The sequence below is a fragment of the Lacerta agilis genome, chromosome 1 (genome assembly GCF_009819535.1).
Source record: "Lacerta agilis isolate rLacAgi1 chromosome 1, rLacAgi1.pri, whole genome shotgun sequence".
NCBI lineage: Eukaryota > Metazoa > Chordata > Lepidosauria > Squamata > Lacertidae > Lacerta > Lacerta agilis.
This window is the reverse complement of record NC_046312.1, coordinates 64,988,154-65,132,332: the sequence shown is the minus strand read 5'-3', so window position 1 is coordinate 65,132,332 and position 144,179 is coordinate 64,988,154. Positions and strand designations below refer to the sequence as shown.

General features: G+C 41.7%; 2 protein-coding genes across 8 annotated transcripts; one reads left to right on the top strand and one right to left on the bottom strand.

Moving 5' to 3' along the window:
- Positions 1-60,907: 60,907 nt before the first annotated feature.
- ARNTL (aryl hydrocarbon receptor nuclear translocator like) lies at positions 60,908-107,456 on the top strand. The gene is made up of 19 exons (XM_033152165.1): positions 60,908-61,096; positions 80,936-81,069; positions 82,186-82,333; positions 83,189-83,209; positions 84,415-84,453; positions 84,867-84,908; positions 86,313-86,470; positions 87,050-87,129; positions 90,983-91,075; positions 91,364-91,481; positions 92,157-92,306; positions 94,710-94,956; positions 98,468-98,574; positions 98,868-99,018; positions 100,133-100,221; positions 101,421-101,529; positions 102,432-102,525; positions 106,138-106,240; positions 107,110-107,456. The coding sequence occupies exons 3-19, from the start codon at positions 82,194-82,196 to the stop codon at positions 107,268-107,270; spliced, it is 1,902 nt and encodes a 633-aa protein (XP_033008056.1). The 5' UTR covers positions 60,908-61,096; positions 80,936-81,069; positions 82,186-82,193; the 3' UTR covers positions 107,271-107,456.
- A 1,513-nt stretch (positions 107,457-108,969) lies between these two features.
- BTBD10 (BTB domain containing 10) lies at positions 108,970-139,955 on the bottom strand. Of its 7 annotated transcripts, none has more exons than XM_033152098.1 (10): positions 139,861-139,955; positions 130,013-130,171; positions 127,512-127,655; positions 119,185-119,375; positions 117,096-117,378; positions 115,065-115,167; positions 113,196-113,316; positions 112,535-112,732; positions 110,687-110,797; positions 108,970-110,119 (listed from the first exon to the last, which is right to left on the bottom strand). In XM_033152098.1, the coding sequence occupies exons 2-10, from the start codon at positions 130,111-130,113 to the stop codon at positions 109,809-109,811; spliced, it is 1,563 nt and encodes a 520-aa protein (XP_033007989.1). In that variant the 5' UTR covers positions 130,114-130,171; positions 139,861-139,955; the 3' UTR covers positions 108,970-109,808. The 7 variants fall into 7 exon arrangements, with proteins under 7 accessions (XP_033007989.1, XP_033008007.1, XP_033007999.1 ...); XM_033152116.1 differs by having other exon boundaries at positions 130,013-130,142; positions 139,861-139,879; XM_033152108.1 differs by lacking the exon at positions 139,861-139,955 and adding an exon at positions 137,710-137,761.
- Positions 139,956-144,179: the final 4,224 nt, after the last annotated feature.

The following is a 144,179-nucleotide window of genomic DNA, read 5'->3' as shown; positions in this document are numbered from 1 at the left end:
ATAGTATGTATCCATGTTAGTATTCAGTGACCATATTGTCATTAATGTGCGTGTGAGTATGGTTTAAATTCTGGTTTCTTTAAGGGTTGGGCCCATCAAGGCACCATGCCAATTTAGTGGTTCCTCTGTGCTCGCAGCTTCTGAAACTCTGCTTCACGCCCGTCTCTGACTTGCTGCAACATGTTTATGAGCTTTATGCATCACATGGTGCAGTCACAAATGATAGAGCCCAGCTTTAAAAGCCAATTTCCAATATGAGGAGTCAGTTCATAAATTTGGACAAAATGTATGATCCTTATATTTTACCCTTTTCCCTCCAAAGATTTTAGTGTTCAGGCATGAAACATCCTGCACACCCAGACGGATAATGTTGATTGAGGAAAAATATACCTTGTGAAATGCACAGGAGGAACTCTGCCAGCTTTTGGATTATTGCAATCCCAAACCCTAAAGCTACTAATTTTTTTAAAGAACATGGGAGAATTATTTTTGCCTAGATAACGGTCAAAAACATTGGGTTGGATCCGGTGTGTCCTGTCTGCAAATGGAAATACAAGGTATGACCGAAAAGTTCGGTGAATGGTCACAGAAATCGGACAGAGAGAAATATTTGAACATACACACATTACAGGCCTTCAAAGTAGGCTCCCTCTGATACAATGCACCATTGACAACGTTCGTAGAACTGATGGAAACTTCTAGAGAAGTCCTCTTTTGTACTGATTTCAGTTCCCTTGCCATGGCAGCTTGGACGTGTGAAATGTTGGGAAATCTGTGCCCTTTCAGTGCAGATTTCAGTTTTCGATAAATAAAGAAATCAGGTGAGGCCAGATCAGGAGAATATGGAGGGTGAAACAGCTCAGTAACCTCAGTAATGATTTCAGGCAGAATATGCAATTCTTCTGCCATCATTGAGACGGAAAAACGCCGACCCTGCATCAATAACTCACGAACTCTGTTGACATTTGCCGACGTTTTGCTCGTTGGCGGTCTGCCAGACCGAGGGTAATCTTCCATGGTTTGCCGCCCTTCACAGAAATGCTTAAACCACTCATACACTGTCTTTCGAGTTACAGCTTCATCTCCGTACACAACTGTGAGCATTTTGTGGGTTTCCGATGCCCATTGTATGTCCGAATAGTTCTCGCTGTCCTATTTCTGTGACCATTCACCGAACTTTCCAGGCACTGAGCTCCACTGGAGGCTTGCCACTGGAGGGGAGGGTGGAAGACAGTTTGGGCTGATTCTCCCTTTCCTCTGCAGTCACTTCTTATGCAGGGTCCCTAAACCCTTTGGAGCAGATTTTCATGGGTCACAGGCAGTGGGGGACCATGCGGATCTCAAATTTCAGTGGCGCCCTGTGCAACACCAAAATTTGGTGGCCCCCTACCTCTCGTTGTCTCTTCTATGTCATAGTTGCGGCACCCCTGAGGCTCCACACCCAGTGTGGCCGAACCTGTTGCACCCCCCCTAAAGCCACCTCTGGACACAGGTGAAGGGTTTTCAGGGACTTCCAGGGAAGGAGGATTTGGTGAACATTGTCGCCTCACCCTTTCTCCAGCACAAGGGAACATTGCCACATGCAGTGCTTTTTTTTTCTAAAGAAAATGTTTAGGGGTACTTTCATTATGCTACTCATATTGAAATACTGCCCCTCAATGAGGCCAAATTTAGATTCACAAAATGTTTAGGGGTATGTGTACCCCTGCATCCCCCCCAGAAAAAAGCACTGGTCACATGTAAATCTGGACCCAACTCAATGACATTTGGTTTTATCAGCTTTCTGTAAAACCTCGCCCCCCCCTTCTGTATTAATCTTATGAGCTTTCGTGTGCATGCACACTTCTTCAGATACATGCACACGAAAGCTCATACCAATAACAAACTTAGTTGGTCTCTAAGGTGCTACTGGAAGGATTTTTATTTTTATTTTGTTTCGACTATGGCAGACCAACACGGCTACCTACCTGTATTAATCTTGGCAGAGTTGATTGATTGGCTTTGATATCCATGGCCGCAAGATAGTTGCAAAACCTGACAGGCAGGAAGGATTAGGTGAAGCGAGCAAATTGCTGTTCTCTTCAGAGTGCAAAGCAAATGGCTTCTGATGTACAACTTGTATGTTCGCAACTGCATCCTTTATTGGAATGAATGGACAAGCTCCTTTGTACGCTGAAATTCAAAGGACTCTTCTACTGCTCATACAGCAGGATGCAAATGAAGATATGTCTGGTGGATACAGCTGGGCTTGAGCTGGAGGGTGCTGCTGGCTCCAAGTCCCCTTTCAGCCACCAAAACCCTGGGCAGCCTTGGAACAAGTCACACTGTGAATTGAGTTCCAGTCTCTAAGATGGGAATATTCATGACTTCTTTCACAGACTTGTTGCAATAATTAAAGAAAAAATTCTTGCGATGCACTTTGTACTATAAAATATCCTAACAATTAAAAAGGGCTATACATCAGGGATGTGTTGTTTTCCAATATGTATCAGGGCATTGTTGCAGGCGTCTGCTCAGCTTGTGCAACATGGATAAAGTTGGGGCTGGGATCTGAAGCCCGGTGGTGCAAGCAACTAAAGAACAGGTTTCTCCTTGAACCAAATATTTCAGGAATATTTATTCAGGATAATCAGTGTCCAGATGAATGTAAGTCTGCTTTCAGCTGAGATAATATGAGAAAATGTAACTGTCTTGAATGCTGCATAGATCCCCCCTCCCGATCAGCTGATTAATAATCAAAATACAGTAATAAATTAAGCAGAAACAAAATAGAAAATTCTTTCCAGTAGCACCTTAGAGACCAACTGAGTTTGTTCTTGGTATGAGCTTTCGTGTGCATGCACACTTCTTCAGATACCTTGGTATGAGCTTTCGTGTGCATGCACACGAAAGCTCATACCAAGAACAAACTCAGTTGGTCTCTAAGGTGCTACTGGAAAGAATTTTCTATTTTGTTTCAACTATGGCAGACCAGCACGGCTACCCACCTGTAAATTAAGCAGAGTAAATGACATTATTGTTAGAATCTGTCAGCTAAATCCGCTCCTTTCAGGTGGAAATTGTTTGGTTCCTACTGCATGGGACTTTATTTAAGGATACATTGACGATATTTGCTTGTGGTCAGCTCAGCATGGGCGGTTGCTGTGTGCATGCACGATAGTTTCCTGATGAATACATTCAGTTTATACATAAAGAATGTGTTGGGAGGACTATGCTTTTTAGTGCTCTTTTGCATTTCAAATGCTAAGCATTTTGACATGCTCTCCATTTATTAAAGTCAACTCCTTGCTACAGATGCACATGAAGCCCTTTGATTAATAAGGTTTCCTTTCTAATATGTACGTCCCTTTGGAGAAGACACAGTGAGGAGGAGGAGGAGGAGAAGGAGAAGGAGAAGGAGAAGAAGAAGAGGAGGAGGAGGAGGAGGAGGAGGAGTTTGGACTTGATATCCCACCTTTCACTCCTCTTAAGGAGTCTCAAAGCAGCTAACAATCTCCTTTCCCTTCCTCCCCCACAACAAACACTCTGTGAGGTGAGTGAGGCTGAGAGACTTCAGAGAAGTGTGACTAGCCCAAGGTCACCCAGAAGCTGCATGTGGGGGAGCGGGAAAGTGAACCAGATTCACCAGGTTACGAGTCCACTGCTCTTAACCACTACACCAGGCTGGTAAGGAACCTCTTTGCTTGAAACCATAAGAAATAATGGAATTTGAGCAAATCTGTTTTGGGTATTTTCCATGCTGCCTCCCCTCCTGCTTGATGCTGCAGCTGCCCCTCCCTTGCCAAAAGTCAACTGGAGTGTTTGATATTAAAAAAAGACATATGCAGGGAAGGCATTCAAATTCTCCTCTTCAGAATTCGTTTTGTCATCACTCAAATATGGTAGGAAAGTAATTGTTCTAACTATGTTGTGAAATTTACTATTCTACCCAGACGCTTGTTAAGAAGATGGGATGAATAGGTTCTATTTACTGGAGAATACATATAACACGGCTAAGCTCACCAAAGTTGAGTGTGTTCAATGTTAAATAACAAAACAATACAATTTTTTAAAAGCTAATTTTAAAAAGTCTATTTTGGTGAGCATCCACGAGAACTGCCAAAGTAAATAACTTAGTAAGACTAATTAGCATGAACTAAGACTTTGATATCTGACACGTGAAGCATTGCCAAAAATCTGGCCTCGTGGTGTCTGCTGCACCTCAATAAAACTGGGTTCAATTAGGCCTCGAGCTTGAGACAGATAGACAGACAGGCTGCTGGTTATGTATTTTTTATTTATGGAAGAGACGGTCTTCTTTCATCTTAGCTGCCTTCAATATTCCCTGTCTTTATCTTTACAGTCAGGACAGGCAAGGGTAATTAGGCTAAGGCAGACTAATCAGCCATGCAAACTGCATCAGACCTATAAACGTTGTCCCTGAGCGTTTCTTCCTGGATCCTCATATCTGAGATGAGTTTCCACCTTTCCCTTGGCTTTAACATTTGCATGGTAAGCTAAACACCATGCTGAGGCCTTGCAAATTTCAGAATCCATGTAATTTTTAATGAGGAAAAAAAATCATTGCTGTTTAACATGGTGCCCGCTCCGCCATAACTGTTTTCTGGGAACCCTTTTTATACATTTGCATGTCCTGCTAAATCATGCATGAACAGGAAGGAGTTGCCATGAGCCTTGGTTTTAAGCACCCCTCCTCTTATATGCCCAGAAGGATGACTTCCGCAAAACTTACTTCATTTTCCTGACTCTTGGCTTCCTGGAATCATGGTTTTGAAGAAATGCCAGGGCCGGCGCGTCCATTAAGGTGAACTAGGCAATTGCCTAGGGCGCCAAAATGGAGGGGGTGCTGGCCAGGCCTGGGCGGGGCGGGGGGTGGGACAGGCTAGCAGCGGAGAAACTGCTGCATGCCTCTCCACCACCCCACCTCCTGCTAAAGCAGGCTTTGGCGGGGGGCGGGGGGCACCAGAAGGTGGTCTCGCCTAGGGCGCAAGAAACCCTAGCACCGGTCCTGAGAAATGCCAGTCCATTTCAGAACAAGCCAGCTTCAAGCTATGGGTTATATAGCTACTTGTTAAATTCCCCTGTTTGTTATAAATATCTGTCCCTGGTCTAGGCAACACAACAGGCAAGGTTCAAGGAAAGCAAAACTAAATGCTGTTGAAATCTTCCTCTTAGTTGAGTGGGAGGAGAGGTAAGTGCAGGAACTGTCGGCTTGCTCGTAGTCATTCCAGCTCATACCACAGTCACACTAAACCATGGATTAGCATGATGAATCCATTGACTCCTGTGCAAAACACATCCTATGGATCTTCAAGAGAACCACAATGCATTGCGGGGGATTCTGCAGTATGTACTGAGTCACCTGTTTAGTTCATTGTTTTCTTACCTGAATAGAGAGGGTGCTTTAAAATGCACCTAATGCTCTCCTATGATTTCACTTTGCAGAAGACAATAAATATCAGGGGTGGTCATCAAGCTAACCTTTAGAAAACCTTGTCTGCCGTTATGCAGCTTCTATATAGGAATCCCAATAAACTCGCACTGTTCTTTTAAAAAACAACAACAACAACACTGTAGTAGCATAAGCAAACTGGAGCTCATAAACCTGTAACAAAATCAAAAGAGCTTGTACCAACGCATCATATGACTGCTGTATCCCACACACTGCCTTTTGACAACAGCAGTATATGGCTTTTGTAATAAGGGATTCCTTCGCATCAAGGTCGCACCAAATAAAAAGTTAATAAAATGTTTTATTGCTAAACGGATAAAACAGTTTATGTTGGCGCTCCTCTCTCAGTCTGCTCTTGGTTCTGCCCCCATTTTCCGGGGATCATCTCTAAATTCTCATTTCTCTGGAGCCTAGCTAATGTTTTATGCCATGTTGCGGAAAGAAAGTTGTGGCCTGTTTAATCCAATTGGTGTCTGCCTCTTTCTTCCTCCCACAGCAACCTATCAGCATCAGTAATGAGGATTGGTCTGAATATCAGCCAAGTACAATTAAAGGTATGAAGAGAAGACATCCTTGATTTTGACAGACCTATAGCATATTTCTTGGGGAGGGGATAGCCTTCTGTTTTAAAGAATAAGAATAAGAAATTCTATACCACCACCCCCATCCAAAGGGTGGTATAAACTGCAGGGCAGTTTACAATATAAAAATACATAACATAGCGCAGTGATACCTTGGAAGTCGAACGGAATCCGTTCTGGAAGTCTGTTTGACTTCTAATACGTTCGGAAACCAAAGTGCGGCTTCCTATTGCCTGCAGGAAGCTCCTGCAGCCAGTCGGAAGCCCTGTCAGACATTCAGCTTCCAAAAATAGTTCGCAAACCGGAACAGTCACTTCTGGATTTGCGGCGTTCAGGAGCCAAAACTTTCGAGAACTAAGCTGTTCGAAAAGCAAGGTACGACTGTATAACAAACAAAAACAATAACAGCCATTAAAGGCTGGAGAGAAGGGGCACATTTTTGCCTGGCACCTAAAGGTGTATGATGATGGTGGCAGGTGAGCCCCCCTGGGAAGTGCATTTCACAAATGGGGAGCCACTGCAGAAAAGGTCTGTTCTTGTGTTGCCACCCTCCATACCTCTTGTGGAGGAAGCACATGAAGAAGGGCCTCAGATGATGATTGCAGGGTCCAAGTCAGTTCATATGGAAGGAGATGGTTCAAAAGTGTCTTCAGAGGCAGCCCCATGTATAATCTGTTTCAGTAATCTAACCTAGAGGTTACCTAGAGATTATAGTTAATCTTTCATTATTAATGCTTTCAATTGTTTTCTTTTTCCTCTGTGGGTATGTTGTTCCATTTAATTACCCAGAACCTTTCAATGCCTCTGTTGTGATTTGGTTGGGGTTTTTGACTTTAATGGTAACCTGCAGGTGTACATGTTTCATATCATAACACGCCACATTCCACTTGCAACCTTGATTAGAATGCTGCCTTATGTCTAATCTGTACCACTGTGTTCTGAATCTAATGCAATGAGAACTTTGTTGGAGCTTTACACAAAATAATACGATGGAATTGAACAGGTGGGACACTGAAGATTCATGTGGATAGTGATTTTGTTATTAATTTCATTAACCCCAAATTGTTCAAAATGATGTACACGATTCTCTTTTCTCCCCTCACCCCCTTCTAACTTCGCCAAAACCTTGTGAGGTCAACTAAGCTGATATATATTAACTGAACCAAGGTCACTCAAAGAGCTTTAGGGCAGACTGAGGATTCTGAACCCAGGCCTCTCACCCGTGTATCATAAAGGTAAAGGTAAAGGGACCCCTGACCATTAGGTCCAGTCGTGTCCGACTCTGGGGTTGCAGTGCTCATCTCGCTTTATTGGCCGAGGGAGCCGGCGTACAGCTTCCGGGTCATGTGGCCAGCATGACAAAGCCACTTCTGGCGAACCAGAGCAGTGCACGGAAACACTGTTTACCTTCCCACCGGAGCGGTACCTATTTATCTACTTGCACTTTGACGTGCTTTCGAACTGCTAGGTGTATCATATCACCTCTTAAAAGAATGGAAGCTTTTGGTGTAGTGGTTTAAGTGCATTGTGGAAATCAGGCCACAAGATATTCATTTTGAAACATACACCAATGAAATCTCTTTAATTTCTGACACACATAACAAGAAAGACGCCTTGCCCACCTGTGCCATGGGTGGTCTGAACATTGTACAAAGTGCAAGATATTTTTACAGCAGTTGACACACAGCAAGCATGCAAGTCACTTCCTCAAATATCCTGGGAAATGACGAAAGTTGCAAGAAGATTTCAATCAATCATCTTATCTAGCATTATGTGCCAGTCTGCAGTTACACATGTTGCGTTTACATTTTCTTGTGCTTAGAGCAGAATATGAACCAAGCAAATGCCACCCTCACCCCCACACCCGTTATTTCATAAACACTTTAACTGTTGACCAGAGCAAAGTTCATTTGTCAATTATCCAGAAGTCTCAGCCTTACAGAGCTGTCTAATAAGTGTGAGGTCTTCATTTAAGTCCTTAAAAAACCCTGATCTTATACCATGGCAAGCTGAAGTTCTTTGCCCACATGGTAAGTAGATTTTTCTCCGCTGCTGTCCAGCTGCATCTAAACTCCTTTAACCTGCTCCTGCCCCTCCATGTAACTCTATGCCTCTGTTTTGCATAGAGTTGCATTAAACACAATGAGTTGACTCTGCTCAGAAATAATCTTGTTTGTCCCCCCCCCCTTAAAAAAAAAAGCTGCATAGCTGTGCCCTACTGAGTATTTCACCCTTGCTGCCAGGTACTATTGTTATCTGCTGCACAAAAATTATCACCAACATTTGAAACTCAATATGCTTGATTGTTCCACAGTACCTAGATGTGCCAGTATTTACCATTTTAAAAAAAGTAATCTCCTGCCAATCGTCTACTGAGCTGTTTTTCGTTTTTATCTACTGGCTGGAAACAAAACAGATCACCTAGAAACCTAGAACTAAGTCACAGAGCAATTTGCTTTACCTTGTCTAAGGTCTCGGTTTTCATTTATCTCACAGAAATTTTAAACCACTAAACATCAAAGTATCCTAATGGTGTACAAAAAGAGAGAAATATCATTTTTTAAAAATCAAATAGATTGGGCAACTTTTAGACTAATAAATTCAGTCAATCAAGTGGATAGGTGTTAAGCAAACATCTAATTACTTGATGTTATTTATGCTTGCAGGTAAATTCAGTGAGTTTATTTCTACTGACCCCACAAATCAAAACCAATTCCAGATTTATTTACAAGAAGACAAATGTGGCACAGACAGTAGTGTAGTATATAATATACATGCCATCTGGAGAAAGCATCATTCTTTACCATGTGGAAATAATATCTTCTAAAGTCAAACTAGCTATGCACTTCACCAACAGAGGCCGATAGGAATTGTAGTCCAAAACCTCTGAAGGTTGCCATGTTGGGGAAAGCTGTGTTAGAAGAACAGTACAGCAAATGATGGGAGCCAAGTCTTTTTATCCTAATTGCTTAGCAGGCATCTGAATAATTTGCATTTTAGATAAATGGGAGTATTGTCTGTCTTCTGCTGCACTGGCACATCAGATTACATGCACTTGATAACAAGAAGATTCTAGTTGACTGTGGTTTGCATAATGGATGTTCTGTCATATTGCTGCTACAAATAAATGCCTTTGTAATAGGATATCTACTGTTCCTAGCAGCACCTAGGATTTGTTGCCCAGAAGAAAGCAAAAATATTAACCAAGGTTTGGGCTTTAGAGCGTATGTAGCACCTATCCACACCCCTTGAAGCTGCTGACAGCATTTCCGACATACCAAAACTGCTCATAATGATGTCACTTCACTGTTTCCTGTTTCCTGGCCTCCAGAGGGTGTTAACCAACAGGTTTTCCTGTATGTCAGAATGAGAGTCCAGTGGCCCATGCTTGATTCTTCAGCCAGTGTTTCCAGTACATGATTATCAACAACAAATGATTATTAGCAAGTCACCATGAGGGGATAAGCCAACTGTCTCACATCTGAGAAAAATGGGGCCAGTTTAGAGAAGCAAAACTTCAACAATAATAAGGCGTTTCCGTTATTTATTTATTTTTGTTCTGAGTTATATTATTACATGATTCAGATGGTCCCCTGAAACATGAGTGACTGTTGCCACTTCTAAGCCTCAGGTGAATATGTGGACATTCCCTTCCCCCCAGCAAGATGCTCATTCTCAGGGCTTTTTTTCAGCTGGAACTTGCCGGAAGTCAGTTTGGGCACCTCTCAGGTGTGCACCATTGCTGTCATAAGAGAACAAGGGAGGTGTTCATTGGGAGTTCTGGCCAGAGGCGTAGGAAGGTCAGGTGGTACCCAGTGCGGAAAATTTCTTGTCACCCCCCCCCCAATTGATTTCCCCCCCTGCAAAAATGGTTTTACATTATTTCATATTTTCTTACAAAGGAATAATAACAAGTAATAATAATAATAATAAACTTTTATTTATATCCCGCCCTCCCTGGCCGAAGTTGGGCTCAGGGTGGCTAACATCAGATACATAACACTGGTATAAAATCAAACAATAATTAAATTACCTCCTAAAAACATCTCAAAATCAAGTCTAATTAGATGGCTTCCCACAGGGTTAGGGTTGGGAACAGTAGGTGCTCCACTGAACTGAAATTTCAGCCTTCACGACACAGGAAAACAGCCAAGTAAACAGCTATTTTGGTGGAGGAGGGTCAAGATATTAACCGATATGCATGAAATTTCATATATAGCTATATAATCCCTAGTATAGTAAGATAAGACCTTTGGAGCAGGCATTTTTTAAAAAAAACGTTTTTTATGAGCTGCCCTAGTAGGGCAGTAATTGTTCCGTGATAATTTGTCACCCCCTCCATTATGGAACAAGGGGCGAACCGCCCCCTACGCCCCCCCCCCTTTCTATGCCCCTGGTTCCGGCACCTCTTCTTCTAGAAAAATAGCACTGCTCATTCTCCTTTGCATGGGCAGAACATCTCCCCTGGCACCAATTTTGCATGAAAACCTGGAAGCTGAGATAGAAAAGTGCCACTTATGTTTGTGCTGTCGCTTCTTTGTCTGTGAGATATTTGAGTACCATCAATATGGATGAGAGGAGGAAAATAACCCAGATCATATGGTCAACTTAATTCCACTTTGTCTTTTATTGACAATCTGATTCTGGACTTATTCTTAAGTGGACACATTTCAAACTAGTCTTCGAAACCATGCAATAATTATTTTAAGTGCATATTTGGGTTTGTGAGGTAGAAATCTTGTCCCAGTTATTTGTTTCAGGTAATCTAAGATAATAAGCCTCTGGTTGTATCCTGGCCAAAGGCCATCTTACTTGAAACACACATCCCAATATAATTTCTTTGTGTAGTTAAACATACTGGATCACTTCAAAATGCAATTGTACATATGCCAAATGTTGGCTCCCTGCAGCCTTTTTGGACCTGCTAGTCACTCCAGTGCACTGTTGCCTCCTAGCAGCCACAATAAACGCTGCAACCTCAGCATTCTGTGTCACTATTTATTCAGATCAGCCAGATTGCAAAATCATTATAATTTGTACTGCAGATTCTGTTTGACCACTTACTAATAAGCTAACATTTCCTTTTAGCAGGAAAGAGTTCCAGTCATGGCCAAAGTTAAGCATGTTAAAGTTCCACCACTTTCATTGGAATAATTAAACATATAGCCTACTTAAATATCTCTGTTGAAATTAATGGAATTCAAAAAGTATTAGCTTTGGCTGGATTGTGTTCTATGGTTTAATAAAGCTGTACATTTAATTGACAATACTAGTCTATACTACAAATTTGTATCAAATTGCCATCTTTCATCTTTCTGGGCCAAATGATCTCAACAGGCATTATTTAATTGCAGGAAAAAGTGTTCTATTTGGCATGTCACCAGGAAAAGACTGCACATAACTCTGCTTCATAGATTGTATCTTCAAATATTGACACTGGCAAGACGTTTTGATTAAAATTATCGGGCTGGATTCCAACATAACTGCGTAAAATCTTAAACATTTCCACTGTTTAAATCATATGAGCTGATAACGAAGAGAGCTGGCCTAAGACATTTTGCTGCCTGGGGCAAAGAGCAAGAGAGCAACCTCTCTGTTTCATATTTAGAAGTTGGCCAGCCTAACAGCTGGATGTTACTTCAACACAGGTGAGGCAACAGTGTCCTCCAGTGCACCAGAGGGCAGCAGGCGAGCTTGTGGGGTATGTATGTGTGAAGGCCATGTGGTAGTACACATCTCTGAAGTGGTGGCTGGTGCCCATTGAGATGGGTAGGGTGGAAGCCCAGACAGACAGAGCCAAGCAATTTTGTTCACATCCTCCTCCCTGCTCACTTCTACAAGCTCAACACTGAGACAAGCAAGGAAGAAGCTGATAGACAGAGCCACCCCGTGGACTGGTGGTCAGTGAGATGGCAGGCTGGCAGGGGCTGGCTGAGGGCAGACTGAGGTTGGTGAGGTAGTACCTCATTTGCCCTAATAGACCAGCCACCATCCCACCACTGTCCTTCAGCACCTCACAGCCACTCACCATGGCCCAGCACCCGCTGCCTCATGTGGCCACCTCACTCTGCCTAACGGCAGGTCTAGCCCTGATAAAGGACACCTGCTGGTCTTTTTCAGTTGTTTCTCAGCCTGATTACACTCAAACACTCCACATTGTGTGCCATTTTTTTAAAAAATGAAATGATCAATTGCTATCACTCCAGCTAAACAAATTGCAAATATTTTCACTCATCGGAATCTGCCGACATAGCGACGACTTGCAAAAAGAATTTTATGCAGTATTTTCATTCCTGTAAGCCTAGAGCAGTTGAATTTGTTCCAAGAATCTGCTTCAGCTTCATTTTGACGCTCCTGATTTTATTATTTAAGTGAAGGGGGAATTTTCTTCTTGCCTTTGGGGCCTTTCAGATTACATTTTCAAAATTAGTAGATGAAACACGATTTACCTCAGCCCACCACCGAACAGCATCTTCAATGAGTCCATTCATCCTATTGAGTTATAAACTCTGAAACATCAAGGTAACCCCTTTATATTTTAGGATTGCTCTTTATTTAATGTGTGTGCAAACAATCCCATGCATACTTACTTGAAAGCAAGGCCTACTTTGTTTAATAGGACTTACTTCCAAGTAAACGTGCAGAGGGCAGCCTTCTTCTATAATAAATCAGGCAAGATTCTGATATTTATTTATTTTTTGCAGAGACGCAACCAAAGGGCATAATGGGCTGGATACATAGATCTGACTTCCCATGAGTAAAGTTTATTGGTTCTAACCCAATGGCTCAAATTTTAAAATTCTGAATATGCTCTAATCTTTCATTTATGAAATCAAGAGAAATGGATTTTAAATATGTTTTATTCCTATTTCTGTTCTCATTCATACCTACATAGTAATGGTTTATAATGCTTAGCCACAGGCTGTTACAACAATAATATTTGATACAATACACAAGTCATCGGAGGCGGGGAGGCGGTAACAAAATGAACACAATAAAATTGTTTCTCCAAGGTGGTGCATAAGACCACCCTTTATAAAGGTATTGCTGAGTTTGGTGGCAATATTGCTATCCTATTGATAATTATTTTGTCTTGATACCTTGAAAGGATCTCAGTGATTTGTGAAATTACTCACATTTGTTGCCCAAACAACATACTAGCCAGACAGCTTCCCCACCCTTATCAGCAAATGGTACCTCTGCAACCATCACCTTAGTCAAGGTACACAGCTGAGTTGTTCTGATGCCTGAAACAGAAAATTCCACAAGTATCTCTCCCCAACTTTGGACAGTAAAAATACAATAATGCAACAATGTGTTATGTAACTTGTGGTTTGCTCCTCAAAAGCAGCTGTCTGAGGCAGTCACTTCATGCTGTCTAACGGCAGGGCTGGCCCTGTCAGAATGTTATGAATTATATAGATTTCAATCACTTACCTGGGAGTCAATTTCATTGACTTTAGCAGGACTTCTGAGGACACATGCACAGGATTGTGCTGCATATTATGAGACTGTGGTGTAATGCAACAGTTTAGGAAGATGCAGATAGGTAGATCTGAGACATAGCCTGCAATTACCGGTAGTTATAATTGGTTTATATCCAATTGCTGGTACTGCATCATATGTGTTCATTTAAGGCTCTGGGGTCCAGCACCTAAAAGGTAAAGGTAAAGGGACCCCTGACCATCAGGTCCAGTCGTGTCTGACTCTGGGGTTGCGGCACTCATCTCGCTCTATAGGCTGAGGGAGCCAGCGTTTGTCCGCAGACAGCTTCCGGATCATGTGGCCAGCATGACAAAGCCGCTTCTGGTGAACCAGAGCAGCGCACGGAAACGCCATTTACCTTCCCACTAGAGCGGTCCCTATTTATCTACTTGCACTTTGACGTGCTTTTGAACTGCTAGGTGGGCAGGAGCTGGGACCGAGCAACGGGAGCTCACCCCGTGGCAGGGATTTGAACCGCCGACCTTCTGATCAGCAAGCCCTAGACTCTGTGGTTTAACCCACAGCGCCACCTGGGTCCAGCACCTACTGCAATATTATTCCTGCACATTTGGTTGACCAGTTATAGTCATCCTTATGGGGAGGCACTTTTTCCAGAGACTAGAATTCTCTGTGCACAGGCTTTCAAACAATACATGCCCACCAGCAAATTGACTCTTGTTCCTGAGGGTATAACCCTAACTCAGTTCTGACATACATGGCAGGATCACCATCTACACTTGCATTGACTCTTCAGTCTATACACCTGATCTATTCTGTGCATATATGCACTTAGTGTATTGCTACTTTTGCCTTGTAACAGGAAGGCGGTCATAAAACCAGATTTCAGAAAGGATTAATGAGGCAGTAATGGAACATGTTTCAGTTCTGCACACTTCTCTGTTCACAAAGCGTTGACATGGTTCTCTTTGAAATGTAATTCTCATTAAGTAGACTTAATTTAATTGTCAGAAATTAGATATTCCCCCCTCCCGAATGCATCAATGAGCCTCTAAACCTATGTTGATATCAAGAATGACCAGGATCCATGTATTTGTTTCCAAATTATTTCTTTGGTTTTCTTGTTTGTTTGTTTGTTTTGTTCCCCCACCATCTCAGCGATGTCTTGAGTATTAAAAGTTTTCAACCATAAAAACATCAGAAGGTTTACAACCACCAACTTGAGAGTGGTCAATTAAACAGACATAGAAAGATCTCGCCATACAAACTCGTCTCTGGCCTTGGTAATATTTGTAGAAAATTCTTGCTTCCACCTTACACATTAAAGGAAGTGCTCATATGGTCCCTTGGAAGATGTTTCGGTGGTTTTGCAGTTCTCCTTGTAGATGGATGTGTAGGCTGCAGCTTGTTGCTGCTGTGGAAGCCTATTCCTCCTCTACCATTGGTGTCCCAATGGTTGAGAGGATAAAAAGGAGACATTTATGGGAGGGGTGAATCAGAAAAGTTCTCTGTGGATTGGCATAGTCTTCCCTGGATCTGAGCCACTTCAGTGAATGGAAGGGAATCTTTCTTGGGCAGCACCTTTGGATCCAATACCATGTGGATTTACATGTTCCATATTGCCCTCGTATTTTCCCATGTCTTTTAATGTGTTCTCCCAACACTTGTCGATTAGACTTTGGTCACACAGTTAAGGGGTCTGGAGATTGTAGCTCTGTGAGTGGCCTCCTAGCATCTCTCAGCACCCTTAACAAACTATAGTTCCCATGATTATTTAGGGGAAGCCATGCCTGTTAAGGGGACTCGGGTGGCGCTGTGGTGTAAACCACTGAGCCTTGGGCTTGCCGATCAGAAGTTTTGTTGGTTCAAATCCCCGTGACGAGGTGAGCTCCCATTGTTCAGTCCCAGCTCCTGCCAAACTAGCAGTTCGAAAGCACGTCAAAGTGCAAGTAGATAGATAGGTACCGCTCTGGCAGGAAGGTAAACGGCGTTTCCGTGTGCTGCTCTGGTTTCGCCAGAAGTGGCTTTGTCATGCTGGCCACATGACCAGGAAGCTGTCTGCAGACAAACACCGGCCCCCTGGGCCAGTAAAGTGAGATGAGCGCCGCAACCCCAGAGTCGTTCGTGACTGGACTTAACTGTCAGGGGTCCTTTACCTTTACCTTTTTATGCCTGTTAAAGTGGCAAAAGAGTGCTTTAAATGTATAGTGTGGATGTGGCCCGAGTTGTTGGAGAAAATCCCTGAACACGCAAAATTAACATTTCAGGGATGAGGCCAGGCTAGGACTTTCTCCCTGACATCCTGGTACCTTCTTATATGAGAGAACATTCAATCATATGATTCACCACTAGGGAGGCTACTTATGCATCACTAAAAAAAGTTAAAAAGATAGTACAGATTTGCATAAAATTTACCTGAGCCACTGCAAATGACTAGGTCCACACACTGAAGGTCTTTACTATTTCTTTACATCGTTGTGCAAACGGGACTATTACTTTTTGGAGTAACTTCAGAACAGAAGTTATATAATTCTCCCTTCCACCCCACTCCTCCAAGATTTGCAGTTTCAAAAGAAAGCAGTTTAGCTTAAGGGAATTTAGAGTTAAGTACTTTGCCTGGTTTTCCCCCCTCCTGTGCAATCTTCTACTTAAATATGCTGCAATAATAGACAGGTGGAGAAAATGCTTCTGAAGACTATTTTCTCTAAATTCCTAGTTTGTGTGTGTGTCAGGTACTTGTCTAACACCAACATACAGTAATTTTGACTTTGAATCTCCTTCCCCCACTGCCACCCACCTTGCAAATAAGCTTCATCCCCAAACAGAGCACACCTCTACCAAAATAAAACACACCCAGGATATGCCATCAGGTGGGATTGCCTGATCATTTGGATGTCGCTGAAAATGAATAAAGCTCTAGCAACCAACTAAATGTAAAAGTGAAATCTTGCGTATTAAACCTATATGCATAAACTGTCCCATGTCAGGGGGAATCCTGGGCCAATTGAGATCTTCCCCTTGTGCTGATGAGTACCACCCACAAGCGTTGGTATGGTTGGAGGGCCTCTTTTCATGCTTCACAAATGCCCATCAAAGAAAGTGGTGTGACCCTACTGCCCTCATTTCCACTTGCTACGTAGAGCATACAAGCTGATTCATGGAAACAAGATGTTTGGTCAAAATGAGGTGAGGTGCAAATTTAGAGAGCTGGCTACTTCAGCAGTTAATCAAGATGAAGAAAAGATTATCTTTGCAGTTAAAAATAGGCTTCTTGCCTGAGGAAGACCAGCCTTAAATACTGATGAATGAGGTGGATAACTGAGTTGTAGGCAGAAAGGCGAATTTTCCGTGTAGGATATCAGCTGCTGCCTGGCTTTCTAATCTGCACTTGTAGATCTCAATCTAATTTTTGTTTCATTTATGCTAGTGTGTGGCCACTGCCGCCGCCCCCAAGGGAGAGGAGATGGGGAGAAGGCCCTTTTTTGGGAGAAGAGCCTTGATCTTGCTGCTGCTGCCGTTGCGCCGCCACACTGAGGAGGAGGAGAGGGACGCCCGGCCATCCGGAGCTCCTGGGCTGGAGGGACCCAAGAACAAGTGCGGAGGGGGAGAGGAGAAGCCCTGACCCTGCTGCCGCCGCCGCCATTGCACTGCCACCGCCGAGGGAAAGAAGGAGAGGTAGGAGGGCAGGCGGAGGCCGTGAGGAAACACGCGGCTGAGCCCAGGCCCAACCCGAGCCCACCTCCCTGACGGCTAGCATGCTAGAAGCAGGCCGGAGCCCAGAGGGAGGTCTGCTGGAAAAAGACCTCGCTTTTTTCTATTTTTTATTACACACACACACACACACACACACACACAATTTCTCCCCCCTTTTAAAAAAACCTATATTTTAAAATAAAAATAAAACAAAGAACAACATAACACATATACCAACACAAACCCAAACACCAATAAATTCTTTACAAAAAATAATAATATATTTTATATTACTATTATCATCTCCATCTTCTATTTTTAAATACATAAAGTCCCCCCCTTTCATATATTTTAATCCCCTTTAAAAAAAAAACACCTCCCCCCTTCCCTAAGTCTTCAGCCCTTTTACTAAATTACTATTACTACCATTTTAAAAATACATCCATATATTACTTAAAACACACTTTCCACCCCCCCAAAAGGGGGGGGACTTTTTGTTGTTGTTGTTCTCTTTCCTTTCCAATATCTTTTATTTTATTTTTATTTTATTTCCTTCTTCTTAATATAATAAAAAATTATATAATAAATTTAATCTTTATTTCTACCTCAAACCTTTCTTTCAAAAATTAAAATGGCTGTGCCCAGAAGAGAGCCCTGAACCAGCACAGGCCACTCCCTGGGACTGCCACTCCACCCCAGACACTTAACTCCTTTTTATTTAATTTTCCCTTATTTTTTCCTTTCATCTCACTTTTTACTTTTCATCCTAATTTTTGTTTTCTATCCTTTTTGTTTTTTAAAATCGGACCCCCTTTTTAGCCTGTTTGTCAGTCTGTTTTTGAGGGGGGAGCCCTTTCTCCCTCCACCCCCTCTTTTAAAACAAAACTTTTCCCCATACCACTACCACTGCTACAGTTCCATCTCCCTCCCCCACCCCCTCTTTTCTTCTTCTTCCCATCTCTCCTCTTCATTCTCTCTTTTTCTCTCCCCCTCCCTCCCTCTCTCCACCCCCTCCCCCTTTCCCCCCTCTCTCTTTAAAGAAAACACATACATACACTCATACACACATATCACTGTATTATACTTTGTCCCTCTCATACTACAGCTAAAACTATCACTGCAATCTATTACCACAGTTATTACTCTACTTTCTCTCCTTCTCTCTCTTTCTTTCTCCCTTTCTTTCTTTTTTCTCCCTTTTATTTTACTCTAATTTCCCCTTCTTTCCCCCTTTTTTCTTTTCTTCTTCTTCTTCTTCCTCTTTTTCGCTCTACCCTTTGCCTATATTCTGCTTCGTCTGGTTCTGTTCCTGAACACATTCCTAACCCCACCTTCCACCTTAACTGGACCCCAGTACCCCTTTTGTGTATATGAGTGCACAGGCGTGTACTCATGGGTGCACCCACAAATAACCCCTCCTAAACACACATTTCCCCTGGCCCCACCCCTCTGGTCTCTTGCATTTCTGCCTTCTACCCCCCTTTTATGTGAACTGTCTGTCTGTTGGTCTGTCTGTCAGCTAACCTGCACCCCGCTCTGGTGGCACCGCTGAGGTGACTACGGTAACCCCGGAGAAGTTCTTAAAACACAGCCTAGACACGACACAAATGGCCACCTAATTTGAACGCTCTGTAAAAGCCACCAGTCAACAACGCCTGTTCAGCTCAGCAACCCAACAACACCCAGGAACCACCGCAACTCCTAACCGCAATACGCCCTACTCCAAGAGTATGCCAAGCAGACCTCAAATCAAAACCATGAGGGAGATTGAGATGACACTAACCAGGGAGATGGCAAATAGCGCTGAGACCGCAACACCCCTTCAAGATGATGACCACCCAACAACTAAACGAGATCTGAGGGAAATGGAAGAGAGATCAGCAGAAATACTGAATGCCACAGTGGCTCCCCTGCAGATATTAATCAACAATCTAACCTCCAAAATGAAAGCTCTAGAGAACAAGAACCAAATGCAAGAAAGAATAATAGAGCAATACTGGGAGGAGAACGCACGTGTGAATAAGAAATTGGATGAACTGGTAAATCACCTGAAAACAGAAAGCACAGAAATGAGAATCAAACAAGTGGACTTCGAAGATCGCAATAGATGTTGCAACATCCACTTCCGCAATTTTCCTGAAAAAGCAGAGGAGAAAAGCCCAGCAGTCCTAATTGTACGCTAGCTGAAAAATACAATCCCAAACCTGACACTCGAGGTAGATGACCTGGAGAGGGCTCACAGAGCCCTAAAACCTATGCTGAAACCCAGCGCCCCCCAAGACATCATTGTGTGCTTCACACGCTACAAAAAGAAGGAAGAGGTATGGAACAACCTCAGAAACTCAACCAACCTTTGATATGGAGAAACTCCCATATTGGCCTTACAGGATTTATCTCAGGATACCCTAAATCAGAGAAAAAGTCTACGCCTGTGCACCCAGCATCTCCAACAAGCAGGGATCAAGTACCGATGGGGCTTCCCCTTCTGCCTCATCGCAACAATCAACACAACATGGCAAACAGCCACCAACATACCTGAAGCCTTGCAACTACTGAAGAACTTCAAACTCGACCTTCCACTGGAATGGCAACTGACAAACCCACCAAGTGACAGCCATAACCATGACGAAACAACAGCAAACAATTGAACGACAGTAAAGAAGAAAAAGAAGCAACAGAAGTGGCATGGCATTGCAAACCAATACAGTCAAGTACCACGCACAGAATCGTCCCACCGGCCATATAACACAAGAAACCAGACCAAGATTAACCAAACCAACACATCGCAGATGGACAACCCTACAACAACAACCCCAGCTGAATGAAGCAACCGGAAGAAACCACAAACTGAAGGACTGGTGATTCCCCCCCCCTTTTTCCGGTTGCAACTATTTCTGAGTATGAGAAATTCATGAGAGATTGTTTAATGGGAAATTGACTTCACTTGCAGACCATTAGCAGAGCTGGCTCAGATAATATTTCTTTTTGAGAATATTTTCTTTCTACCTACATTCATATTTGCAACAGCTGCTGAGGAAGGGATAACATTATCTACTTCATAGATAAAATCCTTTTTTAAAATCAGTTATCTTCCAGCTTGTCAAAATGAAATAATTTCTCAGGAAAAACAAGACACTCAAACACTAAAAAAAAAAAAAACCATGCATCTGCATACAATCTGTATATGCCAATTTATATGTGTAGCTGTATATAACTTAAATAGAAATACAGTAAGGTAAAGGTAAAGGGACCCCTGACCATTAGGTCTAGTCGTGTCCGATTCTGGGGTTGCGGTGCTCATCTTGTGTTACTGACTGAGGGAGCCGGCATACAGCTTCCGGGTCATGTGGCCAGCATGACTAAGCTGCTTCTGGCGAACCAGAGCAGTGCACGGAAACGCCGTTTACCTTCCTGACGGAGCAGTACCTATTTATCTACTTGCACTTTGATGTACTTTCAAACTGCTAGGTGGGCAGGAGCTGGGACCGAGCAACAGGAGCTCACCCCGTTGCACGGATTCGAACTGCTGACCTTCTGATCAGCAAGCCCAAGGCTCTGTGGTTTAACCCACAGTGCCACCCGCGTCCCAGAAATACAGTACCTTGCACAATAATAACAAACAACTTGTTATTCAAACTGGGCTTGGAATGGGAAGCCCTTTCTTTTTTCAAAAAATAATATTTATTAAATTTTCCATTTAACTATCCAATAAAAACCACATTAAAACATTCCAAATTATAATACAATAAAAAAGCCAAATATTCAATGCCAAATTATATATCTTTTGGGTGACTTCCCATGCTCTCGATCTGATCACGACGTAAGTCCTCCTCCAGGTCAAAACCTTGGTGCTCAGTGGCTGATTCAATTAGCAGAATACTTTATCCCCCCTAGTTCAGAGCATGCCTGTTAATTAAGTCCAAATTTCATCTTAAAGAACAGGTGTCTTCCGCTCATGGCGACAGCTTTGGAGAGTTGCCAAAAAACGCAGTGCATTGCACCCAGTGCCCCCTGCCCCCCACATTCCATCAGGACTGGTGGCAGGTATTGGATGATCTGTGGGTGGAGCAGCCCCTCCGGCCCGGGGGGGGGGGGGTTGGGGAGGATAATTACTCCCATATTATCCTCAATTAGCCGCACGGAAAGGCTCTGCTTGAATGGGCACAGCCGTTCGCCATGGCAGCCAGACAGGAAGTCTGGGAAGCCCTTCAAACAGAGGACACTTTTAAGCAGAGGATTGTCCTGTGATGGGGCTTCAAATGGAGAGTTGCTCTGGAAAATAGGGCACATGGCTGCCCTAACAACAAATAATTCAAAATACTCCTGTCCTGAAGTGGAAGGGAGTGTGCACATGGATATATAAAGAACAACTCTCAAGGATCTGAGATTGTGTATGTGATGATGTGCATATGAATCAGTTAGTGTAGATTATCTTTAGAATGGCATTACTTAATATTAATAACTAAATCACAACTGATGAATAAAATGTAAGCCAGTATATGAACGGGAGATCATGAGGAAACACTATGCATCCCACTCAGAACTCCTTTGAAGAACGGTGGGGGTGGGACACAAACATAACAAATCAACATATAGAGATGTATTTCCTCTTTTAAATTGTATAAAGTAGTTGTCATGATGAAGAGTTTAACAATAAAAGTTTCGCTGGGATGGGCATGGGAAAGATGCTGACAGATATTTAGGCTCATTAAAATGGAAATCTATCATCACATTAAGAAATAATCTTGGAAGACAGAGTAGCGCCGCTTTAATCTTGCAAAATTGGTGAAGAAGTGAATCCATCATTACTGGAGCTGAAGTTACTGACAACATGAAAATGAGCTGAGAATCACAAAATATATGTTAATGGAGAGGGGAGGAAATCAGAACTATAAAACCATCCTAAATTTGTCACTGCAATAAAGCAAATATATTGAAGAAGACGGTCTTCTTTGGAAGTAAAGGGAGATTTTTATTGCTTATTTGAGACTGTTTGAAGTTGCAAATGGAATCTGCAGCTTCCATCCTAAAAGTGAACTACAATAAACTGGAAGTCACCTCAGCACTGGCTCAACTTCAAAAAAAAGAAATGGGGGGGGTGGTTCTGAAAGACTTGATTAGGTATTAAAGATGGTCTTTTCATGAGCTCCATGTCTCAGACACACTTTCAAAAGCTCTGAGAGATGTGCTTGAAATTAAAAAATAATTAAAGATGGCTTGCTTTCAAACTTTGACTTGACAAGTTCAAAAGTGAGCCAAGGAACATCTCCATGATAAGACTGATTAAATAATTCTGTGTGGGTGGCCAGTATCCAGGAACCCTGCAAGCATAACAAGATTGGCATTTTATTGGAGAGCACAAGAGAAAATTGAGTAGAAATGATATTATATCACAGTGGCTCACAATTTGAAAAAAATCTTTTGAGGTAAAACCCATGCCATTTCTTAAAGCAGGTAGGCTACAGCAGCTTTGGGAATTTTCTGTCGTCTGGTGCCATAATTTTGGCTTTCACCATATAAACCTCCTCTTCACAAATGTAAGATGAAAACAGATCTCTTCATTCTCCTTATTCTTTATTTCATAGGATTCTCATTTCTTGACTCTTGTTTAAACTTTTACTTTTTCTTCTTTAAATGACCACTTTGCCATTATCTGTCTTTCTTATTTTGCCCTACCTGTATGTTCCCTTTTGTTCTTTTCATTCTTCAATTATTCTTCTTATTAACATCTATTCCACCCAAAAGTTTACTGCTCGGTCCCTTTTGCTTTTGTCTTCTTCAAACATCCTCCTCTTTCAAATTCACTTCCTCCTTCGTTTCCCACTTCCTGTGTTTCTTGTATTTTAGAGAAGACTGTGGAGAGAAAACATGTCTACCCAGAACGTGTGAAATTGAGACTCTAATTTGGGCAAATAAATTTCTGCAAATTTATTAAACCTAATTCTATTTAATTTAGATAATTCCTTGTTTTGATGGTTTTACCAGACCAAAAAAAGAAGAGTGTTAAGGAGTTCTTTTCAGAGTGCACTGGCTAACTAGGAAAGGCATAATGTGAAAGCTAGCAGCTTGCTTTGTCTAGTTGCCTTAGCAACACTAGAGGAGGCTGATGCCTGTGATCTGCATTCAGAACAGCTGCTTCTGCTTGCAGACTTTGTTGTTGTTGTTGTTCAGTCGTTCAGTCGTGTCCGACTCTTCATGACCCCATGGACCAGAGCACGCCAAGCACGCCTATCTTTCACTGCCACCCGCAGTTTGGCCAAACTCATGCTAGTTGCTTCAAGAACACTGTCCAACCATCTCATCCTCTGTCGTTCCCTTCTCCTTGTGCCCTCCATCTTTCCCAACATCAGGGTCTTTTCCAGGGAGTCTTCTCTTCTCATGAGGTGGCCAAAGTACTGGAGCCTCAACTTCAGGATCTGTCCTTCCAGTGAGCACTCAGGGCTGAATTCTTTAAGGATTGATAAGTTTGATCTTTTTGCAGTCCATGGGACTCTCAAGAATCTCCTCCAGCACCATAATTCAAAAGCATCAGTTCTTCTTTATGGTCCAGCTCTCACTTCCATACATTACTACTGGGAAAAACATAGCTTTAACTACCGGTATACGGACCTTTGTCGGCAAGGTGATGTCTCTGCTTTTTAAGATGCTGTCTAGGTTTGTCATTGCTTTCCTCCCAAGAAGCAGGCGTCTTTTAATTTCGGGACTGCTGTCCATTTCTTCCCCTTCTATCTGCCAGGAGGTGATGGGACCAGTGGCCATGATCTTAGTTTTTTTGATGTTGAGCTTCAGACCATATCTTGCGCTCTCCTCTTTCACCCTCATTAAAAGGTTCTTTAATTCCTCCTCACTTTCTGCCATCAAGGTTGTTTCATCAGCATATCTGAGGTTGTTGATATTTCTTCCGGCAATCTTAATTCCGGCTTGGGATTCATCCAGTCCAGCCTTTCGCATGATGAATTCTGCGTATAAGTTAAATAAGCAGCAGACTACAGAAGAGCAAAGTGTCAACTGAGTTTGTCAAAGGCATGTAGCCTAACCATCACAAGATACTTCAGTTTGGTTTCTGAGCTGAAGCGGTGCCCCCAAAGTACTTCAGGAGGTCCTGCTTCAACTAGGGGTGCCTCATGGAGATTTCACCTAAGTCAAGCCAATAATTCCTCTGAGGCACAGTGCTTCAAATTGAGGTTTGGGATTTGTCCAAATCTGATCGACATCCAGATGCACTGGCGTTTCTTGTTTTCTCCGTCCCCCACATTTTCACAGGTTCTTAGCAAGGGTGGCCCTTGTACTGAAAGGTTCATTTGGGCACAGTGATTCACCTTGTACAGTGGTACCTCTGGTTAAGAACTTACAGTAATTTGTTCCAGAAGTCTGTTCTTAACCTGAAACTGTTCTTAACCTGAGGTACCACTTTAGTTAATGGGGCCTCCTGCTGCCAGCACATGATTTCTGTTCTCATCCTGAGGTAAAGTTCTTAACCTGAGGTACTACTTCTGGGTTAGCGGAGTCTGTAATCTGAAGTGTCTCTAACCCGAGGTACCACTGTATTTCTTTTGTTACATATGAGTGGTTGATAGTCCTGGATGGCTGGCTAATTCACCAGAATATAGGGACCGTTGGGTAGGGCCGGTGTGGTGTAGTGGTTAAGAGCGGCAGACTCGTAATCTGGGTAACCAGGTTCGCGTCTCCGCTCCTCCACATGCAGCTGCTGGGTGACCTTGGGCTAGTCACACTTCTATGAAGTCTCTTAACCCCACTCACCTCACAGAGTGTTTGTTGTGGGGGAGGAAGGGAAAGGAGAATGTTAGCCGCTTTGAGACTCCTTCGGGTAGTGATAAAGCTGGATATCAAATCCAAACTCTTCTTCTTCTTCTCAAACTTAATCCATTCCAGAAGTCCGTTCCAAAACCAAGGCATGCTTTCCCACAGAAAGTAATGCTAAATGGCTTAATTCATTCCAGACTTTTAAAAACAACCCCTAAAAAGCAATTTAACATGAATTCTACTATCTAACGAGACCAATGATCCATAAAATGAAAGCAATAAACAATGCACTGCAGTCACACAATCAATCAATCAGTAGCTGAACTGTGTTCTACACAGTTACAAAAACAAAACAAAAAGAGCCGCAAAAACAAAAATGCAAAACCAATAGGAAAAACAGACAGACCTCACTGTAACACTCAAAACGGAAGTGTGGCACTCAAATTGGAAGCGTAACACTCAAAATGGTGCATGTTTGGCTTCCGAAAAAAGTTCGCAAACCGGAAGACTTACTTCCAAGTTTGCAGTGTTTGGGTTCCAAGTTGTTTGAGTACCAAGGCGTCTGAGAACAAAGGTATCACTGTAAGAGGAAATAGGATTCCTGCTTCCATCCCACTGTATTTAATAGAGCTGAGCACTGCATTTCAGTTAGAAATTTCACTTTGTTTCATAGAAGATCAAAGGAATGGCACAAAGTTTATCCCTATTCTCCAAAAGCATGAAAATTTAGACTAGAGTAAATTCTCAGCTGAAGAGGAAATGCCAAAGAACTGAGAAAACTGAAAGCTAACAAGGCTTCCAGATACTAAGCGCAGACAAGGACCAACTCATCTCACAAACTCTTAACCCACTTTCCAGTCTCGCATATGAGAGAGAGAGATCCATTTACATGACTGTTGAAACTTGCTCTGTAACTTTGGAGCCAGAGCCAGAAAGACACAGTAATGACACTGAATGGGTAATTAGTATCTATTAAAATAGTATACAAACTAGGGCGTCGTCAAGGTGCTAGCATCTGGTTGAGCCACCTGGAGGGATTTGGCTTCATAACAAAGAATCCAAGATGGATGGTGCCTCTGCAAAGTTTTTTATATAAATAAATCACTCGGAGAAAGACTATCAAAGGCGAGAGAAAGCACTGAGTTTCATATTCTGCACCATCATATTTAATAGCCGAGGAGCTGGTGCTTCCTACAGCTTGGCTCCTCTATAGAAAAAGAAGAAGAAAGCACCTTCTAACTAACTTCAGGATACCTGGGGGAAGGTCTCCACTTTTCACTCAGGTGGATAGACTTCTGTCTTCTTCTTGCACTTTCAAAGGACTGCAAGGACTCTCTTATCATTACTTGCGTGGGAATAGAAGCAAGATTAAAAGAAAAGGAGCCATTCTAGCCTCTCTTTGCTGCAGATGCAGAGCAAGCATTCCTTTCTGATCATCTACTTCAAATTGAGAATGAATGGCACTTTCTGTATTCCTGCTCAGGAAAGGAGGAGAGCTGATAATTGCCTTCTGAAGGCAGCACTTAACACCTATCCTGTAGGTGATAATTGCAGTGTTCCATGAGGATTAGCCAGGCACTCCTGGCATAAATCCCATGTCAGGCAGAATCATTGAAGAACTACCAGAGTTAGTCTTTCAGCAGCAAATCACTGAATGGCTAAGAGCTGAATTCTCTGAAGGAAATTTATACTAAAGGCCTGTTCCTCTGTGCTATCTCCAAGAGGAGATAGACCTGAAAAAAAGGAAATATTCATCAAGTAAAATCTCTGCCAGATATGGAGCACAGTCCCCTTTGGGCCTTTAAACTGGAAAACAAAGGTTTGGACTTGTTTTGAATGCAGTTGTACCTTGGTTGACGAACGCCTTGAGACTTGAACATTTTGGCTCCTGAACGCCGCAAACCCGGATTTGAGTGTTCCAGTTTGTGAATGTTCTTTGGAACCCAAACATGGCTTCTGCAGCTTCCAATTGGAAGCCGTGCCTTGGTTTCCGAACGTTTTGGAAGTCAAACGGATTTCTGGAACGGATTTGGTTCGACTTCTGAGGTACCACTGTATTGGCTTTTATTGGGTATTGTCCATCTATTCTGTGTCTAGTTGCAGGTGGGTAGCCGTGTTGGTCTGCCATAGTCAAAACAAAATCGAAAATTCTTTCTAGTAGCACCTTAGAGACCAACTGAGTTTGTTCCTGGTATGAGCTTTCGTGTGCATGCACACTTCTTCGTGTGCATGCACACTTCTTCAGATGTTTTTATTCTGTGTCTAGTGAGCCTTTTTTATTTATGAAACATCTCCTCATTTAAAACAGAAATGCACCATAAAGGCCAGGCCAGCTTTCCTCCTTTACTCATAAAAAGAAATCAGTATTCTCTGCTCAGATGACCCCAAGGGAGGATTCTCTGACAGATAAACAACTGAGCTTAACTATACAAGATGACAAAATTTTCCTCAAATAAACTATCCAAGTAATTTTGCCTTGGAATATGTACAAGTTATTGGAGGCATCTATAGCAACGCTCTACAGGGTGCCTTTCCCTCCTTCCCAGCACCCTGCCCACGAAAAATAAGATTATCAAACCACCTTTTAAATTTTACTGAGAAGAAGGTGTATACTACAAGAGGGGGAATTTGTGGAATAATTCACTATTACTAGTTGCAGAGGCAGGTTTCCCAATTTACAGAGGATCTGTAATATGGATATGGGCATGTTGTAAATTGATTCTCAAAGCTGAATAAAATGTAGGAGATTCCTGCTACCTCACCACAAAAAATGCAGCATGCTCGTGATACTGAAAGGTGAAGATATTCTCTCCCCCTCCCCAAGAAAAGAGAGGTGTATTTGATTAGGAAATAAGTGCCTAAGGACACAATGTGTCTTCTCTAGAGGAGACAAAAAGACATGAAGAGAAGCAGACTATGAGGTGCAAGTGTCCTGAAAGTATGGTGGCCAGGTTGTATCACCCAAAAGATAGAGGATAAAAGGGGGCAGAGATTCACATAAAATATAATAAAAAATAAATCCGGTCTTTGGGTGTTTGATTTTCGTTGTTGTGTATACTGTGTATATACGGACAATGACAATAAATAAATCTAATCTAATCTAAAATAAAAAATTCCTTCCAGTAGGACCTTAGAGACCAACTAAGTTTGTTCTTGGTATGAGCTTTCGTGTGCATGCACACTTCTTCAGATACCTGAAGAAGGATTTCTGGTGCTACTGGAAGGATTTTTTTTTTTGACTATGGCAGACCAACACGGCTACCTACCTGTCACATAAAACATGTATATGTTACTTTATCCATAGAAACTGAGAAAAAACCACAATTTTAATAGAAATACAATACATTTCACCATAGTGAGATGCCATATCTGCCCAAACTGGACTTCCTGTCATGATATTTCCTGTTTTAAAACTATGTTTGTTTTATTTAATGTATCATGCTCTGGGGTTATATTTCATGAAAACCGAGCTAAAATGAAATAGTGGGAAAGTCTGTGACCAGGGGACATATCTGGACTACAACTGTCCCAGTTCAAACTGTTCCCGCTCCTTATGGTTCTTTATCATTCAACCAGATCTGAACCAGGCTGCTCTTCAGAACACCTTCTATTTGGTCCATTATTGTCTGCACAGACTGACAGTGACTCTCTATGGTTTCAGACAGAAGACATTCCTAGCCCTATCTAGATATGATGTGGATTGAACCAGGGATCTTCTGCATGTAAAGCAGTTGCTCTGCCACTGAGCAACAGCCCTTCCCTTAAAGAGTTCCCTGCAGGACACATGGCCACTTTGCCTGAGTGCCTCAGACAGGCAACATCTCTGGATGAAGCCCTGGTAGCCTTAACTGCCCAGACCTACATTAACAGACTACACAGAAGGTTACAAGAGGCAGCCTGGCTGGTTTACGCTCTGGAAGTCTGACGGTTTATAGCACTTCTTGTTTAAAAATCCTATCTAATGCATCTGTGGAAGTTCTCATTATCTTTAAAGATGTCTAATCGGCATTTGAACCCTCTTAAGCCCTTGACCCCAATGATATCCTGTAGCAAGTTAGAGTGTTAATGACATAGTAAGTTAAGCCTTCCCTCTTAGGGCTTAGAGTATGTCCCCATTTCAGTTTGCATGGAATATTTTTATTTCTCTCCTTGAGAATGGAGCATCTAAAGAGGGGTGTTCCCAAGCAACCCTGCCCAGATGTAGACTTACTTTTGCTTCTCTCTCATTTTCCTTTGACTTTAGTTAAGCATGCATACGGGATAGACAAATTTTGAAGGTTAGGCTTATTGGGACAGTTTGTTGTTGTTTCCCCAGATTTTCTCCAATGCATCCGCTTCCCTAAAGCTGTGCTTCCTGCTGAGAGAAAGCATGAAAAGATGCCATGAAATGGCAACAGAAGAGCCTCTTCGTGAATTACCTGACAAAGGAAGCTACAGCTGCCATCTGCATTCCCTCAGTCTCTAATGTCAAAGGGAGTATAAATCTTATCTCTCTGAATGGAAGTGCACACCCTGCCTTTACAATGTGATGCAGCTGGGGTCCCAGAACCTTAATTTTAATCAGGCAACTATACACCCTGGAGGATTTCATAGAAATAAGATGAAATGATTTGCTATTTTGTACTCCACTGACTTGAATCCAAGCGGTTGGTGTGCATAAGCCTGCTTCTGTGGGGCATCAGTGTGCTTCTGATGCAAATCACTTCCTGGATGAGGGAGCATGGGCATAAATCTACTTGGCATCTGAGTGCAGACAATGAGCTGCGTTGCCTTCTGTAAGGGGCGCATTGGAACGCCATAACCCTGCCCACATTCTGCTAACCTTGTCATGCACGGCTGCCTTTTTGAAAGCATAAGTAGAGTTGAACCAGAGCGCATGGCCTCAGTTGGCAGCAATCATCTTTAAAAACATGCTCACATAAACACATAACAGCGCTTTGGGAAGTTTCTCCAATTAGTCCAAATGCACTGCTGTGTGTGTGTGTGTACATACGGAAAAACCACATGAGCTCTACCCCTTTATCCACCCATCTCTCAGCCCTTTAATCCAATTGAGAGGATTTCCGCTTGCATCTGCTTGTTTACATGCTGCTAGCCACGGCACAGTTGAATCACTGGGCTCTGTTAGTTCAAAACACAACTTATTCGGGATAGTACTTGAATGTGCGCAACTCTTCATAAACACCATACATTTAAAACACGTTCACTACCCCTCCCCCCCCCCCCGATTCCTAGGAACTGTGGTTTATTAAGGGTGCTTGGAATTGTAGCACTGTGGTGGGTAAACTACAGTTCCCATGATTCAGAGTGGGTGGTTGCTTTAAATATATGGTGTATAAGCAGCCAAAGTTAACTCCCAGTGAATTCAAATATGCACTGATATGCGCTATAGCTAAAGGAAAAAGATAAGGTGATGTGGCAAACTCCAGTAATAAGCAGGCATTTCTGACTAACCTGCTCGTCTTACACCCTAGGCGGTTCCCACTTAAACATTCAAAAACTAAAGCAAACAAGCAAATCAACCCATGGTTTATCACTGTTCTCCAGCTGGTAAAGAGGCCCCAAACTCTCTTAAAATGCATTAGTGATATGGTCTTGTTCCCCTACACACAAATTGGCTTGAGGCATCTGTTGTCAGCTTCAGGAAACTTTTGTAAGTTTCAACACGATATATCAATTATGATAAAACAAAGGTTGCGGTTTATGGGTAGAAAGTAATCTTCTCATGCGTGGTACATTTACAGCCATGCAACTGAACAAGCCCAGTCCAACTGAAACCAAAGGGTAATGCTGTCTGCACTTGGCAGTTGGGAAATATTTATTTAGGCTATTAGGATGAAAGCCAAACAATCTGTCCAAAACGTTATTAAATTACTGAGAACCTAAAGCCAGAAACATGCTCTTCCTGTCCTCAAAATCCTCAAAGGTAAAATGTACCCTAAAAGTTTATATGAGGTTTCAATTTGAGGGTATCATCATATGACAGTATTCCAGATTTGGATTCAGTATAGAGCTGGATCTTTAAAACTACCGTGCATTCCGCAAAGGGAGCACCTTTGGTTCTTTTTGGTTAGAATAGTTGCATTTCCAGCAGCCTTGTTATTTGTATATTTTACATCCCTGGTTAAAAATTCAAAATGTGAAGGGCGAGAGACTCTATAAACCTTGGTTTAAAGAACAATGTGAAGTTAGGCTTTACATATGGGGTTACTTGGCTACATAGAACAGTTTCCTTCTTGGAACTTTATTTCCCAGCTTACTTTCAATTTCCAAATTGGCAGCTGCCAAAGCTGAGCATGGCACAGCATGGACATTTTCACTCAGCAAGATGTTTCACTATTGATAAATACAAAATCTGCATGTTAATTTATATTAATCTAGAAGGACAGATCCTGAAGTTGAGGCTCCAGTACTTTGGCCACCTCATGAGAAGAGAAGACTCCCTGGAAAAGACCCTGATGTTGGGAAAGATGGAGGGCACAAGGAGAAGGGGACGACAGAGGACGAGATGGTTGGACAGTGTTCTCGAAGCTACTAACATGAGTTTGGCCAAACTGCGGGAGGCAGTGAAGGATAGGCGTGCCTGGCGTGCTCTGGTCCATGGGGTCACAAAGAGTCGGACACGACTGAACAACAAAAAAAGGGCATTTTTGGAGCGCAGGAAGTTGCCTTATACTAAATGAGATTGTTGGTTCATCTGGCTCAGAATACTCTACGCTGGCTAGCAGTGGCTGTTAGATTTCATAGTGGAGTTCTTCCCAGCCCTACCAGTCAAGAGAGGAATATAGAAACATGAGGAAATGCCTTATACCAAGTCAGATCATTGATCCATCTAATTAAGCATTGTCTGCTATAGCTCAGCATTTCTCCAGGCTTTCAGGCAGGGGACATTCCTAACCCTACCTGGGCTTGCCAGGGACTGAAGCTGGGATTTTCTGCATGTGCTCTACCACTAACTATAGTTTCCTGCCCCCCCATGCTCATTTCAGCACATGGTAGCTGTGTAGAAAGGATAATTCCTACCCAGATGCAGCCACCACAGCCTATGAGGAACCTTCTATGTATACTTGCAACTATGACTGGGTCTAGACACATCAAAGAAGTGTTTCAGTTTAAAGCGTTGTAAATTTAAACAGGGAAAACAGGTAGAGAAAAATGGAACTCCACGTCACCATCTGGTGGCACAATGTTATATCGCACATACAAGGCATATAAATTGCTTAGCTAGCTAAGCCATTGATATGCGTTGTATATGCGATATAACATTGTGCCACCAGATGGCGACATGGAGTCCCGTTTTTCTCTACCTGTTCTCCCTGTTTAAATTTACAACGTTTCTGAAACGCTTCTTTGCTGTGTCTAGATCCAGCCTAGCTGAGTCCTAAGTGCTGAGAATGGGTTTTTGGAGCACCATGGCTGCCTTATACAGCCCACCCCCCCCTGGAACACGGCAGCAGGTCACATGACTGCTTCAGTATGGGCTGCACTAGCTAAAGCTCAGCATGGACTGGAGCTTTTCCTTTAGAATTAGCAAACCCCTAACATTCATGTTTTATGGATAAACATTGATTCAGGCATCGTGACCTTTCTTGTTAGCTATTTCCAGTCATCCACCTGCGGATTCTGAAGACTGAGACTGCATTAAAGCCCAAAGTAAAATTGTTAAAAGTCATAAAGACATTTCCTGGAGGCATCATATAAATTTATTGTGTGCATCTGCATGTAGATTAAGTTTATCTCTGTAGTTCCTATCATTAGAAATGCTAAAATATTCTAGTAGATCACTCTTTTGGCACACAGTCAGAAAAGTTCATGTTGAAGCACAGGCAATATTGCCTTTCAGAGAATGAATGTGTGTGTTGCATGGGCAAAAGTAATATCTCTCCATTAAACAAGTAATCCTGACGGAGGCTCTAAAGCAAAGGCATCTTAATTAAAATGATGATATATTATTTTTTGTTGTTTATGTTTTTCAGTCAATCTAATGTTCAAAAGAGTATTGTGTATACTCAAAGCTGTCACTTATAGATCAGTTTAAAAGAAAAAATGTAACTGCGCAGAAATTAGTGAATGGATGCCAGTAAACAAGTTCTTTTCCCCCCCTTAGTTGTTTGTACCTGTACTAATGAATTGGAACATCTATTAGAATTTTTTTATTTCCTGACTGTGACTGTGTGTGTGTGAGAGAGAGAGAGAGAATGCCAGCAAATATATATATATATATATATATATATATATATATATATATGAACTATTCTTGCTTCAATTTAGAATTACATTGAGTCCATAGCCACCCAGAGATGCTTTTCATCAATCAAGAGCACAGAGTAGTTTGCTGGATGTATTGTTTGTTGAGGCTTTGCATGGAATTTGACACCTGAAACAGGCAATTTAGAAACTGCTTGTGTGCCATATATTCTTTACAGTGTCATATACAGTATTTGTTTCTCTATATTTTCAGAGTCATAACCTAGTTTATATTTCAGTGATATGCTGAAACAAGCCCTTGATCATAAGAATTTGCAATCTAAAGTTGTCAGGTGTTTCCACGTTTAAAAAAAGATACTTTGTTAATAACATTTGGAAGAATTTTTCACTTGTCATAAATTAAATTGCCATAGCTTCATCTCGGGAACGGGCCCCCATTATTTCTGGCTGTTTCAAGTGGGCCCCTGGGGCGCAGAAACATTTAGAACCCCTGTTCTGGAACCTTTTATAGTGCTCTAGTTCAAGGCATTTCTGAAGAACAGTTCCTATGTTTCCTATGTGAGGAATATCACGCTGCAATGATGTGTGTGCATGTGTGTAAATCATATATACGCGACACATCTGCTCTTTTGTTGGAGATAGTAGATTACACAATGAGACATGCTCATAGGAGATTGCACAGCAATACATGCTCAATGTATTGTGTGATGTCTTACATACTGTGGGAAAGTGCACGCAGATGCAAGTTTTACTCTCATACACCCTGTATAAAGAACTTAACAGCAGGGATCTGTATGAACCAGCCCTGGAAGAAAGTAACAGGGAATGTGGATCCGGGGAGAATGGAGGCACTGGAAAAGGTCTTGGGTGAGAGGGAGATAAGTAGGCAATACAGAAGGGTGAGAGTTAGAAGGCATGGGTAGGCAAATCCGGCCTGTGGACGGCACGGGAATCAGCTTGTTTTTATATGAGTAAGATGTGTGCTTTTATTTAAAATGCACCTCTGGGTTCTCAGGTTATGCACAAGCTTTGGAGCTCCTTTGCAGCCACTTCGCTCATCCCTTTGTGCAAGTGGCTGCACAAGGTGGAATTCAGCTCTCAATCCTAGCTTCCCATTACACTGAAAATCTAGAAATTATGGGCTACACAAGGACTTCCACTTGTGCAACAGGGCTTCCCCCCTCCCCTCCCACACTCCCCAAAATTGGCTTTGGCAGGCTAGGAGAACCCTCAGAACAACAAGCAGGGGGAGAAGGGGGGGGTTGTTGTTCCATCTGTCAAGCTGAAAAGCTTGCACTGATGGAATGATCTGAAGAATCTCTTTCACCATAGCAGAACATGCTCAGAAGTCCCTCTAATTTGCTCCCTGCAGTGTACAGTATGTGATTTATTTATTTTTTAGATGAAGTGATTACCATTAGATTTTCTTCCCAGATGGCTAATCTTTAGCTTTTCATTGTTTTAATTGGATTTTTATTTTGCCACCACCAAAGCCTTTAACACAGGCATATTTTGTTATTTCATGGGGAATGTCTCTTAATTCGAATGTTCCGTTTTCATATATTGATGTTTTTGGCTGCATATACTTCCAATTGCCTATTTATTTCTACTGTACTACTTTTCTGGTACTACAATTTTAAAATTCCTAGACTATTATCCAACGGATCCAATTCACACTAGGAGATTTGTGAATGAATGACCCTCCCTCCCTCTCTATTTTATAATTATTATTTGTTTGTTTGTTTGTTTGTTTGTACCCCGGCCATCCAGCTGGGTTTCCCCAGCCACTCTGGGCGGCTTCCAACAAAGATTAAAATACATTAAAATAATGTTCTGTAAGCACAATAAAAAAAAATGCTCATGCAGGCTTGATACATTCCCTGTCACTAAATGGCACAGGACTTTCTCATGGAGTATCTCACTGTTCACAAGCATCTAAAGGGAGATACCTTTACTAAAACAACAGACAATCAGTAACAGTTTATTTGTCATTCACCTCATCCCTTGTCGTGGCCACTTGATATCTCACAATCAAGGAGCACTCCAAAGTTGTGTATGTGTTCTTTCAGGGGGAGTGAAACCTCATCCAAAACAGGCTGTTTACCTAATTCCCAGAAGCAGGAACTTCCTACCCACAACTGCAATTAATAGGACATTCTTTTTGGGGAGTGGGAGTACACAGAATTAGGCAAGAGATTATTTCAGGCCTTACAGGTTATCATTTCAGAGAGAGAAATTAATGTCTACATCAGGGAAAGTATAATGTTTGCAATGGGCAGGAATATATGGTGAGAACGTGAATCAGGAAATGGTTTGCACTTAACTTGGTTAACTTAACTTGCATTTAGCTTTCCGAAAAGCTATCTTTCTGCCCCAACTATAAACACTGAATCGTTTAAAGGTACTTTTTCCTGACTAGTTCTAAAGATGGCTTTGTCTAATCCTACCAATTTATGTCTCCCAAGAATTTGTTAAACCTCAAAGTAATTGTGTCTCTGATGTCAAAGCAGCAGCTCATTCTAACAATTTGGCTGATGACCAAAGAGTGCTTCTTTCTTTCCAAAGCAGTAGTCCTTGACATTTAACACAGCTACATTCAAACACGTCACTAAAGGCATAAATGAAGGGTCATGTATATGAAATTTTATTTGCTAGGCAAGCGGAGAAACACATCCAGCATCAAAGGTATCTTTATATAAACCACCAACTCATTTTTCATCACAGGCTTTTCAACAGTACTTATCTATACATGCAAAAGACCTCACTACACATAACTTGAATACATGGTCTTTCAGCAGAACGGCATATCCATAGGATTCAAAATATATAGAAGGGGAAAATAAAGTGTCATATCTTCAACAATATATTCAATAATGTGCCTTATTTAAATGTGTCTAAATTAAGAAGATATATTGGTAAGCAGAAATAACCTGCAGCACTATGAAATCCTGCAATCATTGTGTAACTCCATTGTATGGATGATAATCATAAGATTACAAATTTAATGAAGTTCTTAATGCTCCATAAGTGGAAATAAATTAGCCACTTAAAGGGCTAATTTGAAATAATGCTTTCTCACAAACATGGCACTTTTTCACTACTAATTGTATTTGTATTAGAATGATTCTAACAGGCAAATATTTGTTTGAGTGTGTTATTGAAGAAGAGAAAGGTCTTCTTCATTTATCAGTGTAGAACCAAAATGCTAAGATACTAGAGGCTAAAAAGTATTTTATTTCCTCATCTGCAAATCCAGTTTTAAAGTATGTCAGTGAATTCTGTTTGCAGAAGATTTAAGCCAGCAAAGTCTTAAGTTTTAGCTCAGGATAATTATCTGTGGAAATATGTAAACAAATTATGTGTGAACATCTATAAACCAGATTTTTATTTCAAATACAGGTATGAACTAAAACGACAAAGATGCTAAAGACTGTTTGCAACAGTAGGCAAAGCCAATTTTGGGGAATAACCTATAGTAGTTCTTAATGCTCAATAAGAACTATGCCACCCCTAAGTCATGTTCCAAAAGAACTCAGCAGTGACAATGGCATGTAGCAAACGAGAAGAGACAAGCAGGCAATTAGAGCCATGCGTCCCAATCCACTCAGAAATATTATACAGAACAGTCATTTAATTTAATCTTCAAACAATTATTGGTAAATCCCCATTGTGCTCACATCTTAATTCCTCAGCTACGGAGTCACAAAGTTGTGCTCAGCAGAGCAAAAAGGTGAACGAGGCTTTAACAAGTGAAAGCCAAGGGGCCATCCTACGCAATGGTTTTATAAGCTAGCTAAGACATAGGACAGTACCTACAGGGAAGAACACTCTTCCCATGGTGACATTCCAACCTGCTAATTGAAATCACAAGCTTCTAAATTCGGGCCAACTCAAACAATAGTCAAATCCTTTGACCTGTGACTTTTGAGCATCAGGGATGCAGTCCTAAATAGCTGAAATCAAAGGCACTTACTTCAGAGTAAAGGCTTCACAGAGCTGTGTTCTGCTGCCAAATTCAGTATGCGACAGAATGGGTAACACATTTTCTAAAGAGCCAAAATAGCAATGAAGAATTCAGAGACACCTGCAGCTGCCTAAATCCTGAAGAAGAAAATGTTAAGTTGAAGAGTTCAATTAAGTACAATCACTAAACATCAGAAAATAAAGAAAATCAGACAGTTGTGGTTAAGACTCAATGAGGAAGGGGTAGAAGCAGACATTTCCACCTGAAAAAAAAGTTTATGGTTCTAGATGTTGCATCTCAAAGTTTGTTAAGCTCACCACCCTGAGTTTAGCAAGAAATCTCTTAGAGAAGAAGAGGGAAGACAAAAAAAGCAATCAGGTCTCCAAAGATCCCAGCACAAGCCAAAATCTGTTAGAAAAAGTAGGAGCTAAGCAAAACTAAAATTAGGCAAATAAGAAATTCACTTTTTTCCTTTCAGCCCACCTTTTCTCATGGCCATTCAATTCTGTATTGGCAGATGATGTCAGGAGCACAGTCCTGTAAAACAGGTGTTTCATTTTATTCCATTTTAGTTTTAATTAATGGTTTTTGAGGAGTGACATGTTCTCACACCTTAGCAGGGTACAAGGAAGGAGCACCGGGAATGTGATTTGGAGCCACTTATGTGCCTACTTCATCGTGGTGCACAATCTCAGCCTGATTAAAGTCTTGTCAGCTTTTCTGGTCTCATGGTCCATCCCAGGGTCACCAGGGAGTATCGCACTTCCTTTGTATACGTATCATCTCAGCCTGACTGAAGCATTGCTAAGCCTTCCGTATCCCATGAACCAGCAGAGTCCAGTCAAACAGAGACATTTCTGCTTTTGAAGCAGGCATCTGGGCCTGCTTAAACTCTTGAGCCAGGGTCCTCTTGACCACAGTTTGCCTCCATTACATTCCACTCCCCGTCCCCATTATTATTATTGTTTTATTATTTATTTAATTTATATACCACCCTATACCCAGGGGTCCCAGGGCGGTTCACAGAATAAAATCAAAATATAAAACCACAAAATACATAATAAGAATTAAAACAACAACACAATAGCCAACAAAAAGAGAGAAAGGGAACTCAAAAACTGTTCTGGCAGAGGGTTTAGGCTCGTGCTCAGAGGTGAAATTCTCCCAGCCATCCCTGTGATGGAGAGAGGCACAAACCTCTACGGCGAAGGAGAAGCCTTCACCAAGCCCTTGCCGAGCCTCGGCAGCCCACTGGGCCCGAAGGGTGGAAAGCTTCAGAAAGCCATTCGCTGTAAGGAGAAGCACTTTCCAAACCTCCCTTCCCTGCCAGCTGCAAAGCTGGCTCCAGGCTGCTTCTGTGGCAATAGTGGGGGAAAATAGGGCGCTTGGGGGAGTACCACCTCTTCCATTTCTGCTGCCTGAGGCAGCTGCCTCACCCTGTGCCAGGGTGGACCGGCTACAGCCTCAGGGGATTTAAAGGTACAGGTCCAAAGTTTTGACTTTGCTAGGGATGTGTGAATCTGCCAACTTCAGTTTCTCATTTTTTTTTTCAGTCTTAAGTTCAGTTTCCTACATTCCCACATTGCTACATTGCTTATAACTAATGAAAGGTCATCAGCGTTTCTTTAATTATACATATTTCTATATGCAACCTATAGATAGATAGATAGATAGATAGATAGATAGATAGATAGATAAGGTAAAGGATCCCTGAACGGTTAAGTCCAGCCAAAGGCGAGTGGGGTGCGGTGCTCATCTCGCTTCAGGCCGAGGGAGCCAGCGTTTGTCCACAGACAGCTTTCTGGGTCATACGGCCATTAGATACAGATATATAGCAAGCAATGTCCTCATATATAACACTTTTTGTATGTTATTTTAACTAGTATACACATACATGTACACCTTTCCCCTGCTATATTCAATTCTGAACACATTTTTATTGGAGAACTGCCTCACAAAATTTCTCCTCAGTCCTTAGATGCCACAACCCTAAGGGGTAGCAGATAATCTACTAGGACCTCTCTCAATTCTGCTGAATCTGACCTGTTTATTTTACTGTATAACAACCAACAAGGTATTGTCCTGCTTTTGGTGAAACAAGGCAAATAACAGAGCTTCAGCTGCAGCTAAACAAACCTGAAATTAAAGTTGCTTTCTTTAAGTTTGTGACAAAAATAGAGAGCCTTCTCAGCAAGAACTGCATCTGCTTGGCACAAAGCTTTCATCAAATGCTTAGGGAATCTTGGGAGAGAAGGTTTTATCTGCTTATGTCAGGAAATTTAAAACTTTCTATTTGCTATGTGAAAACCCTAAAATATCAATTAAATCTGATTTCCAGTTATTAACATAATTGTAGAGAAGCAGAGATTCAAGCTGCACTAGGCAATTTTTCTTTGCCTGCTCTCTCACAATGCAAGCCAAAGCATTTTTAAATCTAGAGGCAGCAGTTTACAGTACTCACAAATGCAAACTGTGTATACATGACAGTTCAAAGTGGCTTTGATGCACCGATGACTTGATGATTTGATTATTTAATTTGTATACCATTTAATATATTTTGAAAAATCTCTAAGCAGTATGCAAAAAAAACAAAGCAACAACACACAACTTAAATAAAATATTACAGAAATACAGCTACATATAAAAACATTATATTCATACAAAGTTTCATATATATGCACATCAATTTCAATTCATTTTCCTTCAGACGTAGGCTCCCTCTCAGCTGCTGAGTTCTCACCCAGTGTCCAAACAAACTCTCAGCTCATCCACAAAAGTCTCACAGCGAGAAGAATTCCTGGAAACAGCAGACATCACCCTAGTTTCTCACTCTATGCTTGCCTTAATGGGCAGACCCAAGGTGAATGGTAATTCTTCAGGCTGCCCACAAGCTGTGCCCCATTCTGCTGCACTCTCCACACCCAGTTCCAGGTACAGCAGCTTTCCTGAGTTTCCCAGGGGCTCCAAAGGATGGAGAAAATGGTCCTCCTCCACTCAGAGCTCTTTTGTCTCCTTCTGCCCTTGCCTCATCCTCCAGCTGCTTTTTCTTCGTTGTTCACCTGTCTTATCAAAATCTTGACTGCCACATGAAGGAGTGAAGCAGAAGGCAATTCTAGCACCTGCAGGAGGGAAGGAAAGTCGGTTCCGTGATTGCCCTGATGAAAAGAAATGGAAAGATGAATGAATTCAGAAAAGGGGGAGTCATAAGAAAAAGCTGAAGAGCAACGAAAAAGACTTGCCAATTCTCACACTGGTTGCAGCCCTCAAAAGTGTGTGTCTATTTTTAATCACATTGGCGAGATGCAGGAGATTCCTACCTCGCTCATCTGTATTCTCCTCTTCCCCAGGAGTGCTGAATGGGACTTTCCCGTTCCTAGTCCTGCAAGTGAGGGAGAAGGATGGAGAAAAAGACCTAGCAAGAACAGGCTAGAAAAGGTACAGCTATGTCTTCTCTTGTTTTATCTGAGCATTTTCATGCAAGAAGCTGACTTTTCCACTTCCTGCTGTAAAATCTCAGGACAGTGGCTGTCAACCGTCCTAATGACTCTGCTTTTGTGCCTTTAGTAACATCCTAACAGTGAGGCAAAATGTGAAGGAAGCCTTTCTCAGCATAGGGACAAAACGATTGAGAAAAGCTTCAGCTGCTGGATCAGAGGTGGAGAGCAGGATCAAGACAGCTGAACCCTGACCCCCCCCACTCCCCCTTCCAATGGGGTATTTTGACAGGTGGGTAGGGCCTCTACCTGTCAGTCACCTGATGCCAAGGTAGCATCAGGTGACCCATAGAGCTGCCACCTTCTTTTTACTCACCTTGCTCCTATACTAAATGCCTGTGTATCGTGCTGCCTTTAAAACACAGTATGAAGGCCAGTAAAAGGAAGCTAGAACTCTCTTCTGGGGCTCACCTAAAGGTAATTATTCCATTCTCCAGGGTTTCCTAATCAATGTTACTGGGATTTAAACATTCCAAGATCCAATGCAAAACACTTTGCACCACAGCTCCTCTTCAAGCAACCTAGAATAAACATTGTACTACCTGGGAACCCAAATCAAAGTAGTGTTTTTTTCTTATGAGAGAATGGGCAGGGAGGCAATGCGGCTGCACACTCTCTTAGTGCCTCAGGCCACTCCAAAGCGTAGTCCCGTGTCCAGGCAGGTACTAAGGAGCAACCTTAATTAACCCTAATTAATATCATAATGCAAACACATGACGATATGACGCTGCCTTATTATGAATAAATGCATTGATCCACATGGCCCAGTGTTGTCTTCTTTGCCTGGCACTTGAAAAGGGGGTATTGCTCCACAAAAGGGATGGAGCAACTCCCCTATAAGGAAAGGCTATGGCATTTGGGGCTTCTTAGTTTAGGGAAAAGGTGAGTAAGAGGTGACATGATAAAAGTGTATATACAATTATGCATGGTGTAAAGCAAGCAGCCCTGAGTGCTCACTGGAAGGACAGATCCTGAAGTTGAGGCTCCAGTACTTTGGCCACCTCATGAGAAGAGAAGACTCCCTAGAAAAGACCCTGATGTTGGGAAAGATGGCGGGCACAAGCAGAAGGGGATGACAGAGGATGAGATGGTTGGATAGTGTTCTCGAAGCGACTAGCATGAGTTTGGCCAAACTGCGGGAGACAGTGAAAGATAGGCGTGCTTGGCGTGCTCTGGTCCATGGGGCCACGAAGAGTCGGACATGACTGAACGACTGAACAACAACAACATGGTGTAGAGAGAGGTTTCCACTCCACCTCACAAGAATGTAAGAAGAGCCTGCAGGGTCAGGCCAATAGCCCATTGTGTCCAGCATCCTCTTCTCAGTGGCCAGCCCCGATGCCTGCAGAAAACCCGGAAGCAGGTCTTCAGCAGAACAACCCTCTCCCCCTCCTGCAGTTTCTAGAAGCTGACATTCAGAAGCAGGCTGTTTCCAACAGCAGAGGTGGAACATACCATCATGCTTAGTAGACCCTGATAGTTGACTCATTTAAAACCATCTAAGTTGGCTGCCATCACTGCCTCTGGTGGGTATGAACTCCAAAGCTTAGTTATGTGGTGTGTGAAGTAGTACTTTCTATATTGGTTCAGCTTCATTGGATGTCCACAAGTTCTAGTGTTAGGAGATGGATAGAAAATAAATTCTCTATCCACTTTCTCCACAAGTGTGGAATGCAAGCCATGATGCCTCGAAACGTATTATACTCAAATGCCTGTCACACTTGTTCTGAAATCAATGGGAGAACTTGGAGTTAGAATGATGAATGTGAGAAAAGGGTCATGTGTATAAGTAAACAAAAGCGCACAATATATGCACGGTTTCCTTAAGGGGGAAAGTGCACTATATTCAGAGTTTTAAATGGCAGTGTGCTCTGAAAGTGTGTAAACATGAATTTCATTCCAGCTTATGATTACCTACAGTTCAATCTGAGTGCAGGCTAACACAGTAATCATCAAGCCCTATTCCCACCCCTTTTGTGTTTTAAAATGTACTGTTTCGTGCCACAGGTCTGGGCACTGTTCCCAGGAAATCGTTCCCCTGGTCCACACTCTTCAGCAGCTCATTCATATTATGATATATGTAGCAAAACTATTCCCACTTTGCAAGATTCTGGAGTTTTTAAATGTACTTTAGATTATCGTAAGACAAAGTTGTACGTTTCAAAAAGAGGAATGAATTCCTACATTCCCCACCCCCTGTGATAGCTGCAATTCTCATTAGATTACTGTGTAAAACTGATATCAAAGACTTTTGTTTCTTAAAAGTTATCTAAGAACCTGGAATGTGATAAGCCAGTGTTTCCATAATTCTGTTAAGGAACTCCCTCCTCCCAATTCAATTCATTCTTTAAAACAAAATAAGTGAAAACTACGCTGTGGTCTAAACCACAGAGCCTAGGGCTTGCCAATCAGAAGGTCGGCGGTTCGAATCCCCAGAACGGGGTGAGCTCCCGTTGCTCAGTCCCTGCTCCTGCCAACCTAGCTAAGCAGTTAAGCAGACATTCAAAGGCTTCTTCAAAGGAGAAGGAATTTACCTATGAGAAAATAAATATGCAGAGGGAGGGAAGGCCAGTCCTGTGCTTTTAGAGATGTGAACCTATTAGCCCTCAAACCAGGACTCAAATTCATAGTACATGTAATAATACGGAAAGCCATTTTTGGCAAGGTCTCTCTGCTGAAGCTACCATAAGAGGGCAGATTTATACAGGAGTATAATTGTTGTTGACACAGGTGGCGCTGTGGGTTAAACCACAGAGCCTAGGTCTGATCAGAAGGTCGGTGGTTTGAATCCCCGCGACGGGGTGAGCTCCGTTGCTCGGTCCCAGCTCCTGCCCACCTAGCAGTTTGAAAGCACGTCAAAGTGCAAGTAGATAAATAGGTACCCCTCCAGCGGGAAAGTAAATGGCGTTTCCGTGCACTGCTCTGGTTTTCCAGAAGCGGCTTAGTCATGCTGGCCACATGACCTGGAAAAACTGTCTGCGGACAAACTCCGGCTCCCTCGGCCTATAGAGCGAGATGAGCGCGCAACCCCAGAGTCGTCCACGACTGGACCTAACGGTCAGGGGTGCCTTTACCTTTACCTTTACAGCTGGTAAGAAACAGCGATTTAACCAGAAGTTCATAAAATTGACCCTGTAATTTGAGGAGAATGTTTCAGGAAATGCCCCACCAATCTTTGTTTCACCAAATAATTTCACTGATACATCATCAAGTTTAATTTGGAATGAGTCTCATTGTGCTCAGCAGGGCTTACTTTCATTAGACATGCATAGGATTGCATTGTTGCTTTGAAAACAATTTTCACAAAAATGAAAATACAACCTAAAGCCAATGAAACAAGTGAGTAAAGCATATAGAAACAAACAACAAAACCTTGAACATGGCCTGGTGCTGACTGGCAAGCCAATGCAGTTCCTTCACCTCAGGTGTAATAGCTTGCTGCCACAGGACAAACTGGTGATATTGAAAAAGCAATACCCTGCCTCATATTGAATCCTGGTTGCACCAGCTGAGCAAAGGGAATTGCAGCCAGGTAGAAATCAAAGGTGGAGGGCCTTCTTAAGACTCACGATGAGCTAAATTTGTAATGTGTTATTTGCAAAAGAAACACAGAAAGGCATTTGAGGGTGCTGAACTGAGAGGTTGTTGGATGCTATAAAAGCATTTCAGTATCATAACAGTAGCTCCATGCAAGGTCTGTAATTTGCTTAGCACAGTTGAACAGAATCAAACTAACATCACATCAAAGCCAGCATTTTTTGTTGCTCGCAGTAACCAAATTTACATTCCTGGGAAGTTTATAACAATTTGGGAATCTCATCACAATCTTCCATGGGTATTGGGGGGGGGGGGAACGGTTCCCAAGTATTCTGCAACTAAATATTAAACCACAAATATTTTATAATTTAACAGGATTTGCTGTAACAGAAGGTTTGCTTTTCTGATTTACTTTCAAATGTATCATAATCCTATTTCAATTTTAATTCCATTCAGAATAAATGGTAATATGTAAGGGTAAACCTTTATACTTTCTTCCTTCTTCTATCCCTAATTTTTCAATTGTATTTGATTATTGCTTCTGGCTCTATTTTGGTACACTTCCCCCACCTCCCTTTAATAGACTTGAGATGCGTTGAACCTGTAAAAAAAGAAAAAGAAAAGTCAAGTAAAGCACTTTCACATCTTCACAAAAAGAAAGTTTGCAACTTCAGAAGTTCTTTGAGTTCTACTCAGTTCTTACATCTATTGCTATAAACTTATGCAACTCTGCCCCCTGGTGTTTTGATAAATATATACAAGAACAAATTGGTAAGTGATACTGTACTGTATTTCTCAGAACCATGTCAAGGGTATAAGTTAAAATCGCTCCTCCACACACATCCTGGTTCCTTCACAGAGGTGGGGTGGAAGAAACTAGATGTAGAAAATGCAATAATGTATTAGACATATTGTCTTGCTTGGCCTATGCTCGCTTTCTTATACAGTCGTACCTTGGTTGTCAAACGGAATGCGTTCTGGAAGTCCGTTCGACTTCCGAAAACATTCAACAACCAAGCCGCTGCTTCCGATTGGCTGCAGGAGCTTCCTGCACACAATCGGAAGCTGCGGAAGCCCTGTCGGACGTTCGGCTTCCAAAAAACGTTTGCAAACCGGAACACTCACTTCCGGGTTCGCAGTGTTCGGGAGCCAAAACGTTCGAGTCGCAAGGCATTCGGGATCCAAGGTACAACTGTACAAACATCTATAGGAACCTAACCATGAGAAAGGTTGTCCCCCTCCGGCTTTTGTTCTTAAACCCCCCTCCCCCAATTTGCTAGAAATCCTCTATCAAAGACATAAGCCTCACTGACCAGAAGCCCACAGCCTGCAGCAGTTCCTGCAGGGCTGGTCTTACAATTACCGGTAGGCAAAGTAAGATGACTGCTTCATGTATCCACCTAACTGGGCCAGGGTAGCAGGGGCAGCCCTCAGCCATTCCTCCTGAGCTCCCAGTTGTCCCCCTGTTGAACGATGGATCAGTGTGTGCCAGGCAGCGTGCTTTATATCTCTTAAGCTAACCTGCTGCCCTTGGGATGCTGTCCCATCACCACTCCTGAAGTAAGATTCCTTGTGCAGGGTGGGACGCCTGCCATCTTACCCTTCGCCTCAGGCATCATGAGAGCATCACCACCTGCACAAACACTTCCAAATGCATTTGACACCAAAACATTGTGTGCTTTGGCTGTCTCCTTTTTCTCCCACGTTCTTTCTGCATTACTTCTCAGTTCCACCCCGCCCCCTTCTCTTCCACCTGCCCAAACTAGCGGCCGTCCATGTCAAACAGCTGATTTATGGATGTTATGTATGATATTCAATATCTCATAAGCTGAGGCACAGTACGATCATGTCTTACATGCTTATAACTTGTGTAGTTTCAATTATACACAGTAGGCGGCCAGCTGGTTGAAATCCCACAAGTTAAATGTGGATCTGGCGCGTGCAGAGGGCCACTTTGGGGGGAAGCAAGGTAGAGAGCTTAAAAGGGTTATGTTTGCATCAGGGCAATTGGGCACAAAAGAGCTTTTAAGTTCTGTGCCTCGCTTCCCAATGGGGTGATTCCAACGGTTTGAATATACACTTTTTTTTTTTAGTATACGCAGAACCCTTGGAACCAACCTCCTGTGTAAGATGAGATTATATGGTATACTGGATCAGCTATTAAACCAGCATCTGCAGTGTGTGTGTGTGTGTGTGTGTGTGTGTGTGTGTGGAACTTTGCATCACAATAGTATCTAAATACATATTTTGAACACATATTCTTTTTTTAAAAAAAGGTATTCCTAAACATTTCCTTCTCTCAAAATGCACATTTCTAAACTGTTCACTTTCAAAATAGACATTTTAAAATGCATTTTGATAGTATTTTCAGTCATGAACTGCTGCACAAAATCCATAGAAGCGCCAAAGCCAAAGATTGACAACATTCTGATTCGCACATTGGTCCAGGTAGTGCAGATCCATTTGTACTTGAGTTTGCAAAAATGAAATTCTGGAAACATCCCCAGACCCAATATTGAAATAGCCTGTGGCATTTGCTCTCTGATGGTTTTGATACATGTATGCCATTGCTCCACGTTGCCTGATGAATGTGAACATATGAACTTGGAGGGCTATTGTGGGAAATGGGAAGTAGGAGATAGACAGCATAATAATTTCTTGAGTCTGCAGACTCTGATTAGTTTGGTTCTAAGTAATCCTATGTGGTTTCTCTCTCTGTGTGTGTGTGTGTGTGTGGGGGAGAGAGAGAGAGAGAGAGAGAGAGAGAGAGAGAGCCATATGCATTCAGCTCCTAGGGTAGTAAACTCAGTGCTTTTTTCCTGGGGGACGCATACCCCTAAACATTTTGTGAATCTAAGTTTGGCCTCATTGAGGGTCAGTATTTTATTACGAGTAGGAAAATGAGAGTACCCCTAAACATTTTTTTAAGAAAAAAAGCACTGAGTAAACTTATACAGATTTTGGAATTGTGACATCTCTCACTTTGAACAGCAGGTGGAGGTAAATAGCTAATCTGAAAAGGAAGATAAACCAGGGATCTACTACTACCATTGGTTTGCTCTGAAGGAGGGGGCTGGGACAAGAAGTTGATTAATCTCAAATACTTGTCAAGCATGACCCCCATCTTGACTTGGGCTTGCTTGTGATATTTGGCTTGTTCTCCTCCTCCTTATGGGCGGTGTCCAAGCAGTTCAAGTGCCCTTGCGTGAACTGTGTGTGAATAAGGCACCGGTGGGAAAGGAGCAGGAGTTCGAGCACACCATGGAGTGTTTGTTAAATGGAAATAGCTGTGCGAATATGACCCGGGGAAATTCTGGTTACAAATTTCACTTGCACAATCCCACTGTAATTAAATGTGGTGCTGTAGGGAGGATGCAAATCTATGCTTCAAACACAGTTGGAATACTGAGTACCGTTCTGTGTGTGGTGCCTCAAAAAGAAAGGGAAGGGCAACCAAAAGCTCTGATTCCAGGAGAGGAGGTATTAGCTAAAGAAAGAGGGTAGGATTCAAGAACCCCTCTGATGGTACCCAGGGTGAGCCCAATACATTTTGCTGTTGGAAACAGCCCTGATGACCACCACCACCCTTCCATACACAGAACTCAAGCGGACTGGCTGCTGAATATCACTTTACTGCTGGCAATGGGACAGCATCCTTCAATGTACCTGAGGATAGGAGGGTAGTTATGCAGGTGCAGAACAGACTGTGTGGCATGTGCAGCTCAGTCTTCCAACAGAAGGATATAGATAGGGGGCTCAGGAGGAAAGATGCTGCCTCTTTATATATACCTAACAATAGGGCAGGCCCGGATAGCACAATATAGTTTGTTTGTTTTTATCCTGTACAAATAGGATATATCTTCTTTGGCATAGCTTTAGCAAGTGGTTCACCAGGGCCAGCCTATCACAGAATAGCGAACAGCTCCCCTAGCGATGGGTGAATCTGTCAGTTTCAGTTCCTATCAATTTCTTGTTTTTCCAATACTCACAAAAATTAATCAGCATTTTAGTGCAAATTTCTCCTTCTATACACACATTTGTGTGTATTTTTTTGCCTAACGCACACATTTCTACAAAGCAATTTCCCCTTAATATAATGCATTTTGTATGTTATTTTCACTAATATGTGCATTTTAATGCACACATTAAAATGCACATGTGCATGTTGGCACAAGTTACGTGGCTGGAGAGCTGCATTGCAAAATTCAGTCCACATATTGTTTCAAAAAGTGTAAATAAATCAGTTTCACCTTTAAACATGAAGTGAATTGAATTTGCCCCCCAACCCTAATAGTACCCCAGGACAGCCAAGTTATTCTGGCATCTGGGGGAAGAAATTCTCCCCTCCCCTGGGAGTGAAAATAACCCCACAATAAATAATAATAAATTAAATAATGCACCATTTGCTGCCATTTCATGCCACCCAGAATCAACTGCCTAAGGCAGCTGTCTCAACCTACCTAATAGTAGGGCTAGTGCTGAGGCTCATATATATATGCCCTTACATTCTGATTTTTCTTACAGAAATGAAGAGAGATAGCTGTCTTGAGGCCAACAACTATACCATGGGGGAAGGCCTTAAGCAGTTCTGTTAAATAAATACTATCTTGATCAACAATTGTTAGCTGACTTACTTTTTTTAATGAATCAATGAGGAGCTAATGTGTACCTCAGATCACAACATGGGGAGCCAGACTGACATTTGAATGTAACCTAATTGGCCAGTTTTGTACTACAGTACATTCAGGAAAGGAGAAATAATCAGTGTGCCATTTGAGGGGAGTTAACACAATGATGGTGACTAATAGTAACCATGGAAATGAAAAGATAGCGGATGGAGCCCAGTGTGCAAGCCTCACTGGCGTCCTCAAAGAGCAGAAAATAGGAGCATGATTAATTTTGTACACATCAAAGCAAACTCTGTCAGTGGCAATTATATGAAGGACAAAGAAAGCGAAGTCCATGGAGCCTTTTCAGTGGTCTAAGGTATTCAGGATATATTATCATTTCCCATTGCAAACAATGAAAATGCCTTTGATGTCAAGAACTGAGTGTGCACAGTGAAGATTTGCCTTGAATTTACAGCATACAGAAGTCGTGAGGTAGAAACCACAAATTAGCTCTGAAATGGGATTGATGACAATGCACATTAAAGAGAGAAAAAAGGAATAAATAACAGCATCAGTGGGTGAGAGTTCTTACTTGAAATGGAAACCAGGAAACTAGTGGCCTACAACAAATGACATCCCATGGGCAATGCATTGCTGAGAATTTAAGAGAAACAAAAACCTGGAAAGTCATAACTTGAGACGTGAGGTTGCTAACCAGGCATCTTGTTACATATGGCTGCAATCTACTGAGCGGCTTGTTAAAAGAAAGCACCAGGTTGGTTCATTTTGAGTCTCCTCATAATCAAATTGGCTCAGAAGTCTCCATTGTTTGAAAACATTAGCTGGCAAGACCTAACAAATCAGAACAGAATGTGTTTGCAGTTCCCAATAACATCTTCTGCCAATTTGGAAAATGGAATGTCCCGCCCTGTGTACCAAGGGTGGCTAATATTTTTTGGTTCAACTACTGGATTCGTTTTTGGACAAACATCTGAGGTGGGATGAGTGTAACCACCTGTCTTGCATGAACCCACACCACACAGACTTGCATACAGAACAAAGACACGTGCAGGATTCACCCACCCACAGGTGACACAAAGACATGCATTAGCTGGGGATGGGTTTATCATGCCCTTCCCATTCATCAAATGACTAGGGAAGGGCAATGGGTGGAGCCTTTTTGAAATTCTTTTTCCACCACCAAAATCAGTAGGGGTCTTGGGAGCGCCTGAACAATTTGCTTACAAGTCAGATTGTGCGCCTGAGATGGGGAGGGCAGCCACCCCTGCTTTCCACATGATCTAAATCCTGCACAATTGAGGTTCCAGGTCACACAGAAGCCTTTGGGTGTACAGCTGTATGTTTGGAAGCACCATCCTTGCAGGCATGCTAGATAAACAGATGCCAGGAGAAGAGGCTAGTTGGTGTAACGGCCCCCATTCCTGTAGATGTTTGTGCGGTACCTAAAGACGCTAGAAGCAGAGCAGCTGGTGTGCATGATGCTGGTGGCAGGGCTATGGAGTATACCCTAGTCCCATTCTCACAATGGGAAAGTGTGTGAGTTGCCTTCTGAATCGCATTTGTATCACTGCTCAAGTGGCCATGGATAGCCCTGTTGTTGTACTGTAATAAGGTAAGGTAAAGGACCCCTGGGCAGTTAAGTCCAGTCAAAGGCAACTATGGGGTTGCGGAGCTCATCTCGCTGTCAGGCCAAGGGAGCCGGTGTTTGTCCACAGACAGCTTTCCAGGTCTTGTAGCCAGCGTGGCTAAAACATTTCTGGCACAATGGAACACTGTGATGGAAACCAGAGCACTCGGAAACATGTTTACCTTCCCATCGGAGTGGTACCTATTTATCTACTTGCATCAGTGTGCTTTCGAACTGCTAGGTTGGCAGGAGCTGAAGCTCACCCCGTCACAGGAATTTGAACCGCCAATGTTCTGATCAGCAAGCCCAAGAGCAGGCACCCCCAAACTCAGCCCTCCAGATGTTTTGGGACTACAACTCCCATCATCCCTAACTAACAGGACCAATGGTCAGGGATGATGGGAATTTGTAGTCCCAAAACATCTGGAGGGCCAAGTTTGGGGCTGCCTGCCCAAGAGCCTATGTGGTTTAGACCACAGCGCCACCTAGAGCCCAGACTGCCTCGTTTTGTATTTGTTTGTTGTGCACCTGAGGATCCTCCATTCTAGAACCACCCTGTTCTTTTGCATTTCTTTGTTTTCTATGGCTGCCACTGGCCTCAGATTCTGGAAGCCAGAATGGGTAAATTGGGGTAAGCTCAATCTAGCTGGCTTCTGATTTAGGTGTCATTTTTTGCACATCTGAACCGTTGGTAATTCCAGAAGAGATCAGTGTAGCCTGACTCTGCACCTCTGGCTGTGGGTGATATTTTTCTTTTTTTTGCACTTCCACATCCAGTGGTCTGTGCAAGGTAGAGCCATGCTATGGATGGTGAAAGCCTGCTATTTTTACCTCGTTTTTGGATTTATCCTGATGCTAAGGGTTCCTGGTCCTCCCGTGCTTTTGCCAGAACATTAGGAAAGAAAGGTATAACTATCTCCCTCTCTTCTTCCAGCTAGCTTTTCCAATTTCCCCAGTTTCATTATCCTTCTTTCTCCCTGAACACTGAAGCATCACTGCATAACCTCATTTGACTTCTTGCACCTTCATCTCTAAACCCCCTCAAGGTGTCTTCTGAAGTAGGTCACTCCACCCAGCTGCATGGCAAGACCGGCCCTGCGCTGGCATGGAAGATAATTCAGTGTGAAGGATGAAATTCTGCTAAAGTTGAGCAGCTCCATAGCTGAGATCCTGAAAATCTCGGAAGACATTAGTTCTGTATTAGTTCTGTTCAGCATTTACATTTTGGCAAGGTTAGCTTAACTCTTTGCAATGCTTACAGAATGTTTTTTTTTGGGGGGGGGGGTGACTAAGGTTTGCTTGGGTCTGATCTAGCAAGCTAAGTGGAACTGTCCAAGACACAGCCAAAGTCTGGAGACTAGCTTTCAAAAGGAAGAGATGGAGATAAATCAATTGCCCCCACCCAAGCGAATTTGCTGATGTGTAAAGAGCTCCTTCTCATTGTTTCTATTTGCTATGATGCCATCTGCTGCTGGCAGATGGCACAACCTAACAGTAGCCCAGCAGCTATAAAAATAAGGATGCAAAGAGGGAAAACAATAAAATTATTAGTGAATGTGAAAGTGTAAGGAAACTAGGTATATGATTGGATTTCACCCTTTTAAGAAGTGCCTGCTTGGAACAATTGTCATGTAAGGGGGGCGGGGTTCTGTTGGACCTCTCTCTCTTTTAAAAGCTTCAGGCAAGGGGCAGAGACTTTTTTATTTCACCAAGTTTTTAGTATAGGTTACAATCCTGTCTCCCCGCTATAATGCTGAATGCTTTTGACCTCTTCCTAATTTTAAACTATAGCATTGGTTTTAGTAATTTGAACTGGTTTCATTGTGTCCTGGTTTGTTTTTTCCCTTCGTGATTTTGATAGTTGCTATTAAGTTTATTCTAGAAAGAAAAGTGGGACATAATTTTCCTTTTTAAATAAGGCTGCAAAGCAAACCCCTGACCCACCATGCTTAGTGACTGTGTGGGTGGGGCAGAAGTATCCCTCAGCTTAGCCCAAAACTGCTCTGCTAGTCTCTGCCTGTGGAGGGATGCTTGTGTCATTCCTCCAGCATCAAACTCTGTATTCTGCCCACTGAAATTACCACTTAAGATAACAAATTGGGGTCTGTATAATTGCTTGCAATGGGACATGTGCTATTGCTATATACCATAATTCAGTGGTTCTCAATTAGCTAATTAATGAGGAACCCCTATTTTTTGAAAGCCAAGCCACGGACCCCTTACTTTTGAAAATTTTGATAACTCTGTGGTAGTTACCTGTGCAAAGCAATTTTTTTGAAGAAAATGTGAGGTGAATCCTAATAAGCAAAGGTACAGTATACTAAAAAGCAGACCATACAATTTGTGATATTATCACAAATTGCCTATCCCCAGACAGTAGGGAAAACTTCTCTCCATTGCTCCACTACAACTGAATTTTTAAAAAGCAATTGTTTCCCTAACTTGCAAGTGTTCTATACGCAGAAGGCTTTTTATATGAGAGTGTATTCAAACATGCTATTCCTTACTTGTAATCTGAGATGGTACACCTTAGCAAAAACTTTGCAACATATGGTTCTGCTGAGGGATCTTGCACCTTCAAGACATAGGTGAAGGCTTGGTCGGGGCTTGATGAAGTATTGGTGAAGACTGGAATTTTGTAATGTTGGTAATAGTAGTAGTAAATTATTATTATTAAGCCCTCCTGTGCCCAAATTTCATCCCTGGTTTAAAGAGATCAATTAGTTAAATACAGTACTTACTCGGAGTGAGGTTTTTATTCTTGCTGATTACCCAATAGGAACAACCAACTTTTTAATTTATTAGGATTCCGCCATACATCTGTTTCCTCCCCCCCCCCAAATGTAGCCACTTTGCTTCCCACAGAAAACAAGAAAACAACACCCATGCAGACTACCTTTGCACAAAATAGGCCTGGATGATGTATTGATGCATCGTGCATGACTGGTATGAGCGGCAGACTGCAATGGCGGCTTCACTCGGCAAGTGAAGCCACCACTATTCTTGGCTCCCTCCAGCTGTCGCTGGTACCAGAGGGACTCAGGGGGGGGGGGGCGGTTTCACCGATATACCATTGAGTGAAGCCATCCCACTCTGCCCTCATACTGGCAGAGGGAGAAACAAGCTGCATTGGTGAGGCACAATACAGTTTATTCCTCCCACCCTCCACTTCTTTAAACTGCTTGGCTGAGGAGTGTGTAGCTGCCCTTGCCTAAGCCAAGCAGTTTTATGGAGACCTGCCCTGCCACCGGCTCACATGAAACTGCTTCACTGAGGGGTTTGTGGTTGCTGCTCCCCTCAGTCAGGCAGTTAATAGAGCCCCCAGTCCGCCACTGGCTCATTCAGCTGGGGGGGGGGGGTGGACGGCCTCTTCCACCCCCCAGCTGAGCAGTTCACTGAAGACCCGATGCTCCTCAGTTCGCACATGAGCCTGAGAGGCATCAGCACTCACTCATTGTGCAGGTCTGGGACTGTCCGAAGATGGGACAAAGCAGCCAAGATAAATCCCAGTCATCATGATATATCAGCATATACTGGTGTTTAGCTGCTGATATACCACAATGTTGAAAAGAAAATATCGCCCAGCCCTAGCACTAAACTAAATAACCAGAGGGTGAACTGTTGTGCTAATCATAGTGGCAATTTGCTAGCTATTTCCCCTTCTGGACTTCCAAGATGAGACACGAATCCCAAACTCACCAGGAAAGATTCACTGAAAGCTCTACCTACAATCAGTGAGAGAGTCCTCTAAACTTGATAGCTGTTGAAAGCAATTGGAAGTTCTTTTCAGTTAAAAAGTAGAGAGCAAGGGAAAGGAATCCCTTACATTTTTTTGAAAATGATAAGCATGTGAGCTGTTTGCACTCTCTTCCCCCCACTTGCCCCATCCAGTCGCAAGAAGCCTAAGAAACTGTGTCAGAGGTTTGCGCCCAATCCCAGCTCACTTGCCATCCAGCAGCTCTTTCACAAGTTTTCCCCCTGCCAGCAAGCTGGCGCTGGTTGTGAGCAGAGGCTGGATGATCCATGGAAGGCTTTCACTGTGCAATTAGAAAGATAAGTGAGTCCCTGGCAGGGGATGGTGTCGCGGACCCTCAGGTGTGTTCCGCGGATCCCCAGGGGTCCCCGGGCCCCTAATTGGGAACCACTGCCATAATTGGATCCCTTCAGACACCCTGTTTCCTAGGGATCCAGCTGAACTGGACATGAATAGTAGTCTTTCTTCCTTAATTGGCTGCACAAGGTGGGTGGCATAAAAATGCTTTAACTAAGACAGTAGAAGAATGGCAGATGAAGCTAATGGACTATATGGAACTCGCCGAACTGACCACGAGAATCCGAGACCAGAGGGAGGAGAAGGTGTCGCAAGATTGGAAGAAATTCAAGGAATACTTAGTCAAATGTGTAAAATTGAATATCTGAGCAGAATTAGCTAGTAGAATTGGCTTTAGCATGATTATGTTAGATAAAATAGTGCAGAAGAAGTTTAGATGTGAATATTAAGAATGTGTAAGAGTATATAAAGTTAAAGAGTTAAAGTGAGAAATTATATTTGTTTAATTAATTTTAAGTCTATTGAGAGACAAGGTTAAGATTAATGGAAAAAGATACAAAGCTACCCAATTTAAATATATTAGTTTTGAATGCAGGAGGGGGAACGAGGGAAGTCCAAAAGTGTGTAAAGAAGAAAGAATTAACAAGAAGATAGAGATAGGTGTATGTTTAGTGAGGTATTTGTGTTTTTTATGTTTATTGTTATTGTTATTGTTTATTATATGTTGTTTATTATGTATTTTTGTATTTTCTTTTGTTCATATATGGAAAATAATAAAATCTTTATTAAAAAAAATGCTTTAACTAAAGCTTTGAAAGTTAGTACAGAAGGCTGTTCCATTAGAACAGCAGTATGTAGGAATATGTTTAGAATTTGTGTACCGGTATGTGCAACAGGTATTCTGTGCATTAAAGAGCACTGTGCAATTTAAGGGATTCCCAAAGTTCACTGTAAGTCAATGGTCTTTGAGAGGAAAGATGTCAGAAGCATTTATCAGGATTGTGTTTTAGGAGGAAGGATCTAAGATAATCAAGATGAGTCAAATAAGAAAGGCAGAGTGGTGAAGCAGGAAGAGCCAGTGGAGCCAAAGGATCAAAACCATGAAGTCAGACCATAAGGAAGACAATGTGGACAGGAAGATATGGGCAGGAGCCTGGGTGGAGCACAACCCAGGAGAACTGAATATGAAATTAGGCAACAGTCATTGCTGGAGTGAAACTGGAAGGTGCTTTGGTGTAAGAACAGAAGAACATAATGCCGGCAGCAACCCTGGTACTTGTGTCTGGGAAGGCAGGAAGAAAAGGAGTGCATGAACACATAGTGAAACGAAAAGGACAGTGGTATAAATATAATCTTGTGCTTGGGGGCATTGATTACAATTAATGGAGAACTAATGCCTTATAGAAGTATCTGAGGATCTTATCGAGAGTTATACAGCCTTGTTTAAAAACAAATTTATTGAGCAGAATGATTATTTGGGGTTGTAGTAGATAGCTCAATGAAAACATCAATCCAGTGTGCTTGCAGCTGTGAAAAAGACAAACCCCATGCTAGGGATCACTAGGAAAGGAATTTAGAATAAAACTATAGACATTGTAATGCCATTACGCATTATCTATGGTGCAACTGCATTTGAAATATTGTGTACAGTACCAGTCGTCTCAGTTGGAAATGCTTCTGAATACAAATTGCTGGAAACCACAAGAGGGAAAAGGGCTCTTGTGCTCAGGTCCTGGTTGCAGGATTTCTGCAGGCATCTGGTTGGCCACTGTGAATACAGGGGGCTGGACTTGATGGACCCCTGGCCTGATCCAGCAGGCTCTTCTTATGGTATTGCCATTGGTGACTGAGGGCTTTAACAATATTGTAAAGTTCCTTAATTATAAGGGTGAGTTCACACAAGTTAAAAGCAAAGTTTTGGATTTATGCCACTCTGGGGGGAAATATGCAACAGGGAATACTTAGATGAATTTTACTACAGCACCTGACTCACAAAACTGCCAACTTCATGTTCTCTCTTCCCTTTAGAGCAGCTGTCCTTCATCCATTTTGGGCTACGACTCCTATCTATCCCTTCCCCACTCACATGACTGATGGGAATTGTAGTCCAAAATGGCTGGCGGGCTCCAGGTTGAAAAGACGGCCAGCATTCATCATAAGCAAGTTATTCACTTTGATTCTACCGCTGCTATGCTAAAAGGAAACCACAGTTTTAAGGAGACATCACCAGGAGCTTGAAATGCCAATCAGCAGATTGGCTGATAAGATTAAGTTGCATTGATAGTTTACTGCTAGGCCTATGTTAGGCCCACAATGGCTACCATGTGAATTATGGATAGATGGGGAGTCAGCCACAATGTTGTAACTAGTGTTATGCAAAATAGTAGGTTTTATAGTAAAAGAACTTTAGAAAAGGCTGAAGTAGTTTATCTCTTGAGCATGCCCACAATACATTATCCGGCTTTCCTGGTTTTCCAGGATGAATGACTGTGCTGCTTGTGCGGTTAAGAGCAAGTTCAAAAGGATAGTTCAGCACTCTTAGGGAACTCCCTTCTTGACTACAGTCTGATTCACAAATACAGATGAATAATGTTCCTGGAATGTTTCCCTAAGTACTTCCTGTCCTCCTTCATAAAAACACAATAAATATAGGGTGCTCCCATGTTGTGTATTTACCAATTATCAGGCATACACCCTTGGGTGGAATGATATGGGTTTTCATGGGTGCAGTTTAGAACACCAAGAGCACAAACCAGGCATATTAAACCGTTTCAAATCCCATTTATCTCAACTCTCAATAGGAGTGTTAAGAGTTAGCGCTTTCATTATAAGTGCTTAAGTTCCGCTGAATCCATATTGCTAGTTGCTTATGTTCTCTACACCAAGATTTCCCAAGTTGTGGTCCATTAGCTCCATTCAGATGGTTCACATCGTCTGTAGATTTGTTGTTTAATATGGGAGATAGCACATCCATTACATAAAATGGTTTTGAGTTTTTGTTGCATATATATTTTGTTGCCCTAGGCAATTTTCAGGTGGTCCATGGAGGCAGGGGAGTTTGGAAAACACTGGAAACACATGGGGGTGGTTTGGGGAGCAGATTGCACAATTGGAGGGGAACAAGGGGGCATGGGCATGGAGCAAAAGTGAAAATTAGTGCAAAATGGGACTGCAGAGAGAGAAGCAGCTTCATAAATGGGGTTGGGAAGCTGAAAACTGATCTTAGTAGTTGCACAGAGTGGGAAGGGGAATCTCTAGATTAATGGCCCATGCAGAGCTTGTCTGAAGCCCGGGGAAGGAGTCTTGTTCTTGCCATGACAGCGTAAGTTCAGCAGGGCCCTGGTGCCCACTGCCTATGGTCAGCTTAGCCCTCTGAGGCCCAGGGCAAGTGTACCTTGCTCAGTGGCGGAGTAAGGCTCCGCGGTACCCGGGGCGGCAAAGGAAACGTCCCAGGGGGCGGGGCGTCGTGACATCACATTGTGACGTCATGACGCTCCGCCCCCAGGGCGTTTCCGGGAGTGCCGGCGCCGCTTCTGCAGCCCTCTTTTAAGCCGAAGAGCTCGCTTTTAAGCTCTCCGGCTCAAAAGGAGGCTGTGGAAGCGGCGATCCGACAACAGAGTGCGCCTGCGCGTGCAGGCGCACTCCGTTGTCGGGCCGTGCGCTGCCGCTCCCAGGGTGACGGAGGGAGCGGCAGCACGTGGGAATGGTGGGAGGGGCTGCCTCTTGTCACCCCCACGTGCCGCCGTTCGCTCCGTTGCCCCAGGAGCAGCAGCACCGCACACACCGTGCGCTGCTGCTCCCGGGGGGATGGAGCGAGTGGCGGCGCGTGGGGGTGACAAGCGACGGCCCCTCCTGCCACTCCCCACGCTGCCGGTCACCTCGGGAGCAGCAGCGCTGCACGGACGGGGTGCTCGCTCGGCCGTGCGCTGTTGCTCCTTGGGTGACGGAGGGAGCGGCAGTGCTTGGGAATGGCGGGAGGGGCTGCCGCTTGTCACCCCCACGCGCCGCCGCTCGCTCCGTCGCCCCGGGAGCAACAGCGCACGGCCGAGGGAGCACCCCGTCCGTGCAGCGCTGCTGCTCCCAGGGTGACCGGCGTTGCCTGGGGAGTGGCGGGAGGGGCGCCGCTTGTCGCCCCCACCCGCCGCTTGTCGCCCCTGTCGCCCGGGGGCGTACCGCCCCCACCGCACCCCCCTAGCGACGCCCCTGACCTTGCTTCCTCCCACAGGCTTGGTAAAGGGGGGCAAGTGGAGCAAATAGGGGTGCAGCTACTGGTATAAAATATGCACAGATAATTTAAGTGCATAGGGCAATAATGTGTTTGTTATACTGATGTTCCTATGTGCCTTGTGAAACTGTGAAATACAGTACTTCAGTGGCAGTTTAATGTTATGGCATGTGAAGATGGCGAGGATGGGCAGCATCCCTGGCAGCATGATGTCATTGCTATGGCATTACAGCAGAGCTTCTATGGCACTTTGCGGAGGTTGATGTTCCCATGGCAACTACAGAGTTGAAGCTGTGGCAGTATGAGGGGGTGGTCACAGTAGGGATGAGAGAAGTTACTATTGTAGCAGCACACAATGATTTTTGTGGGAATCTTGCAGCATATTGTTGTGATGTACTGTAGTCTGAGGTACACTGCAGTGGAATTGTGGACAAAAATGGCAGGATAATACACTCTGCTTAAATGGTAGAAAAAGTAAAAGGCTTGGGGAAAGAAGAAAAAAAATTTTTTTCCTGACACTGAAATAGCAGCAATGGAGGCAACAGATGAACTCCTCTGGGGAGTACGATCCAAATACTGGAAGCCACAACTGGAAAGGCTCTATTTCAAGGTGTCACATATTAAACTAAGAAAGTGGGACACCTGGAGAAAGGCCTCAGCTAAAGATTTCAGTGAACAATGGTATTTAAAGTATCTAGTAGGCATCTGTGCTGGGTTTTAAAGATAAGCAAAAAACACTTCGGATTGAGTTTAGAAAGTAACTGAAAACCAGTGGAGATATTTAATCAGATACCGGTATATGATCCCTTAACTCAGCTTCTGTTTGCAGTATAGCTGTATCATCATAAATGTAATCATACTAATAGTGAACCTTTAGTTTGTAAGCTTGATTGCAGCGACTGTCTTTTGTATCACTGACACACAAGCTGCTTCTGGCTAACAGGAAAATAAAAACAGTTGTAAAAATAATCAAAAAATACAATCAAAGGCCAAGAGAACTGATGGGTCAGTCCCTTTCCCACCATCCTGGAGCTGTTCAAAACCCATCTGCCCTGAGAGAAGGCAGACGAGGGGAGGAAGCCCAGACCAGAGAGCTTGTACCACCTGCTCCTGAAGGGGGTTGATCTCAAAAATCAGTTCTGAATTTTGAACCATTCGTCGGTTTTGGTGTTTCACAAACGAAGTCGCCTTGGCGAAAGAAAGAAAAGGAACCATGCAAAGAATGTAAACAAATGACTAAATTAAGGAGCATGCATTGTGTGGCAGAAGTCGCAATGCATCTGTTCGGTCTAAAGAAGTTCGCGTGGGCGTTTGCCGCAATAAGCCGACAGGGAGCTCGCTCTCTGGAATTTGTCGAAATGGAAACAGAGGGCGATGGATGGGGACGTTTTTACAGCGCACGTCGGGAGAGGCAAAGGGTCCAAGGATGTGGAGTTGCACAAGGCAGCGCAAAGGAGGCTTTTTTGCGATCAGCAAATTATTTATTCCATAGGGTATTCCGTGTTCATAACATTAACTTACGCCGGCGATTCCCTCGGGCAATAACGCTTCAGGCACCAGAAGCAGGATCTGCCCAAGATGAGCGGAGGCTGCTCGGGTGAACTGACGGGCACTAAGCGGCGGGCAACCTTGGGCGCCGAGAGCAGGAAGCCGCGCGCCATTCCCCGGGGTGGGGGGGGGCCTCCCCGCGAGGAGCGAAAACGCGCAGAGGCAGCGAAATCCCTGAGAGGAAAAACAGACGCCGCTGTCTCCGCCCCGCCAACGGCCACTGGCTGCCTCGCTCTGACGACAGCGCGGCGCGCGCGCGCAGGGTAGGCTAAGGCCCGCGCTCGGCGCTACAGAAAGTAGACATCCGGGTCCCAACCGTCCCAAACAGTCACTTACGCAACCGTTGAGAGGAGCAACAACAGGCCGGCAGGAAAGAGCGCGCGCGGGGGGGGGGGGGGGCTCTCTTTCCGCGCAGCCTCCTCTTCTCCTCCGCTCTCCCTCTCCCCACCCCCGACTCGCTTCCCCGCCGCCTCGCAAGTTACAGCCCTTTAAACAGGCGGGAGGAACAAGAGCGTTGATCCCCGTTCCGACGCGTTTCTCTCTTCGGCCGGCGCTGCAGATTGGGCGGCCGGGGCGGAGGGCGGGACCGCGAAGCCTCTCCTCGGCTGCCCATTGGGCGTCGTGCCCGCGTAGTTTTGTCCCGCAATTGGTCGGGAGGCGGGCCGGGGCTTGGTGCGGGGGGAGAAGCCATTGGCTGGAAAGTAGGTTAGTGGTGCGACGTTCAGTGGCAAGCCAGGCGGAAAGTAGGTCAGGTATAGGGGGCTGCTCGCGCCGGGCGTCGCTTGTGTTGCCATACCGCGCGCCGTTGTGGGGGCCGCGCACTGTCACCCCCCACGCACCTCCCCCACCCCACTCGCCGCCGCCGCCCTTCTGAAACGGTGAGGAACGGGACTGGGGGAGCGCTTCCCTTCCGCAGTCAGGCTGGGGAGGAGGGCAGAGATGGAGTCGGCGAGGGAGGGGAGCGGGAGAGCGGAGCTGGTGGAGGAGATTCCTGCTCGGTGACTTCAGTGCAGGGAAACGGGGGATCCCTGCCGGCGAAATGGGGAGCCCCTCTCGACTCCTGTCAGGTGTGGGTAGAGGTGGCTCTCCTTCGGGCTGCGCTGCTGCCCTCTGTATGTTACCCGTGGGTGGGAGTGCGCGGAAAGCGCGTATCTGGGTGCATGTGTGAAATCTGTCTCACGCATACGATGTTGCTTATGCCCGAGACTTTTCGAGGGGGGGGGCGGGTTGCCCAACAGATTAAACGCAGCTACTCCTCTGGATGAGGACTTGAGGTACTTTTCCTCCTAGGGGCCTCCGGGTCGGTTCACTGCAGAGGGAGAATGGTGCTCGCATGCACACGAGGGGGAATTATCCCCTTTCCCTGTGTCTCTTGGTCTTATTTCTGGGATATTTGCTAAGGAGCGATAAGGAAACGGGATTAGATTGTCTTCCTCTGGACCAGAGAGCATTGAGCGGAGTTTGTTTACCTAGGGCCGTCCTATTAACAAAACAACAGAAAACCTATGTACATGCAATGTTACTTGGGTGGTATTTTGGACAGAGGTTTTTTCAAACAAAAATTCAGTGGACGGGGTGGGAATGGTATGGGCATTGTAACTCCACAGCCCACCCTCTTCTTATTATTTTAGAAACAAAGTTGTGGTCAGCTGAGCAACTAGTAAGGCTTTAGTAAAGATAAAGGGAGTCCTGACCATTAGGTCCAGTCGTGTCCGACTCTGGGGTTGCGGGGCTCATCTCGCGTTACCGGCCGAGGGAGCCGGCGTACAGCTTCCGGGTCATGTGGCCAGCATGACTAAGCCGCTTCTGGCGAACCAGAGCAGCACACGGAAACGCTATTTACCTTCCCGCCAGAGTGGTACCTATTTATCTGCTTGCACTTTGAAGTGCTTTCGAACTGCTAGGTGGGCAGGAGCTGGGACCAAGCAACGGGAGCTCACCCCGTCACGGGATTCGAACCTCCGACCTTCTGATCAGCAAGCCCTAGGCTCTGTGGTTTAACCCACAGCGCCACCTGCGTCCTGCAAGGCCTTAGTAACTGACCTTAATTTTAAAATATAACTCATGCAAACATAGTAAGAGGCAAAACTTGGGAGATGAATGGGCCTTTTGTTTCTGGGAGGATAAAGTTGACTTGCAGTGGGACTTACTCCCTGGTAATTATACATAAGATCACGATCTTATTTCCTTTTCCTGGGTTCTGGTTCTTTTAGTGGAGATGTCATATGCATTTCTTAATACACTGTTTTGTGGTTCAGATTTATGACCAAGGCAAATAATCATGTGTTGGGTAAAATGATTTGTCCTGCTCATAAATCTGAACTAGATACTATGATTGTTCAATAAAGATAGCATTTTTGTCTTCTTTCTTGCTCTTATTGTGTTTGTATCCATCAAGCATATTACACTCTTAAAAATCTTGTATTTTGTCTCATTGTAACCAATACCAAATCACTCTTTTGCTACAATGTTGCTGTCCTTAATGCATGGTGATATATTTGTCAGGTGGCCCCTGAGTATAGGAGGATTTACTCAAAGTCACTCTTAAGTATAGTTTGAATAGACCTTGGTGTAAAATAGCAAAATCCCTGATGTATTGTAATGGTGAAGAAACAGTACCAAGAGAGGACATTAAAATGCTTGAATGGGGAAAAGGCAAATAGTTTTGTAAGTGCCTGGTGAGTTAACTTTTAGTTATTAATGAAGTTTCCATAGCTCACTAGTAGGGCATTTGCTTGGCATGCAGAATCTCCAAGTAGGGCTGGGAATGTCACCAGTCTGAAACCTTGGAGCTGGATGGACCAATGGTCTGATTCAGTATAAGACAGCTTCCTATATCAGAGTGATGTTTAAGAGCATAATCCACTCTTCATCAGGGGTGGATAACTGGTGGCCTTCCAGATGTTGCTGGACTATAACTACCATCATCCTTGACCATCAGCCATGCTGGCTGAGGCTGATCAAGTTGTAGTCCACAGGTTTTCAACCCCTGTTCTACATGTTATCTGTGAATAAGTCCTACTGTGTCCAGTGGAGCTTACTCAAAGTGTATTTAGGATTGCAGCCTATATATTCATACATGATAACCTGTTGACTGAAAACCAACTAGAAAACCACCATGCAATAGGAGTATGTTGCTTTGTTCACATTATCTCTGCTGGGGGATTCTGGGCCTATTAAATTGAGTCAGTAGTGGATATATTGGCCATTTGCCTAACCTTCAGTGGCTATGTTAATTTATGGTAGTTTCCCTGCTTTCCTGAGCAAAGTGAGCTCCTTGATTCCAGACTTTGATCAAAATCAGCATTTGTGTTGTGCTGATTGCTTATTCCAGCAATTAGAGCAATCAAAAGAGATATGGAATGTGCTTACAAATTGTTCAGATGAGGCAGAGGCGAATTTAGGGCAATACAACTGGTGCTGCCTCATTGGGCACCGAGCCTAGGGGGCGCCATAGGATGTCACTACTATGACATAGTGAATTGAGCAGAATGGAAGGTGATAGGGAGGAGCACCGAATTTTGACCTTGCACAGGACACTGCTGAAATTTAAAATACCAAAGTCCACCCCTTGATGAGGCATAATATCAGTCCATTTGTCCTTAGATTAAAGAGAACCATAGAGGCAATGTATGGATTGAGAATCAATTTCTTAGAAGGTTAAATGCACTTGTGAAAGCTTATATGTTCTGGATATAGTATGATGCATGTGAAAGCCCACAGGGTATATGTAGTTCTGCTTGATACATTGAAACTTGTTAAGGCTGCAATTCTAACCATACTTACTTAAATTGAGTCACACTGAGGTCCTAGGAAGTTCTTCAGTGGTAATTACATCTAAATAAGTATGGTTGGAATGGTATTCTCACCTGGGATTAAGAGATTTCTGAGCATTTTATAAAGTTCACTTTAGTGTTGTACTTGCATTGGTCCCAATGCAGTGCCATTAATGTGACATCCTGAGTTCATGTAATAGAAAGGAACACACAGCCACCAAGGGTCTGCATTTACAAAAATAGCATGGATCTGTGTCAGGAGCCATGGTCTTGTCACTTAATGCCACAGGCACTATCCAGCGAGTGCTCACCATGTTTTAACACCATGTTTTAACAGTAGCAATGAGTGTGCTTGCTTAGAGGAGGATCACTTCCCCAGCAACAAAAATATTTTGAATACTAAAAAATCACAAACAGAAATATTACCTTGAGCATAGTTCCCATGCAACAAATTAGTCACACATATATTTTGCTGAAAATTGATCACCTAAGTGATTACTGAGTGCATTGAAACCAACAGAAATTACTTCCAAGAAAAGTGTATTCAGAACTAGGTTGTCAATGAAAGAGGATAATTCTAATACTTCAGATAAACTGTTACTTGATGTAGCTGCAATGGTCTAAAAATAAATTACTTTATTTGGTTTGAGAACCTACCCAGTAGTAAACTCCAAATTGATAGCCATAAATGATGCCCTTAAATTAAACAGAGTAGAGAAAGTAAAAATACTACAGTTAAAAATGCTGCATTTATAAAACTCTTCATGCTTTCTGCATGCTTAACCACAGTTTCTAGGTGACAACCCAAACAGAAAATGCTACAGTTCTTTTTGAAATACAGTAATGGCTTTGGGAAGGCCAGAGTTCTGTAGTGTGGGGCACTCTAGAACTGGAGTATATCCTGTTACTGCCTTGCATGGTATTTTGAGACCATGTGAGAAGAGCCAGATATGTAAGGACCAAAGCATGAAAGTCATATTTATTTGAACCAAGTACAGAATTGGAAGCCTAATGGTGTGTTTCACTAGGTGTCCATAAAACTGATACTGTGCCTTACATGTTGTTGTTGAATACACACACACACACACACAGAGAGAGAGAGAGAGAGAGAGAGAGAGAGAGAGAGAGAGATGGTATGACCTAGTGATCCTCATAGGGAGTTTATTGAGCCTTCCAACTCCATGTGCTCTACAACAGACCCAACCATTGCCATGAATGTGAGGCCCTTTGGTCCTAGAGAGGAGCAGATCTCTTGATAACTTCATGGGAAATGTTATTCAAGGCACCTCTCAAAGAGCTAGAAAGTTTTCATGTAGGTAAGGGGCCAAATCAAGAAAGTGGGGAAGAAACAGTCAATGCTTTAGATAGTACTTATATTACTTCACAATGCACTTTACCAACTCCCAAGGTAAACAAATAACTAATTGTGTCTTGTATGTGATAGAAAAGTGTTACAAGCCACATTTAGTAAGTTTAATTTTTTTTTTTTGCCTTTTTGATTTTGTTGGAAAGCAGAAAGCAATAGAATACAGTTATCTAGATTTTTGGTAGTGCATGCTAATATGATAGAAATTAAGCCCATTAGCTATAAAGGTATGCTGTGGTAATTCTAATAAATTCTCTGAATAGAGAATATGGGCAATATTTATTTATTCTGTACTCAAATTTTAAAGTTTGACCTACTTCTGTATAATTTAGGTGGCCACATGTCCTGTAAAATTATTTTTTGAGTCAAGCATTCTGGAAGGTATTGAACATTAAATTTAAGCGCTTATATTTATGTAACGATACTTACAGGGTATGAAAGGTACCTTTTACCTTTGTATAGGGTATGTATGTAGATTGGAAGTACCCCTTCTGTCATACTCCACTAACAACCACAGTGTCATTGGCTATTGTAGAGATGCGACCTTTGTTCCCCTTACCAGAACTTCACTCGTATGCCTATCCTACTGCATAAAAGTTTTACAAGGTACATTTAAAGCATCTTCCAGCCTGGGTCAGTGACTTGATGTACTAAATGAGATGTATAAATGAGCACACATACAAAGATTAAGTGATTTTTATTCCTGCAAAAGGATAGGAAAGTAACCTCCTACTGAGATAAATGGAAAAATCTAGCAATTTCCTCCATTTCCTTCCATTGATTTGTGTGGGTATATATTTAATGTGAGAAAAGCAATGACAAACCTAGACAGCATCTTAAAAAGCAGAGACATCACCTTGCCGGCAAAGGTCTGTATAGTTAAAGCTGTGGTTTTCCCAGTAGTGATGTATGGAAGTGAGAGCTGAACCATAAAAAAGGCTGATCGCCGAAGAATTGATGCTTTTGAATTATGGTGCTGGAGGAGACTCTTGAGAGTCCCGTGGACTGCAAGATCAAACCTATCCATTCTTAAGGAAATCAGCCCTGAGTGCTCACTGGAAGGACAGATCCTGAAGCTGAGGCTCCAATACTTTGGCCACCTCATGAGAAGAGAAGACTCCCTGGAAAAGACCCTGATGTTGGGAAAGATTGAGGGCACAAGGAGAAGGGGATGACAGAGGATGAGATGGTTGGACAGTGTTCTTGAAGCTACCAACATGAGTCTGACCAAACTGCCGGAGGCAGTGGAAGACAGGAGTGCTTGGCGTGCTCTGGTCCATGGGGTCACGAAGAGTTGGACATGACTAAATGACTAAACAACAACAACATATTTAATGTGGTTATATTGCCACCAATGTTTACCTTCTTTTTCTATACAGAATGCCTGGAGGTCATTTTTTCATCATCCCCACCACACACACACACATTGTTATGAGTTCCAGCAGTTCTCCCCACAGCTCTCTTAAGTTGTGAGTTGATGCTGGCTTGTGTTTCATCTCATTCTCACCAAGTTGTGGGGGTGGGGGACCATCCCATGTTGGCAACATATTAGCTTGGTGCACATGAACTTGCAGAGAAGTTATGTCAAATGCCGTTTGGGTACCAAGTCATTCTTCAAGGTTAAGATACACTTTTGGGGTTACTTGTTTGGAGAGGGAAGGGAGCTGGTTAAACAAAAAGACTTGTCTTGCTTGTGAACTGACAAGTCAACGTTCTGTGGAGCTAACGTAGTAATTTTTCACCTTTTACTAAATGTACACAGAACAATAGGAGAACGTATAGCACAGGACTGAGCACATGTGTTGCAAGTGGAAAACCACAGAGACAATTTCTGGCATTTATCTTTGGTTGTAGGGATGGAAAAGACTTGTGCTTGAGACCCTAAAGACTTATCAGCTAGTCAGCATAGACACATGGACTTGGATTGGTAAAGGTTTGGTATAAGGCAGCCTCATTTATTCAGTGAGAGAATCTCTATATGGTCCCTACTGCATTTTTCTTACCGGTTTTCTATTTTCTCCAACTTCTTCTAATGTAGCATACACTTGGCAATAAAAAATATTCAATATATATACTCTTCTCTTTAGAACTTTGTTATACAGTACTTAAACAGTTTATAATGGAAAAGGAAAACCCTTTGATATCTAATAATTGAGTCTCAATAATGTGATACCTAGGATCCCTAAAAGCAGAGCAAAAATGTTTGTGACCTTTGCTGTAAACCTAAAGGAGAACGTCATCCCTTTTGCGCTGCTTTGGGCAACGAGTAATACCTAAAATGAGCTTTGAACTCCTTTAACACTGTCAGACTCTTGGCTGTCCTCCAACAGTGAAGCAACTAACATGAAGAGCAGTAAAACTTGTTGATAAATTATCCCTCCTTCCTGCTTTGTTCTTATAAATAAGCCAGTGTGTAATTCTGAGTTAATTGTGTCCGGAAAGATCATTTTAGGGGTAAAACGAGACACTTCCAGGTCATCTTTTCTCACCTATGATGGCAATGAGTATTAGTTGGCATCCACGAACTTGGTAACCTTTTCAGCCTCCTGCTATTTGAGAAGTTTGGTATTAAGAGACTCAACAACCAAGAGATGTTTCCAAGTCAGCTGCAGGAGCTGGAACAGCTTGTGATGTTGGTGTGATGCCACACTGTAGTGTGTTGGGTTAATTTCTAGTAGGAATGGTGCCAGTGGGCTACTCCTACAGCAAACAATATTGCCTGTTAATGGCATATCCTAGTCTAAAGATCTTGTAACTCCATTCACAACTCACTGAAGCTTGTTCACACTCTAGTATACACATTAACAGCCTGATCCTGTGTGTGAACACTGAAAAGAAAATCCTATTGATTTTAGTTATACTCTCAGGTAATTTTGCAGTCTTACTTGAAGGGTGAGGATTATTGATAACATTGGAACTTGCTTTCTAATCAGTGCTTAGGTTACCAATCTTAGGTTCCAGTCCTGGGTACTTTTAATATATTGATGTGATTGATTTAAAAGCATTTCTAGACTGCATCATATTTTAAAAGTTCCCTAAGTGGTATATGAAAACAGTATAAAAACAAAAAAGCCAATATAATAAAACAGAATCAGGTAAACACAGGAAATTAATAGCACAATCCAACCTTATTTATAAATGAAAGCCTGGGCAAAAAGATATGCCTTCACAAAACATCTGAAGCAACTAATATATGGCAGGGGGGGAGAGCATTCCATAGTGCAGGGGCAACGGCAGAAAATGCCCATTTTCTGGTCACTGCCCTGTGATTGTAGGGTATAATTTCCCTAGGTGATATAAGTGATTACAGGTCTGTATATAGGGCAGCCAGTCAGGTTACTTGGTCCCAAGCTGTTTAGAGCTTTATATGTTAGTAACAATATCTTGCAACGTGGCTGGTAGCTGCTCTATCCCTCAGAACAGCTTTAATATGTATGTGTCCAGGTGCTCCACTCAGCAACCTGGCTGCAGCTTTTAAACCAGTCTTGAGGGAAGCCCCACATAGAGCACAATTCAGTAGTCCCATTGTAAGGTTATCAGTGCATGGATCATGGTGGTCTAGCTTTCCCTTTCCAGGAAAGGGCATAGTTAGCATACCAAGCTAAGTTAATAATAGGCTTCTTTTGCCACAGGGGTTACCTGGGCCTCCAGGGACAGATGAATCTAGGATCACTCCCAAACTATGTACCTGTTTCTTCAGGAGAGAGCAACTTCATTCAGTGCTGGCAAACTCCTCACCTCCCAGATGTGGGAACTGCTCACCCACAGAGTCTCCACCTTACCAGGATTCATTCTTTGATAGTTGGCCCTCACTTAACCCACCACTGCATCACATGCTGATTCACATATAACAGAGAAATAGAGCTGGATGTCAGTAGCATAGTGGTTATTTATTCTACTTAATGGTACCGTAATACTAGGCTGGACCTTTTTTATTGAAAAACATGCTTTTTGCGGGATAATAATTCTGAATCCTTATTAGCATTAAAATGGTTTGCTTTTGCCTTCTGGAATCTTCAGGCATTATCTGAGATGTTTCTGAAAACGGGTTTGCTCTGCCTATATCGCTGCCTACAATTCTTTTTCCTTTTAATATTTGCTGGTAAGCCTATATTGCTTACCATTTAAACATGGATTCTTACAAAAGCCCACTAAACCTGCAGCCCTGCTTGTATTCTTAGGGCAAGATCCAACATTAGGGCACTAGCAGACCTTCCCCTTCCTCTTCTTTCTCCATGCCTTCAATGTGCTCCAGAGGTTTTGACAACTCCTGAAGCAAATTTTAGGGGCATGCATGGTGGGGGAAGGAGAGGAAGGGTCAGTCCCATCTGCACAAGTGAAGATCCATAATGCAAGTGGGCAGCCAATATTTCATATCACCCTTATCTCTCCACTCTATAAATCCAAGTTTGACTTGGGTATAGCTGCTTCTGCATTTTGGCAAACACAATCATGTTGTGCCCTCTGTCTGTAGCAAACATTTATTTTCCTTTTCGTACACATGAAAAATAAGGTTGAGACAATGGCCTGGAACTGATACAGCACTGAATATGTATGGGTTATGTGCTGCCTTCTGATCCTCTGGTGAAGGATTGCAAGTTGATCTCTGTCAAAATCCCTGAGAAATTGTTATCCATAAGTTAATCAAGTACTTCACAAACTGAAGACCCAGGTTGGCATCAAGTAAGGGACTGGTTGCAGCCTGAGTTACAAACTGACTGAGATACCAGTAGGCAGCCTTCCCAGCCTGTTGGCCTACAGCTTCCATTGTCCCTGACCATTGGCCATGCTGGCTGGGGATGATGGCAGTTGTAGTCCAAAACATCTGAAGGGTTGTCCTAAAACAACATTCCACAAACTGCTTCATCCTGGGAATTAAACCAGTTTAGTCCCATTGATTTGAGCGGGACTAATCTAATCTAGATGTTGCTTGGATTTGTATTCAGTTGGGTTTACTGCATAGAAAGCCTGTTTAGGATTGAAGCCTAAATTTATACAGGTAGGAGAATTAAACTTTTTAGATTTGTAGTGTGTGTTTTTGCACAGAACGTACATCTGTAATAGTTTTTATTTTGCTTGTCAAATAATTGATTTGGTGACATTTGTTCCACATAAGCAGTACTGTTAGTTCCCATATGTGTTTGGCATAGTGCATTTTAAATTGGTACATGGAAGCACTCATGTTTCAGTAAGTGAAGGGTAGTTAATAACTTCTTAAGGGCGGGGGTAGACTTTCGTTTCAAAAAGAAAATCTGGAAACTACATTCAACTTCATTCTCTGCTGCAGCCTGTCAATCTGATTTCTGAATTGTTTAGTGCATCTTTGCCTTAGTTAATTTGCTTAGTGGAGAGGTTGGGGTCTAGGTTGGCAGCTCCAGTCCTTCAACTCCACCCCACCCCGATTTCCCTCTCTTTCTCTTTTTCTGTCTCCCCATGTGGAGAGCCCTACGGGCATCTGATGGCTCATTGATGAAGAAGTTTTAGATTAGATAGACCTATGGCTTGATCCCATAAGACAGTGCCTATATTTTTAGGCAGTACCAATGGATCTGTGCAGGTTTCATTTTGCAAATCATAGAAACCCAGGCCAAGTTGCGACATTAACATATACTGTATGCAGCCCCTGATGTTTGAAACTCCTCTGTTTGGAAAGGGCCAGCGGTAGAGCACAGGCTTTGCATAGTACAATTCCTGGGATCGCCAGGATAAGGGAGCAGGTGAGGCGAAGGGAAAGTCCTCTGCCTTTGGAGATCTGTTTCCATTCAGAGCAGATCGTATTGGATTAGGTGAAGCAACAGTCTGATTTGGTATAGGGCAGTATTTTCCATTATAATTACCTATTTGGGTAAAGGTTGTATAAAATCGATAGCTTTAAAAAAAAACACACACACACACTCACACACTGAAATTAGAGGTAGGGTCATCTAGATAGCAAGCTTGAAAATTTGTTTTTGGTATTGCCTGAAGTTGAAGGGTGTTGTTTTTTAATGATCACAATGGCATGAATAATATCCACTGCCAAGTGGTGACTTGCCACGGTAGGTTTAGAAATGCCCAGACAGCAACTGCTCATATTATGAGACTTTTACTCATATTTCTGCATAGGATTTGGAATCCAGGGAACCGTTAAAAATTCTCCTTACACTGTAGACGGCTACTACAATAAGCGGCTGCCCATGTAATTGTGCGGGCCTGCACAAGGGTGGGAAACATCAGACTCTCTGTCTAGCCTTTGGGACTCTCCCCATGCTACACCCCATCTCCAGCATTGTTTTCATCCTCCTGGAGTGTTTGTGCCTGGCTGGAATGTGTACTTGGAACATTATAAAGACTGTTGCTTGCCTGGGTAGAGGGTATAAAGAGGTATGTGTAGAAACCAGTGTATTTTACACAGGTCAAATGTCTATTACTCCACCCACTCTTACCTTTGTCACTGTCCACCACTGGCATTCAACCCTGGAAGATTGCCCAGAAGGGAATGCAGCCTTTGGTCCTAAAAGGTTCCCACCCCAGCAGTAAATCCACATTTGTTGAACTCTTATCTGCTATTGCCCAGAGTGTCTCTTTTCTGGCATAGGCCTCATGTCATTTTAAGGCTGCAATTTTAAGCATGCATTATACCTGATGCATGGTTGTAATCCTAAGCATACTTGCCTGGAATTAAGCCCTGTTGGAATCAGTGGTTTCCGCTCCTAGTAGACATAGTAAAGATAGTCCTATAAAGTTGCATACTTGATCCCTTGAAGGACATTCTATTAACTGAACAATGGTGGATAGGCTTAGTTCAAGGATTTATGTTCTTTGACTCTTCCATATTCCAGTGATTTCTCTAAATAATGTTGTGCATAAAGCACATGTTTTAGGATAAGTGACTGTGGCAGGTCACCAATTCAGATTCTTCAGGAAATATAGTTTGTTTTGGTAACTTGTGAAATGTTAAACACAGAAATATGTATGTATGTCTATCCTGTTATTATGTGTGGTGTAAAAAAATGTGAGAGTCAATACTGCCTTGGCCAACTTGGTGCCCCATGTGATGTTTTGAACTACAGCTCCCATCAGACCTATTCAGTAGAGCCAAGCAGGCTGGCGCTGGTGAGACTTATAGTTCAAGACATCTGGAAGGCACAAGGTTGGTGAAGGATGGCTGGCCACATGTACAGTAATGGTTTATGTTTAAAACTAAGATTTCAGAATATCTTCCCCTAGGTGAATAGGAAGCTCTATTTGATGTTCACAACGTCCATAATTTATAACTGTAGATTAGAACGAGACCTTTCCCAAGGTTTTTGGCTTAGGGTGTTGTTTACATACGTAGGAAAAGTCAAAGTGCAATCCTTAGCACCTATACTAGCGAGTAAGACTAAATGAAAAATTCTTCTGATTATACATGCCTGGATCATACTGCATGCATCCCTTTAAAATGTACCAAAAGCATCATAGTGGTCCTGCCTTTACAGTGATTGCTATGCAGCTTGAAATACTGTATATGTAAAGCTTGAGGTACATATTTTGCTCACAGTGTACCTCTGTGAATAATCCTTACCAAAATGCATAAATGATATGGGAAGATGTTATACAAGCTAATGTCAAACCACAGGAGGTTGGTTTGGTTGAACACTTACGGTAACTGTAGAACCCAAACCACACCCCCTGGTTTGGATGCAGAGTATGTTAAGGGAAAGTGGGAGTAAAAGCTTTCAAAATCCTCCCCCCTTTAATGAGTCTGGGTGGAGGCTAGTTTTGTTCATGTCTCACTGAACCATGGTTCAGTGTAACAACTCAATGTGGTTAATTGCATTATAGACACTTGTTTCTTTTATAATCCCACACTTTTTTGATAGCATGAGAAACAAATGTACAGAATATGCAAACATGAAATATAGCGTTATAGATTTTTACTACAGTTAAGGAAAAATGTATATTAAATTGGGACCTTTAAAAAAATAATTTTCTAGTAAATTCTGTAATTCTCTAATTAAATACTGTAAATCAGTGCACAGATGTTTATGTTCTCTAAATTTGTTTTGTTGCCCCATCAAATCTGGGTCTTTTAATATGATAGAGTTGACACAAGTATTTTCACAATTACATGAAGTGCATGTGGTTCATATGATTGCGTCCCCGTGTGATGAAATCGACCATTTTGAGGGCAGGTGAGTCGGAAAACAAACATAGAAAATAGTTGCCAATGGCTAATGGAACTTTGTGTAGGCATGCAGGCAAATAAAAAATGTAATGAGCTGGTTAGTAAGATCATTGCCTACTAAGAACATTTGGTGAAGTCTTTCTGCATGTCCCAGGGATGTGCAAGAATCTCTTATGTCATGCCATCAAGAATGTGGAATTCCTTGCCTTGGGAGGTTTGTTTGGCTTTTAGGAGCTTTTGATTTGGTAGCCTAAGGCAGAGGCAGTGCAGGTGCCAGTATAGCTCTTTAAGTACTAAAACAGATTGTTGCTAGCCACAAAGCTCAGAGCTGCACTAAAAATCAGAATGGATGTCTAGAACTGTAAATTGCCTGATAGCTACTTAAAGATTTGCTTGTACTACTTGCAACAATGTATGAGGTTGTGATTTGTAGCCAGTTGGATAAAAAAGAGCACTTACTCCTTTTTGAAGCTTTCTTGTGTTTATAATTCCTTGACTGTGTTTCTTAACCATCCCCTTGGACTTGTTCATATCTTTCCAAACCTATAGGTAGGTCAGGTTTAACATGGCCAGAATGCTAGGCGATAACTCAGCTGCTATGGAAAGATGTCAGAGCTTTGAGTGAAGTTCAGTACACTATGAAAATGTGTATTCAACCTCAATGTGTATATATTTTATGTAATTGCAGGCCTTTCATTCATTAATATTTCCTATTTATTTGGGGGGGGGAATACTTTATTATTTTGGTGAGCCATGAACCATGTTATAGCTACCCCACTGAGAGAAGTCATTTTAACATGCCGTATCTCAGAATTTTATAATGTCTTTTTGGTGATTCAGATATGCTTCAATCTGGGAGGGGCAGTCTTAGCATCCATTTAAAAAAACCACACACAAAAAAACAACCCATTACATGTTGGCAGGCATTGGGAAGGAATCATATGCACCACACTCCAGTGATAAGGGTACATTCACCAATTTGTAGGCGAGCTCGATCCTACTCACCTAGCAGCCCACCATGGATGGACAAATCCATATCCAAGCTTGATTGATTAATTGAGAAGTCTATGAGAGGGTCATATATGGTTGTATAATGAAATCAACTACATATCTATTTGGACAAAATATGATGAAACATCCATAATAATGGTCTTCATGGATACTTATCTGTTGTGCACCAACTTAATATAGATGCTGACAGGCGCTAACTCAGTGGTTCCCAACTTAGGGTCCATCCCATTCCAAGGGGTCAGAAAAGATGTTGTCCCTTTGCCTGCTCACTTAAAGCAAAAGCATTCTTCGAAACAGTCTCCTATCTCCTTTGAACAAGCTATGTTTAAAAGTGGGAGGGAAGATGCTTCAAAAAGCGCCTTTGCAAAGGGCTTTAAAACAGCCTTGCCCCCTGTTTGATCCTCTGGAGGTTCAAATGGGAGTGGGGAAACTTTATTAAAGCCTTTACAAGTCTCACTGTGCTCCTCTTTTAATTTTAATGGGATTTGTATTGTGGACCATTGGCAGGCTTTCTGCTTCCTAATTTCTGATTACATTAGGGTTTCTTAGTTTTGACGTTATTTCATGTGCTTTATTGGGATAAATTCTGTGGACTGGTGTTGCCTAATTCGTGGGTGTGGGGTGTGAGTTCTGGCTATTTTCTGGTTTAAGATATTTGGGAAAGCAGACTTTGGGTCTGTTGTTCTAAGTAGCATTTGCTGCTAATGCCTGCTGGCTTATAAAAAAAAGAAATATAAATACAGATATGAAATATAGCTAAAATATAGCTAAAATAGAATCAGATTAATTGTATATTGAAATAGATTTACTTACAGGGAATAGGGATTTCATTGAACTATACAAGTGATAGTCCTGTGTGCAGGAATATTTTACATTAGTGGCAATTAATAAATTAGAATTTGGTTCAGTTTGACTGATTTTGTTGGGATAAAATGGGTATAATGGGCAAATAAATGAATGCATTTATAATTACAAATAAATACATTTATATTTAATGCCTTTGAAATTAATTACTGGGGCTGTTGAGTTTTGGGTACTTGGAGAAACAAATGAGTGAGTTTTTGCTGCTTTAATTTTGGCATGTTTGAAAATTCATTTTAAAGTGCTACTGCGCTCATAATAGTTTTTTGTCCTTATGCATTTTCTCAAGTAATGGAGATTAGAATTACAGCAATTAGCAGGTGCCCACATCCAAATAATTTAGGTTAAAAGGGGGCTCTCATCATCATAAAGTTTGGGAATTTCTGCTCTGTTTTCTTCTGTCTCTTCTGCCTCCTCTTCCCACTCACCTCTTTCTTTTCTCCTTTCCTCTTCCTAGCCTTTTCACTTGGCCAAGCTCTCACTTCCCTCAGTCTTTCCCCCTTCATTTTTACTGTTTGTTTGAAAAACCCTTTTAGCATTCATTTCAGAGAAGTGTTTTTGAAAACAGGTTTGCATATGAGGGTGTAATGGAATGGCTATTAGTCATGATGCCTTAATGGAACATCCATGGCCGGAGACCTTTAGCAGCTGAATGCTAAAGGGGAGTGACATTACCTTCAAGTCCTGCTTGTAGGCTCCTGGAGGCATGTGCTTCTCCCCTTTGGGAAAGAGAGTGCCAGTCTAGATGTACCTTTGTTTTCATCCTGCAGGGCTACTCTTACATTTTTCATAATTTTCCGTTCGCAAAACACATTCATAGTTATTTGTTGGGAAGTCTGCATTTCATACTTTTGTCATTTTGGGATGCATAATGAAAGCAGGCACAATTTTCATCGTCGTATTTCTTTTTCTAAAAGAAGTGCAGTTCAGACATTGTTGGTAATTGAAAAAGAATGCCTTCGTGGTGTGGTGCACTTGTGATTCAGCAAGTGAGGAGTGATGTTTCATTGGAAAGAAGCAAGCATTGTTTTATGGTGACAGTAATTTTTCCTGTAGGCAGTGTTGGAGCTGGCAGCGCTTGCGTGTTGAGGTCTCACCTCCCAGATGGGTGCCTCAGCAGACTTTTTAAGTTGACCTACTTTTTTTTTTTTTTTTGCTCTGACCTTGATTTGCTCATTGAGGTGTTTATGTGCTCATGATCTGATTTGCTGCGTGATTAAATCAATCATGTGACGATGGGCAGTCGGAAGAGAAGCCCTGGATCCAAATGCAGGCAGAGTCTGTGACTTGATCCCTGAATGCTATTCAGTATCTCTCTGAGAAAATGTTTTCAGATAGAATAACAGAGGGAGAGTTGCAGCAGCAGAAGAAGAATGCGATCCACCAAGAGCATGCCTTGGTTCTCTTCTACCAGGACTCTAATCAGGAAGTGGCCTAGATGGCAATCTTTCAAATAAATCCTTGAAGTATCTTGGCAACAGGCTTGGGGTCACAATATGAAGAACTTGGCTGTGTTTGAGACTGTGGGTGTTCAGAGTATGTTACAGCAGGGCAGTGTTGCCTTGTTTATGGGCTGTTTTGTGCAGTGCCTTGAGAAACAAGAGGAAAGATCTATTGCCAGTGTTCTCTCCCATTACATTGTAATAAAATGAGTAGCTGCCGCCTGGCTGTTAACAAGTATTATACCAGAGGTTACTAATGACAGAGTATTCTTTTTTCCTCAAAGCAACCTCAGTGTAGTGGATTTTATAATGGTTATTGTTTTTAGCACACGGCTAGTGTGAGGGGAGCAGTGCAGAGGGGGTGTTAAAGAAAGCAGAGTTAGAAGACAGCCCAGATATGCATTGAGAAATACAGTGGCTTTCAATACATGTCCCACTGGCTTTGTTGGAAAATTGTTGTTGTTGTTGTTGTTGTTCAATCTATTAATAAATTAAATTAATCTGACCCATTAATAAGCCCACCCCAGCAAATTAATAAACCATAGTAAACCACCAAACATTAAAATTTTCCCTATACAAGGTTGCCTTCAGATATCTTCCAAAAGTCAGATTGTTGTTTATTTCCTTGACATCTGACTGGGGGGTGTTCCACAGGGTGGATGTGACTACCAAGCAGATTCTCTGCCTGGTTCCCTGCAACCTCACTTCTCACAATGAGGTGACTGCTAGAAGGTCCTTGGCACTGGATATCAGTGTCCTGGCTGAACTCTTTAGGTATATAGGGCTGAGACCACTTAGGACTTTAAAGGCCAGTGGCAACACTTTGAATTGTGCTTAGAAACGTACTGGGAGCCAATGTATATCTTCTTGGACGTGTGTTATATGGTCCCAGAGCCTGCTCCCAGTCACCAGTCTGGCAGCCGCATTCTGGATTAGTTGTAATTTCCGAATCGCCGTCAAAGGTAGCCCCGCATAGAGTGTGTTGCAGTAGTCCAAGTGGGAGAAAACTGTAGCATATCTACTTAATATTTACACGATTCTAGTACCTTAGTTATGTTAGGTTTCCTAGCCTTTCATCTTGATAGTTTAAACATCTTCCTGTTCCCTACTTATACCAAGAGTACAGCTTTAAGCCCCAATGAATTCAATAGGACTTACTTCCAAGTAGACATGGTAAGGATTGCCCTGTAAATCATTAGGGCTGCCATGTTAATTTAATCCAGAAGTGGCTAACCTAAGAGGTTATTTTGTACCAACTGCCAAGACTCCTAATCACCTGGCAATCATTTTATTTTAGTTCATTTTAAAATTAATGAAGTGAAAGTTCCCTCAACTTTGGAGAGACCACAAACTCTTCAAAAAATATAGGCACCTCTACCTTGACTTGACTTGCAGAGACAACTCTTCTTGTGCAACATCATTTCAGAAAGGTCTTAGGGCTCAGAAAGGAGCACTCCAGCTGATGGGCCACAGATGCCCCCTACATAGACTGTAGGGTTATGAATTTTTCTATACTACAACTGGCTACAACAAGAGAAATCTTTCACATCCAAATTATAGAAGTCCTTGCCCCGTGAAGCTCGTTTGGGCCTTTTGCCACTTTCCACTGGTTGGTAAATGCTTTCTTCTTCCAGCAAACTTTTGCCTTAATTAGTAGATGGCATTTTACCTCTTTATTCTTGTTTTTTACCTCTTTATTCTTGTCTGTTCTGTCTTAAACTGTTTGCTTCTAATATTTTATTATGCAGTGGCTATTTTAATGGTTTTTAGCCACCCTGAGTTATGAGTAAATATTAAAAGGGTGGGGATATACATTCTTGTGCAAATAAGCATACAATGTGTTCTTCTTGGCTGCATATCAGTCTTACTCTGTAATATGAAAATCTAACAATTAAAAAAGTTTTAGAAATTATGTAAGGCAACAGACAAAAAGCAATGCTAGCACTGGGGGCAGGAGGCTAAGTAGTAAAATTACATTTTAATTAAATGTTATTGAAAAAATTGTGTTTTGTGAACATGTAAATATTGAACCACAGGTGGTTTGCATAATACGATTCTTTGGGTTGGATACAGAGTACAGTGCACAGAGATGGGCTGGAGGAATTAAGCTTCCCAACTCCATCTTTCCTGGAGGTCAGGAAATGTTGTTGAATGGGCTGAGGGGCTGAGGAAGAAGGAGGTTCCCAAAATGGGGCTGAGAAGCCTTCTATAAGCAGGGCTTCCATTCATGGAAAGTGCCTCAATCTAATGTTTGGCTGTGTGTGTGTGTGTCGTCCGTCCGTCTGTTTCCCCCCCCCCCATTTCCAGGGGCTTCATTTCAGTATTGAGCCCCAATTATGTTCCAGTCCACAGAAGAGAGCTTCTGTACACACATACCTATCTATAAGAGTCTACCAAGGAAGTAACCAGGCTGAGAAACTTTTTTAAGTTGGGAAAGGATTGGTACTTGTTCAGGCTGTTGAAAGTGCCTGGCACAGGCATGCTGAGACTTGTGAGTTAGTAAAAAGTTTTGCAAATATATAGTTGCAAGGCTGCACGAGTGAGTTCCTCATTCACAGCAGCTCTGCATGGCCTTCCTTTGTGTGCATGGAGCTGTTCCATTTGTTGAAATTAATGGGGGTGGGGAGTTTGTGTATCTGAGCACACATCCTTGCACATAATTTCAGACTGGTCCATACAATCAGACGCCAGCCTGAAGATACATTTAATTTTGTTTGACTTTGCCTTGAACTATGAATAGTCATCATCCAGTGCCATGACACATGGATGTGAGGGGTGGATTTTGTTTATGGTCTCTTGGTTTAACTGATTATTTCATTCATCTTTATTTGGTGTAAAGAGAAGCAGCATTTGGGGCTGTGTAATGACAGACATGCTTATGTGTCTGTATTCCTGGCTACTATGTATGTTTTTATCTGTTTAAAATATTTCTAGACTGCTTTTCTGTTGAAACATTGTATAAGCAGAAACAAAACTATGATAAACATAATATCAGGCAGCAAGCAAAACCAATAAACGAGCAAAGTTTATAAAGCTTAAAACAGAATCCATAAAACTCACTTAAAATTTGTCTATTGCAGCAGCAGTACTCAATAAACAGAAAGCTCCCTCAAATCTTTTAAAAGACACTTAAACCACTATTGTACTCCAGATGTTCTGGGCTACAGCTCCCATCAGTTCTAGCCAGCATGACTAGTGGTTGAGGGTGATGGGTGTTAAGGTTCAAATTGTTTGGAGGGCAGCAGGTTAGGGGGGTGGGCAAAGTCTTGAAGAGCAGAATGGGCTTGATTGTGTTCGAATGATATAAGTGTTCCCCTCACCTATTGTGGGAAAAGCATTCCAGACTGACATCACATACAAACAAAAAAGCCTTTCTCCGAGTTGCACCCATACAACCTTTCTGGCAAGGAGTATTTGCAGGAGGGGTCATTTGGGGTGGGTTCGTATGGGACAAAATGGCCTCAAGCCATTTAGGGATTAAAAGGGTAAACTCAACACCTTAAATTAGTGCAGTGCATATTTTTTTTAGATGCTGTTAATTGTCCAGAATGGCCATTTCCTCCCCTGCTGTGAACCAACTGAAATTTCTGAGCTGTCTTTGCCAGCCTCATGTACTGTGTAATGCATTACAGTATTACAGCCTGGCTGTTACGACACCTCTGATAAATCTGTTGTAACAATATCTGCCTAGAAAGTGCCGGACCTGGTACATCTCATGAATGGTATTTTGACCACCCACAGTATCAGCTTGACATAAATGCTTTTCCAAACTACAAACTTGCTTCTTCATGGGGAATGCAACCCCATCCAAAGTTGACAGAATGTCACCACTGAAGGCCAACTATACATGCCTCTGTCTTGTCTGGATTGAGCTTCAGTATGTTAGCCTTCATGCAGGCCATTACTGAGTTGAGGCATCGGTTCACCACTGCCACCCTCTCACCTGATAAAGAAGTGGAATGTTTCCTAGCAGATTAAGGTGTGGACCCTTTGAACTGAACAATGTTAATTGGTTGTAACCTTGAACATTTTTTTTAAAAAGCATCGAAAGAATATATCTGGTGATGTAATGAAGAAAATTGACAGTGTGATACTTGTTTCCTACAACTCAGGCATTTGGAAGCTGTTGAGAAACAAGGCTGGAGGAAATGAAAGGAGGGTTAAGGTGACTGGCTGCTTTTGCACTGGCAGCAGGAGTGCACATCCTTCCAGAGTGGATCTAAGATTCCAGAAATCAAGTCTACAGGTAGGAACAGCCATCGGGGTTTCGGTGCTTTTGGCTTGTGTTTCTATATACTCTTACTATATTTCACAAAGAGGGAAGTAAGAGTGGGCTGCTTTGTTTGTTAAACTCTTAAGAACTCTAAAAATGCTTATTACGCGAAACCATAATTGAAAACTAATTATATTGCCCCACCTCTTTCCCCTTTTAAGTTACTTGAACCTTTTGCAGCTCTTTTTCCATGGAGAAATTTGTTTGCTTTCTACCGTTCTTTTCCCCCAACTCTTTATAATTTGCCTGTATTTTACAGATGTCTTGCCACCCTCTCAAATAAAGTCCCATCACTTTTTATCTTTTTTTAAAATCTATCAATTCTAGGCTTCACATAATATTTCAAGAACTTTATATCCATGGTGTGTTTTAGGAATATAAGCACATGATGCAACATCAGCTGCTATAGATTCAGAAGTGACCAGGAAATTGAATGACAATTTGTATTTCTGAGCAATCTTGTTGGCTACAGCTTTAGTTTAACAAAGAGTACTGTAGCACTTTGAAGACTAAAAAAAGGCATAGCAGAACTGTTACCAGAGTCACCTTTCTCTTTACTCAAATTGAAATTGTAAGCTTCAGCTATGGTCCCAGTGGCAAGAGTGTTAGATGTGGACCTGGGCATAACCTCTCTGTCCAGCAGTAGACTACTTAGGTGATCTTGGACAGAAATCACCTCTTAGCATGATGACTTTAAAAACAGACTGTAAAAAATCCTCAAAGGATTATGGTGATTAGTCTTAATGGAACATCCAGGTTCGGAACCCCATGTACTTTTGATTGCCACCTCATGGGAACAAACAAAATGGCTGTCTCCATCTTACCCCTCTTGCGAGCTTTTCAGGAGCACCAGGATAGACATTATTTCTAATACTGAATGGCATTTCTTATCTATTCCTTCCAGTAGAATAGGGAAAATGATTCCTTATACTTAATAGAATTGTTGTGGGCTGAGGTAAGAAATTATTGTAATGAAGTTAACTCTTAGGGATAGCAGGGGCTATATGAACCCATTAACTATTCTTGTGATGTAGCCATTCAGTTAACCAATTTCCTGTGCTTCTTTTCTTCTTTTTGTGGTAATTCTAGACAATCCAATGGCTGACCAAAGGATGGACATTTCTTCTACAATCAGTGATTTTATGTCACCAGGCCCCACTGACCTAATCTCTAGTTCTCTTAACTCTTCAGGGATGGATTGTAATAGGAAAAGGAAAGGCAGTTCTACTGATTATCAGTAAGTGCATTTCCTATTAGTATAACCTTTCAGCTGTGCCTGTTGTTCAAATTCCATTTTTATTTGGAGTCCTTTTCCGTTCCAAAAACGGTGGAAATAGATGAGGTGTTTTTCAACCTGTAAAAATTTCCTGCAGTGATCTATTAATTCATGGGAAATCACAAATGCACTCTTTTGAAGAGAATTGAGTTTTGGGGTACAATGTACTTTCATCTATATAATTGATGACTGCTTTGTAAATGTGGCACAATGAGTTCTTATCCCAAATATTTGCATTTATAGGGGGTATAGTACAAAATGTGGTATTATTTGATAAACAAGTCTTTACTTGTAAGTTGACCTAAAGCTGAAAATATGATTCAATTTTTTGCTCATTATTCTAGTTCTGCTTTCAGAAAAAGTTCAGAGATGTTTTGTCAGGATCTAAGGGCATTTTGTTCACACATTACTTTCTTTAGGTGTCCACCTGAAACAAAATATTATGAAATAAATAAAATATTTCAAATTTTTCAAAAGTCTTAACATATTGTTGTTAATTCTTACTGATAATTTTATTGGGTTTTTTTGTAAACCTCTTTGAGCCCCCCCCCCAATCAAGCAGTATATAAATTTTGTGAAAGAAAGAAATAAAAGTTGTGTGTGAATAGAACAGACCTATGCCTATGCTTGCAAATGCAAGTATCCTACTGAAACATTAAACAAGAGGTTCAGATTTTTAATAAAAATCTTCTCAAGGTACACAGTTGCAATGATCAAATAGTATAAATTAAGATTCACTGAAAACTGAATGTGTGGATAGAAAACGCTTTTCATCATTTAGAGTATAAATTGAACAATATTTTTCTCTCTTTTCAGACTTGATGGCTTTTCTTTTGAGTAAGTACAAATATCATATGGGGAAAGGGGGGCCTTGTTACAATGCTCACTGTGTAAAAGCATTGCAAGAGAAAAATTTAATTTTTTTTCAAGCACAGTCTATATTAACTGTTGTTTATCTGGCTAGTCACTAGTAAGTTCATGATTCTGATAAAATGCCTTTTTAAAGAAAAAAGTGCTTGGGAAGGTATATTTTGATATATTTACAAAACACTACTTGGATTCCAGTTGTATGATTAGCATTGCACCCTCTACTCTCTGTCCTCAAATGTAGAAAGGGCTAGCTGAGGGAGAAATGGATCGCCATTTTCAGTGACAGGCCAGTCCTGTGCAGGCATTTCTCATCAGATGATAGAAATCTTGTGGAGAAGAGACAGTGGGCCTGTAGGTATCTCACGCCAAATGCACATAGGCCACCCCCATGAGCTGGAACCCAGAGCATATAGGGTTCCAGTTCATGGTGATAGCCTATACATATTCTGTGGACTTCCCCCTTCAGATGCTCCTGCAGCTCATGTACAGTGTTGAGAAGGGGACATTGTGAAGCATGATGGGGAGGCGGGGCATATGGCCCCTTGTCACTTGCTGCACTACATCAATTGTGTGGAGAGAAATGCCTGGACCAGGCTCATATGTTTAACTAGATAGTCCTTAATGTATCCACCTTCTAAAGTTGGCTGCTGTTTCTTTTAAATTAGGTGGATATATCAATGCATTACAAAGCATGGCCAAGTTCCACGGATACATTTAAATGTGGGGTGGAGGTGAATGTCTGCTCATGGCCATTCAACAGCCCATTTTTTATCTTGGTTATTTTCAGAAAATATAAATATAATGAATGCTGCTGCTGCCATCTGTTTTTACTTGTGTAAATGCTAATGTTTTAGCAAGGTGTGGGAGTAAGGCAGTGTTTTTCAACCTTTTTTGGGCAAGGGCACACTTGTTTTATGAAAAAAATCACGAGGCACACCACCATTAGAAAATGTTTAAAAATTTAACTCTGTGCCTATTTTGACTATATATAAAGTAATTCTCTTGAATAGGAATCAAATAAACACAATTTTTCCCACGGCACACCAGGCAACATCTCGCGGCACACTAGTGTGCCGCGGAACAGTGGTTGAAAAACACTGGAGTAAGGATCAATGAAGCAAATTCTGCTGCATTTTTACCATGTTGATTTTTCTTTTGTTCTGGTTTTGTAGTGAAGGTATGGATACGGATAAAGATGATCAACATGGAAGGTATTTATTTGTGCATCGTTGTTGAATTGATTGTGCATCTTGAAAAATAAGTGTATTCAAAGTAAAGCTCGGATAATTCTAGAGAGTGAGATAAGGAGATGTGGAGGAGTGTAACTGAGGTCTGTGAGAATCTGGAGAGTATACAAGGACTGGGGTAATCCTACTGGAAGATCAAGTCTTAATATAACACCTAGATGAAATAGAAATCCTCACCTTGGTGAGAAAACGCATAGTTGTGATCCTTCTGAAATGTAAGTGGCTGTGATCCAAAGCATTGTGCAGTTAGTTCTACATATTCAAGTGGGCTTTGGGTATAGATTTATTTGAAAAGCATCTTTCTTCCTCACCTTGTCTCATGGCAAAGATTATATTGCTGTCTCGACTTGATTTGTATCACTTTTGTTCTCTGCTAGGTTGGAATATACAGACCAGCAAGGCAGAATAAAAAATGCAAGGTAAAACAATGAGTCTTTGTTTTAACTCCGTGAACAGTGAGTGAGCTTATGATGTGATCCATAAAGGCCTTTTGGATGTGTTCCTATAATGGATTTTTATTTCTTTAATAGGAAATTATGCTCCTACGCTCATGAGAAATGAGTGTACCAGGTTATATTAAAAAGCCATTTCATTTCTTGATCCAGAGATTACAGCATTTATGTCTTCTGCCAGCGCATCCCATATTGTTCCCACTAACAAGGATATTTTTCAAACCTGGCAGTTTGTGCTTCCTTAGAGTTTCTAGTTTATAGATTATGGATGAAGTTAAAGATTAAGCTAATTATGAAGTATTTAAAATATATCACGTGACAGAGAGATTTATACAAGTAATAAATGTGCCACATATAATAGATAATCTTACAATAATGTTAGCTACAGCGAATCATAGAATCACTTCAGAGTTTGAGACCACAACCTTATGTTGGGTTCAGCTTCCAAAAACGTTAAACAATATGGTAATTGAGTTAGGAGTGCAGGCTCAGGTTCATCCCATACTTTTCAAGATCAGCATCACTAAGATTCAATACACCAGTATTCAGTGATGTACCTTTCTTACAGGATATGAAACACTCGTATGCAAAAAGGATATTTAATTAAATATGAAGTACATATCTTCAGAATATATATAAATTATAAATACATATTCATGCATGATATTTATTGGCATGGCAAAGTTATATTAGAACAATTGCCTTTTTAAATTTACATATTTTCAAATATTTGATGAGCAGACTCATCAAAATATTTCGCAATATGCACTTGACCTCTATGGTCATTTAAGGTGTTTGAGTTTGGCAGGTCCCTAGAATCTGTGGGTGCTTGTGCATCACACACACTGCAACACCTATACGTCCATCACTGAGCATTACCCATTCAGGATCTTTCTGGTGAAGCCTCTCCTTCATGCTGTGCGGAAGTCCAATTTAGAATTTGATTGCCAGACAAATAGAGTGTTCTTGCAGTTGCACGATACTGTGTGTGAAATGCCTTGAAAGCTCGTCTGAAATGGTCTATCTGTTTTCCTGCAGGCAGGCATACCCGAGGCTTAGGGTTGTTGTCTAAACCAAAATAATTCATTTCAGATAATTGCAGTGATTCTTGACTTCTTTCTTCCCCTTTACATGACCAAGACTGTATCCTCATTTATAGTCGGTTTCCCTCAATTTACTCATCAGCTTTCATCCTCCTGTTTACTTTGTTTCATTTTTTCATTATGTAACCAATGTAAAGTAAATAAAGGTTTATCTACTGATAACTGATAATGTAAGCAATCCTGTCTCTTTTTTTCCACAAAAGCAATTAAGGCTTGTGATGTAACTGGATACCTGAAATGTCATGATCCTTATTTCATTATCACTTAGGGAGGCTCACAGTCAGATTGAAAAAAGACGTCGTGATAAGATGAACAGTTTTATCGATGAATTGGCCTCTTTAGTGCCAACATGCAATGCTATGTCCAGAAAACTAGATAAACTTACAGTACTGAGAATGGCTGTTCAGCACATGAAGACGTTAAGAGGTAAATTTTAAAACAAACTGTGTAGTTAGAGAGGTCACTTGTGGAACTTAAAAATATTGGTGTGTTGAAGCGGTGAAAGCACTTTGCACTTATTATTTCAGTATTGCTTACACCATTGTGGTAAAGTAGATTAATATTATTTTAGATGGGAGAATGAAAGAGCAGCAGTTTACCTGAGGTCACCTTGTGAGATTTTGACTGAAGTGAGATTTGTACTAGCTTGCACCATGTGATCTACAGATTTGCTAAAAGTGCTTTCATACCAGTAAAAGATACAAAATAGATATTTTATCATGCCAACCTTAATAATAATAATAATAATAATAATAATAACAACAACAACAACAACAATTTATTATTTATACCCCGCCCATCTTGGTAAAAGGTTTGTAAGCTTCTGAATAGAAAGAAATTGCTGCTGTTCCATAGTAGCTTTTGGGAGCAGCATCTACTTGGTTTTTAGAAAACAGACTAGGGACACTGAAAATAGTTGTGCAAATAGGATGTAACACATGCTGCACCTCGCACAACTGGTTTATTTACTCAAAGAATAATTATTTTCTTCTCTTTGCCTTTAAGGTGCCACAAACCCATATACAGAAGCAAACTACAAACCTGCCTTTTTGTCAGATGATGAACTAAAACATCTTATTCTTAGGGTATGTGTTAACTTCAGATACATGAAAGCATGTATAGTGTGCAATTAAAGAGAATATTCTTGTAAGTATGATGGCATTTTCATGTAGGGTATGTATGAAAGCATGTATAGTGTGCAATTAAAGAGAATATTCTTGTAAGTATGGTGGCATTTTCATGTAGGGTAGCGTTCTCTTATACCAGACACTACGACCATAAATTCCTCCAGTATAGGAGATGCAAGCTATAAGCAAAAGCTTCAGCCCAGGGCTTTCTTCAGCTGGAACGTACTGGAACTCATTTCCTGCACTTCTCAGGTGGGCGCCATTGCCATTGTACAAGAACAAGGGAGGCATTCATGGTGAGTTCTGGCACCTCTTTTTCCAGAAAAAGCCCTTTTTTAACCAATGGACTTACCAGCAAGTTACTGTCTGCCTGTTATGAGCACACTGTGCTAACCCCAATATAGTGTTGAGCAAGCTTCCAAGTAACATGAAACTCTGGATTAGTAGCCAGTAAACAAAAAAAAAACAAAAAACAAAAAAAATTGATAATAAATTACCAGGGACTACAAAAAGTGATTATATAATTCATAATGCTCTACTGTTTTGAGGTTGACTAATGTGTTTCCTGAGCAGAAATGCTAAAGGGAGAGGAAGCACCTTGGTTTCTAGAAACTGGTCTTTGATTTCGCTGTCTGTTCACCCCACTCCAGTGTTTTCTTCTGGCAACAATGTATTCTGTATTGAATAGGGAACCTCTGATTTTGCTTGAAGTGCATGTGAAGGATGACACTGACTATAATTTCTTGTCAGGTTCAAGGTGTTTTTTTTATGGCAACGTGTGATATTTAAAACTTAGTGGAAACTGACTTGATATTTATTAAATTTGGGGTGTCCGTGCTGTTTCAGTGAATTACAGTAATAACACCCATCTGCTTACCTGCCAGTTGAAACATGTTATCCACTAGTATCCCATACAACATAAAAATGCTCCTTTTCATCGGTCGCCATAAATCTTCAAAATCTCATTTGCGTTCTGCAATTATTATATTTTATATAGAAAATCCTACTTAAATATGAATATAAAAGTTAGCCACCCTTACAAATATAGAAAACCTTTCAAACCAGGGCTTAGTTTGTAGAGCAGACCCACTACTTCCACCCTGTATCAATACGTAACAAATTTGAACAGCTACCCAAGCCTAGGACCTTTGCTAGCTGCAGTTGGGTTGCAGAGCAGTATGCATGAGTTGAGATCGCTGTTTGGCACTGTGCTACCTCTAGCACCAAATCCATGGCCTTTACGTCTGTAGGTTATAGTTTGGCATTGGTAGTTCCATTTTGTGACCTCAGAGTACAAACCACCTTGCTGCGCTTGAGCTTTTCATTTTTAAAAAACTTTCTTTTTTAGACAGCAATAGCTGTCTATATAGCCTTCCTGTGACAAGAATGCTATTTCTTGCCCTTGTTTTCAAGACTGTTTCTGTGGGTTAGAGTGAAAAATCATTAATGCAGCATTTCATAAGCTACTGTAGCAGCATGAACCTAAGTGGCACTACTGCCACCAGCAGGCACAAACATCTAATAACCAGTCAACATTCTTAATGGTTACTCAGAACTGTCAAAAGTAGCGTCACTCTTCAATTATATTAAGCATTAGTTGAATTTCCCAAATACAGTGGTACCTCGACTTACGAATATAATCCGTTCCGAATGCACATTCATAGGTCGAAAAATTCGTAAGTCGAAAAAAGCGATTTCCCCATAGGAATGCATTGGAAACAAAAAATTCGGAAAAATTAGTAAGTCGAGTAAACCGCATCTAAAATTCGTAAGTCGAGTAAACCCCATCTAAAACCGCCAACGGATGTCCTTCGGATGTCGAAAAATTCGTAGGCATGCGGGCACTTTTTTCATTCGTAAGTCGAAAAATTCGTATGTCGAGTAATTCGTAAGTCGAGCTACCACTTTATGCTGTTGCAGCTTAATTGTATATAGGAGTCTGAATAGACTGAACCTTCCTTCGTATTAGTATTTCAAGTATGCAGACAGACTATTGAATTTTCTTGATTTGACATTTAGAGCCAGAACCCATACTTACATGCTCTTATTTTTTTAAAAAGGGTCAGCAATACTTAAGTGGTTGACCTGCATGGTTTAAGTCTGTTTCAACAGAACTTTTAAAGGCGCGTCACCTAAGTATTTAGAACAAGATTGCATGTACAAAAGTTTACATTAAAACATGATAAAAGTAGAAAACTTCACAATTTTCTATGGTAATATACCAGAGTTGTTGAAGTCTAAATAAAAGTTTAAAACTGTACAGTTGCCATTACAGGTAATATACACCTTTGAGGTGTCAAGTTTGATTGTTATGGTAAGATTAGTGTCTCTGGCGGGTCAATGAGTGATACTGCACGATACTTTACAGCCTTGTATTTCTCCCGTATAGACTGTTGTGTATGCTGTGCCGCTGTCTGGTAGGTCTTGTGGAGGTCCATTATACAGGGCTTAAGACTTTCAATTGTGTATCCCGTAACTTCAGCAAGAGAGTCAGTCCAAGTTTTTCCAGAAATAGTATAGTTTGCTGCATGAAATGCTGCGGCAGCAATTGTTGATGGCAAATATTTCAGGTATGTCGTCTCTGCATCAATTAAACTCAGTTCTCCCAAGTACGTTGCCAGGTTTTCCACTTGGGAACTAGCTGGCTGATGCAAGAAGTATTGAGAAAGGAACTGGTTTATTGCCTTCTGCAAATTTGATCTGACTGCCCTGCAGGTTTTACCCTCTGGTAAACGAATGCCGAGTCTCTGCCCTGCTGAAGCAGCTTTGGTGTGCAAATATTCAGGCTTGAGTCTGTATGCTTCCATACGGACAAGCACTCCAAGTGAAATTAAGTAGGATTTATAAACCTATTTTTAAGATCTGAAGAGAACATCTCCTATGAAACTTTAGAGAAAGGCATCAGTAAAAGGAACCCAACTCTCTCCCACCCTGGGTGAGATTCATCATGGTCAGATAAGAGGCATAAACAAAGCAATAAAGGGGTGACATCTTGTGGTGTAAGATGACCCCCCCCCAATGTGGTGAAAAGATCTAGCAAGATCTTCGAGCAGTACAGTATTTGCATTCTTTGTTTTGCATGTGTGATGCGTGCATATCACCCCTTTCCAAGTGTCTGGTAAGACACTCCACAAGAATAATGTTCTGGAGTCTGCCTTGCATTAATCTAGCCTATTTCCAGCAAATCCTTTTCTTCTGGTTTCCTAGAAGCCCCTTTGGAAAGATTGCTGGCAACAGCCCAATGAAAGTGAGTCATTTTTGCCTTCCCTGCTATGGCCTTTTCCACCCCCACACATGAACAGCTCCTGGCAGATTCTTAAGATCCTGAAAAAGGTTTTGTTAGAGCAAGAATAGGAAGATTAGATGACCCCTTACTCTCCACCCCACCCCCCACATCACCTCCTGCAGTTTTTGGAAATTTCCTTAAAGAAAGGTTTTAAAAAATGAAAGGCTCAAGCACAGCAAGGTGGCTTTTAAATAATTGCTTAGGTGTGACTGAATGTTACCCTTTACAAATAGACATTTACCAATGACATTCAGCCATTTTGCCTTGCCATTTTCTGGCATTATTATTTTAAAAAAATAGTGTCGTCATACTCAAGTCTCCACTGATTTTTTTGCCATGTGCTAATCCTGGCGTGTTCTGGTCCATGGGGTCACGAAGAGTCGGACACGACTGAACAACAACAATCTAGTTGCATTTCAATGCAAAGTGTTTGGTCACCAAAATTCAACTGCATGTTGTGAATCATTTTAACAATGTGTAAATAACACACTATAACAAAGTGGCCATCCTATGTTTCCCAATTAGGCTGCAGATGGTTTTCTATTCGTTGTGGGCTGTGACAGAGGCAAAATACTGTTTGTTTCAGAATCAGTCTTCAAGATCCTCAACTACAGTCAGGTATATTTTGTCTTTCTTATGATGTAGAAAAGAACAGGGCCTTGTAACATATTTTGTTCAACTCGGTGGATGTAGATGACTCTGTGCTTAAGCTATCAATGTTGTTCTCTGTTTTATTTTATGGGTTGAAGTGAAATATTTCAGTTTACAAAAACAGTATTGTTTTCATTCATTTAAAATATCAGTTAATTGAAATGTAACAAAATTGCTATTAACAGTTTTCCTTGCTGTGAGCTTCGCAGCATGTCTGTAATAATTTAATTGGTTGTTAACATTCTTTATTGGCAGAATGATCTGATAGGTCAGAGTTTATTTGACTACCTTCATCCTAAAGATATTGCCAAAGTTAAGGAGCAACTTTCTTCTTCTGATACTGCACCACGGGAAAGGCTCATAGATGCAAAAAGTGAGTTATTGGATTTTTCATTGTGCTCCAGTGTGGTGTAGTGGTTAAGAGTGGTAGACTCATAATCTGGGGAACCGGGTTCGCGTCTCCACTCCTCCACATGCAGCTGCTGGGTGACCTTGAGCTAGTCACACTTCTTTGAAGTCTCTCAGCCCCACTCACCTCACAGAGTGTTTGTTGTGGGGGAGCAAGGGAAAGAGAATGTTAGCCGCTTTGAGACTCCTGTGAAAAGGAGTAGTGAAAAGCGGGATATCAAATCCAAACTCTTCTTCTCTTCTTCTCTACAGGCTAGTTCACAGGTCCTGATGATTTTAAGCTAATACAAAATAAAGTGGAACTATTACCTTTTGTTACTTGGAAACTGTGGTTCAATTCATGAAGCATGAAATCACACTGGCCCTTTTTACAGCAGTTTCACACTCCTGAATCACGTTTGGCTTGTAATCGACTGAAATTCCACTATCCTTTTCATATGTATTGTTGCTAAGCAAAGTATTTCCAATCCCATAATTGCTTTCCTAAATGCAGAACTTTGCTTTTGTGTCCATTGAATATCATTCTGTTGAGTTATGTTCATGGATACTATCTAGTTACAGATATGTATATTTGAAAATAAAAATTTAAAGCCAAGCCAGATTCACCATTTTGGATTTGTGTTCTTTCACTCCATTGCAGCTGGACTTCCAGTTAAAACAGATATAACGCCTGGACCATCACGACTATGCTCTGGAGCAAGACGTTCGTTCTTTTGTAGGATGAAATGCAACAGACCATCCGTGAAAGTAGAAGATAAAGACTTTCCTTCCACCTGTTCTAAAAAGAAAGGTACCAGTAGTATGCATTGATTAATCTAAAAAAAATATTTTTGGTTCTTTTCTACCAATTAAGGTATTTAACTGAGATCAAATAAGACCCTGCAGAGTTGTAACTTTATGAAGAAATAAAGAAGAAACCTGACTCCCACTGGCTTAGTTTCTGACCTTATGAAGCAATTCATAGGTTTTGCATATGGGATCAGATTTGCATTGGCTACATAAAGCATCATTTGGAAAATGAGATTTAGCTTCCAGTCCTTCCCTGACTTTTGAGTCCACAAATGGTTGAAATAATAACATTGTAATCATGCTATTGCTAAAAACAGTCAATTCTCTTAACAGTTTCTAAGACTTTTTGCTATCAAATAGTATATGTTTGGTGAGGCAAGGCAAATTGCTAGTAAGGTCAGGATATAGTTTGTAGACATAACATTTAAATTGTTGATAGCAAACTGCATTCAGAGCCAAAGATGATAAAACACGTAATTTTCTCTGATTTGTCCTTCCCCCTGTGTCCCCTGAAACTCTGCTCTAGGGTGTTGGTTGCCCTCCAAAGGAGGATGGGAAGAGATATAGGGAGCTTCAGAGAAAAGGGAAATCAGGGAAATATGTCTTCCCTCCCCTGAGAATTTCAGCTAGATTGCAGTTCCTTCTATGAATTCAGGAGGAGTCCCTGGCTCCAGCCCCAATGGGAAAGGAAGCTGCTCAGGCGCCTGGGGCGGTGCACCGAGGGGTGGCAGGAGCTGCACAAAGGGGCAGCGCGAGGGTGGGGCGAACTGCCCATAGGGGCGGGGTGCACCTCGAGGCCTCCAGAGTCTGCCTGCCTCCTTCCTTCCACTCAGCCGCCCTACAGCTGGAGGGGGGAGGCAGTGGGCAGACTGTTTGGGCAGCATGGAGCCTGCGCACACCCAAGCCACTATGTCTCTCCCAGGAGAGACGCGTGGCTCAGGCATGCTGCAGGCCCCACAGTGAGTGCTGCTCGGCACTTTGTCACCCCCCTCAGTGGTTACACCCGGGGCGGCCGCGCACCCACTACACCTCCTTCCTCCACCCCTGTCCAGCCCATTGACATTAATATCTTAACCATTTTAGTTACAGGTAGGTAGCCATGTTGGTCTGCCGTAGTCGAAACAAAATAAAAAAAATTCCTTCCAGTAGCACCTTAGAGACCAACTAAGTTTATCATTTGTATGAGCTTTCGTGTGCATGCACACTTCTACAGAAAGGTTGTACTTTACCTACTACAGATAGAAAACCAATATCATAACCATGCCCAGGAAATTCATTGTAAACTGTCTAAATTGGACGTATTGAGGATTCTGTGGCAAGCTTGTCCACTTCTGACTTACAAAATAGCAAAGTTGACTTATCCAGCAGGAGTCCTTCTCTTGTAGTGCTCAGATTATGTTGCCTTTGCTTGAAAATAAAATTATTTGACAATCTTAAGTGTAACAGCAATGAATATTTTTATGGAGAAAGATTGAACTGGCCAAGTTCACCATAATGAGCTCAGCCTAGAAAATCACTATCTTTAAAATAAAACTGCACTTTGGAAGCGCATAATCAGAATGATGCTATGTTAAAAACACTTGAAATGTTGGTAACTCTGGATACGGAGGGGATTGCATAATTTAATAATTAAATGAGTTGATCTTTCAAGAAAATCTAGATAGACTGCAAAACAGTGAAGAGCTCATTCACATGAAACTTATTTTTTTAAAAAAGCTTAGTTTTTTAAAACGACCATTTTCTCAATATAAGTATAAGTATAATTATAAGTATAAATTCTACTGAAGTAGTGTGCGTTACACATACTGTCAGAATGGGGTGTGTAGTCTGATTTTCTTATTAACAAGGCACCACATGTCCTCTTCTGAAGGTCCATGATAACAACTAGGTGGGTGTGCAAGAGCTGGACTCTGCTAATGGAAACCTGATATTGCTACCTGTGGTGGGCCACAAAACAGCAGTGGCTTCTTGGAACCCACCGCATGACCCTTCTGGAGCCCTCCATGAGGAGCTTTCCCTGCAGACTGTTGATGGTAGCTCACAGCCAATGGCTGGTTAAAACATATGGATCTCTGGTTTATGGTCAGCTAAAACTACCAGCTGCTGACCGAGATGATGATCCAAGAATTGCATGATACCACTTTGGCAGGTGTCTTTGTTCAGCACTGCTGTAGCACCTTCTTGATCCTGTCCCTGCCGTTGGGGAGCCCTGAAGAAACCAAGAACTCCGGGTCCTAGACCAAGCATTTGAATGGAAGTCTGCATACATACAGCCTGTTGCACATTGTACAGCTCTTCAGAAGTTGAATGCTTAAGATGCCAGATGTTTCATGTGCCTGAACCCCAAGCTGCCATTTTTTCACCAATGCAGTACTGATGACATAAACCTTATTTTCTTTTGTAGCAGACCGGAAAAGCTTTTGCACTATCCATAGCACAGGATATTTAAAAAGCTGGCCACCAACAAAAATGGGACTAGACGAAGACAATGAGCCTGATAATGAAGGCTGTAATTTAAGCTGTCTCGTTGCAATTGGACGGTTACATCCTCATGTAGTTCCTCAACCAGTAAATGGAGAGATCAGGGTTAAACCGACAGAATATGTTTCTCGGCATGCAATTGATGGGAAATTTGTATTTGTAGACCAGAGGTAAGAACAACATCTTTAATTCATGCTATCAGGACAATGGTCTGTTGACTTACGTTTATTCTTTTTCCTACTAATGTTTTTATTCAGAACAGCAATAATATTAGTTATGAAAATAAATAATTGCAAAGTACTTTTGGAGCAATTATTTAACCACAGTTTGTGACTCTAAATTACTGATCACCCTGAAAGGCAGAATCCCTGTGGCATAAATGTAATCATTTGTTGCTCAAGAATATTGACACCTAGTTTGATGAATAATAATTAAACTTTTTGGTTAAAAAAATGGGATGCAATCCACAACCCCCCATGGTGCTCATATTATCTCCTTTCCTCCTAGCATAGCACAGGAAACAAAGCACAATCTGACTGATTTGTTTATGGACCAAATTCAAAATGCTGATTTTAACCCACAAAGTCTTCAGTGGCCCAGACATTAATAAACTATGAACCTCATTTACCTATATCTAGGGCTTGAGGTAAACACTGGAGGTCCTTCTCTGTGTGCCCCCTCCAGCAACAGTACAAAGGGCCTTTTCAGGGGTGACCCTCTATTTGTGGAATGCTCCCCTCAGGAAGGTTCACCAGCCCCAGGCATTGGCATCTTTTTGGTGCTTGGAAAGACATTTCTCCCAGTCAACTGTGTATTAATCCCTCGTTGCATTTGTTGTTATTGTTAGCTTATTACCTGCCTTTCATCCTAAGGCCCCATGGCAGGTAGCAACCATTTAAAATGCAACATTAAAAACAGTTTAAAAGAAATTATGATTTAAAATGTTAGTCTTTGGCAGGGATGCTTATGTTGTAGGGGAGAGTGCGTGTTGTGTTTATGATTTGATTATTTTTGGGGTTGCTTTTTGATTTTAAGATTATTTGTATTAGGGAATGTTATTTTTATAAGTCGTTCTGAGACTCCTTGTGGGAAGAAACTAATAAATTAAATAACGAGACTGGCCAGAGTAGGTGCAAGAGCTCTCAGCCTTACAAGATCGTAGTTACCCCCACTGGGTTGTAAAAATAGAGCCATAGCTTCCTCAAATTAAATCCTTTGAATTTACTTTAACTTTATAAAAAGTGAGGAGTACAGGGGGTTGATGATAAAGAGAAAATTCATGAAGCTTCTGCATTTGTTGCGTTATCTATCATTCATTTGCACTTGATTTATTAAACCAAACTATGTCCCTGCTTAGTATTTAGAAGGGAGGTTAAGAAAGGGATATAAAAGAACAAATGTGATTATTTTATGCAAAGATGCCTTTCACTCTTTGTTTGGTGCAAGTGAAGGTTGTTTTGAGGGTGAAGGAACTGTGCACCCCTTTCCCCCTTCATTTTTGGCATGCCAAAGAGAACATGGCATGCCACAAAAAAATAAAAAATAAAATCTTGACTACAATTTCAGGTTTGGTTGAAAGCTTTCTGTAACGTTACAGGAAAATGCCACCTTTGTAGCCCTCTGCTAAAGTGAGCAACGTCACTGTGGGCAGTGAGCCTCATTTCTATGTTGGAGCTACTGCACTCACATGTTTTCAGTTTTGTGCAAGGAGGGATTATATCACTTTGGATTTCTAAGTATATGAATACATTGGAGAATTGCTATACATTCGTTCATTTGGTAATGTTTCCAATTTAACCCTTGCCAGTTAAATATTAAATGGTAAGAGCTAATAACTGGGAAATGTACCAATAAGTACCTACATTTTCTCCAATGTTCATAAGTTACCATGGGAAGTTATATCCCTTATTGCGTGGCTATATCCCTCCCTCCCAGGTGAATAATGACACATGACACATTGTATCCAATTAAATGGGCGTAAAGGCCACAACTTTATTGGTTACGGATGTTGAGCGGTATTGGCTTAGGCATTGGATCCTAACCACTATATCTGACCTCAACCCAGGTGTTGAAGGTCTGTGAAGGGTTAACCAGCAAGGGTAGCGCCCCTGACGCTTATCAAGGGGAACTGCCCCTGTGATCACCGTTGGGGCGTGGCTTAGGCCCTAACCTCCCTAGGCTTCGGACGGGACCACGCCCCCGGAAACCTTTAACGGAATACCCTTCCAATGAGGGGCAGGTGATGGCGCTACCTCCCCTTTTTACCTCTATTGATGTTATCCAATGCCTAACTGCCAAAACCAAAGTTGTGACGAATTGCTACGAGGTAGGTGAAAAAACCCGATTTGGCTAGTCCAAATGGGAAAAAGTCCTACCAGGCCCCCCAGCCAACTGGGGCAACCAACCGGAGTCCATAGCAAGGTCAATAGCAGCGCAAGGAAAGGGGGAAGGATTCCCACCGTCTCCAGTTAAAGGGCTGTTGGCCCCTCCCCTCAGCCGACCGGATTGGTCAGCCACTGGGGAGAAGCTTCGGGAATCCTCCAATCGTGCAGGGGCTGTGTATCAGCCCCTGCACACGTGCTCGGGTCGTGATACCCGCAACGCCACCTCCTGCCTATAGGCAGAAGTGGCTTTGTAGTATGAAAATAAACCTTTAGCTTTCTGGACTATAATATATTCAGCCAGTTGGCAGCTGGAAGAGCTAATCTGGATTTAGTGGAAGACAGAACTTATTTGGATCTTTAACCTTAGGGATGCTCATCATGTTTATTTATTTCCTTGAGTACTTTCATAAGTGAGTTTCTCTTTTATGCCAATAGCTAAATTGAAAATACTTGGCAAAGCCTCCCCAGAGTTATCTGGAATACAGATGCTAAAACAGATGGTACCTTTAAAACTACTGATAGAATATCAGAAGAAATATATTTGCATGCAAGAGATTTCCATGCCAACCTACTGTCCTGGCAACAGGAAGGAAGATCCTATTACTAGCAGCTAAATCATAACATGCAGATTACAGAGCAGAGGTGGAAAAGAAAAGGTTTCATGAATAATCGCTCACATAATATACATTTTTGTCACTTCTTATTTTACATTTTTTTGTACATTTGGTCTTACCCTCAATGCACATTTGCTATCACCCCTTTTTTAACACTGCACCAAAAGCATGTACATATATGAACTTAATTTCTTGATTTGTTAATAGACTGAGTTTTGACTGTAACTGCAATATCCAACATCCAGTTACAGGCATTTGAAGCCCATTGAAATCAGTGGCATTGTGCTTGCGTACCTCTGTCCATTTGTGGTCAACATATCTCTTTTGGGACACTGCTTGGAGATTTTTGAAATATTAAGTAGTTTATAAATGCATTTAAATAAATCCATTAAGTGCATGCTTTTGCTCCACCCCTCTGCCACATTTTCTGAAACCGTGTTCCCACGTTGAGCTGTTATATACGGAATAATTAGCATTGGTTGTGACAACAGAAGGGAGAGGAAAGAGCTTCAGTGTGAGGGGCCATGGTTTTCGCCATCTTTCTCTCTGACAGTAAAAGTTTCTCCTTGAAGGGAAAGGAGCAGGCCATGCCAATCTGTTTCTGGTCTGTTGGCACTCCTTTTTTATACAGTAGTTTTCACCTAAGTATTATTTTTTAAGCTAAACAACCTTTTATATTTTAGGGCAACTGCAATTCTGGCATATTTACCACAGGAACTTCTAGGTACTTCGTGTTATGAATATTTTCATCAAGATGATATAGGGCATCTTGCAGAATGTCACCGACAAGGTAAAATAAGCAAAATAAAAAAATAAAAATGCAAGGGGGTGGTAGTTAATTCCAAACTTGTTAAATTTCTGACTTTATTTCTGTTTTTTATTAAGAAAGAGTGGTTAGGAAACACAACCTGGATAAATTGAATAATGGGAAAATTTTAAGTTGATGTTATAATTATAATAGTACATATGTAGGAAATTTGCCACAGTGGGAAGGAACACACAGTGGGAAATGATGAACACACAAGACTATCTAGGGACTGTGCATTTATATTAACTTTTGTTCCATTTCCCCCCTTCTTTCAGTTTTACAGTCGAGAGAGAAAATTAATACTAATTGTTACAAGTTTAAAGTCAAAGATGGATCTTTTATTACACTGAGGAGTTGTTGGTTCAGTTTCATGAACCCGTGGACCAAAGAAGTAGAATATATTGTCTCAACTAACACAGTGGTATCGTAAGTATTTTTCTTCAGCTGATAAGCTGGGCACTTAATCCTTCTTTCCAAGTATCAAAGGAGTTATAAGCAGACGTAGAAAATCAGCACATTGTTATCTGCTTGGTAACAAAGCATACACAGACATTCCCATTGACTTCACAGTTTTGTTAGGTCCAGTGGTATGAAGTGGCCTGCAAAACTGGACCCTACATGCTGCCTGGTTTGGGGCATCAACATGTCGACAAGACAGTATTTTACATAGGTCCATACCACTTCATTGAGCCATTTGATCTGCTTTTCAATGTCAAGATATATTTTATCAAATAATGACAGAACTGGAAACAGCCAAATAGTCCCAAAGTTCAAATATAGCAGAATGCCCCAATTTAGACTAATTGGTTTCCCTATCCCAAAGTTGCCAGAAGGACAATAAAATATTTAACCTTCTGCAAAATAAGGGTCTTCACCTTCATGATTGCCCTGGGTCATGGAAGGCAAATACGTCTGTTGCCATGCTCTATTGAAATGTAGGTTCTGGCCTATAATTTAGGGGTATCATTTCAGAATTTCTTCAAGGGACAAAAAATGAGTGGGAAAAACAGAAGCATGAATGGGAAGGGGCGAAGCTTGGTGGCGAAGCATCTGCCTTGCATGCAGAAGGGCCCTGGTTTTATCCTTGGCATCTCCAATTAGGGGTGGGAGAGACTTCTGCCTGAAACTCTGGAGAGATGCTGCCAGTCTGTGTAGACATGACCAAACTAGATGGTTTGATTCCATATAATGTAGCTTCCTATGTTCCCTAATGCTCCAAGCATATAATCAGCCTTTCCAGCTTCCTTGATTCTGCTGTAATGTGTAGTGGATCTCACCCCTGCTGCTGCTGAGATATGAAAATCCCAGTTCTACTTTATGTATTGCAAACAGACAGAAACATGATGTTTACATTTTTGTCTTTTGTGTAACATATGATCTGTTTCTTGATTATCAGTTTGTAATGCAAAGCTTGTAATTTCTTCTGTGTCTCTTTCACTTTGTGGCTATGATCTGAAAAGAGAAAACGTGGTGACTGGCTGCATGCAAGCCAAGGGTCTCATTTTTCCTTCTGTTTCTTTTGAAACATCCCTCCCTGCAGTGCCAATGTACTTGATGGGGGAGACGCGACTTTTCCACAGCTTTCAGCTTCACCGCACAGCATGGACAGTGTGCTCCAGGCTGGAGAAGGTAACTAGAGCACCGTATACTGTACAAAGCCATTCATGGCCACCTTTTAGCTCCTTTAGCCAGTTTGGTGTTCCACCATCAAAGCTAAGTCAGCCAGTCAAGCCCATGTTCTAAGTGGCTCTTTTTGGAGCCAAGAAGCTCACTAAATTTCGCGAGCTTCAAGTGCCAAATATCAGAGTCCAAATGAGCCCCTGAGCCAAAGAACACACGTGAAGTTAGTGTAACATAGGAGTTAAGTTTTACTTCATTAGTGAGTGAAGATTTGAAGCTGGATCTTCCTAGTCTTACTCTAACAAACTCTAACTTGGCTCACTTTAGCTGTTAATAATATATCCCTTGTCAGTCGAAATATGTAGGTGTCCTGTCTGTCATTCTATATGCCTTCCTTTGGGAGTCATTTGAACAAGTAGCCCAGGGGTGCCCAAACGTTTTTCAAAGAGGGCCAGATTTGATGAAGTGAACACGCATGAGGGCCGACCAAAGTTGCTGAACTTTTTTTAGGGTTGAGGTTGTTGAGCTTCTACTGCAACGATTGGAATCATTGGGCTATATCCAACAAACTCTTCTCAATGGTGCAAGGATTTACACAACAGGATCTCACCCCTTTAACAACAACAAATTAATTAATTTATACCCCGCCCATCTGGCTAGGTTTCCCCAGCCACTCTGGGCGGCTCCCAACAGAATATTAAAAACATGATAAAACATCAAACATTAAAAACTTCCCTAAACAGGGCTGCCTTCAGGTGTCTTCTAAAAGTCTGATAGTTGTTTTTTTCCTTGACATCTGATGGGAGGGCGCTCCACAGGATGGGCGCCACTACCGAGAAGGCCCTCTGCCTAGTTCCCTGTAACCTCACTTCTCGCAGTGAGGAAACTGCCAGAAGGCCCTCGGCGCTGGACCTCAGTTGAGGGACCCCAGAACAGATTTAGTGGATGCACAAAGGAATTGGGGTGGGGTGGGGTGGGAGGATTCCTGTTGTGCAAGCAGGAATCCTTCCACTGCCAGGACCCTAACTTGTTGCTACATTGGATACAACTCAATGACTACTGAAGTAAAGTATTTAACATTGTAAATGGAGGAGAGAGTTCTGGACAAGGGACATTTTCTGCTTTCCGCTAAAATTTTCATGTGTGTTCAGAATGTGCAAGCAGAAAGGGTGTAGCTCTTTATGTTCTCTCCTCCCCCCTTTATAAAGGTGGTCCCAAAAGATCCCTTCCAACAGTCCCTGGTATTCCAGGTGGAACAAGAGCAGGAGCTGGAAAAATTGGCAGAATGATTGCTGAAGAAATTATGGAGATTCACAGGTGAGGAAAGCCCCAGTGCTGATCTTCCATCTCAATATCTATTTCTAAAAAGGAAAAGGAAAAAAAAGTGACCAGCTGCTTCCTTTCCATAAATAGCAAGTATCCCTGTTTAGTTGCTTTCAGGTTACAAGAAATCAATACTGTAGCTGCTGTAGTGTTACTATTGGTCGTTGTAGGAGCAGGAGGCAAACCTGACAAGTCCAGAACAAATATGCGTTCACTTTTAGCACCTAGTGTGTTCTCTCTTGATGCATTTACAGTAGTCTGTGTAAGTGGTGTAGCTGTTTTTGTAGAAATGTGGAGAGAAAAGTGTGTGGCAATATATTGGGTTATGTTGAGAGCAATGAGCCCAAATGGTCAAAACCTCTGCCTCAAAATTATGCTGATCACTGATAGGGGAGAGGGAGAAAAGAACCATAAGTGGTCAGAACTTTTTTTCAGCTGGAATTCGCCAGAACTCAGTTCTGACACCTCTCAGGTGGGTGCCATTGCCCTTCTAAGAGAATGAGGGAGGTGTTCACGGTGAGTTCCGGCACCTCTTTTTCTAGAAAAATAGCGCTGGGTATAGTCAGTGGGAAATTCTTCATATTATGTTTTCTACCTCCAGTAATGTATACAATTGAGAACACCAAGGCATTGTAAACCAGAACAGGTTAACACATCTGACAGGTTAAAATTCAAAATGCTAAGTTCTAACCAGAGCATCCTCTCTCACACACCTGATAATGAGAGAGATAGGACCTCCTTGGGTACAATGTTCCAAGGTGTTGTACAATGTTCCAAGGTGTAATTTTGGAGTCATATCGGTAGGGGACAGGTTGCCATGAACACAATAAGTTGGTCAAACATTAATTGCATTGTTTAGCATAACCTTTCTAATCTGACTGGTTTTGTTCTGACAGGATAAGAGGCTCTTCGCCTTCAAGCTGTGGCTCTAGTCCATTAAACATGACCAGCACACCTCCCCCTGACACTTCTTCACCAGGAGGCAAAAAGGTGAGATGGGGTCTTTAAAATTGCTAGGCTTCTCTCAGCAGTCTCACACATTTGTTTGCGCATGCACAGACATCCTCTGGGAACTTCCTGTTGCTAGTATTCTGTAGGGCTGAATTCTCAGCAGCTCAATTCAGGGGAAGAGTAAGGTCCATTCTGAATATTTTTGGAACACGTACAGCCAACAAAGTTACTTTTCAAATTGCCAGAAAGTTATCTCTCTACAGCAAATGTGCAAGTTTTCAATTTACAATGTGATTTGCTGTCTTAACCCTTATCCCAATGTGCTGCTGCTTTCATGCACCAATTCAGCACTAGCACAGCTCCATCTCATGGTCTATAGAGATAGATCTGGATGCTAGCAGCATATTGATGCCTCTGGGCTCCAAACCACCTGATGACCACATCCAATGGCAGTGGTACTGGGGGCAAGATGGAACCTTGTGGGACTCCACAGCTCAACTCCCGATGGGACCAAGCAGAAATTGGCCAGTCCCACACCCTGGAAACAACCCTGCAGGTAGCAGCATAACCACTGTATCTTAGTAGCTCCAGACCACAGATCCACTCCAAGAGGATACCATGGTTGGCAGTATCAAAAGCTGCTAAGATACTGAGGAGAATCAATAGGGTTATACTCTCCCTGTCTTTCTCCCAATGCAACTCTTGCCACCCCATAGCAAGACCAAGGCTTCCACAGGAGTGTCAGATACACCAACTGGAAACTCACCCAAAGCATTTAGCAATCACTGGAGTTGATACTGCTACTATCAGTCCAAACCACCAGGAAGTGGCCTGTCCATGACACCTTCAGCCACAGAGCCACATCCAGTCCACTCAGTAGCATACATCAGATGCAGTGCATTAACCTGCAACCCGTGTGGAGCCAATGATGTACTGAGACAGCCCCATGGCTGTTGCCCCATAGCATGCTTTCAGTGTCACTGCTGGTCCCTCAGAACAAACCCTTTGGGGTTCTCCAACATTATTGCTGCAACCAGATTGGACAGGAAGACGGTAGGGTGGTGGGGCAGGCAGTGCACCAATAACATTCCTATTCTCTCTCCCTGGCCCAACACCAGGCACATTGACTTCCTGTTGAAAGACAGAAATTTAGGAATGACTGTAATGCCCACCTTTGAGTTCTCCAACCAATGCACATGCGGCACTGAATACCCAGGTGTGCTCAGCTGAAACAGGTCAAGTCTGCCCACCACCTTCCCAGGTTTCTGTAATACTTGCTACCTCATTTCCCTGAGCCATGGTTATTGTCATGAATGATGTTTTTTTAAAAAAATTGTACGCCAACCTGGTATTCGCCAGCTCTGCAAGGGAAGTAAATGGGCATGGCTGCCTAGGACTGACAGTTATTTGGTGGCCTACAAGGGACCACAGTCAGCAAGTGCCAATTGGCTCTTTTGCTCATCTTGCCACACCCTCCCGCATTGCAATATTTCCAGTGTGGTGTAGTGGTTAAGAGTGGTAGTTTCGTAATCTGGTGAACCGGGTTTGCGTCTCCGCTCCTCCACATGCAGCTGCTGGGTGACCTTGGGCTAGTCACACTTCTCTGAAGTCTCTCAGCCCCACTCACCTCACAGAGTGTTTGTTGTGGGGGAGGAAGGGAAAGGAGATTGTTAGCTGCTTTGAGACTCCTTAGGGTAGTGATAAAGCGGGATATCAAATCCAAACTCCTTCTCCTCCTCCTTCTCCTCCTTCCCATGACCCTCCTGATTTGCACACCTCATCCCTTCTTCCCTGTGAAGCAGATTTTGATAATGCTGCACACAGATCCACCTAAGACAGCAAGCCTTTCAGACATTCTTACTGATGGGATGACTCCTTTTTGAAATGTGCTTCTGCCATCTCCTGGTAAACATTTAGTACTGGCATGATCTTCCCAGATGGGTTTTGTTTAGATTTTAGGTTCCCTCCTCTCCTCCCTTGCCCTCATTTCAAAAGAGCAGAGTAGGTGCTGAAAGTTTCCTAAGCGACATTTCAATTGAACTTTGTTTGTATATGAAATGTTAGTAAAACATGCCAGTAATAGTTAATTAGGCTCCCACAGCAAAAAATTCTGTGGGTGCCCATGCCCCTAGGGCCCCCTGGAGATGGCACCAATGCCTGCATAAGAGTGCAAGAGAATAAAACTTATTTTAGACAGGGACCGAGTCTTTTTTTAAGTTTGCAACCCCAAAATAGGTATGTGACTGCAAACCAGGTGACAAACCACATTAGGAAGCTGTCTTTCTACCAAGTTAGACCAATGGCCCACCTAGCTCAGCATTCCCTACACCAGAGCTTTCCAAACTGTGTGTCGTGACACATGAGTGTGTCGACTGCAGCGCGTAGGTGTGTTGTGCGAATGCTCCCCACACTCCTCCAGGGGCTGTAAAGGGGTTAGTTTAACCTCCGGTTTGCTAGTGAAACTGAATTACTGTGTCACAAAATGATGCGTATCTAAAAAGTGTGTCACCAACATGACAAGTCTGGAAAGCTCTGCTGTACACTCACTGGCAGTGGCTATCTCCAAGTCCTGCCTGGAGATGCCAAGGATTGAACCCAGGGCCTTTGGAATGCAAGGCAGGGACTTCCCAGGTCATTTTACTGCCAGAAATAAAAATGTTATTGCCTGTAACTCCATGTTTTTAATTAGAGTGCTAGAAAAATAATTTGGCTATTCTGAGATGTATTGATCTATTATTGGTTCACTTGCAGCACATTTAAATGATTCAGATGACAGTATAGCTTGACTAGCAGAGCTATTAAAATAAGCACTAAAATAAGCTTTCAACATATGTTGACTCACCTTTCATTTCCGCAGCCTAGCAGGTTTCAGTGGGAAGAAAACCCCCATGTGATGACTTGTTACATTGTGAATGGGTTGTTGCTAGGCCCAAAGGGAAATTCTTGCTGAGTCATAATGTAAATTTGAAGTTAATAATATCCTCCAAAAGTTGATGAATGGTTCCCTCTGCTTCAAATTCAGGTGTTATAGTCACCAAGTTCCTAAGATTCACCATAGCATGATACCATAATGCAGGGGTCAGCAAACTTTTTCAGCCATGGGCCGGTCCACCGTCCCTCAGGCCTTGTGGGGGGCCAGACTATATTTTTTTTGGGGGGGGGGGAACTCAGAGATGCATTTAAAATAAAAGCACACATTCTACTCATGTAGAAACACCAGACAGGCCCCACAAATAACCCAGAGATGCATTTTAAATAAAAGGACACATTCTACTCATGTAAAGTACGCTGATTCCCTGACCATCCGCGGGCTGCATTTAGAAGGCGATTGGGTCGCACCCGGGCCTTAGTTTGGGGACCCCTGCCATAATGCGTAGAAATCAGGAGAAATTATGAAAAGTTTTTTTTTAATGTATTGTTTTTTTGAAAATTTGGCTTGTTTATTGTTAACTTGCTTAACTTTCATTAGTATTTTGTAAATCACTCTGGGATCATGAGCCAGGTGAAGGGCAACTTAATGGTTGAATAAACTTAAGCTCTGTAAATGTTAACAGTTTGTAACAGGATCATGTGTGCAAAATATGCTACGATCAGAGCACTCAGATCATGCTAGAGACTAAAGACTGTTATGTTTTATCTATTTCTCTTTAGATTTTGAATGGTGGAACTCCAGACATTCCTCCTGCCAGTTTACTATCTAACCAGATCCAAGACAATCCAGGCTACCCGTATTCTGACAATTCTTCCATTCTTGGTAAGTATATAACCATGTAAGACAAGCTAAGACAAAGAAAAGAAGGACTGGAGAATTGAACTACTCACTCCCAGTCACTATGTAGTAAAAATATTGGTGAATTATCTTGAGTGCAAACTTCTCTTGATGGAATCCCGGGAAAACTTCAGGGTCACCAGCCTGATGTCACTGATGCAGGAAACATTCACTCCAGATGAGTTCCAACAAATAGTATTTAACCCTCTGCTTCTTCTCTTACAAAGTATTCAACAACTTTTCTAGAGCACCGATTCATTTGTATGTTTGTATGCATCAGATTATTTTTGTTGTAAAAAAAACTAGGAATATTTAATCTCTAAAATTTGAAATGTTAAATGTCTTGGAACAAAGTATACAGAACAAAGGGAACAGTAATGCCTCTTTGTAGTTTGGCATTGTTTTATCTCAGCTGTTATTATTTTTATTTATTGAATTTATATACCGCCCTATACCTGGGGGTCACAAAATAAAATCAAGATATAAAACCACAAAATACCTAATAAAAACAAGCCAATACCCCCCCCCAAAAAAATAACCCACATTTTAAAAGGGCATAGGATGTAAATCGCATCAACTAAATGTCTGGTTAAAGAGGGAACATTTTTGCCTGGCGCCTAAAAGTGTATACATGAAGGCACCAGGCAAACCTCCCTGGGGAGAGCACTCCACAGATGGGACGCCACTGCAGAAAAGGCCTGTTCTTGTGTTGCCCCCCCCCCCCTGGACCTCTTGAGGAGGGGGCACACGAAGGAGGGTCTCAGAAGGTTATCTCAGGGTCTTAAGTATACTGTTTGGACAGAGTTGATCTGTTTTTCATGCTATAGCTTTCACTTTTTTCACTTTATTTCCAGGGGAAAACTCTCATATAGGGATTGACATGATGGACAACGACCAGGGATCCAGCAGCCCCAGCAATGATGAAGCAGCAATGGCTGTAATCATGAGCCTTTTGGAAGCTGACGCGGGTCTAGGGGGCCCTGTTGATTTTAGTGACTTACCATGGCCCTTGTAAATGCTACCCAATAGCTTTGAAATATGGATATATCAAAGTGCATTATTGGTGGAGTTCTCCAATCTGTGAAGCTTGTTGAATTGCTTTGATGTTTCAATTTCATAAAAAGCCATATCAAGAGAACAGTCATCCTTCTCCCATGTGTAATTTCAGACCACCAAGTGGAGATCAACCTGCTAGTGTTCCTCCTGTGTCAGGGGTCAGCAACCTTTTTCAGCTGTGGGCCGGTCTACCGTCCCTCAGACCATGTGGTGGGCCGGACAATACTTTTTTTGGGGGGGGGATGAATGAATTCCTATGCCCCACAAATAACCCTGAGATGCATTTTAAATAAAAGAACACATTCTACTCATGTAAAAACACGCTGATTCCCAGACCGTCCGCGGGCCGGATTGAGAAGGCAGTTGGGCCGCATCCGGCCCACGGGCCTTAGGTTGCCTATCCCTGTCCTACGTCTTTGATTTGGTTAGCTGTGTATAGCTTGCGTTAACTGTATATTTTGGATTGTTTTTGTGTTGACATTTTTTAAAAAAAGGAAAAGATCACTGTGCAAACTAAGCACTGGCATCACTGGTAGCTTTTATATGCAAATGGTCATTTCAGCTGTATGGTGTGTTTTTACACTACAAAAATGGTCCCCCATGTGGATAATGGATATTTCTTATACAAATGTATCAAAACTGTTTCTTGTAAGATCCTTTACTATAAATATTGTTGAAGTGTAATGTATTAGACAGTTAAATATTTTTAAAATAAAATGTTTTCCCTTGTTCTAAATTACATTTCTTGGGTTGAAAAAGCACTTCTGGTTGACGTGCATAATGACGACGACGAAAGAAACAGCAAATGTATTTCCGGAGCAAGGGGCCCCCTGAGCAAGTGATGGCATTACCTGAACAAGTATGCTTGTTGGACTCCGTTGAATTGCCTGGCATCGATGTGGGTCTGCAGCAATTTTTCAAACCACAGACACAACCAGGACTTCCTCCAACGTATTTCGTCAGTCAAACGCCTACAAGTTTCAGCCTAGCTTCTGAAGCATGGAAAAAGATGCGGAGCATAGGAGATATTCTGGTGACAAAAGCAGGCAGTTAAGGTTTGACTGAAGAAATACAGGCTTATGAGATGAAGTTTTGCCTAAAATCTTCATAAAGGGGAGGAAGTACAGTGTTAGGTGCTTCTAACCACCAGGTCACTTCACTTGGCTTGTTAGCTTCTACTTATTCTTGACTCTTGAGGATTTTCATCTCATGATCATAATCTAGATGTCCTCCTGCACTTTACTGCATTGCCTTCCAATACAAAGACACACATCCCATCCAGTCTACCCTCATTACAGACAATGAATAACTTCCACATACCGTTTGTTGTACTGGTCTTTTTTGATTTTACAGAGCTGCATATATAATCTGTGCTTGTGTGTCTGTACACACACACTTTTAGAAAAATAGGAAGTTGCCTTACAACAGCGTCTTTGTGTCCTCATATACTATGACTGCAACTGGGACCTAGGGTATAGGTCTCTTCCATACCATTAAAAGCTTTCCCCTAAAAAAAACCAGTCTTTTGCCAGATGTGGATTGTCAGGGCATTTTATTTTTAAAGAGAGAGGGGGAAAGGGCATTGATTTTGGCGCTAAATTCTGTTACTAGTCTAGTGTTTTACAAAAATACATAATAAATTACTTTCACAGCTAATATTAAAATAATGGAAATTTTTATTTGAATGAAAAACTCATTTACAATCAGTTAATAAATGAAGAGTGAACAATTATCATTTTCCTATTCCATAACACTTATGAAAAAACTCAGTAAATAAATATTTCTGTGAACAGATTTAAGGTAAGGCAGAATTTTAAGATAAAGCCCGTATCTTATGTTCCTGACTCTTGAACATGGCTCACATCAAACATGAAAAAACCCTTCACTGAATAAATCTGAAAAAGAAGGCTGTTGGATCTCAACCTCACAATCCAAAAGCCCCAGTGGCAAGAATTTTGTGCTCATCCATAAGAGAACAAAGTAGGCTCATCACCTCCATTCAGAACAAACTATTTACATTTAGCTGAATAGAAAGTCTCTGAAAGAAGCACTCTGTTCGACTCAACATTGTGCATCTTGACTATAAAAATGGCTTTGAGAATTCTTTTTGTCTACCATTAATAAAGTGCCACTATGAATTTTAAGTCTGCATTTTGCCCACTCGTGTACCAAAATACTGAATAAATCGTAACTTCCAATTCCTGCTGTGACAGAGCCTTAGGATGAGGACAGTCCACCATACAAATAACCAATACCACAAAACCTACTGGTAAACATATGCAGGTATGTAACTGAACCTCAGGATGTTGTTACACATGTACTCCCACAAACCATAATCAGATCCCACTTTGGTCTTTTGTAAGTCCATACTGCAATATCCTAAAACATTTTATGTTCATTACACAATGGAGAGAAGCTGGAATTGTAGTGCAGTATGAGCTCATTACAGCATCTTCATTTTTATAATAGCATGCTTTTGTTTAACCAAGAGTTCAGATCAGAGTGGCAAGTTCTGTCCCTCAGGATCCACATCACTGTTGCTGGGTTGAGGGGGGACAGGAAGAATATCCAACTCATCCACTTGGGGAGTGGGGTGCATCACCACCAGCTGGTCCTGGGGAATGTCTGCTGCAGCTGCTGCCAGGTTGGTAATAGATTTACTTTTTACACACTGGAAATCAACGTGCCGACTTTTCCCTTCTTCCTTCTCCCATGACATCCTGATGAAAGGTCTTTGGACGTAATTATAGATGACTTCTGGCCGTCCTCCAGGCCGCTTCTTAACCTTTTCCTTGTATGTGGGGTAACCTGAAATATTAAAAGACAAACAAAATTCACACACATTTCAACCAGAAGTACTTCATTTCCAGGGCATCAAAAAGAATATAACACTTTAAGACACCAGGCAGGTTAGTTTTAGGCAGTGCTCTATGTAAGGACCTCCTTCACCCTCCACTGAAGATATTATTGGCACTCTGCCTTCAAGCAATATATTTTTGTCATTTGTGTGTAGGGTCATATACTATATAACAAGCTAACAGACCACAGGTAAAACACTAACATTTCAATCTATGCTTATTTATCAAGGTAGACTTTGCACTGGTACTTATGCAGGAAGATTTACTCATGTACACAGGAATCATGAAATGGTTCATACATTCAGAATGATCAACTACATTCTTGTTCAAGGCCTCTCCCCCCCTCCCTTCTCTCTCTCTCTCTCTCTCTCTCTCTCTCTCTCTCTCTCTCTCTCTCTCAGTTTGGTTATCTGCCTTCCAGCGCTACCCTGTCTTATTCCATTTGTGTACATGCAAAAGTCCACACACACTGATCTGTTGATGATGCAGCTTAGGAAGTAATTCCAAGACTTCTTACCTTCTATACCTAATCGAATCTTCTTAAGGCCTCTTTCCTTCAGGACTGACTTGGCCACATCTCTGTTTTCAATGTACTTGAAGAATCGATACAACTTTGTACTATAAATAACTGGGGGGGAGGGAACACAATGCACCGATGAATAAAATGTTATACAGTGTTTACTCCTGGTTCAGCATTCCTGGTTCAACAGTCGATAAAGCAATGGATGCATTCTCCTCCAGTATTACAATGCTTGCAACTTTAATTGGAAGATGATTCTTTGTACCCACTTTGCCACACAAATAACAGGGGTCAAGCATTGTAAAACTGCTGGCAAGCCCTGTTCCCAGTGTCTCCAGGTACTTGGGCTACTCTTTACACCTTTGGGCAATTAACATGAAGCTCTAAAGAGGTTTTTAAGTGTGTTCTACTGAATACACTTAGAAACTCTTTGTGAGGAGGTACCCTGGTAAGACAGAAACTCTCTTGTGAGCAGCAGCTGTAAGAACATTCACTCAAACCCTTTAAAACTCCCTTCAGGCGTTCAGACTCATCATGCAAAGGTTTAAAAAGCAGTCAATGTGCCTGGGGCCTCCTTCTTGAAAGCTTTTCTATTATTTAAAAAGTGTATGTACTCTTTTCCCAGATTTGTTTTTCTTAAAAGCATATACAACATGATGGGCCAGTGAGTGCTTTTTGCTAACTGGCATAGCAAAATATTTTAATCCAATGTGAGATAATTAATAGAAATTGGAATGGGTTCTTAGCACTGCCCCCACTTCAAAATTTTGTGAATGCTCCCTTCTTCACTTCTAATTTAACTGGACTAACTAAAATTTGCTGTGATGTAGTTCACACTTTGCTGATGGGATTTATGCAAAGGCTGCATTTGGAAATAACAATAGGTCAGTAATCGTGGTTAAGCAAAATTAGGCTTTGCACAGGTTCTATGCCAGTACACACAGCTTGAATGCTGTTGTTTCACTCCTTGCTTCCTCCTACTATCAAGCCAGGTTCGAACAAAGCCCTGAACAACTTAGGTCCTGGATACCTCAGGGTTCACCTGAACCCTTATATGCAAGCTCGATCACCAAGATCATCTGTAGGAATGGCGCTGGTCATTTCCCAAGTTGATAAGGTTCACTTCATAACAGAGCTTTTAGTGTCATAAACCACTGAGCCTCTTGGGCTTGCAAATCAGAAGGTCAGTGGTTCAAATCCCCATGACGGTGTGAGCTCCTGCTGTTCTGTCCTAGCTCCTGCCAACCTAAGCAGTTCGAAAGCACACCAGTGCAAGAAGAAAAATAGGTACTGCTGAGGCGGAAAGGTAAATGGTGTTTCTGTGCACTCTAGTTTCCGTCACGGTGTTCCGTTGCACCAGAAATGGTTTAGTCATGCTGGCCACATGCCCTGGAAAGCTGTCTGTAGACAAATGCTGACTTCCTTGGCCTGAAAGCAAGATGAGCACTGCAACCCCAGTTGCCTTTGACTGGACTTAACTGTCCAGGGGTCCTTTACCTTTTCCTTTATTGTGGAATACTCTTGCCAATAGGCGCCTTCAGTGTCAACTTTTAGAAACCCGCTGAAAACTTTTCTTATCCACTAGGCCTATGTAGTCAATTAAGTACGTTCTGTATAGATAAATAAATTCCCCACACTGAACAAGAACCTTAACTGTATTGCAATGTGCACCTAATTCATAAATGCCACTACCTAAAGATATTTTTTCTTAGAGATCAGCATCAGGTGTTTTTAAGTGATGTTTGTATTGTTTGTTTAATGACAAATTATCTGAGGATATGTGCTTGTATTATTGGACAAATACCCCAGAGCCAAAGTTACTTTCAAAAAACCTCAGTGACTTACTTTGTGAGTATTCTTCCCCCATCTGTGGAGGGTATTCTTCATCCCAATCGACCACATCATCGTCAGTGAGCACAACAATGTGGCACTCTCTTTCCCCACTTTGAGCACTGGCTACCATCAGTGGCAGTATCATTTCTTCAAGGTAAAATTCAAACTGTTTCCGAGCGCCGTCATTTGATAATTCATGCATAAGAGCACCTGAAATCAAGAGCACCAAATCAATATTATTGAACACTTATTTAAGAAAGACACTTTAGTCAGTACACTAAATACACTTTAGACACTAAATACACTTTAGTCAGTAGAGTTTTCAAAACCAAAAAAAGGGGAAAGCTTCTACTGTCGTTTCCCTGACTAGGGAAACTGAACAATATGGTTTTTTTTGTGGTAGGGAAAGAATTTGTTGGGAATGCTTCAGATAACAGGCTATGTTGGTTTAAAGATTCATTTCTCCATTGAACCTCTCCTATGTATTTCCATGATGTTATCTAGAAGAAAATAATGCCATGATACATATGGAGAGCCATCTGGAAATGAGAGGTTCTTTTAAAGGAGATGGCTGTATTGCTGCATAAATATTATTCCAGGAAAGTATTTTGCAGTTAGAACAAGATAACTTGAAAACACATACATATAAATCCAGTTTCAACTGTGTACTTACTGAGGTCTCTACATTTGATAGTGCTATAATCAAAAGAAATACAGAGATAGTCACAAGCTTCTCTAAGTTCAGGAATAGATATTCCATCTGGACAACGGATCACCCCAGTCTTGTAGTAATCCTTAGAAAAAGAAAAAGGAAAATTATACTACCATGGAACACTGGAAAGGAGCATCTAATTCCTTACTGAAAAGTTTTTCACTTCTCCAAAAATTCTGTTTTGCCATCTGAAGACAAAATTAGCTGACTATTATGCCTTTACATGGTAACAGAGCAGAAAATAGAGCTAATGCAGAAAGTTGCAGCATACCTTCTGTCAGGTGTGGCATGAAAGGAACATAGAAGGCTGGAGCTGCAATGACTGCACTGGATGCCAATTAGCTTCTGGGTACAACCCAAATGGCCTGCATTATTATGATCTGTGGATCACAGGGGACGCCTGCCTGTCCTACAACATTGGCCAAAGATTTTAGCTTCCTCTTGTCATGAGGAACGTATAGTTATCAGAGTAAAAACCTAAACAAGTTGCAGGATTCCCAAAAAAATAGACCAGAGGCAATTGTATTTCATCCAGCAGAGCTTTACTGCTACTGAAGGCAAATGAGCATAATGGTCACAAATCCAATACATTCAGGATTGGCAGTGTCCATAAGAAATCGAGTTGCAGCAGACCTAACTTAAACTTACAATAACTTATAATAAAACTAAACCTTAACACTAAGCATATTATATACAGAACACCACACCAGAACAAAAAGAGAGATAGAAAATAGTGAAACCCAGGCTCCTTCTGGCCTTACTATTATAGTCAGCATGACCTTGACAGAAGAGATAACAGTACCAGTTTAAGTCAGCTGTACTCAGCTTCTCTGAAGGAATAACCCGAACATCATGAACCTTCTGCTTGTTTCTTTCACACAGAGAAGCTTCCAGAACCCTCTTGAATTAATTAGACTAGGAAAGATCTCTACACATCAGATTAATACTTTCTGCACTAAGAAATGCAAACTGACACCTCTTTCTATCTTTTCCTATCGGATTCACCCTCCCACTTAGCCATCCACAAACAACTCTGTGTTTGGGGGGATCCTGATGTTCCTTGGAAGATTACTGGAGATTCTTCAATGAGAAGATCAGTAATATTGAACAGTATTTCTTGAAAGACAGCTTGCCTATTCCCCCACAATGTTTCACCACAGTGGTGCTGGCTGTGTTCTATAACTCAGCTTACAGAGCTCACGTGACACTCCATAGGAATGGGCAACACCTCAAGCAAACCAAGTGTGCACTCAAAAACACTCTGAAATACCCAGCAGTTTCATGGAAAGAGCTCTGTGAACAAGGAAAGATGGAAATCACTGGTCTAGAGTCAAACACTGCAGAAATTAATGTCTGCCACTAGAACGGTTCTCACAGTACTTTGCTGAAATAAGTTATCTCAACTGCCATACTGTGATACAAAAGGTCCATAATAATAAGCTTTTATATAGAACCTCTATATCAGTGGAGACAATAAAATATCTAAAAACAGATACCACCTTTTATATCCCTCAATTTCAGTTGAAGCCTTTTGATTACACAGCTGGAAACAAAACAGCATTGTAAAGGATTTTCATATTACATTTATTCTTTCAAACAATGTCATTCAATATATGTGACAATGAAAGAGAGAGATGCCACGCACAATGGAACAGCAATGCCCTGCAGGAATCCTTAGTCACCCCTCAATCACAACCCGCACAGGCCCTGGATATAATAGGATGAATGTTCAGGTGTTCTTTTTCAAGTCTACAAAACCATTTAAAAAATCTGTACCTCTTGTACATAAACTTATGAATGTGAAAAGAGCAGCAAGTAATGTAATCTCACCAGAATAGCACGAAACACAGTAGAGCCAATTCCCTCGGCCACTTCATACTCTCCTTTCTCATTGGGACGTGTGAAATTATGTTCTCTTCCTGATCCAAACATCCTAGATATACATATAAAAGGTTTGCTTAGAAGTCATTTCAGATATACAACGTTCATTAGTGTTCAAATTAGCAAGGTGAAACTGCAGAAAGAATAGTAGCAAATTAAGAGCTACAGAAAACAATAACTCTTGCATCTTCCCTAAGATAATGTTTGTGTGACTTGTTACCCGGTACTTCAAATAAAATATGAACACATAAAATACAAAAAGACTATTCAGGAGAGTGAACTAACCAATATTAATTACTGTATTTTTCCTTGTATAAGATGCCCCCATGTATAAGATGACCCCTATTCTTTTAAACCCAAAATTAAGAAATTAAGTTGTTTAGCTTTTTAGGGGGGTGGGGGAGGTCACTTCCGCCAATTGCTCACCCACCTGCCCGCCACTCCCAATTGCACACCTCACCGCAGCCAATTGTCTGCCCGCTCGCTGCCACCAACAGCCCTCCTGCCCACTTGCCGCAGCCAATCGCCAGGCCTTGCCGCAGCCACCAATCACCCACCCAATCACCACTGCCAATCTCCTGCTTGCTGCTGCCATTAATCACACGTCCCCCCTCTGCATTCACTATCCGTGTATAAGATGACACCCAATTTTGCCTAAAATTTTTTTTAGCAAAAAGCATTGTCTTAGGAAATCGGCCCTGAGTGCTCACTAGAAGGACAGATCCTGAAGTTGAGGCTCCAGTACTTTGGCCACCTCATGAGAAGAGAAGACTCCCTGGAAAAGACCCTGATGTTGGGAAAGATGGAGGGCACAAGGAGAAGGGGACGACAAAGGATGAGATGGTTGGACAGTATTCTCGAAGCTACTAACATGAGTTTGGCCAAATTGCGGGAGGCAGTGAATGATAGGCGTGCCTGGCGTGCTCTGGTCCATGGGGTCACGAAGAGTCGGACACGACTGAACGACTGAACAACAACAACAATTGTCTTATACATGGAAAAATATGGTAATATGGGTTTAGTTCACTCTCCTGCATAGTCTTGTCATTTTGATCTACAACATGTCTTTTAATCCATAAGTAGCAGGGACGAATACAAGCTTTCAAGTAAAATGTCAGCTAAAAATGGAGAATGATCAATCCATAAAAGGTTTATTACTTCCTTTGCTGAATTTGATGACAGCCAACTCTACTCAGCACGGCCATTAAAAGTTACCTTACTAGTCTGTAGAACAGCACACCTCAATATGTCCCCAGTACTATACACTATCTAAAAATGAATCTGGTAATTCACTGCAGAACAATACCACCACGAGTCATCTCCCATGAGGAAATTCATTAGGAGGTAATTAACTACTGTAGAGAAAGTCATGTAAGATATATTCCTCTCCAACTGAATTGCACCATGGACAGGTTTACCCAAGGATAAAAACACCCAATAGCTAAGTTGAATTTCATGAGAGAAAAGGTACCAACTCTAAAAGAGGCTAATTTCACCTGAAATGTTGCTCAAAAATATTTAATCAAGACAGCTGTAAAACTGAAGCATAAAAAATTGAATAAATTGAACAATTTATTTCATGATAAAAATATTTAAATGAGTCCTATGAAATATGCTACAATTTGGAATTCTTAATAATCTTTTAGCTTTAAGAATATCATATTTTTATTACAGTGCCTTGATATTTATAAATAAAACCTTTAAAAAACAATGTTACTGCCCTCCAACATCAAAATAATTACTGTTTTTTATGGGGAAAGTAAATAAAACAACCCAAATCTGTACTTTGTGTACATTTAATTTTAGTTTTCATTCATTCTGTTGTTTTTTCCTGTTCTTTTGTGTTACCAAAGTGTACATCCTTGTTTAAATAAATAAAAATGTTTAAACAAAGAAAAATATTGAACAAGCCAAACATTTGTTCTGAGCAGCAATTCAGGGAGTACAGTTTATGTGTATGCAGTAAAAAGAAATGCTGACCTGCCCAACATTGTATTTGGCTGTGCGGTAAAAACAGAAGGATCTACAACAAATCGAGTGTTGTCCACAATGAGCGTTACTCTCTCAGAAGTCCTTATGTTCCGAGCTCCCTCTTTTGCATTCTCGTATACAAAAACCATTTCACCAGCATTCTTGCAATTTCCGTCTGAACTTGACTGGCTGCTGTTTCTACTGTTCCCAATACTACTGCTGGAACCATTTGGAGAGGTTTTCTGAAGTCGAGGGCTGCTTGGACGAGATGAGCTATGATCTTTCTCACGTTCTGCAAAATATATATATATATTTAAAATATTGTAAATGGTGTTGCACTGTCCAAATATTCTACACTATCAGAATGTACATTCTCACAGGGGGCAGCTACCACTGTGACCCAACAAGCAGAGCTGCCACTGCACTGATTAAACCACATGGATCTTAGACATTAGGTACAGTGGCAGCAGGGTGTGAACTTGTGGTGTAAAGGACGACAAAGGGGGAAGGTCTCCTAACCTTCGCTCTGCTTATCGTTACATGGGTGACAGCTGCACAGAAAGGAATCTCATTGTTCTGAGCAGCAGCGGAAAGGTTCTCTGTGCACTTGTCCATGGACATAGGAAGAGAAGATTAGCAGTCATCATCGCTGCCAGAGTATAGGAACTCCTGAGGTTAAGAGTGGAAGTGGGTGATCTGTTTCCCTTCCCAAAGACTGCTGGGACAGAACACTTGGGGAGGGGACAAGTTGTATGAATGGAGAGGTATTCCACACACACAACTTTTTCTGAAACAAGCTTCAGTTATCTCTAGTCCTAGGTATGTGCAAACCTATACATACAGGGGAGGAAGGAATAGTCACATCTTACATTCAAAACTTGGGATAATCAACCATAGTTTGCTGTTGGCTTATGAATCCTAACTTGGTAGGGAACAAGCTAAGATCTCAGGTTCAGACACTGTGATAAGTTTCCCGGTTCATTTCTTTTTGTGCCAGGGAAGGAAAGAGGTGAGAAGAGACTGGGCTGTGCACATCAGCATGCTGCATGCTCATGGTAAACCACAACAGACCAGAAAACCTGGTTCACTGTGATAGGCAAATAAGATCACCTCCCTTTACAAAAGTGCAAATCAAAAGTATGTTCACTTAAAAAGTGCAAAGGGTGTGCAGTACTTGAGGTGGGTATGTTTAGCCTGAATAAGGGGAGACTGAGGAGGTAGCATAGCCATCTTCAAGTATCTTAAGGGCTGCCACATGGAAGAGGGAACATGCTTGTTTTCTCTCGCTCTGGAGGGTAGGACTCAAACCAATCACTTCAGGTTACAAGAAAGGAGATTCCAACTAAACATCAGAAAAAACTTCTGACAGTAAGAAGTGTTCAACAGTGGAACAGACTCCCTCGGAAGGTGGTGGACTCTCCTTCATTGGAGGTTTTAAAACAAAGGTTAGATGGCTATCTGATGTGGATATTTTGGTTGAGATTCCTGCATTGCAGGAAGTTGGACTAGATGATCCTCAAGATCGCTTCCAACTCTACAATGGTTGATTACTATCCCCTGATAATTCTTTTTCTTCTTCTTTGTATAACACCCTACACCCACAGGTCTCAGGGCGGTTCACAATATAAAACAACTGTTACTAAATCTATTTAATTGTTTTAGTGCTTTCCATTATCATATCATTCAATGAAGGCAATGACAGTATAACCTAATTGGGGTTGGGATTTCACATACTTTTGATCCAAGTGTTGCATATGAACACAGAACAAATTAGTGAGGATGTTTTTCATATATGAAGCTTAAATAAATAGCCTCTGGGCCTCTGTTGCGCTATTTATGTTCACAGCTAACTACTGGTGTGGAAATAAAGTGGAGGATGGACTTCTGTAATGCCAATGAACATACTGGCCAATGCAGTTTTTACATTTGCATCACATGTGTGAAATAACCCTAGGTTTAACCTCAGTTAAGAAGACAAACACATATGTCTTCAGGAAATGTAAGGATCCACTCATACATAATGCAATGTCAAGATTTATATTGTTACTAAAAAGTACACTTAAAAAAAGACTTAAGGTGCAGTTCTCTCCTTACATACCGCCTTGATGCTGTCTTGTTGGTGAAGTCACATTTCTGATACACGGGGTGAGCTGAGACTCGAGCCTTTCATGGGAGGAGTCACGTGATCTATCACTTGATCTACGTCGGTCTCGTGACCTTTCATGCCCACCACTAGCACCCTGGAGACTCATTTTGCTACAATCTCCTTTAGCAACACGAGAAGAAGAACTAGAAAGACAAATGTTTATGTTTAGTTTACAGTTGTCATATTAAGATTTACAAAGCAATCTATACTATACACTGGAATATCAATAATTAACAAGTCTATTTCCAATCTTTCATTAGCTGAAATTATTTCCTAACCTCAGTGGCATCCTAACATCAAGTTCTATTTCTGAAAAAATTAGGAAGTCCACCCTGGCAGAATCATTATGTTGCTCACCTCTTTATTACAGTTTGCAATACCCTGTCTATAGAAGATCCTATGGACCATTCATTGGAGCACACTGAAAAGTATATTCACAATGTGCAATATACTAAGAATATGTAAAATGCCTTTGAAACAAAATGTGAATTTAAGATACTGACACAGAAGTAAAACAAAATTGAGATAAATATTATTCGAATTATTCCTATTTTAAAAAACCCTCAAACTTTTTGAAATAGTTTGACAGAAAGGATACCGCAACATTAATATTTATAATTAGTACAATTAATAAGTTTTAAAGGTCAGCTGAAAAATTAATTACAAGGGGAACCAGAGAAATGCCACATCTGCACTCTAGTTCCACAACCTCTTCTACATGCAAGTGGGGAAGGAAGTCTATGTGACTCCCAAGACACATACTTGTGCCACAGCCCTTGGCTCCATTCTCCCTTGAAGCAATTGTGACATCAGCAGCAGATCAAACAATCTCTCCCTGGTTATTTGCATGCTTGGAGCCTTGGACCATTTCCAAAAGCTTCAAAGCAGGTACCACTAATTTGTAGATATTCACACAGCTAATATAGCTCCTTCCTTTTTGCAGAAGAGGTGTCTTACCTTTAAAGAAAATTAACAGTGATTTGACATCATACACACTGATTGACCCTAGCCTCTTCTCTAAAATCTGAGCAGTCAAATTTAAAAACCACCAATCCAGTCTACTTCTAATGCAGAATTGCTTTTTAATAGAATGCATATTAAATTGGATGAACAATAGCGCTGTAGGCAAATGTAGTCAAGCTTGTTCAAAACAGGACAGAAACTGTCCTGGTGCAAAGTCTGCTTGTAAGAATGAAACACTGTACATAATCTTATTTGTAATATAATGCAATTTAGTGGTCAGATTTGCAATAAATTCCTCTCTCTTAAGAAATGTGAAACCTGTTTTAAATCTATTTAAATCAGCTTTTTGTTGCCATTTTAAATAGATATAATTGCCTTGATTTATCATTATCCCCCTCCCCAAATAAGATCACAAGAAGAGCCAAGCAGACCAAAGGTCTCCTCAATTCAACAGTCCCATGGTGTCACCAAATGCCTACAGAAGCCCACAAGTAGGAGAAAAGGTCAATATAAATGGTCTTGATTTTTATATACAAGTTATCAACAGGAGAGCAACAGGTGGCTAACTGACCGTTTCAACTGTCCCATTATATTGCCTCAAAACATGTGTACCTCTGGGAGCAAGGTCCTGTCTTTATACAGGCAGAAGAGGACTGAAAACTGGTTGGTGAAGTTCATTTACATTCTGTCCCATAGCACTGGATCAGAAAAGAGGCCTGATATGATGGGGGATTCCACCCCAATTAAAAATGACTGGGTGGAGGGAGAGATGTGTGTGGAGGAAATGATGATGTGGTTAAAATGTGCCTGAACTTCAATGTAAGCCACTCACACAAATACTGTATATACTTGAGTATAAGCCTAGTTTTTCAGCACATTTTTTGTGCTGAAAAAGCTGCCCTCGGTTTATACTTGAGTGAGGCGGGCGGTGGGGGCAGCGAGAAAGAAGCCCTTTCTCTCTGCTCGTGCCGCCACCCGCTCTCCCCAGTTAACCATTCCTTAAGAAGCGTACAAGAACAGCGGTTCTTTACTCTCCCCAGGCAGCTTGTTCCATTCCTGAACTGCTCGCATAAATGCAAACTTGGCAAAGGAGGAAGAGGAAGGAGCAGCCCAAAGGGCTGCTTTCTGGCTGCTCGTTCCTCCTTCTCCTCCACAGCGGCAAAGGTGAACCGGCTTATACTCGAGTCAATAAGCTTTCCCGGGTTTTTGTGGGAAAATTAGGTGCCTCGGTTTATATTCGCGTCGGCTTATACTCGGGTATATGCGGTAGCTTCCTTTGCCTCACATAGATTGCTGCATGGATGAAACAGGTCTAAGATTAAATGTGACAAGCAAAAAGTATTTGCGTTCCACAGAATTATGTCTTCATCTATCAAGGATGAACTGCAGTGTCAGAAAGTCCAGCCTCTAAGACTAGATCCTCCACACACTGGCTGACGGAAACCAGACAACGAGCAGATTACCCACTAAGGAGGTATACTACCCCACATATCCAAAAGACCTAAGAAATCAGCCCATATAGTACAACAAAAGACTAAGAGGAATTAGCTAACCTGATGAGGGAGAAATTTCTTATCATCTCAGATCTCAAGCATGAAGCAAAGCCTATATATTTATTAGTTGCATGTTATGACTAACACATCGCAAACCCTCTCTCTAACTGTGATGGTCCTTTATGCCAAAAAGGAAAGGGAGACACGCCTTCAAGATCTTAGGTGGGAGAAAACCCCTTCTTGACTTCAGCAGAACATAACTAACAAATGGCATCAAAGGGACACTTTTCATATTACAGGAAAGACAAGCTCCCACGTTACCACAATATTTCAACTAGGTTATTTCTGGAATGTTTTACATGTTTGCACACTGGAAGAAACAAAAGGAACCATGGCGCTCATATGACAGCATCCTCACCGCTCCCTTTACCATTGCCAATAAGAAGACACATCAGCAAGCTGGAGAAATACAAGAACCCTCCTGTTCCATAAAGTGTGAAGCAGGCCTCAGAGTGACAGACAGCTCACACAAAACCACCACAGGATGAATGCACCTTATGCCCAGTTGAAAACACAGGAGGGAGAAACACCCCCCCCCTATGCATATTGAAAAACCTCTCAAAACTTCTGCAAGATATGAGGGGAGAGAAAGAGCAGTTACCTAGATCATTCAAGTGTGTGCCCAAAGTAGTTTACTGATGGAGAAAAAAGCTGGCACTACACTGTGCTGTATTTATTATTACTGTCCATCCCTTCACTGCATGCTAAGCTGCTTTTCTGAAAGTCATTTTCCAAATCTATAAGCAGCTTAAGATAAAGAGTGAAAATTAGTGAAAGATAGAGATCTCCAACTCTAGAATGGGAAATAAGAAAGCAGGAAACACAACGCAACGTGACACATACGTTAGCTAAAGGAAGTAAAATTTCATAAAAGTCTAAGTCATAATTTTGCATCTACAATTAGACTTAAGTTTTTGTTTTGTCCCCTAAAGGTCTGTCCTGCCCCAGAGAAAGTCTACACAACCCACAGAATAAAATACTATTCTCTTTGGCTGTTTTCAAAAACAAGCCAAGCTCATGCATATTAAAACCTGGAAATTATCTACTGTAAACAGGTGCAACAGGAAGTATTGCAGATGACTCACAATAATCCACTTCCTTAGGCAGCCTGAAACTCTAGAATAGAGAGAATTTTATTCTGAGCCACAGTAAAAAAAAAGATTTTAAAATCCCTAAACTCTTTGTCAAGCTACTGAGACATGTATTTTGAGGAGGAAAATCTAAACTAATTTTAAAACATATTTTACTCCCATTTTATATTACTAATATTCTCTATTTCCTCTACAAAGAATATAAGCATATGTTTCCAGATGAAAATCACAGCAAACATTTGTTTCAGAAATTTATACTCAAAAAAATATAGGCAAACAACAATGAAACAATAGCATAAATTGAAGTTTAAATCAAAGAAGTTTGTATGCACTGAGAGTTGGCAGCAAGGACTAAGAGAGTATTGAGGATGAGCAGAAACTTGCCACTTCAAAGGCTATCCCTGTGTGCCAAAGGAGGAACCATTCTGAGACTTCAAGTGAAACTCATGCAGTGCTGTGCAGAGATAAGGGAGCCCCCCCCCCTCGCATACTTTCTACTCCTTAAAACTTTTTCCTGTGGACCAGAGACCCACAAGAAATCATGGGATGTGGGACAGGGTGCTGCAATTCTGTAAAACTGCATGGAGACAGCTCTCAGGCAAGCTGCTTTCACCCAATTTTCCACACTTGTCCCTTGCCAGTGCAATTCCCTCGGTGCAGGCCTTGGGGCACAGCAGTGGACAGGAAATCACAGGGAATTCCCCCTACATGAGCTCGCCTGCACTTGCACAGTACTGGATGCCATCAATGATTTCTCATTTCTAAAGCTCAACACAATGAGGTTTTCTGAGTGCTTGCAGCTATGTTTCCATGGAGCAGCCTGTGAATACTGGTCACATCCTGAGGAAGTTCTAGACTTGAATGCACTGCTTTATACAATGCGCAACTCTGTACTTACTTACTTACTAGATACGTGCAAGTGGAGTGGAAATTTTCCACTACTTTTTTTCTATGGAAAATGTTTAATTTAATGAAACAATGCATTTCTAAAAATTAATCAGTGACAAATCAAATTGGACAAACTGGAATGAACACGGAATCATTAAAATCTAAAATCTAAATTGTACTTAGCTAAACTGGAATGAACACGGAATCATTAAAATCTAAATTGTACAGTGGTGCCCCGCTAGACGAATGCCTCGCTAGACGAAAGGCATTCGCTAGCGAAAGGCTGTCTCGCAAGACAAATTTTCCTATGGGCTTGCCTCACAAGACAAATTTTTTTCCCGTCAAACCGCTATGCTCCTGTTGGTGCTTCGCAAGACGAAAAATTTGCTATACGACAGCACTCGCAGAACGAATTATTTTCGTCTTGCGAGGCACCACTGTACTTAGCTTTCCAGGTGACTACTCCTAGGAAGCTATTCAGCGATATTGAAATGATTTATTTAATATATTTATACCCCACCTTTCTCCCAAGCTGGGGTTCAAGGCAGCCTACAACATTATACACATTAATACTAAAATATAGAATACTAACAGGAAACTAGTTAAAAGCAATAATAAAATACATTGCAACGTATTTGCAACCAACAATTAAGATACAATTTGCCCTGACAGCAACCCAGTGATCAGCACTGTCTGCACCTTAGTTTCCAAAGGCCTGTCTGAAGAGGAATGTCTTAGGCTGCCATGGGAAAGATAACAAAGAGGGAGCCATTCTAAACTTAGTTTGGAATTCCACAATATAGGAGCAGCCACGGAAAAGGCTCTCTTTCATGTCACCAAAAACTGTGCTTCTGATACTGATTGGTGCATTAACAGGTCTCTGTGCCTTCATTTGTTTTCTTAACATCTAAAAAACACTGAGTACATTATTCAAGTGCCATGACTAAGAATGAAATCAAATGTTTTAAAAACATTTTAATAAAAATAAATTTCCAGGTGAAACATTGGAACTTGTTGAATGTTAACATTAAACTAGGTAAGTGCACTTACCAGTAATTGATTATTTACCCCCACATCAAATATTTCAGTTCAATTTCCTTTGGCTATTGGAAAAATGATATATTTATACATTTAAATTAATAATAGGTAGACACTGGAAAACTGGAATTGGCTTTACTCTTAGCTGTTGACATTGCAATGTCTGGTAAATTGCACAAGCAGAAAAACTTACGACAGAAAACCAAAAAAAAGTGACTTTGCTGATACAGGTTGAGCTTCCTATCATTTGTGAACACCTCACACTCAACTTCAAGACCACTGACAACTCATTACTCAAATAACAAAAACTGCTATATCAACAGATTAACTTGTATTTGAGATTTTGTATACCTCCATTTGGGTTATTCTTATTTGCTACTGTTTGCTTGTATTATGAAAAAACAGAAAAAATATTCTTTTAAAAAAATAACATGACATATTTTAGTCTTTGTTTGCTAAATATCAATTAAATTACAAGTTACTTAGAGGAGCTAGCACAGTTCTTTGTAGACTTGCACTGTAATGTAATATAAGGGATGCGGGTGGCACTGTGGTCTAAACCACTGAGCCTCTTGGGCTTGCTGATCAGAAGGTTGGCAGTTCGAATCCACACAACAGGGTGAGCTCCTGTTGCTCTGTCCTAGCTCCTGCCTACCTAGCAGTTCGAAAACACACCAGTGCAAGTAGATAATTAGGTACCACTGTGATGGGAAGGTAAACGGCATTTTTGTGCACTCTGGTTTCCATCATAGTGTTCTGTTGTGCCAGAAGCAATTTAGTCATGCTGGCCACATGACCCAGAAAGCTGTCTGTGGACAAACACCGGCTCCCTCGGCCTGAAAGCGAGATGAGCGCGGCAACCCCATATTCACCTTTGACTGGACTTAACTGTCCAGGGGTCCTTTACCTTTTACTGTAATGTAGGGGTAGGTAACCCCCCAGTTAGGGGGGCGTGACTCAGTCCCCCAAGCAGTTTTTTTGCCCTTTCCACAGCCCCAACCATTTTAGTGCAAGTAGCCAAAAGAAAAATTGGAATTGGAATAGGCACAACCCGGGGGAGGGGCTCACAGTTTCATACTGGAGATGCAAATCACCCACTTCCCAGTTAGCAGAATGATCATTTTGCTGTGTGTCTGTTGATATATGTACGGGGCGGGGGCACACCCACCACTGGCATGCAGCAATCAGATGTTGATCAATAAATGTGGCCCTCAGGCAAAAAAAAAATAGCCACAGAACTTTAACACATGTGCAGCTAGAATACAGATTACTGCCCAAACCTGGTAATTTGAAGGGGACATAAACCCTCATTTGGAAACTCAAAACATCATCACACAAAATCACCCAGGCATTCTCATGTAGTAGCTTGCAACATGAATGGATGACTCCACACTATTTGTCTTCCTACAACAGCAAACCACATAAAGCAACTGTTTGTTGCAAGTCACTTCACACAAACATATTGATGTGCACAGAGCACATACCATACATGTAACTTTAAGAAGCCTCTATATAGTAGTCTTAGATTTGAACTAATCCAAACTAGTCTTAAGAAAAACAACCCATTCATTTCTATCAGCTATTTTGTGTATGAAACCATTAACTTCCCATATTTTAAACAACTTCATAGGATGCTCTTTTCTACAAAAATAGTACACTAAAAATGCATTAAAATAAAATGATGCAATAAATGATGCAAATACAAAAAAAATTCAAGTCAACAAAAATGAAAGCAACTATTTTATCAGCCATAAGCATTTATAGTATATACAGTACAACTCTAGGAGCTGCAAAGCAACATGTTAAAACTTCATATTTAAGAAGCATGTTCAATATTCATAGTTTTTTTAAAAAAAGTGTGTAGGGACTAACAATGAGAAAACTCAGATTTTAGTGTAGTTTAAATATATATATATATGCCAACACGTTCAGACTTACTAACCAAATCTTTTTATCTTCCTGATTAAGTGATAGAGTACATTTCAAATAAATATTACACCTACAAAAACTTTTGTCTATGAATCTTTCAAACAATAATAAAAGAATATTCTGTCTTGCACTAAAAAAGCTAGTCAACCAAACTTGAAAATAGCCCCTTCTAAGAAACTGCATTTGAGTAGATCTGCAAACTTCCAACTCCTCTTAAATTAAGCTAAATAAATGCATCTTAACACCCCAACAATAACATTTCTGTTTATATTACAGTCTTTCCTTTAGACAAAAGATCATGCGCACACACATTTGCTCTTTGTCATATCAGACATTTAAAGAGATCAGACTACACAAAGGACAGTTAGTCTCCTTTGCATTCCAGCTCCTGCTAAATGCTGTTCAGATTATTAATGGTTACGCACCTGCTTTTGGCGTAGAACAAGGAAGAAACACAAAAACATGGGGAAAATATCGAGACCAAAGTACAAAGAAAATCCGCTCCCTTCCAGGCGGTAGATTTGGAAGCCAGCTCAGCATCCTCTGGCATTACTTGCTAAGTTCAGCATATTTGCTATTTCCATCCTCCTCTCAGTACTCCTCTGCACCATTAGCCTGCCTTACTTTCTAGCATCCTCTTTTTCTCTCACCCTCAAGGGTAACAATCCTGTTACAGCTATTCAGTCCATTAAGTGCTCAGAAACGCAAGCCCCCTAGATATTAATTCAATTCATTTTCTCACAGCCACTGACTCAGCCGTGCAGTGCAGTACTGACGTCTGACCTCACAGCCTCCTGTAAGCTGAATTCATGCTTACCATTTCCTCATCTCTGAGCAGCCATTGGCTAACATAGTTGATGGACAGTGTAAGGAACGCATAAGAGAAGAGCTGCTTGGTATATTGCCAAATGCCATCTGTGAAGCTATTTCTAGTCCTGCCAGCTTGTCAGATTTCAATAAACTAACAAATCAAGGGGAAAGGTTTATTGTCACACATCTTTCATGCCTGATTTTATAGTCATTCAAAGCAACACAAACTATCAAAGAGCTTCATTTGGGATCATATGGTTTTCTTGGATATTTAAAGATATTTAATAAAAGCCACCTTGTTTAGAGACATAGGAGAGAAAGGCAACAGTCAAGATAACTCAGGTTAAGAAACTGCCTGTGCAAAATAAGCAAGAGCCACTGTAACTGCTCTAACCAGAATTAGAGTTCAATGTTTCTCAGTTATACAATTACAAACCAAGATCTAGGCCACTGATTTGAGGGGACAAGACTTGCTTGTGGGCTTCCACAGACAGCTGGTTGGCCACTGAACAGAATGCTCGACTGGATGGGCCTTTGGTCTGATTCAGCAGAGCTCTTCATAACTCAAAAATGCAAGAAAATATCAAAGCAAACAAATATTTAGCTCTTTCTAACTCCAGCAAGTAGATGGAAGCCCCTCATAATAAATTATGCTCATCTGTAAAGTGTCTCATGACCCCAAATGTTAAGATTATTTTGCTTGTGAGTTGCAAAAATAATACAAGATTGATCCAGTATTTAATTCTCTAGCAAACAGCTTCCACAAATGTTCTTCTGCCATGGCATAGTCAATTTTTGCACTCTGCTTATCTGTCTGCCCTTTTCAAGACTTTTGGTGTAATCAAACAATTGTTCTCATACCCTGAGCCTAGAAGGGGAGCATGCCATAGTTTTGCAGTAGAGTACTTGCTATTTCTGATGTCTCTGTACTCAACTTTGGTAACAAATGTTTGTTTGTGCGTTCGTTTGTTTTTTGAGATCTTAAAATGCTTGAAAACAATTTTGTTGTGAGATTTTCCACAATATTCCAAAAAATAAACACAGCATAATGACCCATGTTCTCTGTTCTAAACGTTTTCTCCAAATGTACACTTTTAACACTAAAGTCATGCATTTTTGTGTTTTATATTGTAAACCGCCCTGTGATCCTTCAATGAAAGGTGGTATAGAAATTTGATAACAAAGCTAGTTGCCAATTACTTTTATTCATATAATCCAATTTTATTTTCATTTTATTACTTGCATAATATGTTACAACAGAATTTGCTGCTTGCAGTTTAGTCTTTTGAACCAAGCCTGGTGTCCTAGGCTCAGAGTAAGTAACAACATTTTTTTGCAGTGCCAATGCATATTAAGCAAACAAGCTATTCCAGCTGACCCAACATATCCCCATCTAGTGAAAGCCTGCTGAAATTGGGCTTTATGTCACTTCTGGAAAATACCCAGGACCGAGTGGATTTTTCCAGAAACAGCAAATTTCCAAATTGGAAAGCAGCTTCCTAGAATATGCCTGCTCGCCATTTTTTTCTTAGATGATTCACAGTCAGCTCTACCAATATACACCAGCTGACCAAGGCCATCTAGGCTAAGGTTACCAGATTTTTTTCCAATGAATCCAGGGACACTTTTCAACTTGAATGGATTTTGTATGGGGACTGATTTGTAAATCCGGGGACTGTCCCCGGGAAACGGGGACATCTGGTAACCTTAATCTAGGCAGCATATAAGCACAATAGCTTCTAAGGTATCCTGTTAACAGTCTTAAAGCAACAGCATATTTTTAGTGCTAAAGTAGCAAGTTTGCAGGGCTTATATAAGGCACCATAAACTGTATTTACAGATTTTTCCACTGAACTGATACCTACTGTCAGTAACATTCTAGACCTCTTTTTCCATCTCTGCAATGGATACTTCAATACCCATCGAGGATCATTTTGAAGTACAATGAATGTGTATGAACTTCTAAATTTAAAGGTATTACATGCAAAGATGCCAGGTATTAATTTGCTTAACATTTTTATTATGGCAATGTAAGCTGCAAAGCAATAATTTCTGCTATCAAATTTTTGTTCAGCACAGTAAGAGTCAAGTTATAGTAGGAAAAAAAAATCTGTAGTTAGACAAGTATGTCAAATAGTGTTGCTGACAGGACAAAGGTTATTCAGATAATTCATTTGACCATATATATTGCCTTAGATGTGTATAATTTATACCTAGTGGCGTACTTGTTTCATTTAACATCTTTCTACCCAGGTAGGTTTTTTTGGTAAGTTTTAGATGACATAATCAATAATTGGTCAACTGAACTCTGTATTTTACACATTCTCAGATGGCTACAGCTGGCAGAAGTGAGAAGTGATTAACAAGCTCAATAAAGATACATAAAAATGATACATTCACTCAGAATGATGTTTATCATCTGTTACTGAGAGCATCAAACTTTTCAAGTTTTTCAGAATCAATTTGGATTAAAGTTTTGAAATGCTATATAGCATATGTGCTACCTACCTTGAATGCTTACAAAGTTTACGGGGTCTACTATGCAATTTTCGATCACAATTCTCTGGATCACTGGAGTTACTGTCATAAGGATGAGGCCGTCCTGCCATTCCACTCCAAGTTTCCTCACACTACTGCTCTGAAAAGCATACAGCCAGCACTCATAACCTACATTAAAAGAGCAGCATTGACCTTTAAAATGCCATTTATAATAAAAAACCAAAATTAGAAGCATTTTGCTATTTACTCACATGCACACACACAGTCAACATAACAAGACTTTTAGAAACAAACAAACCTGAACTTGGCAATGGTATAGAAACATTTCCACTATGGGAAGTCAGTTTTAATTATGCACATGAATGTTTTCCGACACGGAACATTGATAGCAGCCTCTTTAATTACCTTTTAATAGTACATACAAAAAAGCTTAACTGCACATACATCAACAGTTTAAGCAAGAAACTCTAGGTTCTTTAATGCATGACTCAAGAATATCTGTCTTTGACAGATAACAAAATGTGGCCTCATAGCCTCCCACTTATGCTATAACACTGGAAGTTTTCACCATTTCCTTTGAATGGCTGGCACCTCCCCTCACCTAATCCAATCTATGTTTTGAATTTATGCTTTGCCATGAAACCTGTTCAGTTCATTGTCTGAAAGAAGGCAAAAGCCCCCTTCAGTTCATCTGACAAGGGTCAAGTTCTTTGAATCCTGAACAATAATTAGCATGTATTAGCTTTTGAGTATTCACAGCATTTCTCTTCAACAGCCTAGATTTCCATATGCATGGAGATAATATCCTGGTTCAGGCTTGCTTAGATTAAACTGGTTTATTGAAAAACCAGGATCATAACCCATGACTTGTTGGCTCAACATCACGCTTGCCCCTCCCCCCAAAAAAACCCAATTACCAGTAGGTACTAGATCAGGTGCTCCACAGCCAGGTCGGTGCATGTGTACATGTGTGTAAACGCAGCCCCAAAATTTGCAAATTACACTATCTATTTAAAAAGCAGATTTTGTTTGTTTGTTTGTATTTCTGGGCAGTGCTGGGCACTCCCCACTAGTAGTATATATTCTGATAAAAACACTTTGAATCTCAGCATAGTCCTAGTTTCCATCCCCATAAAAATCATCACCTGTTTGCACAAGTGAACAGAGGCGGGGAGGGGAATGAAGTTTCTTTAGACAGTGTAATCATCGGAGCTATTAAAGAAAAAAACCATATGAAGTATTTCAAAGCCAAACCAAATGTAACAAGCAGTTACTGAATTCACCAACAATCTGCTTCTTTGGTCTACAAGATAATATATAATGTACAATGAAGCTCTGAGCGATGCAAAATTATCCAAGACTTAAAAGAATCAAGACTATAGAGGGCAGGAGAAGATTGAGGGAAGCAAAAATCCCAAGAAAAATAGGAAATCATCCACTCACTCAGTGCTGTGACTGAACATGAAGGTAGGTAAGAAAAACAGAGCAAACAGGTCCTATGTGGCTTTGACAGAAATAAAACTAACTGGTAGTCTGCATGATTTGGAGAGGCTGTCATCTGACCAGTAAAATATTGTTATCTGGACGGTCAGCTACTTATTATTTGACCATGTTGTGGTAATATGTGAAATCAATAATGTACTAGAGGCATCTGCCAATCTAAATGCATTATGCTTCTAAGAACAAAACTTTGTAATTAGCATAGTGACTTCAGTTTGATGCTGATAAATTACCATTTTAAGTACTTAAGTATGTGACCCTTCAACTGACCAAGGGTCGACTCTTTGTTGTTTTGACCAGTCAAATGCCACTTCCATACTTTGCCTTCTGGCTTAAGCAGACATTCAAAGGCTGCTCTGGGAGAAGGAATTTACCTATGAGAAAAGGAATATGCAGAGGGAGGGAAGGTCAGTCATGCGCTTTTAGAGATGTGAACCCATTAGCCGTCAAACCAGGACTCAAATTCATAGTACATGTAATAATACTGAAAGCCATTTTTGGTAAGGTCTCTCTGCTGAAGCTACCATAAGAGGGCAGATTTATACAGGAGTATAACTGTTGACACGGGTGGCACTGTGGGTTAAACCACAGAGCCTAGGGCTTGCTGATCAGAAGGTCGGCGGTTCGAATCCCCGCGGCGGGGTGAGCTCCTGTTGCTCAGTCCCAGCTCCTGCCCACCTAGCAGTTCGAAAGCACGTCAAAGTGCAAGTAGATAAATAGGTACCACTCTGGCGGGAAGGTAAATGGCGTTTCCGTGCGCTGCTCTGGTTCGCCAGAAGCGGCTTAGTCATGCTGGCCACATGACCCGGAAGCTGTACGCCGGCTCCCTTGGCCAGTAACACGAGATGAGTGCCGCAACCCCAGAGTCAGACATGACTGGACCTAATGGTCAGGGGTCCCTTTACCTTTAATAACTGTTGTTTCTACCTGTCAGGCAGTATTTGAATCACAAATATATAGCCCTGATTTCCAGTTTGACTTGAAAAAAGAATGTAGTTCGTTAATATATGTATACTGGGTCTCTGCTATTATACTCTAAATAGATGAGTGTGGTTAGGGAGAAATGTCATGATAAAGGCTTCATTAAAATATTAATTCTTTTCATTTCAATTTATAATTTATACAATTAATCTCAATAAATGCTAACCACCAGATGAGACTCAGCAAATATCATTAGACATGGAAGCTGTGAAGTGGAAAGACCATTGTTCAAACCTCACTTGCTTGAATTCCCAAGGTGGCCTAAGGCAAGTTCCTATTCTCAGTTTCAGTCCCATCTCTGCAATATGGGAATGACACTCACTGATTTTACAGTGTTATTGTAAAGTATATTTGAATAATCTGTGAAGTGTTTTGAATAACCTAAAAAATACATAAGTTATATTTGTCATATTACATACCCATCATATTATATGAACCATTAATAGACTGAGAAGCAACGTGTTACATTTAAGATCAAATCAATCCAATAACGAGACAATCAACTGGATCAGAAGTGTGATCATGTGAAGGAGCAGAGGTGCAAATTTTAGGCAGAAGGCCTTATGCTTCTGGCTCAAAGAGCACTGTATTTAAATATGGGTACTACTGATCAGGCTACTGACATGATCTCATTTCACAGCTTCACCTTACCAGATTTCTAATTAGCTCAGATGTAAATCCAAACACTAGCAAATGCCACAGCTTTCAGAAACTGTAACCATCTCTGACATTATCTAATATCTGTTTTCAGGGCCATTTTAAGCAAGGTTTTCATTTCCCTTGCCTCCAGGCTACTGAAGCTGACTGTTTATTCCTGTTACAGGTAGGTAGCCGTGTTGGTCTGCCATAGTCAAAACGAAACAAAAAATAAAAAAATCCTTCCAGTAGCACCTTAGAGACCAACTAAGTTTGTTCTTGGTGTGAGCTTTCGTGTGCATGCACACTTCTTCAGATACACTGAAACAGAAGTCACCAGACCCTTATATATAGTGAGAGAGTGGGGAAGGGTATTACTCAGAAGGGTGGTGGGAATGGGTGATTGGCTAATAGGTGTGGATAGGTTATTCCTGGTCACTCCACTTTAGTTGGTCCATTTTGCTGACTTGTCCATTTTGCTGAGTTGTTTATTCCTGGTCACTCCACTTTAGTTGGTCCATTTTGCTGACTGTGTTGAACCTTACAATTAAACAATATGCAAGGAGCTGAAACTGCTTTAAACTATCTTACAACTTCCCTATACAATTTGAGTTTTCCTGAAATTGGTTTTGCTAATATTACATACAATATTCTAATGTCATGGGATAAAGGAGTCCGTCAGCTTTATCAAGGACAGCATCAGCGACATTGAGAACTGGGACAATCCTCCCCCTGGATTCCCTCTATGCTTTAGGCTTCTGCAACACTTTTCTATATCAATGCTCTTATAGGTTAGATCTTTGTACAACTTTTCCAATGGAGGAAGATCCTCCTCAGTCTTCTCCCTCCCTGCCTGGATTCTTATTATCAAGACACAAACTCTTTTCTTTATCTTCCCCAGGGCTACATTTATATTTTCCCCAAGGAACTGATAGCGGCTTGTATTTTCATTATAAAACTCTGTAAAGTACACCATCACAGACATGGATAGCACCACTGTGTAGATAAATAAATGAATTTTGAACCAGATCGTGTGCTAACCACTAAACTCTGGGCTCCTTCTATGTAACAAGTGAAGGGACAATACCTGAAAGATATGGGGCATTAACAAAGCAACAATGCTTTATTCCACTTTATATTTTTTTTTTAAGGAAAGGGCTTTAATAGTGCTTAATAGTGCTGTGCTGTTTTTATGTTTTATCACTTGTAATTTAACAGATTTGGTTTTTATATAGTTTTCATTCTACTTGAGTTTAATTATTTTTAATGATTATTTTTATATGTTTTTAGTTTTTTGAATTTTATCTGTCTTGTTCTAATTTGTAAGCGGTTTGCGTCCTGGTATGAAAAGGCGGGATATAAATATAATCCTCCTCCTCTTTACTGTAGAAAGGTGGTGTAATTTGCACTAGCATAATCAATGGTGGCAGAACTTGCTGCTATTCCAATTCCATTCAGGCTCTGGTGGGGCTACTGCCACCTGAACTGGCAGGAAAGTGTGGGGGTCAGTTCTGAGTACTGAGCCCAAAGTCACACAATATGACCAAGGTAAAAGTTTACAATAGGTATAAGTTTCTCCTTGCCCCATTCTACCACACTCTGGAATGCTCCTTTTGGGGTCTTACATCAGCATAAATTGCACTGCCCAAACCACAAACTAAGCCAGGGTGAGATCAGCCTAACTACTGTTGTCTATGTGCTGGTAACCTCTAGGTTAGATTACTGCAATTCATTTTACATATGACTGCCTCTGAAAATGGTTCAGAAACTTCAGCAGGTGAAGAATTTGATGGCCAGGCTACCTGCCAGGGCAAGATGGTATGAGCACATTACACTGATCCTGGCCCAATTGCACAGGCTGCCAACTAGTTTCCAGGGCGAATTCAAAGTGCTGGTTTTGACCTATAAAGCCTTAAATGCCTCAGGACCAAAATACCTCAAGGACCACCCCTCCCCATATGAACTGACCCGGACCCTGCAATCACAATTGGGGGCCATCTTTGTGTGCCTCTACCACAACACAAGAACGGGCCTTTTTTGCAGTGGCTCCCTGTGGGAGGCTTGGCTGGCACCTTCATTATACACCTTGAGGCGCCAGGTAAAAGTTCCTCTTCAACAAAGCCTTTGGATGATGATCCTTTTAAATGTGTTTGTGGGTTATTGGTTTGGTTTGTTTTGTTCTTGTCCTTATTATGTATTTTGTGTTTATATCTTGTATTTTATGCTGTGAACCGCCCTGAGATCTTTGGATAAAGATATAACAATTTAATAAATAATAAATAAAAATCTACCTGGCTCAACTGGGAAAGACTAAAAACTGCCAAATTCAAACTCTTGTATCCCAGCAAATCTTGAGTTAGTTACCCGACTCTTCTTCCACTTTCCTTTTCATCTGTCCTCATCTTCAAATATATCCTCCCCATTTACCTTCACATTCTCTCTTTCTTGTTTCTTCTTACATGTCATCACCCTCCCTGTCCCATGGTACTAAATAGATCAGGCATGTCCAACAGGTAGATTGTGATCTACCGGTAGATCACTGGACATCTGCAGTAGATCACTGGTAGATCATTGGCTCCCCCCAAAGAAGCTGAACAACTGTGACTTCCCTAAAAAAAAGCTTAACATTTTACCTCCTCCCTGAAAAAACTCAACAACTTTGACCCAACCCCCCCCCCAAATGTTTTCACCATGTTTAACAGCATGACATCCCTTTTAAGTGAGCCTGGAAGACACATTTGTTTTCCAAGGCCTTTGGTGATTAATATAAACTGAGCTGCGAAAGTGATACTGTGGTTTGGTTTTGTGTATTTAAGTATTTGTTGAGGTTATGTGCTGGCTTTTAGTAATGTTTATTTACTTTCTTATCTATCCCAACTTTCCTCACAAACGGAAGCACAGAGCAGCTTGCAATTTAATTAAAATGTCATTTAAAACATTCAACAATAATAAAGAACTAAACAACCATTGTTAAAACTATAATATATCTTTAACTGAGAGCCAGTGTGGTTTAGTGGTTAAGAGCGGTAGACTCTTAATCTGGTGAACCGGGTTCGCGTCTCCGCTCCTCCACATGCAGCTGCTGGGTGACCTTGGGCTAGTCACACTTCTTTGAAGTCTCTCAGCCCCAGCCACCTCACAGAGTGTTTGTTGTGGGGGAGGAAGGGAAAGGAGATTGTTAGCTGCTTTCAGACTCCATAGGGTAGTGATAAAGTGGGATATCATATCCAAACTCTTTTTAACTGTTGCATTCCTGGAACAGCTAATTTTCAAAGATCTTTTTATGTTATGATGAAGACGTTTTAAATGGTTTTAAACTATATCGCGTTGGTTCCATTTTGTAAGTCACTTTATGATGGTTATTGAAAAGCAGGTTATAAATACATAATAAATTACAGGCATTCTTTAAAGATCTGAGCAGCCAAAATGTGTTGCATTACCAATATTGTGGCACCTGCTAAGATTATTGGGGCGTATTTCTGGATCCATAGCTATCACTTGAGGCTCAGGTGGCCTTGGTGGCACAAAGCACCTTCCATCAGTTGTGGCTGGTGCCCTAGCTGTACCCCTATCTAGACAGGGATAGCCTACCTTCTGTCGGCTATGCTCTGGTAACCTCAAGGTTAGATTACTGCAATACATTATACATGGGGCTGCCTCTGAAGATGGTTCAGAAACTTCAGCATCCAGGATGCTCACTAGGGCAAGATGGTTTGAGCATATGGTGACAGTCCTAGATCAACTGCATTGGCTGTCAGTTAACGTTTGAGCCCAATTCAAACTTCTGGCAATACCTTAAGGACTGCCTCTCCTCATATGAACTGTCCTGGACCCTGCAATCATAATCTAAGGCCCTTCTTCATGTGCCCCCTCTACAAGAGGTCTGGAGGGGGGCAACTTTTCTGTGGGCTTTTTTGTGGCGCCTCCCTTGTTTATGGAATGTTCTCCCCAGTGAGGCTCACCTGGCACCTTCACTACATATCTATTGGCACCAAGCAAAAACTTTCCTCTGTAACCAGACTTTAACTATTTGTGACCTTTTAGAAGTGGGTGGGATTTTTTTATGTACAGTCATACCTCATGTTGCGTACGCTCCGTGTTGCGTACATTCAAGATATGCACTCCCGCCCCCTGGAAGTGTTTTCTGGAGCGCACCGGACGCTTCTGCGCACTTTGCACAAGCACAGAAGCACTCAAATCACATGACTTCTGGGTGTTTTTTTAGTGCGTTCAAGTTACGCACGCCTGGATTACGCACGGCGACCCGGATTGGATCACATGTGTAACCAGGGGTTCCACTGTATTTAATTTTCCTCTTGGTTTTATTGTATCTATGTGGGGTTTATTGTCTTGCTTGTTTGTCTGTATGTTGTTTTAGGTTGCCCTAGGCAACCTAAAGTGACTAACAAATCTAATAAATAATAATAATTCATAGCAGCATGTATTTTTAAGAATTAATTATGAACATTTTGCCTTTATGCCCAATGCCTCTAAGAATCACATTCTTGCTACTGATATTTACATAATTAAAATGCTCTCATAAATATATTCCTGTTTCTGTCCGGATTTAAGTTTCTCCTTTTACTTACCAAAGCCAGAATACTGTTCTACATTACTATGATGAAGGGGGAATTACTGGAGGAGGCTGGAGATAATTTAATGAAAAATTGTGATGGAACATCTCCCAAAGTAAGGCAAAAGATATAAAACAGAATGATCCAAACATACTAGTTTAGTAGTTGCAAATATTCTGTGAAAGGAAAATAATGAAGTCGTAGGTTTTGAAAAAGCAGAGCAGATGAAGAAAACATAAATGCCTGTTGTGTAAAATTCCAGGATCATAAGTGCTAACTCTTTTACAATAAAATGGGATGTTTATACTACAAAAGATACATGGTGTCTCACTGAAGCACCACACAGATTTAAAGAGGCTTAATTTAAACAAGAATAACATTTTTTAAAATATTAATGGTGTCAATGGTGATATCCAATATTAGTTGTACTCAGACCAGACCCACTGAAATCAAAATATGACTAGTGAGGGTCTTTCTATTGTTTTCCAAGAAGTGTACAGCCTAAACACAAATCGAAGTTAAGTACCGGTATGTATATATTTTAACAAGTCCATTAATATATCCAAATGTTTTACTATATAAGAAGAGTACTCAAACATTTTACATGTCTTAAGTATCTATGGTTTAAAACTTTTAACACTGCAAAAATAAAAGGACTGACAAAACAGCCACATTCACACACAAGCCAAACCACAGCTTAGCAGGAATGTGTAGGCTACTGAAGAGGAAATTGTAACCACTTTGTTCCTTCCTAGTCCTTAGGTCAGTGCAGTGTGTCAGCTAAGCCAAGGTTTGGTTTACCATGTTATGTGAACCAATAACTCCTTTCCAAAATATAGAAACTGGCGAAGTATCATCTGTTGGAATTTAATTTTTGTCACAAGACCGATGCCAACAACAACAATTTACAAAGAAGGTATGTGGCATGACATCAAAAGTATTGTTAGAAAATATTTTTCAAAATACTGAAATACAATACTAATAAAAAACAGTGGCACCAACTGAGTTACATGAATGACACAAGGATCAAAGAATAAATAAAAGTCTGAAACGAGTGATGTGACAGATATGGGGATAATGGAATTACTGGACCCAACTGCATTCTCCTGTACTGGTAGCCAACTCTAAAAACAAACAAACTACAAACGACACTGTAAATGATTTGTGGCACAAACAACATCCCTTATCTTCCCAAGTAAACATTAGAAATATTTTAAGCCTGGTCTCTTTAGAAGCACGTATATTGGGAAAATTACAAGGCAACTTTTCCCATAAATCTATGTTTTGCGTTAAAAAATTCAAAACAGTCCAACTTTTTTGAGTACCGTGTTCTTAAAACTCACCCTCTCCGCCCCGCAACACAACCTCTCCACCTCCTCATCCCGGGCTTTCCCAAATATGCCCCCCAACACCTTTCCAGAAGGGGAGGATGTGGAAAAGAAGGGGGCAAAGGCGAGCTACCCGTGACAAGGCACTTCTGTAGGAGCAGCCATGCGCCCAACAAGTCCGTCGGTGAAAACGGTAAGATCACCAGGAGAGGGAGGAGGGCACTGGGAACTGGGAATCACCATGAACGACGCCGTAAACAGCTTATAAATAAATTAATAATAATAATAATAATAATAATAATAATAATAACCACCTCAATCCCGCCCTTCCTTCCTCGCAACTATTTGTGGTCCACATGGGTTTTAAAACAGATATCCCCCTCCTAGAGAAACCTGTCTTGCCGCACTTGTCAGGTAGACGCAGATACACGCGCATCTGATGCGCGTCACGCATACACACACACAGAGTCAGGTATGCGCGTGTACATACACAAACGTATCTTAATACCACACGGCACCCACCACCAAACGTACCCGGCTTCCCAACAACAGCTGCCCCTCCTCATTTTATAGACCTCCCTGGTAACTGCCACTCACCCTCCGCCAGCACAGACGAGCAGCGCCCACCTGCCCGCCACCGCGACGCTTCCCCGGCCCAGACTCGCTTCTGTGGGAGAAAACAAGCGGTGGCCGCCGCCGCCGCCGCCGTCCTGCTTCTGCCTGCCGACCACCGTCTTCCCGACCCTCCCTCGCTTCTCTGGACGCTCCCAATCTCCCCCAACCAAGTCCCGGGAGGGGGAGCTTAAAGGGGCTCCCGCCGCCCTCCCACTTCCCTCACCTGCTGCGCCCCACGACGCCGGGGCTCCTCCAGCCGCGCCGCGCTTCCCCTTCGTCGCCGCCGCAACCGCCTCTCGCCGGCTACTGCCGCTGCTACTAGGCCCCGGCCGGCCGTTTGCCCCTGCTCTCGCGGGAGGTAGGCGCGGAAATCTCGCGAGGCGTCGCCTGGCAGCAGGGTGGGAGGGAGAAACGGATGGAGAGCGCGAAGCTCGCTTACCGCGTGAGGGCTGCTGTTGTTGCGGGCGGCTTGTCTCCGAGGTGCGGGAAGGTGGGCGCGGGTTGGCTGCTCCGCGGCGTCCGGCTCTTCTTGCAGGCGCCTGCTGCGTTCTGAGGAAGCGGCGGCTGCAGCGGCGGCATCGTCGCCCCTCGGTGCTCTCTTCTCTCGCCCCGCTCCTCTGGTAGCAGCGATGTCTCTCCTCCTCCTCCTTCCTCCCGTCCTTTTCCCGAATCTGCTCAAGTGGACAGTCGTCCCCCGAGAAGAGTCCACTGGGCATCAGAGGAGGATTGTGACGGCGCTTCTTTCATTTATTTCATTTTATTGTATTTTCATATTTTGCTGGAAGCCGCCCAGAGTGGCTGGGGAAACCCAGCCAGATGGGCGGGATATAAATAATAATAATAATAATAATTATTATTATTATTATTATTAACGCGCTCGGGCCGTGTTTGGTGTAAGCATGACCGGGGCCGGGCTATTTGGCGCCTTAGGCAAGGCAAACTACTGGCACATCACCTCCCCAACCCAAAAAACATATTTGCTAACTTCAGTTTTCAGAAACAGATACCTTGCAGGGAAAAAGAAATGAAAAGCGCAACAGTTGAAACTGCTAAGTTTGTTGTAAATTGCAAGAATCGGTGAAACAGCAAGTTTTGATTATCTTTCTCAAATCCAAAACTGTTTAGAAACGTTAAGCACATTATCCAGGAGTTTTTGTTGTACCTGTAGTATGAAGAGAAGTGCTCCTTGTAGCAGCATAGACTCTGAAAGTTTCAAGCTATTGCTGTACAGGTCCACAGCACAGATCTTCAGCATCCATATCTTTGTTTCCATTGAGCAGTGATTTCTTCAAATTCTTGCAGGCCATCAGTACATCTTCCGTTTATTTTTGTTGTTGTTACTGTATATATCACAGAGTAAGCGAAATAGGGAATTAAAGTGTGGTAGCTGTTCACAGAGTAAACAGCCACCACACTTTAATTCCCTATTTGGCTTACTCTGTGATATATACAGTATCAACAACAAAAAAATCAATTGAAGATGTACTGTTATGGTCATGTCGTGAGACAGCATAGCAGAAACCTACTTTGGATATCTGCTTCGGATCTTGCAGTACCTTTTCTTGGGCCACAAATTTAAACTGCTGTTTCTTTCTCCTCTTTCTAACTTGTTCTTTCTCAAAAGTTTGGTAGTATTTCTAGTTCCTTTGCAATCTCAGTAGCATCTATCAAAACTTGTTGAAAACCCACATCACTTCTGCAGCCCACAAGTTAATTCTAATCTAATTACTTCATAAACAACAAAATTCTTCAAAATTAAAAAAAATCAGAAATTTATAAGATATAACAAAAACTGTGCCCATCAAAAGTCAGTACTGTGCTCCTTCTGAGGTCTGTGCCATAGGTGGCTATCTAGTTGGCCTTAATAATAATATCAGCCCTGGGTGTGAGCTCAACAAGTTCCTCTTCTTGGGCAAGTCCTTAACGCCTTATGCTGGGCCATCTTAAGTATATCCAGCGCTGTGGTGCAAAGATCCCTCTGGCGCCCCCCCCCCCCGCTTCCCAGAGTTGCCTTCCTTTTTACGGCAGTGCCAGCAGCTTTGTGGGGCTGGAGGAGGCGGGCAGTGGCTGGAGGGCAGCTCCGGCAGGGAAGAGGCGGAGGTTCTGGGCACAGTGCTGTTACAGCAAGGGCAGCGAGCTGATGCCGGGAGGCGCCGCGTCCAGCCTCCGCCTCTTCCCTGGTGCTCTCCAGAACTTGGCGCCCCGCACCACTTGCCTCTATGGGCAAGATGCCCCTGGCCTTATGTCAGGGGTTTTGCAAGTTGTGAACCTAGAGATGTTGGATTCTAGTTCCCATCAGCCTGAGGCTGATGGAACTTGTAGTCCAGCAACATCTGGGGGCCCTTAGGTCAAAGCTTAGTTCCACATAACTGCCACGCCTACTACTGCCATAATTGATTTCTGATTTGTAGTCCAGTTCAATGCATGGTTACTTGGAAGGGCAGAGCATATATCTGGTAGGGAGCTTACCTTCATGGTAGAATACATGCTTTGCATGCAAAAGGTCAAAGGTTCAACCACCAGCAACTTTAGGTAGCCTGCTTGTGTCACCAGAAACAAAATGGGTAGGTTGTGCTCAGCTGAGAAGCAAATGGAATTTGGAGCACAGCCATGGAGGCCACCCACTGAAACACCACCACACTGGTGGCAAGCTGCTCAACAAAAATAATATGCTAAGAAACAGCCACACCAGCAGTGACAGCAGATGTCAAAGAGGTTATTTTTAGTTATCCAATTGGGGGGACGGGACACTAGCTGGCATTTTTATTTATACTGTATGGATGCTGAGAATAACTTGTGTGCATAAGTAACACTGATCCTACAATGAGCTCTCATCCAAAAGTGTCCTGTGAAACTCTTAAAAGATTTCTCCACATGCTAGCACTGCTAGTCCACACGCTAGCAGACTAAGCCAGCTAAAAATGGGTCTTGTGACTTTGTCTTTAGGGCTCCTGCTTTGTTTGAAAAGCTTAATCATCTGTCTGTTCTGCCTGAAGATAATATCACTATGGGAGCAAAGTCCTTGAAAGATTACGTTTATTTTTTCAGCTCTAATAATGACCTCTAATGGCAGGACTGTTGAGATGTTTCTTATTCTTATCCTTTATATCTTGTTTTGTTTAAGCCAAAAAAGTGGCATGGTTTGGGCCAAACTCATATCTTGATACCAAATCAAAATATGGCTAGGTCAATAAGGAGGGAGTAGGATAGACACTGTAGATAGGCCGCCTCTCTCTGCCTACGCAAAACCCCCCAGTTAACTCATCAAAATATAATGACAGAATGTGCTGTTATGCATTGCAAATAATTACCGACATTGTGCTCAGTAAAAAAATTCCATTGTTGTCTCTTAGTTCTACTCATGGTGTCATTGCAATAAACTTAAACAGCTGAGACTAGACTGGTCACAAACAGATACATATTTGTCATTGTGACTAGCAGAGCACCATTTTCACCCCTGGTAGGGGGCCACAACTTGAACTGCAACTGTTAAATGGAAAACCATGCACTTGGTGTTTTCTTCACAGCATTTGAACATGTTACAGGGGGAGCTTGCCCTCTCAGAGTTATCCCTGCTCTCCCCCCCCCATGTTTTTTCTTGCGTTTCCAGGTTAACATAAATACTTCATTAGAATCATAGACTTGCAGAGTTGGGACCACAAGGATCATCTAGTCACTGCAATGCAGAAATCTTTTGCTCAATGTGGGGCTCAAACCAGAGACCCTGAGATTAAGAGTCTCATTCTTTACTGACTAAATATAGTAGGATGGATCCAGACTAAAGGTGGGATTCAACCAGTGAGTCTCATCAGTGAACTTCCACTTGCACAATGAGACTTCACCCCTCTCCTCTCCTTCCATGTCCATCAACATTGGCTTGGAGAGGGGGGCAGGAGACTCTTCAGAACAGCTCACAGGGGGTGGAGAGGGAAGATTGTTTCATCTGGCAAGCCAAAATGCTTGCCCTGCTTGAATTAAGACATTAGCACAATGATGAAGTCATGCCTAAGTTAGTTGAACCTATCCCCACTGAGTTGAATAGGAACTTAGTCAAAACTAATTTTTCATACTTATCCCCCCCCCCCGCCGCCCACCTCAATAACTTGGTTCAACTAACTGTGGGTTCAGCTGAATAGTTTTATTTTCCGAAATTATGAGAAAGTGCATGTATAAATAATGACAGACCAAAGGTTTATGCTTTTCAACTACTACTGTCCAAGAGCTTTTGGTCCATTTTATTTGACAATTCATTAGCAAGATACAAAGGAATAAAGATACATTTGTGTAAGTTAGACATGAACATACAGCAAAATAATAAATAGAAAGTGCATATTAAGGTCTTAGTCCCACAAACATACCTTATCTCATGTCAGAACCTTGCTCCCACATGGAATGCCATTTGAATGCAGTTCTCTGCAGGTTCAAGGGTCTGTAGTAATGTATTGTCTGTTTGCAGAAACATGTCTTTAGTAGGGGTCCAAGATAATATTCTGACCTTGAATCGAAGCTTTGCCACTGATTTAAAGAGAGCCAGAATTTTCC

Coding starts and splice junctions, on each gene's coding strand:
- ARNTL (XM_033152165.1), top strand. CDS start 82,194: ATGGCTGACCAAAGGATGGACATTTCTTCTACAATCAGTGATTTTATG. Junction 86,471..87,049: donor GCACATGAAGACGTTAAGAG/GTAAATTTTAAA, acceptor TTTGCCTTTAAG/GTGCCACAAACCCATATACA. Junction 98,575..98,867: donor TGCAGAATGTCACCGACAAG/GTAAAATAAGCA, acceptor CCCTTCTTTCAG/TTTTACAGTCGAGAGAGAAA.
- BTBD10 (XM_033152098.1), bottom strand. CDS start 130,113: ATGGCAGGACGGCCTCATCCTTATGACAGTAACTCCAGTGATCCAGAG. Junction 127,656..130,012: donor AAACTTTGTAAGCATTCAAG/GTAGGTAGCACA, acceptor TTGATTTGTTAG/TTTATTGAAATCTGACAAGC. Junction 119,376..127,511: donor TGCTCAGAGATGAGGAAATG/GTAAGCATGAAT, acceptor TTGTCTTTCTAG/TTCTTCTTCTCGTGTTGCTA.